Genomic DNA, 140,608 nt, shown 5'->3' with positions numbered 1-140,608 from the left:
ATCTTCTTATTTCTACGTAATTATCGTTACTTATCACTTATCTTATGCAACGCAGGTGATGATCAATTGAGAACAAATCTCTGATAGAGCCGTTAGGACTACGCCTTTTTGAAAGGACCACAGTCATAGCATACGTGTGAATTTTGCTAGAAATCTCGAATTAACGACGTGTATGGATTCTTCTGAATTTGTTCAAATTTTGATACATTTTCCAAAAATGTAATTGAATATCCCTAGATTACTACGACGATTCCGATGAATGCATAATATTAAATTTTATATCAACTTGAATAGACTCTTTCAGTTCTTGTTACAAGGTTATATCCAGCATCACTATATTCCTCCAACTGTCCAATTAATAATCTTAGTATCAATTAAAAAAATTAATCCCTATAATTAAATATACTGCCAAGAAATATACTTACTCGTCTAGTATATTTATTCACTACATTACACATTTCTATTCTCTAAAATTATAGTATATTAATTTCTTAATAACAATAGTTTTTAGTTAAAAATAACAATTCTACAACAATCTAGTTATGGTTCTACGTATTTTCTTAATACCACTAGTTGTTATGTCAGATTAAATCTATTGTTAATTTTATTTACTATATTAGCAACTTTATTTACTCAAAATGACTATATATTAATTACCTAGTAGCATTAGTTGTTAGGTCATGTTAACATTATTATTTACTTCACTAACTATAAAACGCAATTTTGTTTTCCTAAAATAACAATATATTTATTTCTTAATACCACTAGTTGTTATGTAAGATTAAATCTATTTTTATTTTTATTCACTATATTAGCAACTTTATTTACTCAAAATGACTCCGTATTAATTACCTAGTAGCATTAGTTGTTACGACATATTCACATTATTATTTAATTCACTAACTATAAAACGCAATTTTGTTTTCCTAAAATAGCAATATATTTATTTCTTAATACCACTGGTTGTTATGTCAGATTAAATCTATTGTTATTATTTTTTACTACATTTGCAACTTTATTTGCTCAAAATGACTATATATTAATTACCTAGTAGCATTAGTTGTTAGGACATATTAACATTACTATTTAATTTACTAACTATAAAACGCAATTTTGTTTTCCTAAAATAACAATATATTTATTTCTTAATACCACTGGTTGTTATGTCAGATTAAATCTATTGTTATTTTTATTTACTATATTAGCAACTTTATTTGCTCAAAATGACTATATATTAATTACCTAGTAGCATTAGTTGTTAGGACATATTAACATTACTATTTAATTCACTAACTATAAAACGCAATTTTGTTTTCCTAAAATAACAATATATTTATTTCTTAATACCGCTGGTTGTTATGTAAGATTAAATCTATTGTTATTTTTATTCACTATATTAGCAACTTTATTTACTCAAAATGACTACATATTAATTATCTAGTAGCATTAGTTGTTAGGTCATATTAACATTATTATTTCATTCACTAACTATAAAACGCAATTTTGTTTTCCTAAAATAAAAATATATTTATTTCTTAATACCACTAGTTGTTATGTAAGATTAAATCTATTGTTATTTTTTTTTACTATATTTGCAACTTTATTTACTCAAAATGACTACATATTAATTACCTAGTAGCATTAGTTGTTAGGTCATATTAACATTATTATTTCATTTACTAACTATAAAACGCAATATATTTTCTTCAAATAACATTAAATTTATTGCTATTTTTATTAGCTATATTAGGCAACTCTACCCTCGTTATCATGATAATTTAAATTATTTAATTTACATAATTATGGGCCGCGGGCTGGCGATGATGAGATTTAACTGAAAAATGGCTGGGGAGAATATATAGTCTCACAGAAATTGGAATTTTCCGATATGGGATTGCTGACAACTGAACAAAATTTGCCGGATATCGAAAACCGATATCCAGCATCCGAGATCCGCCTCGTCCCTCCCCCTCCGATATCCGGTACCGGTATCCGTCAAACCACTGATAGACGGATATCGCCTGATATCCGATATCCGATATCCGGAACCGTCCCACTTTTTCCTGGATATCGGTTTTCCAATATCGGATATCAGACAGATATCGGGACGGCAAACACTAGGTGGGAGGTACTCCTCTAAGGGGGTCCACGTAGTCTGCGACATCTGTTGGCGACACGTATGAAGAGTGTGGCCCAAAAGGGTACAATGTGTACATAACTGCGAGAGGTTTTCATACACAGTAGGTTGGCGAATCAGCTCATCCCCATTACGAATGAGGATCATGCGGTGGATCGGCTCTAGTAGTTCTATCTCTACACAGACCCTCGCGTATCCAGGGTGGTTGAACAGATGTACGTCTTTGTCTAGATGTATAAATGTTCCAACAGCACTAGCTAGCGACTCCAGAGCAATGGGGGTGAAGAGATGTGGCCGGAGCCCTAGAACACCTATCCATACCGAGACACTGTGGGGGGAATGCTTTCATGAGTTGCTCGTCCTATTAGCTGTCCATCGGTAAGTATGCATCACAGAACCACTAATTGTCCACGTGGTACGGCTCCATGTCTTCCTAAAGTTATCTTCTAGTTGGAAGCGAATAAAGACATTCTGGTGGTTACGTGCCCCAATAACTACTTGTTCGATGAAGTGCCCTAGCGCTAAGTATACCTGCATGATGTCGTCAATAAGTGGGCATTTTGTAGTGAATCGCCAGATCAGTGTGTATGCAAATGGCGCAGCCATTCGAGAGACCTCCTCTTTGGAAAAGGTGACCACTCTCACCCCTTCCGAGTTCGTAAAACCCCGCTTTGGGGTCGTGTCATCGTATAGGGGGGGGGAGTGTAGGCTTGGGGAGTGGTTGAGTAGTAGTCATGTGTGTAGGTCCTGCCACACTCGCCGCCAGGTCGTTGGTGGTGCACGTTGGACTTGGTCACAATTGACCGAGTCGAACGGGTGAACTCGGTCAGAGTTGACCGAGTTGGTTGGCTCAACGCGGTCAGGGATGACCGGAGAAATTGATATGTCTTGGACGGGGTTGACTGAGTCGACGGTGTGGACTCCATCATCAGTGACGGAGTCAATCGTTTCGTGTCTGTCAAAGTTGACCGAGACGACACGTGTGACTCTATCGGCGTTGACTAGGTGGACCAGGTTGGCCGAGTTGACCGAGATGTGCGATTCAAGACAGTCATGATTGACCAAGTCGACCGGTTGGACTCCATCGGCGCTGAGTGAGTCAACCGCTTTGGGTCAGTCAGGGTTGATCGGTGTTGCTGTTATTTTGTATTTCCCTTTATGGATAATAATGTCTTATTATGTAATTTAAGATATCATTTAAACCCTAAATAAAGATATTTATTTCTGATAATTTTGCGAGTAATATATTTCATTTAAATGGGAGGATATTGATGTGCAGAGGTTGTCTTTCCTAAAAATATGAAGGCATAATTTTGGTAGGCTAAAGAAGATAATTTTTCTCCTCCTGCATAAAAGGAAAGAAAAGTTCTAGTTTTGGTATTATTTACCAATAATCTAAATCTAGACCTGAAGTTACGTTTGTTTTAGATCTCAGTCCAGTTGGGTTGACTAGTCAATGTGAAGGTCAATGTTATGTTGACTTGATCTTCTCATTGCATCTAAGTAGACTTTATTGAAATGTTTCATAGGGTGGAAAGTAGAGTTCGATTACTAGAGAGAGTGAGAGGGGGAGAAATATAATTAGAGAGTGTAAGAGTGTGATAATGAGAATGGGAGACAGTGAGAGAGGCAGACAGGGAGAGAATGAGAGAGGGACAGAGGGAGAGGGAATGTGAGAAGGAGAAAATGAGAGTGAGAAAGGGAGGGAGTGAAAGAAAGAGACAGGAAGGAGGAGACTAGGAAATTGAAAGCAAGAGAGTGAAAATAAAGAGGGAGAGAGTATGAGAGTCAAAGAGTAAGAGAGAGGGAGGTAAGGAGAGAGTGGGAAAGGGGAGAATATGTGTGAGAGAGAGAGAGGAGTGTGAGGGAGGGAGAGAATGAGATTGAGAGGGATAGAAGGAGATATTGAAATATAGAGAAAATGAAACTGAGAAAATGAGAGAATGGGAGAAAAAGAGAGGGATGAAGTGAGAGAGTGAAATAGAGAGAGAATGAGAATGAGAAAAGGAGAGGGGGAGAGTAAGAGTGAGACTGAGATAGTGAAACACAGAGAGAATATGAATGGGAGAGAGGGATATAGTGAGAGAGAGATAGTGAGAGGAAGAGAGAGAGAGGGATAGAGGTAATGGAAATATATGTGGCCCGCAAGCCAATCACACATTCTATATCTCGTTTGATATTCATTAATAGAGCATATTCATTATAGTGCACATGTGATGCTTATAATAAAGTCCATAAATACACAATCAGACTTAGTGAATTATGATGAGATCATAATACGAAGATCATAATACACAGACATCTTGTGGAGAAAAAGTTGTACTCTGATTTTGACCTATGTGTCTCTAATCACGGGATAATGAATAATCTTAGTTCAGGTGCATCAAAAAGTTCACAAAGATGATTGAGTGGTCAAGATGGGATCATCCACCCTCAGTAGAAGAGGTGATAGCTCAAGGAAGACGATGCGATGAAGTCCTTGGCCAAGGTAGTAAAATATCAGAGAAGAGTTCTCTGATGATTTCTAAACATATCAGTACTAACTCGGATGTCTTATTAGGATTTGACAGTTGACCATACCCTAAGTCATCCTAGGAGCATCAAGTGGATGAGAGACTATATGTACATGATAACTAATGACCTATGTGAGTCGATACACACTCCATTGTGTCATCTAGAGCACGAGGTGTAGCCTGGCACCCCACGTATTGGAGACTCAACTTATCGATTGGTTTAAATTGGTCTGACATTAATTAATCTATATGATGATATAGTTAATTAATTTGGAAGGCCAATAAAGGTTATTGGATCATTGGAGTAGTTAACTAGACTAATACTTGGGCCTAAAATGTCACAAGCAAATGGTCTTTCCGATGTCATAAATACACCTAAGTTTGGGGGTTTTATGAAAATACCCAGTTAGTATAAATAAGGGAAGACCCAGGATAGAATTGTTCAAGGGCCTTCCCGTTCTTCTCCCTTCTCCCGATGACTCCTCTCCATTGGGATGCCATAACAACGATGATAGAAATTGAATGGGGCTCATCAACGAGGAGGAGATCTGATGTGCCGAGGACCACGTGGATACTTCTAGAGGCTGCACATATGAGCAGCTCCCCGCGACTCGTTCGAGGATCAAAGGAATCATGGATGCGATCCATACACATGTCCTTCACTTTAATGATTTTAATGATGTCGTATTATTTTTTTATGTGTCTTTTACTACGAGGAATCCTCGTCTTCACCCACATCTAAGCCTCTAGAATGCAACGAGGGAGACAGTAAGGGAGAGAGTGAGTAAGAGAGAGACAGGAATACAGTGAGAGGGAGAGTGAGAGAAAGAGAGGGATAGTGTGAAAGAGGGAGGGACTCCAAGAAGGAGAGCAGGTGAGAGTGAAAAGGAGTGGGCAAGAGGGAGAGAGGGAGAGCTTGAGTGAGGGATAGTGGGAGAGGGAGAGTGAGAGAGAGTGGGCAAGAGGGAGAGAGATATTATAATATATTACATGTATACATTTATATGGGCAATCTTTGGTCCGGTTCAACATGCAAACTGGAACTATACCAAATGTTAGGTAAGCACTTAAACAACTGACTGATAGTCCAGTTCGACATGTATGACAGAACTTCGGTTAGAGTATGTCCTTCCCTAGTTCTATATAAATGGGACCATTTCTAGAATCAAGTGATGCTTTATTTTAGACTTCCCCTTACTCCCAATACTAAGGCGATTGCTTGTTGACTCAAGAGGGCTACCCCTTAAAATGGGCTCATGTATGTTTTCTTAGCTTCAATATTTAGATAACTATACAGACTATACACTATGTTCTATTACTTTATTGATTCATCCTTAATTAAACAATTCAAAAGATTTACCTGAGTATTCATCAATTGGTACATGAGCTTCTTTATACTGATTCCTTAGGAGAATATAAAATGAATCCAAATGGATCATTTAATTGTAGGGTGTTGATTGCTACAAAGTTTTTATACAAAACAAATGATAAATAATAATAAAAACCTTATAAATGATCAATAACCAAGGGAGTCATATCTATCGCATTTCGAAGTAGGTATCTTCAATTATGGCATTCCACATATTGCACCTCATCAAAAGCCTCCTTGAAGCTGCATTTTCAGTGGGGACCAAAACCACATCTGGCTTGTAGTAGTCAACTATCCATAAGCAACATCAGTTGACATTAAAGCAGACTCACCCCATAAGTGGAGCAACCTAAATCTCATAATACATCTGAATTATGAAAAGATGAGCTTGAAAAACTATGGATAGGAGTAAATCTAGTGTGTTTGTGTGTATGAGTTAAACCCATAAGTGCAGCTCAATATTGACCAACTAATATTATTAGTCCATAATAATATGCAACCTATTGTAGAAATATCATGCATAATCATAAATATATGCATCTAAATATCCATATTTGCCTTTTATCACACTTTGAACGGATTAAAATTGCCTTTAGGTGTGAATTTATGATTTTTCAAGATTTTATGGAATTTTTACAGATTTATTTGACTTTAGATTCAAAAATAAATTAATTTTAGAAGGCAAACTCTACTTATTTATAATTACTAGTGGTGTTTCATAACTTTTCTGGACTTTTTCCATATTTTCTCACATTTTCTAACACCAGATTTGCAGAGAGATTCCTTCCTTCACGTGGAAGGCAAGATGAGCTGGCAACAGCTGGAGGAGAGAGAAAATGAAGAATTCGGATGGCCATGATTCAAAAAAAGTGAAACCTTGCTATCTCGAGTCGAGATCCGACCGTCAGATCGGCCTGAAACTTTGAGGGTAGTTTTGTATTTTCCTTATCTTTCAATCTACAGGAGGGATTTTTAAAATAATGTTGGGAAGGGGGGGAAAACCTTCGAATGTGCCCCGACCGTAGTTGGCCAAGAAGGACACAACAAGCTTTTGGAGTTTTTATGCAGTTCTTGAGTTAATCTTGTGAGTTTGTTCTTCCCCTCTCGTTCTTCTTCTTGTTTGTTGACAAAACACCAAGCATGGGCAAAATAGTCATGCTCAAGGAGTAGTCATTGAGGGGAGAGCATCACCTTGATTCAAAAATGCAATCTAAAATCAAAAACAAATTAGATAGGTCATGTACCATTTCTAGGATCTCATTTAGATTGAATCTATTAGTAACTACATCTTGTTTAGCACTTACATTCAGTTTCCCTTCAAGATCTTGACTCCCTCAAGGGAGAATCAATATCAAGAAAGGGTAGGATTTCTTTTCGTCCATTTGTTCACTTAGGTATTGATCCTTTCAAGAGGATCAAGCCCTAAACACTGCAATCATTCTCATCAGTCATTCAGGTGATCTGAATCTTCAGAAGAAGGTTCAAATTGCTTGATCACCTTTTCACATTTTGCATCATCTCTCTATTTATTAGGCTTTCCATTAGTTCATATAAGTTTTGGTTCTTAGAAACATAAAATAAGTTCAGATTTTAGCGATAGTTGCCTCCCTGTGGATTGACCCTTATCTCATTCTATACCTTCTATTTTTGACAAATGGAATTTTATAACTTTATTGCATAAGCTTTAATCCAAACGACACAATTAGAATTGTATTTAATCACACCATTTTTAGGCTTATCAGTCCAACAAGAGCAAAGACCAGATATCCCAAAGCAATCAACCAAAGGTCGTATTGGCTGTATACTCCTGGTCATGCTCCAACTAGTCCATAATGGGCCATTGGAGAATGGGCGCAAAAGATGGGCCAAAATGAGGTTGTGATTCAGCAGTCCTAAAATTAATTAGCTATGAGTGGACATAGAAAAGCTGGCCCAATTATAATGCAGCTTTAATTAGCCCAAAATGGGCCACATCATGAAGCCGCCAAAAGAATTGAATAACTTAGCCCGTGCTGATTAAGTTGGCCTAGTGTGGGACAAATTTATTGGTGCCACTTTGGGTAGCTAGCCATATAAGTTCATCCTTTTGCCATCCAAAAAGCGGGTTGCATCTAGAGTGGCCCCAAATGGGTCAAAACATTTTGAATGCTGAATAAAAAGTTCAAATTGGGTTAGCACATGAAAATACCAGCCCAAAATGTGCCAACGCTCTCCAAGCATTGACAAATTGCATAAAATGGGACAAATTATGTGACTTTGCATTGGCCAGCCTATATCACGTCATCCTTTGGTTTCCCAACATTCGGGCACACCACGAGTAGCCTACAATTGAGCCAACAACTTTTGGGCACCCAAAAACCAGTAAAGCCCCTTACAATAATCCTATGAAAATAGGCAATGACCAACACAAAAACGGTCCAGATATAACTGCCAACCTTAAGCCCAATCCTAGCTTCTCCTTCCCAGAATTTCAATAATAATACAAAAAAGGGTTTTATATTATTAGGATAGGGTTTTACTATATATCTAAGAAGGTCTTGTAGTAAGTCATTATTTACAGTGCCCGGATTAGGCTTGGGCTTAAATATGGTGAATTCCTTGTCTAATACAAACATGAGTTTAATATTTCTTTTTAAACATAATGAATTGGAGGGGTTTATGGAAATAAAATAAATCTACGCAGATTTAGACTAAGTAAAAACATAATTTGGGTAATCAAGTCAAAAATAAGATCAAATGAAAGAGTACCTTCTTAGGTATGATTGCCTACCTGTATATCTGAGAAATCAAGACTAAATGTCTATTGTCACTACCAGTTAAGCCATCATATATTCAAGAAATTCAAAGTACATATGAGTTTGTTCCTTCTTAAATATGAGTTTAATATGTTTGTTCCTGATTTAAGCATAGTGAAGCAATCTCACTAGGGAAAATGAATTTCATTGCTGTGTTTTTACAGTTTTCAAATGTCAGTGCTAGTTTTCCTATTGGTAATCTAGTATTGGATAAGATTGTGTGCATGTATTTTCCTCATATGATGATTTTAATTTTTTCTTGTGAACCGTGAATTTAGCTCAAAGAAGAACTTATTATCAAACTATATCTTATTTATTATGTCTTTTGTCACACCAAGGTATCACTTTTGGTTAGTATGATTGTCAAAAGATGAGGCGTTAATGTGCCACCTATATTTTGTAATGGGATTGAACTTGAACTGGTATGCACCATGTACATATCCAATGCTATTTTTTATCATGCCAGAAAGAAATTTAGCACTATAAGGGACTTAAAAAATAATGATGTATCACCTATCAAATTAACGTTATTTTCAAAAGATCAGATACTGATGTTGCACCAAATTTCTTCTCATGAAATGTATGATATTTCCAGTTATCTCGTGACAATCATCCTTTGGCACTCCCTATTTTCCCAACATTATAAAATATAAATGCTAAAGGACATGAAATTCTCTTGTCAAGTCACAAAAATGTTGAAAAAATTGAGTTAATATTGAAGTTGATGTTAATCCCATTTGCAACCACAACTTCAAGATTTACTCTATTTATACAAGGCTTAATTTCTTGGTTTGGGAATATCCAATATAATGTGTTTGTGTGTAACTCGAAACTCACTTCCTTCAAATTACAATCATTTCAAATTGACGCACAACGTTTGAAGTGACATGGAGACAGTTTTGTGATCGACACTTGAGAGGAAAATATTCTAAGTAAAGAAAAACATGAAAATCTGAACTTGAAGACGAATCCAATTGCGAAAGAAAAAAAGAGGTCAAATTTAATGAAAATTACTCTCTTCCTCAAAATGATGATCATTTCAAGGTGACACACAGTGTTTGAGGTGACATGGTGATTGTTTCTGATCTCAAGTCAAGATGAAAATACTCAAAGTAAATAATAACATATAATTGTAAATTTGAACAGAGCATTGAGGGAAAAAACAGATCAGCCTAAATCAAAGGCGAAACATCCCAGATAAAAAAAATAAGTAGAAGATTTTATCACCTTTTGTGCGACTGATTGCGCTGTCATTTGGTTGATTGGATGAATATATTTGAGGCTTAGATGCATTCATATGATATTTAGAATGTTGAACCTCCTTGACTATTCCTCAAACAACCTTACTTGAAATTTGAGAGGAACTCCTCATCATCCAGAGTGACTAGACAGAAGCCTTTAGAGAGAAGATGGAAGAAAAGGGGGGGCACCCACATCTATCTTGGACATGTAGTAAAAACTGGGTGCCCTCCATACTTTAAGCTCTAGAAAAGTTTTGAAGTCCCTAAATTTGAGTATATTCACCAACATCCTAAATCTTATGTGTGGCATTCTAACGCTCCAGAAATTAGGGTTAGAGATGTCGTTTAAGGCTTCTACCTTAAGCAAAAATATATGTAATTTTCCTTACACCATAGGGTGATTAAGGGTCAAATCCACATGGATCAATTATTCAATAAGTAGATCTATATGAACAATGAAGCATGATGGCCAACATGGACTACTGTACCTATCTCAGATAATCTATAATTTTATAATACCATAAATATAGATAAATGCAAGTAAATATTTTTTGTATTTTTAAGAAGATGATTCAGCTATCTAAATTATTTTTGTATTAATTTTTTAACGTTAAACTCATGGACAAAAAATGATTATTGAAGTGAAAGATGAAGTTATAATTATGTAATTCGAAATTGTAGTAGTTCTTGTGTCTTAATTTTTTATCTTACATTAAATTCATTTGATTTCTAGACTTTTGAAAATTATACACTTTCCCCTTTCATTTTCGAATTCCATATAGGCAGATCTAGACTTATTTTCAAATTACATCCCTCTCTATTTATGAAAAGTTGTACTACGAAGAGTCATCAGATCTTGCATTCTGTAGAAATTTACATGTTTTCGAGAAATCTTTCAAGACCAAGATTGTTCCTAACATCATCTCAGATCCATAGGATTTATAATATTTTTTATAAAATTTTGAAGAAATAGGGAGAAAAAGATTGTTCCCCAAAATCCCTTATTAGTGGCCTTGGTTTGAATACCATCATTATAGACATATATTAATTAGTTTATTTTTATTACTATAAATATAATTTCAGAAATCTTTAAAAATCCCTATGCTAAAAGCTTGTATCATTTGATGCATAATTGAAGAAGTTACAAGGAGGTTTTTAAAAATCGTGGCTCAAGATTCACACCACCAAAAACATCCTCTTTCCAAGATTTTTACTCATTCTTTTGTGGTTTATTATTGAAGAAAAATACAAATTTCTGAATATCTGGAAAATCCATATGATATAAACTTCTGTCATTTGATGCATTATTGAAGAATTTACATGGGAAAAAGGAGAGCATTAAAAAAGCACAAAGAGAAAGAAGTAGCCAAATTATGGACACTTTATGAAAGGTTCACTAAAAAAACCCAATTTATGTTTGCTTATTCATCAGGATCTCCTGATTCTGTTTCAAGTTTATCCATATTTTTTGTGAGGTATTTTGAAATTTATGGGCAAGAGAAAGATGAAAGATTCAGAAGCACTCAGATAGGATCTCAAATAAAAAATATTTTCACAAGTCTTCAACTAGTGGTGAACTGGATACTGATATCAACATACAAGATGCATCAGAGGTAACATGAAGGGAAGAAAATAATCATAACATAGGTAAAACCAAGATATGCTGAACGATGTTGTTAAACTTGATTGAACGTTCACAATATTTTTTATTAAAGAATATTGAATATTTTTTTCTTATTGAATATCCTTGAAAAAAATATTTTGTTAAAAATTACATTCATATCTATGAGTATTTGGAATAACCAAATATGCAGACCTTAATTGGATCCCAGTAGAGTTTGGAGTGAACTAGGTGAAGGGTTTAGGGGCTGAAGAAGAGAAGACCTTGTGGGCCAATTCAAAGGAGGTCAAGCAGTGTTGCTCTGCGGATGAATTTGGGGATCAAGGTTGAAAAAGTGTCACAAAAATTTCATTTTATTGTTATCCTTATTAAGCCTTATTTCCAAGTATTTAGCTTGAGGGAAATCATACAAACTTGGTTAGAGCATATCATCACTGTTGATTGGATATCCCTGGTTAGCATTAATGACTAGCCTAATATGTATAAAAAAAAACTGAGATTGCCTACTAATGAAGGCAAATCGCACTTATAAATTTGATGTCACTGTGATTTAATTTTCTCAAATAAAAAAATCTAACTATGTAAACTCATTCAAATATATGTATAGTGGGAGTGAGGTCATCTTCACAGGGACTGGCCTTTAGAAATAACTCTAATGATTTATTTAGGATTAAGGATAATAAGATGATAAGATGAGTGATTATAGTAATTGATTATTCAATAAGATAGTATAAGAGATGAGTAATAATAATAAAGAGAGTGGAGGGTAGAAAATAATCAATTAGTAAGTGGGAGAAAGTAAATAAAAGAAGAGAGAAGTTAATACAATATGTACTAATAAGTAATAGTGAATGGTGTTAGGAAGACTATGAAATAGGGAGATATAATATAATATATTATTTATATCAATTTTGGGGTATTATTTTCATAGATATAACAAGTAGTTAGGAATAACGGTGTTGGCATGAGTTATATTAGGATTTTATGGTATTATAATTGAAGCTGGTTTTAATATAGGTAGTATAAGAAATATATTATGATAATTAGGTCATATATAAGGTAGAACAGATAGATATGGTAAGTAAAGAGATATTAGAGTTAGGTAAATCGTGAATAGGATTTTGTTTTGCTGAGATGTAAGATAAGGTAGTAGTAGAAAGTTGGAAAGAATTAGGGTAGATTGGAGGGAGATATTATTTTATTATAAGTTGGTTAATAAATTAAAATGTTTTCTATATAATAAGAGTTTAATCTTAATAGAGATAGAGATTGAATATATATTCTTTAACTTTAGATGGCTTTAATTAACTTGGTAGAAGGGAGAGCACAAGAGAAGATAATAGGAGGAAGTAAGAAGAGTATTATAGTATCATATTATTAGGGATAGTTTATAACTGCAGAATATGTTTATATAAGTTAAATTATTTAATTAGTATTATATATATTATAAAGGAAAATTGAGAAGAACCTAGATAAATCTGTCGGCACCTGGTAGGTGTTCGAAAGAATGCCTCAAAGCGGTCGTGACATGAAAACACGACGAAATGAACTTTCTCTTTGAATCAAACTGAAATTTACTTAATTTATTATGGTCATAAAATAAATTTCATCCATATGAAGTCAATAAGAGTACCAAATCTTCCCTGAATTGAAGAGCATGGGGTGTGGATGCCAATCACCACCCCCAAACCTTAGTTGGTGATTTCTTCTTCTATTTTCCTCCATGGTGGCACATTTCTTCATATTCTTCTGCCTCCTCTAGCACTGTCCTAAATTTCCCAAAACCTTTCAAATCTGTCACAACCTTAGTTGAATTAGAAATCGCTGACAGGTTTTCTCTCTTCCTCTTCTTCCTGTGAGGCGAGATACCTTCATAAGGTATCAAAATTGAGATTTAAGGGATCAAGAGAGAAGCTTGTTTGACCCCTCATAAGCTGCTCTCGATCTAATAGCACTCATAGGACATTGGATCGACCTATGCCCCCCTCTATCAGTGGTTGCCAATGAGAATGACAGAGGGGACTTACGAAAGATGGGTTTACCTCCCCCTCCCCCCCCCTTTCTCGTCTAATCTCCTTTGGATAGCTCTGATGGATGTGCTATAGTCACAACTTTGGATCACTTATCTCACAATGTACCCCCTCTTTGCCTCGTTGGCTTTCTTGTCAACTGCCTCACCAACAACTGACCTTCTAACTAGTTCATCAGGTGGCCCTTTGTCATCATTGGTGGCCCTCGATAAATGACAATCGTGTAACGAGAACAATAGTAAGTATTAAGTAGAGCCATCCAATATTCTCTAAGAGATTGGACGGCTGAGACTAAACCTTTTCATCTGAATTATCTGCCTGTTATGACTCTGGCCTTGGGTTAGCCTGGCTTGGAGCCTAGTCCTCATCATCTCGTTAGCCTGCAATTCATCTACCATCCTCATCAGCCCCACCCATCAGCAATTGGGAAGATAGACATGCACTACTACAAAAAAATTCCTCAAATTATCGACTGAATAGAATAAACCAGCCCCCTTGTGTGCGCGGGTACGGGCATGTCTATCATGGGCCAACGTGAGCTCCCTGTGGGCTTCTTGAGTCTCATTCTTGTGTTGTGGATAGCATTGGCCAGCTATGGGCAGACTTTAGTGCACATGTGCTTTTCCACTTGAGGTTAGCTTGAGTGCTCTCCCACTAGCACTTGGCTTCCTTAACAACCCTCTTTTCTCTTTATTTATTTATTTAATTTATGTCCTGCAAAATGTATCACTACCAACTTATCAAAATTAAGTCCATCAAAGGTAATAATCTTGAAGCATATTCTGAATGAGAATATATGTGCATAAAAGTTATGTAGATGTTTTATTTTAAAAGTTTGTTAAGAAAATGCCAAAATAAAATGCACGAAATGACAAATACACCAAAACGAAGGTAAGATCAATAAAATGGTGCGTGAAGAGGTTCTAAGATATGTATGTTTTCATGACTACAAATATGTTCATTGCCTATCATCTACGTCATTCTCTAGATTGGTAGAAAGTACTCCACATAGTTAACTAGATTAGAGTGAATAAGTGTTAAATGACCTAACTCACCTCTTTTTTAGACCATCTCGCAGTTGCTTAAACTAACAGCTTCTTATGGATAGATTCAGTTCACTCTTCCCTTAACAAACAGATACTATATATCTGTATTGCCTTGGCTTACAATGTTATTCTATCAACATATTTTGACGTCCATCTCAAGAATATATAAAATACATTTTAAATACTAATGATCATTGCATTATGATCTCATTAAAGTTCACTTGGTCATTTGAGTTATTAAATTATTTCATTACAAACTATACACATGTATAAATGAATAAAGGTGGATTTTAATAAAAAATAAATAAATATTGAAGGCTGATTGGCTTGAAGGCCATATGATAACCACTACTGTAGCCTCAGTTCCTGTAAGCCAAGTGATGTAAAAATGTACATGTATAGGGGCAACATAAAATATTGCAAAAGTAGAAGTAATCTGACATTTTAGGTTGTTTCTAAAGACTTGCCCTCCTATAGATTTGTAGTAAATTATTTTTGTACCATCTGTTAGAGTAAACTTGGTTTAGCTTTCCATACTGCCCTTCTTTTACTAACTGGCATACAAAATTCTGGTTAAAGATCAACTGGAGAGATCTAAAACTTCAATAGTGCCAGCTAAGGGAGATTATGAGAGAGAAAGAACATAACAGCTTGGGAGAAGGAGAACTCTTCCTTTGAAGAAATGGCACAACAAATATTTGTTTTAAGCATATATCCAATGATTGACCCAACATAGAGTATCAACTCTCTAATTAGCATCACCTCGAATGGTCTATTTGTCTATCTAGGGTTGCGTGCGGCTGATTTCTTTGGCATAAAATTTTGTGGTTTACTCAATTTCTACAGCCTTTCAAAAACTTTCACAATTGACTATAAAAGCAATCAGTTTATAAATATCATTTTAGAATCGTAAATGTATTCTCTTTGATGAATTAGATCCAATTGGCACAAGGGCATTAGCATACTAGAACAACATCTGTGCCACTGATGTAATCTCTTCATTGAAAATACTATTGTATACATTTTCAAATGAACCACATAGGAAGTTACTAATGATAAAAATAGTGTATTAAAACCTAGAAAGATTAGGTCACATTTGTTGAAATAGAATTTACCATAAACTATTACATGTAATTCTTGGTTCCATTGGTCAACAATATGTTGATATGTTTAAAATGTATGAAGGGAAACTGAACAAACATATGAAGCAATAGGACCCAGTTTCAGGCATCTTAGAATTGATTCATACTAATTTTTTTGGGATATATCCATGTAGCATAAGAAAATTGATAATTATTCTTTGACACACTCCTCCTCGCATATTCTTGATATGTCCACCAATATATTATTCAGGACAAATTAGAATCCCTAGACCTACTCAAAACTATAAGGCCAAATTTGAGAATCAAATCAACCAACAGATAAATACCATGAAATCAGACCTTGGTGGGGAATATTACAATAAATATAATGGATCAGGTGAAAAATGTCCTTGACCTTTAGTCAAATTCCTTGGTCATAGGCCTCCATACAACAAGATGGGTTCTCCCATCATGAGCATTGTAGTTGAGCAATATAATCAAACATTTCAAGATATGATCAAACATTTCAAAAATGTTATCAAATTGCGGCATTTAAGACTTCAACTTTTTTTTAAAAGCAAAATACACGGTGCCGAGTACGGCCAACCCTGGGGTTGTGCCCGTAGACCGATCCATCCGTGCCCTGGACGCCACCCAGGGGGATTTTATTTATAAAGTGAAGTGTTTATCAATGTTTATAGGCGTGGAGCGAGTTTAAATATCCCAATCACACTCCGATCCCACTCGTCCACACCCATGTGCAGAAAAGGAAAATATACATAAGTGATACCTGGCAGGTGCTCGGAGAAGTGCTTGCATTGACATCTCGCCGAAGCCCCCTACTGACGATGGTGAAATAGTGTTGGAGTTATCCTCGCCTCCGATGGAGTACGTGGCCCCTATGAAGCACGTGGTGAGACTCCGTTCGAGGTGGGCGTAGTCCACCCCGCTAGCTTGAGATGATGCGGCTTCGAATTAGGCGGAAGGGTGAGCGCTTCGAATTTAAGACCTCAACTTAAACATTAAACAGAGCAATGACTGGCTCAACAGCTAAACCCCTTATGGTCTTCGGATGGGAATAAACCACAATCAAAGAAAAACTAGGGGGAATCAAGCTTTATGATCCAACAAAGTAGTTTGTGAGATGAGGAATGACCATTTTTTTTAGGATGTTGAGTTTTCATAACACATCCATTATAAAATAAATGTATATATTTTGCATATTTTTTTCCATTAAAGAAGATATATATGTATTTGTTGTCAAGCTTAAAATGTATGTCTATTTTTATAACAATATTCTGATTATTAAAAATTTTGTGTATTTTATGAAATTTTCTAACATCATTTTCATAATAAAATAATGTTGAGTCATATATATATTTTAGAATTTTCTAACATTAAATTCATAAGTAGGCTAATAAAATAAGACGGGATATATATATATATATTATTTTATTTTTTTGAAAAATAATTTGTTAGAATGTTTAAAACTAATTGTTTCGTTTGTTTCTCAAGATGACGTGGAACAATTTAATAAATCTTGTGATTGGAATAATAAATATGGGATTTTTAATAACACTAAAGGAGGATATGTGGACCAACAAAAGAAAAGAGGGGTTTAAATTGTAATCAATGTAATTTTGACAACTGAGAAAGCACATCCATGTGGTGTGTCCTGACTCGAGCACAAAAGAATAATGTGGATTATGATATGGGGTGTTCAAGGGGGTCTTTTTTTGCTTTTGTTAATGATTTAAAAGTGTTTACACATTTCATATTGTCTATTTGTAGTTATGGAATTGTTTGGATTATATGTCTTTTTTTTAAGAAAGTGAGGATACTTGCCATTTGTAGATTTAAATCGATGTAAAGTAATATGTAAAGTAATATGTAAAATGTAAAGTAATATGTAATCTTTGGGTTTTCCTAATATATGTCATGCTGGCAATACAATGCATGGGAGAGAGAAAATCCAACATCTGACAATGATTCAACTTATATTCAAGATATGTATGGATCTAAAATGAGTTTTGTACTAAAATTTTGAGGGCTGATTCATCTCTCTATTCATCTTTGAATTGATATTTGGATCTACTAATAGGCTCCTCAATTCATGTAAAAGTAAAAGTATTTTGAAACTATTCTTACATTAATAGGCTTAGTAAAAGAAATGTTTTGAGATCCATCAAGTTTTCTTGGTACTTGCTGTTCATCAAAGTTACAAGATGAAAGAGAAGTGTAGGGGCTCTTCCTTGACCCTAGAAAAATATAAGGGCCTATGATCGTTCCCCTTGAACTTAAATTGTTGTTGTCTTCTCAACACCCATCCATCAATCCATTTATATTCATCATTCCATGTTTAACCATTTTCATCCACTGATACACCTCTATCCATCCTTTATTATTGTACATGGATCCACCAAATTCCGTATATTATTAGATTCCGTTATCATCTTCATCATCTGATTGTATTTTTAAAATATATGTATCTTATGTTGTCACCTAATCATCGCATCAAAGCCATTTTAAATCCTGATTTTTATTCTATGTGGAAATGACTCTTGCTCAACGCTTACTAGTTAAAGTATTTTGTGACTCATTTTTTATAATTTTTATTTATTTTATCAAATAAAAAATGATTATTAATACCCTAAACTTGAGTATATCAAGTTTGAATTGAAGAGATAAAGTTAGAGACATAACCTTTCGCTAAGAACAAGTTATCCACATTTTATGAGGATGGTGGAGATAACTCAATATTCACATATATTTTTCTAAAAACAACTAGTGTTCATGATCATGATCTTCCACCCTCGACATAGGACAAGAAACTTAAGTAATACCATTAATAAGATTGACTAAATATAATAGTGTAATCCCAAATAACTGTATTATACTTATGCGAGAACACATAACTTATTTTGAGTTAAAGGAATGTGATACTATCAATTTAAGATAATACATGAAAAATTTCAATTCTAAAAGTGAATTAACATCATGAATGAAGAGACAAAATCCATGCATGGAAATAAAATTTAGAATCTTCCCCCTTTATATGAATGTTTGGTGCCCATTGGTTGTTCATGATTATTAAAAACCCAAAAAAGATCAAAAACTAATGTGGAAAGATACAAGGCACATCATATTACAAAGTGATTCACTCAACTTGAAGGCATTGATTACACAAAGAGCTTTTAGATCATAATATCAACAAATGACTCTTTTAGATTATAATGTGACTAGTAGCTCAAATTAAGCTTGGGGTCCACCAGATGGATATAAAAGGAGTGTTTCTAAATATATGCATTGATGAAACAATCTTCATGTTGTAATCATCACACTTCATAATTGGAGACCCAAAAAATGTTTTTTTCATCTATGGCCTTAATAATAACCTCATACCATCAATTTAATCAGATCATCATTTTGTTTAGTTTTGAAATGATTTTTGTCCATGAAATTTTATACCATAAGTTAATTGGGACTAAACAGATCATCCTTGTGTTAAATACGTGAATGATATCTTGATTGGCACAACTAATATTAACTTATTATGTGATACTAAGAATTTTGTATCAAATAACTTTGAGAGGAAGTATTTAAGTAGACTATAATGTATTAAATATCCAATTTTACTGAGATCTTATAACACTTTCGGTTAATCACAAGAAGGCTATATAAAAAATTTACTTCAAATTTATAGTAGTAATTATAGACCACTTGATGTCCCAGTTTCTAAAGGAGATAAGTAATTAATCAATGTTAGATAAATGATCACCAGAAAAATATATGAGTAATCCACATATTAATCCACATCTTTAGAAGGCAAAGGATTACATACTCATGTATAAGATGTCCGATCACCAAGATATCCTTATGTGTTATGATTCATACTTTATTAGATGCCCTAATAATGTGTGATCCACTATATCCTATGCTTATCCACTTTCAGGAGGGTCTATATATTTAATAAATTTTAAAAACTTATATCACGTCCTACAAGAATGTCATGTATTAAACAACATGGATTGAATGAGGCATAAAATACTGAAGCTCCACTATGACAGTTAGCCATTATGTTTCATACTTTATTAGCCAATAACATTGATGAAGTTTGAGAGGTGATAAAGATTACTTACAATTATGTTGTTGGAAGACATATACAAACAAGTTTGTTTGTGCCTAGACGTGGTGCATTTATATTGGGGAAATATATGAGTAATCCACGCATTGATCACCAGAAAGCAACCATGAGTGCCATGAGACATCTTTTGAGGAAATAAGATTACATACTCATGTACAAGAAGTCAGATCACCTAGAGATCATTTAGTCTTATGATTCTTACTCTATTAGATTCCCTATGACAGTTCGTCATTATGTTAGCCAATAACACCATGAGCTTTACAAAATCTAAAGGCATATATGCCACATTCTTATTGGTCAAATAAATAATTCACAATGAAAAACTATTTATAGAGCATATTGGGACAAACTCCATGCCAGTGGATTCACTTATTAAAGTAAAAAATTAAAAGATATTTCAAGAACGTAATTATCATATGGGTTTGAATGCCCTATGGTGATATTTGATTTGAATATGACTTTGTATTTTCTCTCATCAGGAATGATATAGAAATTTCTGTTTATTATCATCATAATATTCTCCTTCTACACATCAACATCCTATATATATCATTGGTTGGATCAGTAAACATGATCACTGCTTGGGTTGAGTTATGCTTTAATGTAAAAAAAAATTATTTCATCCTAGTTTGATAATGGAATAAATCTGCCAGTATATCTTCTAAAGATAATGAACATTGTGAGTTTATCAAGTTATAATCCACAATATCATGTCACATACTTGTCCAAGTGTAAGATTCTTCAGTTATAGGATAATATTCATGTGTAATAGATTTTAGTTATTTTTAACTCATTTTTAAGCCTTTTCTATGATGGATTTTGTTCACTTTCTTCAACCTGATGAAATGTAATAGATCAATATGGAAGACCTACATACAAAAGTCCCAAGTATTATAAATACCTATCTTCTTTTTTGTGGGTTTCTTAGAAATGATGAATCCTCACATAGAATAGTGATGAGAGTGTTTCTCCTTCAATTTTCAACCCCTAAGAACAAATTGAGGTTTTGAAGAGACACAATAGGCATTCAGAAGAATGAGGTAGTTATATACTGGATCTTTACTCAAAATTGGACCAATTCACAATCACAATACATGTAACATATTTTCTCATGTAGAAATAAGTAACATGTCACGTGAGTCTCTAAACATGAAAAACAAAACAGGACAGGAAATTATTAATGGAGTGGGGCAGATAGCTATTAGAGAACATAGCTCACTTAAAACATTATTATTAAAGGGAAACAAACTAAGATTATCTTACACCAACCAAAAGTTGGGTGTGGATATTATTCCTTTGTAGCTCAGTCACCAGCTTCTAACGATGAGGTCATGGGAGGCTTGTAGTGAAGATATCAGATATATGTTCTTCTGAACTCACAAACACAGGGAAAATGATGTTACTCATTGGGATTGCCATGAACTGGCTTACGATACATGTGGCATAAAAGATATTCACATGTGTCATTCAGACAAACTAACCACCCAATAAGCCTCTAAAAGAACTCTTTGTTCATCTAGCAGCACCTTCCCCTTTTTAAGCGTTACATTGACATCAACATGTGAAGTAAAAGGTCTACAACTCAGCATAATGGTTTCATAGAGAAAGTTAATAGTATACTTATGATGAAAGATGAAAGTACCTTTATATGATTTTGCAACTTCAATCACCATAACATTTTATTTAGCCTGCCCAATGACTTGATGTCAACTTGATGTGAGAGTTTACCATAGCTAAGGTATCTCCATGTCATCATTTCTTTAAGGATTTCATCCACATAAATAGTAATAACACTAAAACCCCCTGCATGTCTATGCTCAAATAATAGTGTATGATCTCCAAAACTCTACATACAGTCAAAGCTTCTCATAGCAGGTAAGAATTTCCCATACCATGCCCTCGGGAATTGATTGAGACCATAGAATGCATTTTTTAGCTTACACACCATGTTGGGATGGATATTTGATTGATACAGAGGAGGTGACGACGTGTGTACTTCTTCCTCCACTTCTCTGCATGAGAAAGCATTCTTGACGTCAAACTCCAGAAAGGGCTACACACATTTTTTTGCAAGAGTAATCAAAATTCGTACAGTATTAAACTTCAAAATTAGGGAATAACCAAGCTTTGTACCTCCAAAGTTTCATCACCATTTAATTTTGGAGCAAGAAGCTCCCACACCAATTTCACTCGAGAGATTGCTCAACCACTTCCTATTTCCATTCCTTGATATCAAGTGCTTCTTTAGATTTTGTGGAATAGAGGTATCCCGGAGAGTAGTAAAAAAACTCCTCTAATGTGGAGTTAGGCTCACATAAGATACATAGTTGCTAATAGGACACTTGACCTCTCTCAGCAATTACTCATTCCTTTATGCAGTCCAATAGGCCACCCCAAATCTGTAGACTCCTCGCCAACCACACTAGTAGCACCTTCTTGTGCCAACTCTAGGATGAGACGATCCTTCTCATTTTCAGGTAGATCTTGAAGTGGAGCTTCATATGTAATTTATACACATTGTAGCACTGGATTTGACATCTTGCTTTGTTGATCAAGTGCATCCATTGAGTCTTCATGTAGTGCTAGAGTACGTGTATGATAATTACCAACCTATATCAGGGATAGAAACTGAGGGAGTCGAGAGGTCTCTTTTATTGGATGCTAAGAAACATTTCATATTTATTGAAAGTAACATCTCCTGATACGAAGAGCTTTCTAGAGCCTGGATGAAATCATAAGGTAGCCTTTTAGCATGCATGAATACCCCCAAATAATGCACTTAAGTGCCTGATGAGCCTAAGAATGGTGTGTAAATACATCGTTGATTGAACGTTTAGACTTATAAAATAAATTATAAATACCCTTAATCACTAAATACAGAGTATCGAGCAAGCAAGGCGTTGAACCACAGGGAGGCAGCAAACAAGAATTTTATACAATTTTTAATAAATTAATTCAAGAATGAATTAATTTTACAATAAATAGACCTTAATTATTCTTAATGATGTTTTTAATTAATCAAAATTAAGTAAAAACTTAATTTTGATTTAAATTATTTTTGGTCAAAACTCTCAAGATAGGATAATTTTAATTATAAGATCAGACTAAATCGAATTATTAATTTCCCAATCGTCATAAAATTTTAAGACAATTTTTATGAATTCAAATTGGGAATTTAATAAGCAAGAAAGGGGTTTTGAAATTGGACTTCAAGATGGATAAATTTTCGGATGAAATTTTATATTTAGATTTTTTATATATTGAATTAAATTTCCAAACAATTAATTTTGAAATCTAGAGAGAGAAAATAGACAAATTAATCTAGAGAGAGAAAGTGAAGAATTTGGGGAACAGGTAACATCCGAACCTAAATTAAAAATCTAAAAATGCAGATTTATTCCAAATATATTTAAAACTAAAGATTAAAAATCAGATCTCAAATCAGACTCAAATTATAGTGCTAATTTCATTCAAAACAACTTCTAGGGCATGTACATTTCGCCCATGCCAAGGCGTTTTAGAATCTCTCAAGAAGAAGTTCAAAATACAAATCAGAAACTTACAACTTTGAATGTAGAATCCGTCGACTTCCAAAGCAACTCCTGTGTCCTTCTTGGCCAAATCCTTGGGGAGAGCTTCAAAAAATGAATTTTGCCCTTTTTCAGACCTCTTTTTAAATATCCAACTGTCTGGATTGTAGAGGGAGAAAAGACAAACATGCCCTCAAAATTTCAGCCAAATCGGACATCTAGATCTCAAGATATCAAGGTTTTACTGAGGATTAATCCTAGCCATTGGATTAATTTATCTCTCCTCCAAGAAGCTAGGAAATGGCGTTTTCTGATTGGTTGGCGCAATTTTTCTCATTTTTCCCCTTCTCGGATCGCATTCTGACACGTCGTTGTCCGTGTCCGAAGCGCGCAATCATTGGAGAAATGATTCCTATGTTTAAATGGCTAGAAAAATGCCACGTCACCCTATCAGCACTGTTTTAAAATAAATAAATAAAAGGTACAGCGGTGAGCTTACCGCTATTTTTAATATTCACAAATCGATTGCCGCGTGCATGTAATGCACACGGAAAATCAACGCTGTGTATTACAGCGGCCGTCTTTTTCTTAAATTCATGTGGAATCAATTACCGCGTGCATTTAATGCACACGCTACTCGATTCCGCATACGAGGAATATATATAAATGCGGAATCGATTCCTGCGTACATTTAATGCACACTGTAATCGATTCTCCAGTCATTGATTATGTGAAATAAAAGACAAATTTACCTTTTTTTTACTTTTCTCACCGACCGCGCCGTTCGCTTCTTTCTAGCTAATGATTGCTCATTATGGCATCGCATATTGCCATGCCATTATGAGTTAATAATGCTCTTCTTATTTATATTAAAAAAATGCATCCACTTATTCGCCCGAAATTCGGGCAAATGACGTGGATGCCACGTGATATATTTATTAATATATTATAAAATGCCAAATAAATAGAATATGTATTATTTAAATAAGAAAATTCATTTCTTGGCTAAGAATGGTCGGAAAATTATATAAAAATATGGGAAATTTTCTAAAAAAACAGGAAAACCGTTACCAACCTCTGTCCAAGAATTTAATGCCCTGTAAAAATTATTTATTCAATGAAATGAGGTTAAATACCATGTAAAAATAATATAAATTTAGAAATAACAATAAAATAAAAAATGTATACCATTTATCTCTATTTGTATATGATAACATTCAAATATGGTCATTAAAAGACATAAATATAATGTAAAATTCATCAATTAAACATGTTAATTTGCAAGTTATCAGTGCCATTGAGTCAAGCTTTCCTGATTGTGTGTGAATGTAAGCAACACATCCACACACTTTTGCCACCAGGTTTGACCTTAATTGACTCCTAGTTAGAATGGCGATAATTAATTGATTAGACTTTGGTGACCTTGTCCTCTTGATGGAAGCCTTTTAATGAGATGTGCTACTGTGCAAGCGACCTCAACCTTTTCTATTTAGGCATGTTTTCCAAGAAAAGTAATGTTCAAGTAATCAACATAAAATATATTTTCTGATTATTATGCTCCAACTTCCAGAAATGCTTTTTGGTGTGCCACCTTTTCTTGAAATAAATACAATACATTTCATCCCTTGGGTCCTTTTTCTTCCCTTGAGAAGAACCTGAGTGAATGCCCAACACATGTTCGCCAGAACCTGTATTGTCGCCAGCCCTATCACCGTGCACTAGTCATGAGTCCACCTTCATGTTGAACATAGGGATATTTTCTTGGGGGCCCCTAGAGTAAGTTTGAACAGTTTTTATCTCGTTGATATCCTAAAACTTCATTTGTATTAGGGAGTTTCTCCCTATGGAGAATCTGGCCCTCAAGCCTTCATACTCAAAATTGAGGCCCATGAAGAAAATGATTAGCTGCAATTTCAAAGAGCATTTCTGCTACTTTGAGCTGAATTTTTTTGCTGAATAATAATGGTATATCTTTTTAAATAGTCTTCACCTTACAGGAAAAAGTCATCACCAAAAATTCTCCTTGTCTACCTTGAACTGCTTTGGCATTCAACTCATCTATATCCCAATCATTTTGTTGGTCTGCACAACTCTTGTTAATCTCCTTCCATATGTCTCTCATCTAATATTTTAATAGTATAATTAGGAGAAATACACTTACTAGATCATACCAGATGTCTCCAGGCAATCTACTCTAATTACATGTCAATAATCACCAAGAATTCCGACAAGAGTGTTTCTCCTACAACCATCAACCCCTACAGCTGAATTAGGGTTTTGAAAAGATGACATAAACATTCAGTTAGGGTGAGCTAGTTAAATATTGGCTCTTTGCCCATGGATGGGCCAACGCCTAATTACAATACCCGTCATTCATTTTCTCATGTAGATAATAAGTAAAAGGTTACATGTCGAAGCATGAAAATAAGGCAAGATTGGACAATACAATAGGCTTGTGAGATACTTATACAACAAGTATCACTAACAACATTGTACTTAATGTCGAATCTCATAAGTGGGCTTACACACATTGTACTGTATATCAATGGTTATTCTTGAAGTTTTTTACCCATATGATGTGATTTTATCAGATTAGGGATTAAGACATCATCCGTAATGTTGTTGTTGCATATATTTGTAGAATTCGGGTTAGTTACATTACCGTAACATGTAGTTTTGTAATGTGACATATCCGTGAGGGCCTAGAAAAAGATGGTTGTGGTCTCTGGATTAGGCAGAAATTGAGACCCTCCAACCCCCATCTGAATTAGGGGAATAAATTTCCATTGTTGTGATCCAGAAGACTCACTCCAATCCATCAAACAAGATGGACTTTTGGTATGCTTTCGTTAATGATAATTTCTATCAATTGGTATAAGAGCATCATTTGATAGAATCTACTGTAAGTAAATCTCATCGCCCTCTACTGTCTTTAACATTGATATTGCAATCATCTTTTGGGTGGCTGATGATCATATCGCAATTGTATGCAATTTGGGGCTGTCGCTTTAAAACGACTGCTCACCTAGGTCAAATTGACAAACCATTGAGGTGAGTGGTTGCTTAAAGCACCGTCACAGAAAAAAGGGTGGTGCATCGTCACTTTAAGGAACCACTCACCCCAGTCAAATTAACCAATGGCTAGGGTGAGCAGTCGCTCAAAGCGACCGCCCAAATCCGATTTAAGAAAATGACCCAATAGGCCAGATTTGCTTCTTACGGGTTAATATGGGCTGTTTTTTTAATTATTATTCTTTTGCGGGCCCAATACTCTGATATGCCAACATGGCTGCTAATTAAGTCCAAGATGTGTACGAGCTATAGCACCCATTAAGGGCTAGGGAATCATTCAAAATGGATAACCCAATATGCATAACTCATCATATTATTATCAACTTTCATTCTTATTCATGAAAAATAACCAGATTTCATTCTAAATTCAATTCAATTATGAAATTTGTTATTTGCATTATTTTTTTATGAGTTGGAAACTTAGAATTGGCGAATAAGACTTATTATATGTATGATACCCATTGATGCATATAATCTACTTTAAGATTATATTGTGCACTGTATTAATGCGGAAAATTATTTGCCCAAAGGAAAATAGGAGTTTGGATGAGTCTACTGCAAAAATGGCTAATTAAAATAGTGGTCTTGGCCTGGTATTTTTTTCTAATTAACATGTTGCAAAGGCAACAACCTCTGTTTATAAAACTATTTCTATTTAAATATTACGATGGCTATGTGATGTTATTTATGTGGATACTAGTTAGCCCAAAGGAAAATGAGTGTTTGGACAAATAATACTCACATAAATGTTAATAAATTTGTCGATGATTAAGATACAATAGCGACATTATGTTGCCCCGAAGGAAGGTTCTTTGAATGCCAGTTTTTATCGTTCAAATTTGACTATTACATCAAGAGGATCATTTATAAGTGGTTATATCATCCAACGATGAGAATTGATGTTGTAAGAGATCTTTTGAGATGGGAAATACTATTCTTTGAATTATGGCACATTATTTTTTTATTCTTATGTGAGTATGTTTAATTCTTTGTTTAGGCTCAAGTTTAGTTTCAAATATTTGCATGAATGTAAATTCCATTCCGACTCTCAATGGATCAAATTTCAAGAAATGGAAGGAAATTGTGACACTCTATATTGGTACAATTGACCTCAACTATGCATTGTGGAATAAAAGTTTCTTCCCTGTTGAGGAAAAGAATTTCTACGATAAATGGGAAAGATCAAATTGCATGAATTTGATGGTCATAAATTGCATCATTCCTGAATCATTGAGGGGTACACTAACTGAATAGGCATCTAAAGCTAAATTTCTTCTTCAAGAGCTTGAAAAGAGTTTTTACAAAAGTGATAGAGCTGAGATTAGTATCCTTATGAATTTCCTAACTTCCATGAGGTATAACGACAAACGAAACATAAAAGAGTATGCAATCAAAATGTCCATATTCATTCCAACGTTTGGAACTGCCTATGGAAACTACTATCCACATGGCTCTCAATACAAAATTGAATCAGTTCCTAGTGAGCTATAACTGTCAAAGGGACCCTCGGTTTCTCAATGAACTCATCTTGCATTGTGTGCAAGAACAGAATGTGAAGTCTGAAAAATTGAAAGTGCTCACCTTACTATTGCCTCCAAGGAAAAAAAATCAAGGATAAAGGAAATCACAAAGGAAAGCAAGCTGTTGTCCACCTAAAAATAAATAAAATACGGAACATGTTTACTTCTTTGGTAAGATTGGTGGACACATGAAGGAAGAATGTGCTAAATATCTTGTTTGGTGCAAGACGGAAGGTACACATTTCTCAACCTTACTTCATTACCAAGACACACATGGTGGATAGATTCCGGTGATACTACTCACATAAGTGTATCAAGGCAGGGCTGCATCAACCATCACAAGTCAAATGAAGATGAATGATTCATCTATCAAGGTGATGACAAAACGATGGAAATTGATGTTGTTGGTATCTTCAAGTTAAAGTTAAAATCAGACTTTTATTGTACCATCTTTTGGACACAACTTGATATTTATTTCTGTCTTGGAAAAATCTGGTTATCAGTGATCATTTGGAGGTAGAAAGTTTAGTCTGCTTCAAAATTCAGCACTCATTGGTACTGGGTGTCTGGTAGCTTATGGTAACCTGTATTTAGTTGACACTATCACATCTTCACTAGATCAATCCTTGCAATCCGGTTCTTCTGGTATGAAATGCAAGTTGGGTAATGAGAATTCATCATCTTTATATCATAAAAGGTTGGGCCACATTTCTCAAAAGATAATTGATAGGCTTGTGTTAGAAGGAATTATTTATTCCCTATATTGTAAAAACTTTGACACGTGCCAAATGCATTAAGAGAAAATGTACAAACATAAGGAGAACAGGTTCCGATCGAGCTTCAGAATTCTTAGAAGTGATTCATACAGAAATTTGTGGACGTCTCCTTATGGCATCTTGGAATGTCCAACAGTATTTTATCACATTCATAAATGATTATTCTCGATATAGGTACTTATACCTCATCCATGATAAATCTGAAGCAATAGGCGTGTTCATAAGTCATAAGGCCAAAGTTGAAAATCAAGCTAACAAAATAATAAGAACCATTCTTTCTAATAGTGGTGGAGAATACTATGACAGAAATCATGGCTCAGGAGAACAACATCCAACATATTTCACTAATTTTTTGGAAGAATGAGGAATCGTTCCTCAGTACACTATGCAAGGATCTTCTAGTATGAATTGTGTTGCTGAAGGACGAAATTGAATACTCAAAGACATGGAAAGAAAGTATTATTAATCAAACTTCTTTACCAGACATCCTTTGGGGAGAAGCACGAAAGGTGCTAGCTTATTTTCAAAATTGGATTCCAACTAAGGCAACTCAAAGGACCCCGTATGAACTTTGGACAGATAGAAAGCTAAGTTTAAAGCATTTAAGTATTTGGGAACCTCCTACGGAGGCAAGACCATATAAGCCTAATGAAAGATAACTTTACTATCAAACAGTTAGTTGTTATTTTGTGAATATCGTGAAAGATAAAGAGGTTTCAAGTTCTACGATCCTACGACTAAACTATTTGAGATGTGTAATGCAGTGTTCTTTGAGGATGTTGAGTTTTTAGGGGGGACAAGTATAGGAATATTGGCTTTCAATAGGATTATTCAATAATGCCTCAAATTGTTTTCAACAATATTCAAGATAAAGTACAACTACTTGATATTGTAGAAACAAGGATTCTGGCTCAAAAAAAAATTACCAAGCTCCCATCCTAGAAGAACAAACTCTACAACCTAAAGAATCAATACTAGCAATGAGATCTGGAATTTCAGATGAATTTTATGTCTATCTCCAAGAACATGAATAATACATGAACATTGAAGAAGATGATCCAATCAACTTTCACACAACCAGGGAAAGTTCAGATTCTCAAAAGTGCAATTGGTCATGAATGAAGAGATTAAGTTCATGAGAGAGAATGATGTTTGGGATCTCATCCCATTACCAGAAGGTATGAAGCCCATTGGTTGTAAATGGATATTTAAAACCAAGAGGGATCCAAAGGGTAATATGGAGATATATATGGCTCATCTTGTAGCAAAAGGATTTACTCAAAGAGACCGCATTGATCATAAAGAAACTTTTAGGATTATAACGGCACTAGTTTCCCGTTATGATTTTGAGCTCCTCAAATGAATGTAAAGACTGTTTCTTAATGGAAACATTGAGTAAACAGCATATATGATGCAACCCAACTTTGTATCAAGAGATTTAAACTAAATGGTCTTCAAATTAAATAAATCCATCTATGTGCTCAAACAAGCTTTCCATTAATGGTATCAAAAGGTTCATCAAGTCATCATCTCATACTGTTTTGAGATGAATAAAGTTGATGAATGTGTGTACCACAAGTTCAATGGGATTAAATATATATTTGTGATTTTGTATTTAAATTACGCTTTGCTTGTCTTTAGTGATATAGGGCTGTTGAGTGAAATCAAAAGTTTCTTATCAATGAATTTTGAGATGAAGGATTTCGGTGAAGCGTCCTTTGTTCTAGGCATACAACGTGATCATACTCCTAATATCCTTTGGTTGCCTCAAAAAGACTACATTGAGAAAATTCTCAAAATATTTGGCATGCAAAATTACGAGACATACGAGTATTGCTCAAGGAGAAAAGTTTTGTCTTAGTCAATGCCCTAAAAATTATTTTGAGGCTAAATAAACGCAGACAATTATGTGTGCATCACCAATTAGAAGTATGATGTAAGCCCAAGTATGTACACGTCCAAAAATTGCATACATAGTTGGATGTTGGGCAGATACTTTATAGATCATTGTGCATTCTAATTCTTTGATGGATGAAAAGATTCACAGAGACTTTACTCATGATACATATTTCTTCTTGCTGGAAGAGTGCAAATAAAAATATAATATCATATTTCGCCACGGCAGCATAATACATTGCAATGTACGAGGCATCCAATCAAGGATCATTGCTCATCAATTTTGTCACTAAACTTGATTCTGAGTGGGATTGAAAAACTTCTCAAGCCAGACGTGTTATTCCAATAAAAATAGGAGCTTGAAGAAGTCTGAGCTTACAAACGTTAAGTACCTAGTTGGCAATGGGAGAATTCAAAATGGATAGATGTTTTACATAGCATATTAGGACAAACTCCATGATTGCGTAGCCACTTACCAAAAGCTTATCGCCTAAGTTATTTTTAAAGCATACTGCTCATATGGGACTTATCCCTTATGAAGAACTATGAATTTAAGCCAGAGTTTGCATTTGATGCTTTTGAATGTACTCATGCAAATAATTTCTACAAAAATGAAAGTTGGTTTTTGTTTATCCATTTGAGCATTGATCTCCATAAAGGATCCATTGGAAATGTTCACTTTAAATCACATTTTTTGAAATTTCCATACTACACACCCATAGTTGATCCATAGATATCAAAAGAATATACCCGGTTGTTTTGGCTTAGCTGCATGAAATTGTAGTAAAGTTGTTGTAGTCCTATGTTCCATTGATAATGGACGAGGTTGTTAGAATATGCCTTGTCATATAATAACCAATTGTGAACTCATAAGGTTGTTATAAACAATTGTCCCGATGATTATGTGTGTATTGCCCAAGTGGGGGATTGTTGGATCTCCTAAGTGGGCTTACACACATTGAAGTGTATATCTATTGTTATTGTTAAAGTTGTTTATCCCGTATGATGTGATTTTATAAGGTTTGGGATTAAGACATCATTCATAATGCTATGGTTGCATATATGTGTAGAAATTGGGTCAGTTACATAACCATAATGGGTAGTCTTGTAATGTGACATGCCCATGATGGTCTATTAAAGATGATCGTGGTCTTTAGATTAGGCAGAACGTGAGACTCTCCAGCCCCCCATCTGCAATAGAGTAATCAGTGTCCACTGTTGTGATCCAGAAGACTCACCCCAATCCATCAAACAAGATGGACTCCGGTACTATTCTGTTGATGAAAAAACTATGATTATTTAACAAATAATGATCTTTTCTCCAATGTGGACGCTTTGTTTTTTGGTAAAAAAAGGCAGCTCAACTCATCATGATGGATGTGGAGAAGCTCATACACTTCCATGATACATTATAATTTCGCCAGGACACACGATTCACATCAGAACTGATCCATAATCCACCACCAAGATGAGCCACATGAACTTCTGCGACATGGCTGTTAGATGTATATCAGTCAGGATATACACAAAATCCATTACTTTCCAAAAAAAAAAAAGGGGTAGAGTAGCTTGCTTTGCTCTGGGTTGCTGGGAGTAACCTAGCATTTTGCCATCAAACTTACTCTTTAGACGATCAAATCACTATAAAAAGGTCGGTATGTAATAACTATTGACATCCTTGCAAACGCCAGCAAGCTACACTGTCAAAGAAAAACCAAGAGAAATTCCAGATCTCGATCGGACGGTCAGCATTGGCAAGGAAAACCCGATAAGCCAAAAACCCGATTGTCTGATATCGGGTGTCAAGGATCCGATCGGCCCGACTGTTTTTCTACACGAGATCGCGACCGTAGATTTTCACAGAAGACGATCTCCGGAGCGTCTGCTACACCGCGAGATAACAAAACTACCGCTTAAAACTGCACCAGCGTTAGACGGAGACAGCCTGGAAAGCGGTGGCCTTAAGACGCACCCGGGAGCAGCGAATCTCAGTTACGTCGGATCGGTTTGAACGGCAAAGGAACACCGTCGGATGAAGATCGTGAGGTCCTTGTGCGAGCGAGACGAACAGCTCAGTCGACGGGGTCGTCTTCTTCCCGATAAACCCTAGCGGGCAAATCACTGTACCACTTGAGCAGGAGCAGCGCCGCCGCGCTCGATCCGAGAAGAGGGAGCGAAGAAATCTTCCGAAGAAGACTCGCTCGCCATCATTTTCTTGATTTTTGTTCTTTTTTCCTGAATTTCTTGAAGAACACGGCTCGGATCTGGTCGATTTCTTCCATGGCGATCTCCGGCGATGGAGGATGATGAGAGATCGGAGGAGCTCGGCGATCTGAGATTAGGGAGGATTGGTTCAAGAATCTTCCCCCTCCGAGGCACGCCGACGGCGATGCCGTCGGTAGGGACGACGAGGAGATCCACGCGCGTGTTCGTCAGGAAGAAGGCGGCTCCGCCGGCCACGAGAGTGCTCAGATCGGGGAAGCGCCTCTCGCTTTCGAAATCCACCGTCGATCGGCGCGAGAATGGCGGGGAAGAGGGATCTCCTGGCCGTTGGATGCAGGACTTCGGCGGGGAGTGGTGGAAGACGCCGTTGAAGGTCGCGATTAAGGAAGAAACTAGGGATTCGCCTGCGATTGCGGAGAGATTCGGCGTTTGCTACGGTCGCAAACGGAGGAGATCGCTGCCGAGGAGGACGATCGGATTGAAGAGCAGTTGGAGTTTGCTGTTTGATGGCTTGAAATCGGTTTCTCAGGATCGCCGGAAGAAGCGAAGATTGTTCTTGGCGGATGATCCGTGCGGTACAACTGTTTGCGGATTTGCCGAGAAGATTTTGGTACCGGAGAGCTGTATCTGGGTTGGATCTTCGAGTCCGGCTGCTATACTTCTGCTCGTTCAGTCTTCCAGGAGCTCGAGTTTGGGGTGTTTTTCTTCCCTTCTCGTCTCCATTCTCACTGGAATGATGTCTGAGAAGACTTCTTTATCAGAGTTCGCTTCAATGCTATCCTCTAGACCGGCCTTCTACTTGCTGCCCTTGAACGATATCCACTCCCTCCCCTTGAAGACCTGGAAGAGGGTAAGATCAACCGACCCATCAACCCAAACATTTGTTTTAACTGTTGTTCTATCTAGAGCTAACCTGGGTAGTTTCTTTTGCCAGGATTTCTACCGAGGGATAGCTTCATTGGGCTCGGGATCTTGCCTTCTCTTCCGGCCTCGGAGGCTTCTTCCCAGAATTTCAGTCAACTTCGCTGCTCTTCCTTTTCTCTTCAAGACTTGGCATTTCAACCTCGTCCACCGGCAGATCTTCCTCCCCGGCAGCGGTTCTGAAACAAGCGCTGAGGAGCGTCGCTTGTTTGAATATCAGTCTGGGGTGGAGACCTCTTCTTCGGTTGTTGCAACAGAGCAGGTGGTCAGACAGATTCCAAGAGCCAGCGTCGCGCTGAAGTTCCGCACCAGAGGACGAAAGCGGAGTCTTTTGAGAAACGGCAGAGTACCCAGCGGGCCTTTTGCAAGGTCCAGGAGAAGCAAGTTTTCCAAAGCCGATGCAGGAGTCAAAATCTACCCAATTGAGGACGCGCCTCTGCCAGAAAGAGAAGCTGGAGTTAACCAAAAACGAAGGAGATTTGCGGGAAGAAGCTCCATGAAAGCGGCGGCGACCGAGGTCGGCGCCGAAGGGTTAACTTGCTCTGCAAACGTTCTGGTCATTGAGGCTGACCGTTGCTGGCGGGAGGCCGGGGCGAAGGTCGGGCTCGAGCTCGCGAGCTCCGAGGAGTGGCGGTTGGTTGTGAGACTGGGCGACTCGGCGAGGTTCTCCCACAAGGCGCAGGAGATGAAGCCCAGCTCTTGGAACAGGTTCACCCACGCCGTGATCTGGGCAGGGGAGAGCGAGTGGAAGCTGGAATTCTGCAGCAAGGACGAGTGGGGGCTGTTCAAAGAGCTGCATAAAGAGTGCATGGAGAGGAATCTACAAGGAGTTCAAGCGAGAGTCGTGCCGGTGCCGGGAGTTAGAGAGATTTCTGGGTATGAGGAGAGCTGTTCTTCCGGATTCGAGCGGCCGGAGTGTTATATAAGGGCTGGGAAGGATGAGGTGGGCAGGGTGATGGACAGCCAGAGTGCAGTGTATGATATGGACTCTGGGGATGAAGAGTGGGTTCAGGGAGCTGGTTCTATTAGTAGGGATGAGTTTGAGGGGGTGGTCTCTGCGCTCGAGAAGGTGGCGTATGAGCACCCGGATGACGTGTCCGATCAGAGCAAGGCGGCGGCGCTCTGCGGCCTGCTCGGCGGCCGGAGCGAGTTCTTCGGGCAGGTATTCGAGTACTGGGCGAAGAAGAGGAGGCAGAAACATTCGGCTCTGGTTAGAGTTTTTCAGGTGGGTTTAGTTTGAATGGACAAGTCCTGAGGGTTGAATTTTTCTTGTGAAAGAGTGTTTGATATTGGGAAGTTGGGAGCAGGTGCAACCGTCAAGGAAGAAGCAGCAGCAGCAGCAGCAACAAGGACAGAAACCTCATCTTCGAAAAAAGAGGTCTCTCAAGAGGCAGGTTAGCCACGCAGGGCGGGGCAACGTGGACATCTTCTTTGAAGGTGATTCTCGTTCACTGGTATCACTCTGAATCGTAGAATAATATCATGTTGTTTTTCCTCCTGTTCTTTGGACTTCTTTAGTACAACTCTGAGTGATACCAAAGAACTTCCCTTGTTTCATTGCCGAGTTCCGACTTTTTTTCCTTACTCTCAGAGTTGGGCGATTGGTAAAATTCGTTTTTGTTGTTATTTTGTGTTGAGATGGAGATCAGGGTACTAATGAGTTCCAAACGAACCAAAAATTAAGTCATAATTTAGTTCTCCTCATGAAAGCATGTTTTAATTTTTTAAGAATTGAAGACACGTAAATTTTTACTGGAATTGTGTGTGTCGGGTTGAAGAAAAGTAAATATTTTATTTTCTGATGCAGCCGTGGCAGAGCAGGAGGTAGTAGAGAGGTTTCAGACGGCGTCGGCGTCGATCAAGGGGTACGTGGATGCCGCCATCAAGGCCCGGAGTAGGGCCCAGGAACTGATGGTCAACGCTGACCTGGCGGCCTACAAGGCCGCCGTGGCAGTCCAGCTGGCTGAAGCCATCAGAGAAGGGTCCACATACCCCTCCATCCCCAGCTCCCCATAATTCAAACGGTTCAATTTCTACCGTTACATGGAAAATGGGCCGTATTGGGCCGCTCTGCCACCGGGTTTCATCAGGAGGCAAGGCGGCAATTTTCTATCCAATCTGGGGGGAAAATGTAATCTTTGTAAAGGTAGGAAGAAAATGAGAAATGTAGATTTTCCCTTTTTTTTCTAATTAGCGGAAGGTGGGTTTTCTAAGGTGGAAAGGGGCTGATGAGAGCGTGTGAATTTGAATTTGTCTTCTCTTTTTTGTTATTTTGTCAAGAACGCTACTGGCTGGCTATTGAAGCCAGTCTGAAGCCCGAATAGTTACATTTTATTTTTTTTCCCAGATACACACACCTCACGATGAAAGTATGAACAATGAAATGCAACTTACAGATTTAATCTCTGCCTCCTTTATTTTCATCCGCCACCTCAATTTCATATCCACACAAGCTGCTAAACGCCTACCTGAGCAATGGAAACATGAGAGCTTGAGATATATAGATGGGTTGATAGGATAGTGAGAGAGTTGGAGAGAGAAGCTGAGGTGTGTAATCAATGTGATTAGGCACTCACCGGCTACGCTAGTGATCAGTAGATAAACTACAAACGAGACGTCATATTTTTCTTTCACCTGCTCAGGATATCAAAATAAAAATTGGTAATGAAATAGGTGAAATTAGATGGGTAGTTAATAGACATAAGAGAGAAATTCAAGCATCAGGAGGGAAGTCTCACCTAGGACTCCTCTACCAGCTGAACTTGACAAGGCGGATTCCGGGCCCAGGAACGGTGACCGACCGTAGTTCTCCAATATGTCTTCAAAAATTAAAATTTTGATTAAACTCAAAACTTCCACAAGAATGCGATTTATCAACCATTAAACTATGGTTCAGCACATTTGGATAAGGATGATGACAACGTCAACAACAGCACCAACATATATTTATTAATAAGAATGCAATTAACGTCGACCATTGTCACCCAACTTCGTCAACGGCATCGTAATTGTCAGTGGATCGATGACATTGACGTTGACGATACAGTCGATGTATGCTGAAAAATACACCTATGGTATTTTAGTAAGGCCAAAAAAAAAGTTATGAGAAGGGAAAAGTGGGCTATTTCGAGATTCACCCCAAGTATCAGAGGGCTGAAGATACAGCTTTATAAGAACAAAACAGGCCAATAGAACAAGGTTTTTAAAATTGATTAAAACTTTTTTTAAAAAATTGGCAATTTTTTAACCCAAGATTAAAAACAAAAAATAAATTTAAAAAAAGCTGAAAATGCACCAGTGCTCTGGGTGAAGTCCTCTGTCAAATCCGAAAAGCTGAAATTCCGGGGAATCCTGCCCAATATCCCGAAAGAGGCCGCGTCAAGGTCCACAAGGTGTTCATTCAACGGCTGGACGTGGAACTCAGAGCCCCCAAAGCCTTGAACGGGCTCGTCTCCTTGTGGCACTGGGCAATCCGGGAAACCGCTATCCATACAGAATCCAAGGTCTGGATTACAGGAGTAGACTGGCGGCTCCATCTTCATTTTTGCCCCATTTGTGCCATGAATTATTGAAAATTCTGCATTCTGGGCGGCGGTCAAAGTTGCCAGCGTGCATGTCGGCACGTGTTCTGCCGACGGAATCTCAGGGATTATGGTGGCATGTGTGACGTTGGAAGGAAGGGGAAACCCCTGCATGATGTCCACCTGTTTCTGAAGCAGCTCGTTGAAGATAATGATCTGGTTCTTCAGCATAAGCCTGATGTGATATGCTTTGAAAAATTCCCTGTTCTCCTCCTCTAGCTTTTGCCAAACTTTAAACATGTAAATTAACCAGTCAGAAGGGGAAAAGTTTTATTTATATGGATAAAAAGCTGCTATTCATTTGACTCTTTAAAATTAAAATAGTGGAACTCCGTTTAGTCAGAATCGAAATTAACGGAATAAAAATAGACACGATTAATAAAGAAAAAAACTGGAAATAAAAAATTAAGATGATCGATAAAATAGAGTTAGTGAAGATTACCAAGTTCTGTAAAACCTGGCTCGATTCTGGCATTTAACTCAAGAGTCTCCACAACTTCTTTTTGATTCATGTACAATTGCAAACATCGCTCTATGAGATTCTGTACCTGAGAGTTCAGAAGAGCAAATAATTTGGAGATATGGCATAGATGACGAGAAGTTGGAAATAAGCTTTTAATCTTAAAAAGTTTTATAATCAATATCGAAAAGATTTAGAAACGGGCGAGTTGGAGATAATTGGTTCAAGCGTAACAATGTCGACCCCCTTGGATATTAAACAAATAAATCTCATATTTTTTTATATGTTAAAATATTCAGCGAGCAAAATGCGAATCATGGTTGAACAAAATGTCTCAAAGAAACCCACGGATTACCACTGATGGATCTCCCTGAACTTTAACTCACGACAGAAATTTGAAACTCACAACTTACTCATTGAATGTTTAGTGATTATGGATAAATAAACTCGACGAAAAACAAACTTCTTTTCTTGGCTCCTGAGAAATCCCGACAAAACATCCATATCTTTCAAAATGTGGATATCTTTGATGGAACATTTATCAAAATTATCATACTCTTACTTGACATTATAATTTAACGGGATTTTTAACTTGACACAATAATTTGACTATAAAATGAATCGTACGAGACAGTCTTATTTAGATGAAAAGGGTGAAGAAACAAACCAACTGTATATCCCGACGCGACACCTTTCTGACCTGGCCTTCGGACATTATTTCATCAAGGATACGGAACGCGAGAACCCCCGACTGCTACTTTGGCTTCGTCATAGTCCTAAATAATTGTGATTATAAAATCATAGATTTGAGGGAATCATGCTCAGAAAATTCAGATAAAATCTCAACAATGTTATGGTAGTTTTGTACACTCACCGAACAAAGTTGAGATATATTTGAGGTAAATCCCAACATCAAATGAGAGATTTATAGAACGACATTGAATTGTAAATTAAATTGTTTACAACTTCTAGTAATAATAAAATACCATAAATTTACATGATGAAAACCATACGTGTTTTAAAGTCGGCAGCATATCTGTAAATGCAGTCCCATTTTTGAAAAAGTTAATAAGAAACTAGTTCAGGCATTAAGCTCTGAATAAAACTGTGAATTGTTTGATATAAATGAGAGAAAAGTAACTTGTAGTTTTAGAGGTCACGAAAAGTTTCCAGAGAGGTAAGGAGCATTCTGGAGCTCAAGATGCAGAAATCAATTTACTGACAGTAGTACGCGCGATGACATAGTTTGATTTGTCCTGGATATCTCAGAAATAATAACCGCCTTTATAAGTTGAGGCGAAATGAAATGTGCAGTGATCACTATCATTTTATCATGCGAAAGGAAAAATATTGTTAGAAAGTTTTTCTCAGATGTGTGCAAGTAAACACCAGTAAGAGACCGTAGAAAGAAAGAGCAAAAATTGACAGGAAAAGAATCTGATGAATGAAGCAATGTCGCAAACTAAACTTGAATTCTTATCTTGTGGCCTCCTACGAGAGAAAATAAAGCCTTTTCTCAGTACGATTCGAATGAGGATAAACCCAACAAATTCGAAGTTGGTAAACTAGCCTTCTTCGTTTAACGAAGTCAATCAAGTCAACACTCTGTGTTAGGCTGCAGTAGATTTGTCGCCCAAAATCCAGGCGACATTCACATGGCGTTCTCGTCACGAATTTTCAAGTAACAGACACCTGAGGTACTTGCAAGAACGGAATATGTATTTTTTAATATTAAAGGTAAATTTCCCATGTATGATTGGCAACTCGAGATTTGCGCTGCCTTGCAACGTCCCCAAATAAAACGCTCAAAGAAAAAAAACCTATGCACACGACTCCAGTCCTCGATCATCAAACAAAAAAATGAGGAATATTTCACTCGGCGCCATGATCCACTCCGTTTTCCGAATCCAACTAACCGCCGCTATCAATCCCCGCGTAATTCATAATTTCAAGCGCACCGATCCACTCAAAAAACTAATTAACTCCCATGACCGCGTCCTCGAAAAATATATGATCCGCTGGCGAGCAAACGAACAGGAAGAACGCCAATCCCATACTTGACAAGAAAAATGTCAAAAAAAGTCAAAAAAGGTTAGAAGGATCACCTTCAAGAGCCGAACGCGAGCGTAATTCGTTGGTTCCCGCAGGATCAAACGTCGCGTTCCTCGCAGCGATCTCGTCCCGCGCTGAAATCAACGGCGGAGATACCTCCAACTGCAAGAATTGACTCCCGCCCCCCGGAAGGCTGGGAAGATGCCTCGCTCCTCTACAGCGATCGCAGGGCGGGAAATATATAGAGATCGGAGAGATAGAGAGAGAAAGAGGAGGAGATAGAGAGAGAAAACGGAATCCTCGGGAGACAACCTGTTGTCGCTATTTGAAAGGTATAATTATTTTTAAAAATTTACAGGGGCCGAAATAACAGTTGTTACCTTCGGATTCGCCCACGTCGACGGTTTTAAGCAGTAATTCACCTGCCGGGTGGGGCCCACCTTAGAGCGGAGACGTGTCGACCAGTCCCCGTCGTTACGTTCCCAACAAGAAACGTGGGGCCCGCCTTTTGGCAAATGATTTTTTTTTTGGAAGTATATAAATCGCTTCAAATGGGCTTATTAGGCCAAATTTCATTCTGAAACTGGGCTGGAGCAGCCCATCAATCACTTTCTATGGTGGGGCCCACTTTGCAGAGGAGACGACACGTCGTTAACGTTCCGACAAGGGAAAAAATGTAGGGCCCACCTCTTGGCAAATAATTTAATTTTAAATATGCTTATTGGGCCGTACCATGGCAGCCGAATAATACCGGCCACCGTGGGGCCCACTCCAAGTGTTACGTCATCAAGAAGACAAAAAGTGGGCCCCACTTCTTTTAAATGGGCTTATTAGGCCCGATTAAGAAAAAATTGGGCCGAAGCAGCCCAAAAAGGAAAACTGATGCGGTGGGGCCGAGCGTTTTTCCCTCCTCGGTGGACAGCTTGCAAGCCAGTAAATACTCCTCAGGGCGGGGCCCACCCAAGACCTCCTCACCTCCCCACGTTTCCGGATAAAGAAACCAAAGACGTGTCCATTTCCGAGCCGTTTGCCGGAGCCTCTCAATCAATACCCCCAGCGATTCACTTAATAACAAAAATGCCACTTTAGAAATAACAAAGCAAAGTAGAGTTGACGGTAAGCATCTAGTTACGAGCTCAATCAAGGGCAAATTCGGAGTCGAAGGTAATTTTGCAAATAGAACCCTAAATCAAAACTGCCACTCTAGAAATAGCAAAGCAAAGTGATAAACATAAAGTTACGAGCTCAACCAAGGGCAAATTCGGAGTGCAAGGTAATTTCGTAAATATAACCCTAAATCAATACCCCTAGCCATTCACTTAATAACAAAAATATCACTATAGAATTAACTAAGCAAAGTAGACTCAAGGGTAAACATTAAGTTATGAGCTCAACCAAGGGCAAATTCGTAATTTCGCAAATAGAACTCCAAAAAAATACCCCAGCGATTCACTTAATAACAAAAATGCCACTCTAGAAATATCAAAGCGAAATAGAGTCAAGGATAATCTTGAAGTTACGAGCTCAACCAAGGGTAAATTCGGAGTGGAAGGCAATTTTGCAAATAGAACTCTAAATCAATACCCCCAGCGATTCACTTAATAACAAAACTGCCACTCTGGAAATAACAAAACAAAGTAGACTCAAGGGTAAGCTTGAAGTTACGAGCTCAACCTAGGGCAAATTCAGAGTCCAAGGCAATTTTGCAAATAGAATCCTAAACCAATACCCCCAGCGATTCAAGTAATTACAAAAATACCACTCTAGAAATATCAAAGCGAAATGAACACAAGGGTAAGCTTGAAGTTACGAGCTCAACCAAGGGCAAATTCGGAGTGGAAGGTAATTTTGCAAATAGAACCCTAAGGGGGAGTTGTATTGCACAGAGAGGGGATCTGGGGGGGTCTATAAAAGGAGTGAGTGTGAGGAGCGGGAGAGGTGTTGATTTTATCCGGTTATCGGTTGCAGAGAGGAGAGGAAGAGGGAGAGGAGGAGATGGCGGAAGCGGCGGTGAGCTCGTCTTCTTCCTCGAGATTGATCGGGAGCAGGAAGCTGACCGAACGCCCTCTCCATGTCAGCTCCTCTTGCCGTCGTCTTCTCGCCTTGAAGAACTCCGCTCTCCGTTCTTCCTCCTCGTTTTCGCCCGAGTTCTTCGGGATCGTTCGCCTGGTGTCTCGGTCGCCAGCGCCAGCGCTTCCCCGACGCAATGACAGGCTCTCTGTTGTCGCCATGGCCGGTGATGGTGAGACTCTCGCTCCTCTATGTTCTCCTCGAGTAATCGGTCGTTTTTTAAAAAAATTCACAAAAAAAGAGTAATTGGTCGTTTTTTGTTGATTTCAGTGTGTTTTTTTTGTTTCAGTTCGTTATTGATTTTGCGCGCGTCTCTCGTCTTTTGTGCTGAAAGGTTTTTTTTTCGTTTGTTATCCGTGAGAATGATTTCACCGGGAAAGTGTGCGTTTTGTAATACGTGAAATTATGATGTTTGCGGTTGCCAGGTCATCTTTGGAAGTATAATTTACTTTTGCAGTGTATTTTCCTGCTTGAATTGGCGAAATTGATGTATCCATTCCCTGTTATGGTTTTTTTGTGTGATAGAACTGTGGTAGAATCATATATTGATCTGATGGATTGTAAAGAAAATTCAATTTGTTTATTCATTACTTTTCCACTCATAGAAGAAATGCTGTCGGAAAATTTTGTTACATAAATCAGAAACTATAAAGTGCAATTGACGTTCGTATCCCTTGAAATCATTTCTGTTAAACTCTGAAGTTTTTTGACCTATTTCTTGTTTCGTTGGTTCCACAGGATTGTATTCGTATCCCTGGTCTGATTACATGCATACTTATCCTTTTTTTTCACACAACATGCATAATTAACTTTGATGCCCACTGTTCCATAATTTGATCATGCTCAACGAAAGAAATAAACCGTATGAAAAATATGGCAAGTCTCTTTCCTATTATATCCATGTTTTTCGACTAGTGCTGGAAGATGAGATTTTTTCATTAATCTAAGATTTTGTTAAGATCCCCAAACCCTATCAGGGGTTTTTCCATCATTTTGGCTCAAAAGTAGTTTCCCTTCCAACACATGTATGCTTCAAGAGAGTTGCTGAATTGGCTGGGAAGATTATAGTTGCTTCTATCAGTCTCTCTCAATTCCAAGGATCCAATGGGGCAGATTGCTTATCAGATTCCATGTCTTTTCTTCGCAGATGGTAAAAGACAGGTACCCCTCAAGGACTACAGGAACATTGGAATCATGGCCCACATCGACGCAGGGAAGACCACCACCACAGAGCGGATCCTGTACTACACCGGTAGGAACTATAAAATCGGAGAAGTGCACGAAGGAACAGCCACCATGGACTGGATGGAACAAGAGCAAGAGAGAGGCATCACGATCACCTCAGCCGCGACAACAACCTTCTGGAACGACCACAGAATTAACATCATCGACACGCCCGGCCACGTCGACTTCACCCTTGAAGTCGAACGTGCCCTCAGGGTCCTCGACGGTGCTATATGCCTGTTCGACAGCGTCGCCGGGGTCGAGCCTCAGTCCGAGACCGTGTGGAGACAAGCCGACAAGTATGGCGTCCCGAGAATATGCTTCGTCAACAAGATGGACAGGATGGGTGCCAATTTTTTCAGAACGAGGGACATGATCGTCAGCAATCTCGGAGCCAACCCTCTTGTTCTTCAGCTGCCCATCGGTGCCGAGGACCGATTCCAAGGAGTCATTGACCTGGTGAAGATGAAGGCTGTGATCTGGTCAGGGGAGGAGCTCGGCGCCAAGTACTCTTATGAGGACATCCCTGCGGACCTCGAAGAGCTAGCAGCAGAGTACAGAAGCCAGTTGGTGGAGATGGTGGTCGAGCTCGACGATGAGGCGATGGAAAACTACCTCGAAGGTGTTGAGCCCGATGAAGACGCCATTAAAAAACTGATCAGGAAAGGAGCCATCGGCGGAAAGTTTGTTCCTGTTATGTGCGGTTCGGCGTTCAAGAACAAGGGCGTGCAGCCGCTGCTGGATGCGGTGGTCGACTACTTGCCGTCTCCGCTCGACTTGCCGTCCATGACGGGCACTGAACCGGAGAACCCAGAGGTGACGATCGAGAGAGCTGCCTCGGACGACGAACCCTTCTCTGGGCTTGCCTTCAAGATCATGAGTGACCCTTTTGTGGGGTCTTTGACTTTTGTGAGGGTCTACTCCGGGAAGCTGACCGCCGGGTCTTACGTCCTCAACGCCAACAAGGGGAAGAAGGAGAGGATTGGGAGGCTGCTCGAAATGCACGCGAATAGCAGAGAAGACGTCAAGGTCGCATTGACCGGGGACATCGTGGCACTGGCAGGATTGAAGGATACCATCACTGGGGAAACACTGTCTGACCCAGAAAGCCCCATTGTGCTGGAAAGGATGGACTTCCCTGACCCTGTGATCAAGGTCGCCATTGAGCCCAAGACCAAAGCTGATGTTGACAAGATGGCGCTCGGCCTCATCAAGCTTGCCCAGGAAGACCCCTCGTTCCACTTCTCCAGAGACGAGGAGACCAATCAGACTGTCATCGAAGGCATGGGTGAGCTCCACCTCGAGATCATTGTCGACCGACTGAAGAGAGAATTCAAGGTGCTTATCTACTATTTCCTTATTTTTTCTGGAAATGTTGAGAGAATTCAGCCGGCATGTGTCGTGCAGGTGGAGGCGAACGTGGGGGCTCCACAGGTGAACTACAGGGAGAGCATCTCGCGGGTGGCTGAGGTGAAGTACGTGCACAAGAAGCAGTCAGGCGGGCAGGGCCAGTTCGCCGACATTACGGTGAGGTTCGAGCCGATGGAGGCGGGCGGCGGGTACGAGTTCAAGAGCGAGATTAAGGGCGGTTCAGTGCCGAAGGAGTACATCCCGGGTGTGATGAAGGGGCTGGAGGAGTGCATGGGCAGCGGTGTCCTGGCCGGGTACCCGGTGGTGGATGTGAGGGCAGTTCTGGTGGATGGGTCCTACCACGACGTGGACTCCAGCGTGCTGGCATTCCAGCTGGCCGCCAGGGGGGCCTTCCGCGAGGGCGTCAGAAAGGCAGCGCCGAGGATGCTGGAGCCCATCATGAAGGTGGAGGTGGTCACGCCGGAGGAGCATCTTGGGGATGTCATCGGCGATCTCAACTCAAGACGAGGTGTCATCAACAAGTTTGATGACAAGCCTGGCGGCCTCAAGGTATCTCATCCCACTTCATCCATCCGTGGGCATTGTCATCATGGGCATAATATCTTTCCATTGACATGGTGTGTATCATCATCATCATCATCATCATCATCATCATCCTGGTTGGCATCATTTTTCTGCATCAACACCTTTCGTCAGAACAAGAATCATAATCGCAAGGTTCAGCTTACTGTTGCCGTGGATTGTGGTCATCATCCTTTAGTTAGCATCATCGTCATGGCATAGTCACTGACTGGCATCATGCGAATCATCACCATCTTGGCCATGGTAGTCTGCATTGTTAAATAACCACCAGCTTCATAGTCATGATGTTGGCAGTGCGGACGTCATCACCGCATGGGACATTATCATTATCATTATAGTGTGCATGGTAACTGATGTTACATCATCATCGCCGTAGTTGTATGATTCATACCATCATCATGCAGGTGGTAAATGAAATCACCGTCTTTGATATTCTTGTCTGGCTGCATCATGATTGTCCTTGTGCTTGACATTATCATCAAGGTCTCCATCATCCCTTATCCACAACAAGAGCATGGCCATATTAGTGACTCCATAATCATCATCATCATCATCATGATCTGCTTCTTGATATCATGATTAGATCTCTCTCTACAACATCCACCCCAAAGTCTGGCATCATCACTCATGGAGACCATCATCATGACCATGGTGTCTGCCAGCACGATAATCATCATCAGTGTTATCATCATCATCATCATGTTGTGCAGGTTGTGGATGCGCTGGTGCCACTGGCAGAGATGTTCCAGTACGTGAGTACGCTGAGAGGGATGACGAAGGGGCGGGCCTCGTACACGATGCAGCTGGCCAAATTCGACGTCGTCCCCGAGTACATTCAGAACCAGCTTTCGTCCAAGAACGAAGCCGTGGCCGCCTAGACTGCAGTAAAAGCCCCAAACACATGGCTTTTTTTAGAAAAAAAATTCCAGCTTTTTCATGGGCTTGCACTAAACCTCTGCCCCTAACGTAATTCATTTTGTGAGTGTATGTATGTATGAGAGAAAACCTCCCTGTTCCTTGTGTGCTTTCCTGGGAGATTTCGACCTGAACTATTGATAAAAGACAGGACAGAGAAAATTTTCCAAATAGTTCTTTGTTCGTGATCAAGAAAGTTTCATTAATGGGCAGAGATAAAGGCTGGATATCTTATTTTTGTAGAATCTACAGACTATATAAGATTTTGATTGTCAAACAACATCAAAAACCTCGGATACAAAGTTTTCCTGAATCAAGAAAGTTTCATTAATGGGCAGAGATAAAGGCTGGATATCTTATTTTTGTAAAATCTACTGACTATATAAGATTTTGATTGTCAAACAACATCAAAAACCTCGGATACAAAGTTTTCCTGAATCAAGAAAGTTTCATTAATGGGCAGAGATAAAGGCTGGATATCTTATTTTTATAAAATCTACAGACTATATAAGATTTTGATTGTCAAACAACATCAAAAACCTCGGATACAAAGTTTTCTTGAATCATTCATCGGCCGCAAACGTAGAGAGAACTCTACATATTAGATCTCGTGAATTTTTAAACAATTAGGAAGAAGATAAATTTATTTTTTACTTAAGAGGGGCTAGGGGGAGAGGCAGTGCCTAACGCACTACATCTCTTTAGAATTTTTTTGCGAAGAGTGTATTAAAAAATTGCTGGATGTTGAATAGATTTGCCATTGGGAAATATGTTGTTAAAGAAAACCAATGCGTAGAGATCTAATGCATAGTGTATTTAAAGATTAAAGAGATCTAATGCATAAAGAGATCTAGTGTATTAAAAAATTGCTGGATGTTGGCAGTATAATTAAAGATTAAAGAGATCTAATGCATAAAGAGATCTAGTGTATTAAAAAATTGCTGGATGTTGAATAGATTTGCCTTTGGGAAATATGTTTTTAAGGAAAACCAATGCGTAGAGGCAGATATTGGTTTGCCCTATGCATTAGATCTCTTTAATCTTTAATTATACTGCCAAGAGATCTTCAAAGACTGTTGGCTGTCGACAAGACTTGCACAAGGTCAATACTTAATTCTTTTTAAAAAAAATAGGCGAATAAAAAAAATGGGGTTTGATGTAATGGATTAGATCCATCAAGTTTTCAAAGCTGTTTTGAAGAGCTGTTTGTATCCCCGAGGACTAAGGATATTGCTAACTAGGGAGGACATGATTTCCAAGCGGAAACGTGAAAGGAATGATACAAACGACCAAGAAAGATAAACGTGTGACGTCATAAATACCGAATCTTAAAAACGTGAATATCACAAGAATTAGAGAATTTATTACTTGCTCAACCAGGGATAAACGTTCGGAGAAGAGGGCAGCCGTGCGGTGAGCACTTCAACACCAGTCTCGGTGACCTGCAGCATTGACGAGATCAGATTTCTCTCATTATTGCCATGATATATCTACATCCAGAATCACTTTAATCAAATGGGCTGAGAAAAAAAAAAATCTATTTAATAGAGAAATTAAGACAGATCATATGGAATTAAGAGATTCCCCTAATTGTGAGATTGGTCACTTGGTTGATCCTTAGATGGCCATCAGGAAGAGATGGGTCCCGGACGTCTGGGCAGTTTGTGCTGTGCACTTGGGCTGACGAAGACTGCTCTCATCTCTTCTTTGTGTGCCCTTTTGCCGGGCAGTGTAGGCGAGCCAGCCAACCACAACGGTGAATGCCTCTTGTAAGGAGGCCTTCGGGACTCTTAATCGTCTAGGGCATAAGCGTGAAAGAGTGCTCCGGACATTTATATGGTAGAACCGTAATGAGGTTATTTTCAAGGGAAGGGAGGCATTGCTGGACGGCATCCTACAAGATGTAGCAAGTCTTTAGTACATTTTGGTTAAGATGGACAAGAACGGCGTGGGGACGCTTCAGGTTATGTGTGTATCAATAGAATTATTACATCCATATCAAGAGGATCACCAATCTCCGCTGACCTCCCTCGCATTTTTCAAAAAGAATATATTGAAGAAGAAAATGTTGAAGAATATGGTATCATAATAAAAAAGTTCCACTAATTTCAAAAAAAAAAATGTAGCTGTAAAGATGAAGCATCATTTACTATACGTAGCAAGAAATTAATTATACTGATCAAACAAACATTCAAGGAACATATATTGCGTTGAGGATAATCTGCAATATCCAAGAGTGCCCCAGGTTATTCTGTGAACGAATGGTTTCCTTCGTAAATCACAGAGTCTATACAACTAAAATTTAATTTTTAGATGCCAAAATTCTGTAATAAAGTTTTTCTTCTTCCTAAAATCCATCATGGTTGAAGAGATCCTTCTGAGGGGAAGGAGAAAGATCAGCTAGTTCAAGTAAACTTGAAGAGCACCCTCTAATTTTCCTTCAGCCACTTTTGTGTGGTGAAAATATAACATATAAGAGGGGGAGAGGGGTATGAGGCCCCTCCAACTAGCGACAACCCTAATTTAGGCCACATAGCTCAAAAATTAGAACGACAACAGTGTACAAGAAGATAAAGAAATAGTCTCACCAGAAGAGTGTGCTCGAATTGGGCGCTTCTCTTGCCATCAGCAGTAACGGCAGTCCACCCATCAGGCCACAATCGATCTCTCCAAATACCTGCGTGACCTACCCATTTGAGAGAAGAAGAACATTTGTCAACGACTTTATCTGGCAGAAAACTACATGACCTGCATTTATCATTGGCTCGATTGTGAAGGTTTGCCCGGCTTTCATCACACCTACAGCTTTATTTTCTGTCGCCGGTTAAAAGGAAAAAGGAATGAAGAAAGTTCTGGCTAAAACAGATGGCTGCACCTAATATGCAGCGTGTAATGTGTCAACTAAAAAAGAGGCAATACTAATAGAAAAAAAAAATCTTTAATGCAAAGGATACTTCCATAATGTGGAATATTGGGGGCGCAATGAAACAGCTCTCCAATACCATGGCCGCAGTAGGATTTAACCTGTGGATGAGAATGATAAGCAGAATCAGACATCAAGAAATCATGGGTATGAAAAAGATTGACCAGAATGATTTTCTACCACAGATAGCCCCGACATGGATGCGTGACGGCTAATAACATCACCAACTTCTCGGAAACGTACTCCTGGTTTAACTGCTTCCAGAAAGAGAAAAAAATCACAAAAGAGCTCGAAACTGCGTTAACAAAGAAAACCAAAAAGCAAATCCAAGCAAGGGATCTGATGTTATTGTTGAAAATATGTCTTCTAACTTGATGCCCATTAGAAAGTCAACGATTCTTCATTAAAGCTGAAAATAGATGTTTACTTGCGCAACAGTAAAGCTTTCCCAGAGTCAGAACCAAGCAGAAAGTCTGAGAGATTGAAGAGTCTTGCAGGCAGCATATTTATCTGATGGAAAACAAAGGTGCCGGACCGGAGGACGATAGGAAGATGACCATGGCTAAAGGCCTGGATTGGAGGATCTCCCGTACTGGATCGGCCAATTCTTGACTGCAGTCCTCATGGGAGGGCTACAGATATTTAAAAGGAATCTAACATAAAGGAAATGACCAAATCCCCTGACAAGGTAGGAGATCCTATCAATAATCCCCTGTCGCCACCAACTTGTCCTTAAGCTGATTTGTCTCCTCCTGTGATGTAGCCCAGGAGTCAGTTCGTGAAGCTCATAAACAGGTGATAGGCCAGGGTGGAGAATCTTTTAGAAGTAGAACAGACCTGCATAAAATACTTTGACAGATTCTACACCTGCCAGAATCTGCCGAATATCTGGGCTACAAATTTTCAGAGCTAGAAATATTATGTTTTCTCTTGTCCACATCTTTTTAAGTCACACAGTAACTTCTAACTGATTCCACAAGTCCGAAATTCTGCAGAATATCTCTGATCAAGTCTCCCAGGTTTTTGACCTTCTGTGTTGCCTTGTCAGTATTATTTATTCTGATTAAATAAACTTTTCAAGGGTACTGTCATTTTGGACGACCCTCTACCTTTAAGGGCCTACATAATACCCTATTGGAACCATGAAGGACAATTTAAATTCTTCCTTTTTTATGAGTGACATGTTTCTCCCCACTGAGTGTCCTCCGTGTTAGAGAGTGCTCCGGTGTTTGTGGACTAAAGCACAACCTTCTAGTGGTCTCAATGGTTGAAACGGCTAGTTCTGTAGATTCAGGACTCAGCTGATTCAAGTAGAGCTAGGCTTCGTGGAGTCAAGTCCTGCTTCTACACTGTTCCTGCTCTAAGACTGTGCCATTTTGTCTTGATCCAGTGATACCAGCATCTCGGTACCTCAATTAAGGAGGCAGGAGGTCCTTCTGACAGATGGCTGAGTTCCCTACACTCTATTGGACCTGCACGAAGTATGAAAGGCCCTTTAAGCGGAAGGGAAGACACTTCATTGGTTATGCTTTTTGTCTCAAGAGAAACCCCTGGGTCCCAGGGATGTGCGCCTTCTTTGAGTTATTAGACCCCAAGGGCTAGCTGTCTTCATTACCCATCATCCCTCTAGGCTAGTTGAACTTAGGTGGTTAGTGGAGCTAGAAGGGCATACTAGGCCTGGCCTGAAAGGTCCATTTTGGGCCTGCAACTGGACCCAAGGCCGTGCCGCTCCTGGACTATAGCTAGACTGGGGGCCAGAACATGGCAAACCTCGACCGCAGGATCAACCGTGGCCAGGAGCGGGTCCCAAGTGCACGAGGTCCTTTAGGGTCATCCATGCAGCGGACTCGGGTTATGGGCTTTGGCCAATCAGGCAGCCTTTAACAGAAGAGGGAGGTCACAAATCCTAATGTTTGTGCCTGCTGTCCTGTTTTCCATTTCAAGCATCAGTACCCCAGGTTCAGTGTCCGGGCTTATAACCTGGGGAAGAAAAAATCCCCTCAGATGAAGGGGATGGCCATGGTTTAGACTGTCTTCAATGTTGATGGAGGCTTCCAATTGCATGATGAAATCCTAAGTGAGCATAAGGTCCTACCCACCTTTTAACTTTCACTTAGGCGCGGACCAAGTCAGTGGGGAGACCCTGTCGGATACTGTTATGGATAGGCCTACTATCCCACATCCGATACCATAACATCAGAAAAAATTAAACATGTCAGAATAGACCTGAATTTCTTATTTTTTGTGTTTCCCGTTTGAGACCCAATCACACTGTAACCCAATATAAATATTGGGGTTCTACACTACTATCGGCACACTAGCGTACCAGATCTCATTAGAACTCCGAAATTAAGCGTGCTTGGGCAAGAGCAGTATCAGGATGGGTGACCACCTGGGAAGTCCTTGTTGGGGACCGCCGCTCAAAATTTCATGGGCATGTGATCGCCGTTCAAAATTTCAAAAAAAAAAAAAGAAAAAGTATTGGGGTTCTATAATTGAATAGAGTAAAAAGCATTTTGGGGTTTTCCATCTGGCGGCTAGGGTTTAGACTGGTGTATCAAGGGGAGTGTCTGAAGGCAACAAAACATAGACGCTCCACAGAGTCTATGTTTTTCACAAACCTTTTCTTTGTAAACGGTTTTATAAATTCTTATAGCAGATTCACAAAAATTGGTCATATCGAGTATATGGCCCCACAGTCTCCGTAACCCAATATATTCTAAATCATACTTAAATAACACCAATTTCTCAAATGAATGCATCGACTATTTTCTTTATGTGCCTCAATTCTCTCCACAGAGTTCTGGCTCTGGTACTTGATCGATCTTGAATGAAACTAGATAGTAAAACCAGAGACTTAGCAGCACGTGACCCTATAGGCACAGAACCAGCTTCATATAGGATACAGACATCTTTTTGGGACAAATTGCCTGACAGCTGAATTCATTCTCGGACTACTGATTGATGATACTCGGAGATTCCTCCCAAGCATCATCAATCAATAGTCTAATTTCTCAAAGCCAGAATCCGACACCTAACTTTGAAGATTGAGCTAGAAGCCGTCCCCCCAAGGTCTGTTGACAAGGGACAGAGTAGGGACCAAAGCAACCAAAAGCTGCTGTGACTCTTACGCGAAAGGAAAAACCAGAAAACGAATCTTCTGGAAGTTTTCTTTAGTTTTCTCTTAGTTTTAGTATTCATCAGCTCAAAGACAATTTAATGAAAATAAATACTAAGAAAAAGTTGAAATTCCTTTGTTACGTGCCTATTGAAATAGCTTTCTCCAAACATTCGTAAGTACATCGAACCAATTTCTTGGATGCTTCGTCAACTTCTCCAACAAAATATGTCTCATTTAGATCACCTGCGGAATAAAATATCATTTTCATTTTGAAAACATACCATAAATTTTCAACCTCAGACAAGGGCTATGCACCTACCATGGACGCCATTGTAATAAACTGTAACGTCAACATTGACAATGTCCCCTTCCTCCAGTTTTCTGCGGGAGTATGAAAAAAGGTAAAGATGCGGAATGAAATTTTCCACAAAGAGACGAAGAGGTTGAAGCCAGATAAACACCATCACATTGATAGAAAATTCGTAAGTATATGCATATAATGATGAAATTATGAGTCTCCATAGCTTGTAAAAATGTTTGACACAACTCAGAAAAACAATCAATAGCCTGAGTACGGATGTCATCTTCCCAGAGATCCATTTATTTTCGGGTACTTAAAACGGAAACGAATCTTCATACAGCTCATGGTCAAATCTCGGAAATCATGTGTTAAAAGAGGAGACAACAAGGGCGACGAACATGGAAGCACGACGAATTAGACAATCCCAGATTAAATGTTGATTCGAATGAAAATTTTAAATAGCTGCTAAAGAATGAGAGTGGGGGAAACTAGTAAAACATCATCCTTCTCATTTATTTTGAAACATTCAAATGTTGATTCCAAAGAAAATGTTAAATAACTGCTAAGAACGAGTGGGGGAACCAGTAAAACATCATTCTTCTCATTTATTTTGAAACATTCAAATGTTGATTTCAAAGAAAATGTTAAATAACTGCTAAGAATGAGTGGGGGAACCAGTAAAACACCATTCTTCTCATTTATGAATAATTATTTTTCTTTCCCTCCTGACTTTTCTTCTCAAAACATTAGTATATTTGGAGAAAATTTTACTTCTTATAATGCAGATTCCAATTCGCAAAAATAGTATCATAAGCCAATGATGAGTCTCTCTCCCTTTTACCCTCTGGACAAAAGATCCTTTGCTAAATATATTTTGAGATAGATGTAAGCAAGAAGGGAAATTAAAATCATCAAGCACCGACATTCTTCCAAAAAAAATCAAGCATCGACATCATAGTACGGAGGGAAATAATGGAATTATCATAAATATGCTGGAAAATTAAACTTTACATCCGCATTTGACCATACTAATAAAAAGGACATGAAGCAACATCATAACTCAAAATTAGCAAACGACAAATGGAAAACATGGTGCGCACCTAGCATCTGGAATTCCATGACAAATGACCTCATTGACTGACCTGAATTAAGAAAAAATCACATCATCCTAAACTCACGTAAAGAACTGGTATTGAGACAAGAATAGATATGTGAGGAATGCATACGTGCAGCAAGATTTTGGGAAGAAATGGTAATTCAATGGAGACGGGTATCCACCTGAAAGGATGCAAATAGGTGGTCAAAGTTGGAGGAAGAAAATGAACAATCATGAATCTCAACTTTGATGTTTGCACATAAGTATGAACTTGTTGGACCATGGGATCCTTCCCTTTTATTTCCTTCTATGGTAAGTGGTATTGGGTTGTGTTAGGATCCCGTAGCAAATCGGGCCAATGATAATACATCTGAGCTTCGATGGATTTCCTAACAAGAGATCTCGCAAAGGGATCCGAAATAGACACAATATGGCATACTGAAATTGATATCCAGAATAAACCGAACACAATATTGAATCATGCAAAATAAGGAATTGATGAACAAAATGTCAGACAACTGGTATGATATCTGGAACGAGACACAGCACATGAGAGGAACTAGATCAGCTTCCTTCTTCAATGACCAACCAGGACGACCGGATCTTTCATCCTCTGATGTGCGATGGAGCAGAGAATCTCTGTCTGCCCTTGATGACAATGTAACTGTTATGATGTATCACATGCCCATCACGTGATACGTCCACTGAGATACAAAAATAGTCGTCGTTCCTGCACCTGTATAAATTATTCTATCAAGTGCAATATTAATATGCCTTCCTTTTTTTTCTTCCACTGCCCTAAGAGTACCTAATAGCTCTCTGTCTTGCCCACTATTTTACCACTCTGAAACTTAGACGGAAGCACAGATCTAAGCAGTAACAACTTCTTGATGCTGCTCCAAATGGAATCATCCCCCCTTATATAGAGGAGCATTCCTGCTTTTATTCAAACAACTCACGCGTGCATAATCAGCACGCATGTGCACTGCTCGGTGCATGTGCCTCCTCTTGCTGCAATAAGTCCTTGGGAGAGGCTTATCGGGCTGTATGTCACTCGGTCCATTCCAGCATCTTATCAGGCTGTCTGTTTCTCAGTTTCTTGGGACCAATTAGTGATGTACTCCTACGCACCCTTCACTTGTAACTCGTATTTAAGCCAAGAAATCGTCAGTGATTAGTAAGGGACTGAAGGAACTACCCATTGATGGCTGTCAGCACTTCTGTCAGCTACAGCCTATCAGAAACACAGCACATCTGTCCAGTGCATGCTCCACCCCCCCCCCATGCATCTGCCAACTGGACATGCCCTCTTACTGCTGCAGAACTCTCTGTGAGCTTCTGCTGCACTCCTGAGCACATCTCTTTGACAACCTCACATGTGAACATGTGACAGACTCAGCCCCTCTCACTACACACACAGGTGCACACATATCATGCCTGAGTGCTCTTCCACCACATGCTGGCGAACACTCCTACTCTGCCTGCAACTGTCTACTGAATGCTCCGCAATAATAGACAGAATCTTCTGTCCTAACTCTGATGTTGGCCTGACTACTGATGATCCAGTGACAGAGACATCTCCAGGTTTTGAAGTATGTAAAGCTGATAAAGAATTTCCTGCACATACCTGGAAAGAAAGAAATAGCAATGCCTCACATGTGGCTCCTCAAGCCACGTGTGAGAGGAAATATGGGCAGAGCTTTGAACAGAAAGGGATCATCCACAAATTGTCATATGCTATAAGTATGGTGGCGACAACGCAGTGCTGTGCACATTGAAGACGGCATTCTATGGCCTGAAGCAATCACCTCATATGTTGTTTGGAAGATTTACCAAGACTATGAAGCAGTTGGGTGCCCACAGAGTAATTGGGACCATAACCCCTTCATGAAGTACAGTAACTCCGAGTTCACTGCTCCGATTGTTTAAGTAGAAGACATCATCATCACCAACGACGACAACGAGGAATCTCTAGATCCAAGCATGTCCTTTGCCAGTGAGTTCAATATTCAATCCCTTGGAAAACTGAGGTACTTTCTGGGAGTAGAAGCGCCTCATTCAAGGGAAAGGATATGTATATTCCAAAACACGTTAACCCTGGATTACTCCAGGAGGCTGGCAAACTGAACTGTAAATCTTCAAGCACCCATATGGACTCTGATGAGAAATTCATTCCAGCGTCTTTCCTGTTTGGGGCCCATTAGTTATATACTCCTAGTTGACTCTTCACTTGAAAAAGGTATTTAAGTCAACAACTAATAAGTGATGAGTAAGGGTTCTCATTTCTAAAACCTAGAGCGTCTCCTCCAGGGGAAAAGCACAGCTTTGGCCAGTGTCTAACAGAACTCAAATTAATAAATGTCTCAGTCAGAAAAAAAAGCTTCAGCACTAATGGCATTAAACGATCTGCGCATAATAGGACAAGCTAAATATCAGCAAAATACAATATGGTAGGAGACAACTGGGGTATATGACATAAACCTCTCTTTTCCTCAGTAAAAGGGTCCTCTGGACATTAGGTATCGAATAGATTGGAAAAACTTGTACATTCCAAGATCAATCGCATATGAAATAGGAACCACAAGGCCTGTTCACAGATAAAATTTCACGTAATCTGATTTCAGTGATACAAAATTTCATTTTCTTTTGACAAAGAGACTCCCATCAAATGTTTTCAGACATCCCAAAGCCTGAGGTTTAATCCATGTCTTTACAATGGATGTAGAGACGGATAGCTCTCCAAACAGATACTAATGTTAAATGGTGCATCAATAAAAATATATAACATACGGATAAATTTTCTTTTTGAAGAATACATATGAATAATTATGCAGGGAGTATTACCGGCAGAGACAGTTTCCCTGTGAACAACTTCATCAATTTCATCCGTAGTGACACCTGGCCGGATCATTCGAGCTGCTGCATCTAAGACTTCTCTTCCTATCTACAGAAGACCAATGAAGTAGATAACTTACGCCATATTCAATATCAGAGCCGAATAGCAAGAGATATGCACAAAAAAGATAGAAACAAGGTACTTTTGGCATGATGATGGAACGACATTTAACAAAATATGCACATGATCAATTAGACGCAAAACTTTAAACGATAAGGTATTAGGTTCATTTAATTGTGCTTTGTATAAATGGGCCTAATACCTTTCCACTAATCTCGCAACAAAACCGAGGATGTACCCAGTTTATAAGTTGAAAGCCTAGTTTCTCTTTCGCAGTTTTTCTCCAATAAAAATAACATTACATTGTTTAAATAAAAAAAATAAAGGGAAGCAAAAGTAAACAAACCTATTTCTGACTTTAGGGAAGAAAAATAGTTTTAAACTAGTAAAAACCATAAATAATACCTTCACAAAAGGAATGCCATACCAAGATCGGAAACCAAGGCAACCGAAAAAATTCAAGAACCCAAACTGGGTACATCCTCAGTTAGGGCCTCTTTGGAACCAGAAACTTTTAAATTAGCCATTTTATTGGCATATCTATAGTTTCCAGCGTCAATATATTTCATATTATGAGCCATGAGTAGCCGCCAACTAACGTAATCCCTCACAGGAAAGGAGAGTGTCTTCCTCATCAGAAGCCTTGGAACTGGAGGGGACTCTTCCCTTTGGGACGCCAAACCCTACCTACACCTATTTCTTGAAGGAGATTAAACACCCCTATCTCCCCTGCATGGGTCATCTTAAAGAGAATCACCGGGATTTGTCAGGACTCATGGAGAGAGGATCCTAAAAAACTCGATCTCTGGGAATCCTTGACTCATGATCATGTATATTGTTTATTGCTGTTACTTTTTCATCAAATACAAGCTGGCCGTAAGTTGGTATGTGCTGTAACAAAGATAACAAACAAAAATTACATAACAAGGCCACGTAAAAACAACTACCTTGCTCACAGGATGCTCAAATAATAAATACTAAATCATTCAATAATTAAAAATATGTTAAAGGAAAAGGCATAAAATAACTACTTACTCGACAAACTTCTCTCATGCGCTCAATCAGCTCTGGAGTCTTAATCTTCCGAGTTGTTTGTCCGGAGAAAAATTAGAGACCGTTTTATCACAGTTGATACATATAATTTATCTCAAACACCAAAAGTAAGTGAGATAGACTTTTACCTCGATAATATTCTGAAGATCACTATTAGGTTCCGCTTTAGGAATTCCCTAGAAAGAAACAACCGCAGAAGAGGATTTACTTCAAATGATATTAATAGAAATAGATAACCATACAAATATGCCATGTTCAAATATGGAGGATAGGCAGATAAATCCGAAACTAAAAATGATGATGGCCTTTAAATGATGTCGAGGTAAAATATCAGGTAAATGATATCAGCGAACCTATTGGATTCCTTATCGATCATCTCTCATCTCTCAAAATTTCAGAGTCAAGCTAAAATAAGAAAATACTGCTGCAATCCTTATTGCATAACCAGTAAACAGCAGTAAAATACTATCTTTTTGCCCGTCAACATAAACAGTTCACAGGTTATTTTTCAGAACTCAACTTTTTCCATACACTTCTAGGGTCGAGTTTAAGCCAGATCTATAATGTTGGCAACTACGAAATGGTGCACACATTTGAAAAATGATTCAACTATTTCTTTCACCGAAAAGAAATTTCTAGACGTTTTAAATGATATTCTGCAGATAGGATTAAAATTTCTGGTAAAGATTGTGGCCTGAGAAATGGATGGCACGCAATAAATCCAAGTGAGAAGTACTGCCCAGCATGACAGATGTTTTAAAGAGATATCATCAATAATTATGAGTTTCGAAAGAACAGTGAAGAAAATGAAAATACTAAGAGATCATGATCCCTTTTTCTAGATGAAACGATGGGCATAGTGTGAACTTCGGGTATGGTTTTTCAACACAATTTAGAATGTCAAATGGACTAAATGCTAAACTCTGGAGAACCTGCCGATGATCTTCGACCAAAAAAATGTTAAGAAGAATTGACAGGATGAGAAAAGGGTGTTGATGATCTTTTGGTCACTAATGCATAGACAAAAGTAAATATGAAGAAGATTCCATAGAAGGAAACTCACATCAACTGCCCAGTCAGGTTTCACAATGCTGTCAGGCACAAAACGAGTTTTGGATATGGGATATGGCCTCAATGGCCTGAAAGAAGGAAAACACAAAAAGAGAGACAACATTATGATCAGATAACCATCAGCGTAAAACTTCTTTAACAACCAATAAAGAGAGAAAAGATAGAAACTCTAATCATCTTGATATCCATACGAGGTGAACAAACCAATACTTCAGCTACTATAAGGCCATTTAGTTATCGTTTTTTCTTTTAAAAAAACAACCAATACATCAAGGGAACCAACAGAAAAACACATAATGACTGTTGAACCAACTCTTGGTTGGTCTGCAGCAGGAGCACGTAGGATTCTGATATGATCCTAGCATATCTAGGGGTATGTTCATCTTTTAGTGCAGTAGGGCCATTGTCGTTATTTACTGTTATAGTACTATCTTTAATGAATTCCTCCTCTAGGGAGGGGAGTAAAGAGTCATGAGAAGTCATAGTTGTTTCCTCTGTTTATCGCCATGATCCCGGCCTCCTCTCATCATGCAGATGGCCTTACCTGTGCACCCTCGGCGTCTTTCACCTCTGAGAATTGCTTTTGGATGGCGACATTCTTTCCTCCATCCCTATGACATTCTTTAGAGAAGGGACACAAGACTTGGAGGGCACTAGGAGTCAGCCAAGAACACTAATTCAATCTTGGCCAACCTCCAAAAGGGACTGCTTCCTATTCCTATTCAAAGGACAAAATATACAGGAAGGGAAATGATTAAAGCTTCCCAAATGAGCTAGGATACCAAATTGGGGATGGGATCGTATCACTCTATATGACAAAATCCACCGTGGTTCTTGCATGAGGCCTTAGTGGACATCAAGCTTTACAAGAAAACGAGGAACATCTGGACAGAGTGTTTATCGGACTAGCCAGAAATCCCTCGAGAAAAAAAAAGAAATAATAGTTCCTAAAGACAGATTGAGTATCCTGGACACTTGGTATCAGCCGCAAGGGTATCCAATCATATAGAAACGTTCTACCATTATTAAAAGCTGAGTCCCTAAAACCTTAAGGAGTCTCAAAGATTACTTGGTGCACATGTTCGAATTGCTGGTTAAATGAATATGAATCAGTAGCTCGGCACTGAACCAAACTACTGAAGGAAATACATTGCCATGGTCCACAGGAGCCCAATGAGATTTAGAGAAGCCCAAGAAGGCTCTAAAATCAGCTTCAGTGGCCGCACTTCCCGTGGTTTTGAAATAGCCGCGAAGGAAAACCCCTTCATTCTGGTAAGAACACCCATTTATATACAGATTACATAAATCAAGACCCCAATGGGAGAGGTAAGGTAGGTTCCAAATGAATGGATCCACAAGAGTATTTATATACTTACAGAGAATGATTGGGTAAACGAAAAGAAATATTCAAAAGATGATAAAACCAAGGAATAAGATTAAACCATTGTGAATATCATATGTTAACACAAAATCATAACCAAAATGTGAGCAATTAGATGGTACACAGCGAGAGTAAAGCAAATTAATTGGAGTCCTAGAGAAAGAATCTGTCATATGATTACCAATTCGGGGTTGAGAATCTGTCATATGATGATTTACAAAATCGTAAACGATTGGAAAAACCAAAAAAGAATGTGGTAGAGTCCTCGATGTAGCCGAAGGAAGAATGAAGAAATCTTCAAGAAAAATTCTCCAACAATGCTTTCACCATGCCAATACACCTAGCCAGAAAACGATCGTAGGGCAGTAATGATGTCCAGAGAGGACAGTAGGGGAGAAGGGAAGAGGAAGAACAAGAGCATGGCCGAAATGGCAATGCTCATTCCAGCGAGATCTCCACCACTGGCCAATCATTAGTGCGACCCAGATCTTCTTAACGACTCCTTATCCTGTCATCTGGTGCCATTTTCAAACCCCACACGTGTCTTAGTGGGTCGTATGTGTGACGTTCCTTCTTTTTTTCTTCCTCTGATAAGTCTTCGCAAGACTCTTACCAAAATGACATGGATAAGAAGTTGGAATTCAACCACTTAAAAATGCCAGCGCACTTCATTGAGAACCATTCAAGTAAACCACAAAAAAAGAGAACCCAAAGGCATATATCAAGATGAGTGGAAAAAATAAATAAAGACAAAAGGAGCGATTGATGTGTATGAGTTAAAGCAATACCCTGTCCAATCAAAATAAGGAAGAGAAGGCGATCGTTTTTGGCCTTTCTTTATGCAATACAACCAGCCATTGCTTTCAGATAAAGTATCTGACTTGGCTTTGATGTGCACTGATTTATGAGAGCTCCATGAGGTCTTGAAACAGTCCTGCGTACTGAAGGAAGATATTCATAAAGAAGAGGAAAATATTTTAAGGAAGATCAACTGCATTTTAAGCAAGCTATAATTTTGGTGTTGATCTGCTGAATACCGAGAAATATGGTGAAAGATAGAATAACAACATCAACTGGAAATTAGAAATATGAAAGAAACTTCCTCCAGAGAGATGACTGGATAAACAATTGAAAGATCACACAATATCACAGCTTCTTGCATCATGCAGTTGGACAGTGGTCTCCCATTTAAATACAGGTTACACATCAAACTTGGTCTAACCTGTCAGTTAAGTGAACCCATTAAGTTACAGGTGAGTTCACTTAGTAGGCATGTGTGAAATTTAAAGACCCAAGACTCGTCAAAATCCCAGAATGGATGCAAGAAGATGATAAGTACCTTTCAAGATTATTTCAAAAAAAAATAAGTACCTTTCAAGAAAATACCAAAGAAGGCAAATGCAAGTCGGTCAACGAACCACTGACCGGGCGACCTGACCAAGGACCCAGTCCTATAAATAAGAGGGGAGTCATTAGTGGGAGGGGTATCGAGCTATTTTTCTTGAACACAGGCTAGAGACGGATACGCCGCTGGAGGGCCAGAGAAGCGGATTGACGCCGTCGATCTGGAGGGGAGCTACGACGAAGAGGAAGGAGCTCCACCACCTAGAGGAGGGAGCTGTCTGATCATCCGATTCCATTTTTCGTTTTCTATTCTTCCTTCCAAACAGAGTTCAGACTCGCATTGGGTAGATATTCGTGAATTCTTGGATTTCTATTGGAAATAATTCATTGATACTACATTGGTTTATCAGAAGATAATAATGTATGAATGACATGCCAACATTCCCCACAAAATGAGTGTGGACGTTATCCATGTCTTGCTTGACATTTGGGTGTCAAAATGAATCTTCAGGAAATCCTTTGATGAATACATTGGTGTATCAGAGACAAATTCAAGTAAGTAATCTTGCCTTCAATCTTCTCTTCGACCATGTGTCTGTCTACCTGATACCGTTGAGGTAACTATAGCAAATTCTGCAATAATTTTCTTGGAACAATATTCCCCAATGTAGTAGCTCAACAAAAATACAGGAAATGTATCTTACATAAGGCAATATTCTTCATAATCGAACTGAGATCCGAACTGGTGAAGTCTGAGATAGGAAAGAGAGAACAAGAAGGTAGAAGAGAGAAAAAGAATAACAGATTGAAGAGAACCCTAACAATCCTCCCTTCTGATCGCATGTGCCTCATGTGTCCCAGCCTTCAGCCATAGCTGCCCAATAGAGTAACCACTTTCTTGACAAAGATATATCCCTTCCCCCTTCCCCTTCTATTTGTAGACCTCATCACATGGGTGAGAAAGTATCCCATGTTTGACCAAGCTTACCTGGATCCTTTACTGGCATGTCAGTGGTACATTCTTGAGAAGAACATATAACTACTCAATTTTGTTTCATCTGGTCATGCTGTATTGGGTTATGAGTGCATCAAAAAACAGACTTATTATCAGAGCAAAAGATAATGCTCTTCTTCAGAACTACTTTTAAATCATTTAGCATTCACTTGATACATAGTCACAGATTCCAAGAGCATTAGTTCTAAACTCAGCTACAGCACCATATCTGGCAATGAATGGATGTTTCTTACTTCTCCAAGAAAAAAAATACCCACCAATGAAAGAGCAATACCCAGTTGTTACTAAGATTGCTGATCACTCCTGCATAGCCAGCATGAGAACCCATCTCTATTGCCAATTCTTTTGGCTTCCACAAAGTCCTTTGCATGCACTTCCTTCCAAGTGAGCCAAAACGTGATAAATGATATGATCCCTACCGTATCTTGGAATATTTTCATCATTTCATACAATTAAGACCATTTTGGCCAGTTCCCATTGTACAAGTGTTTTTCTTTAGGAGCGCAGCCAAGAAGTAACTCGAAGCTGTGTAGGTTCCCGTAGATCTCTTCCATGTGATGTTAATTCCACCGGTATCTCTTCTCCCTCCACCAATTATCTTTCTGGCAGTCTCCCTCTCCTTGTGTTCCAGGTCACGATCGGACCCCAGGTCTCCCTCTCTATCCCTATCTCCCCCATTAGAACTCTCAGGTTCTTATAAATATATAGCATGAAGGTATTATAACCTGCCTATATTGGCTCAAGGCTTGAGGCTTCCATAGAAAATTTAATAAACTGCTTTACATGGATGGGATATATTAACCTACAAACTACTCAAGGTTGACACTCCAGGTGAATAGGACTGTCTCCTCCACCGCATCCAGTTTTATGTTTGAGTCTACTGGAGAAGATGGCAGTTTACAAGCTAGTCTTCCAGTCTCCGCCAACATATTCAACTTATACTTATGCCGGGAGAGGAACACACCCTTGTGAGAGTATACAACTTCTACACTCAGAATTATCTGACCTTTCTCAACGAGTAAACGTCAAAACTCCTTCAATAGCTCTGGACAGTGGATACAACATCACACTTCCCAAACATCAGAACCATAAATAAGTATATCATCAACATATAAGATCAATTCAGTCATATAAGTTGAGTACGTGTGCTTCGTGAAAAATGTGTGATTACCATTACTCTGTTTATATGTTACTTCTTCATGGTATTGTTATTTCTTCTCAGGCCTAAAACAACATTTCCCTGAGCCAACAGCTGATATCCATGTGGTAAGTTCATACACTCTTCCTCTGATGCCCCCTAAAGAAATAAATTAATATAAATTAGATATAAATACCATTCTATGTGGTGTAGCAAAAAATTCCAGAATTCTTATGGTTTTAGTTTGGCAACTGGTACAAAGGTCCCAAAATAATCAATCTCATATGGCTAGGTGATGCCTCTTGCTGTGGGTCATGTTATGGACACCTCTAATTTGCCATATGATGAAATTGTTTTATACCATCCCTGATTGTAACTAAGGGTATTTCATTCATCTGGCCCACAAGGGACATTTCTGTCAGTTTACCTTAACATGAATTTCCCTTTAAAAAGGCAGCCCTCCCCTTTGATGAGCAGCCAGGAAGAAGTATCTAGTTTCTTTCTTCTGTCTGTCTCCCAGTGAGACACCCATAGAGCCGGTGAATCTCCCTGAGTGAAGTCCATTCGGCCAGGCTTTCTGCTTCCCATCCTCCATCGTCCTGTTGGACAGATCTCTCTTTTTCCCCTTCTCCACCCTCTCTGTATTATGGTAGATATTTGAACAAGGAATATTAAATCGTGTTTTTGATACATGTTGGGGGACATATCTATTGCAACCAACTTGATATGTTTAATCGTTTTATACAGGGAACAACCTGATACCGCCAGATATAATTACTTCAGAATTTCATCCATATCTAAAATCCATCAGTGTGGAACAAATGTCTGAGTAGATGGATTAAAAGAAACTTCAATGTCGAAGCAAGAGTCAGGGGGAAGGGAGAGGAGATGGAAAGGAAAACAGATGGGAAGGATCAGATGATCCTTCTCCCTTGTCTGGTCGCAGATATCTCCTGCTCCCAGCCTTCAGCTGCAGCTGCCGTCCACTAACCGATTCTTGAAAAAAGGATATCCCCGCCTTTTTCCTGGTGTTGGTTATTTATAAGGTCTCTGTAGCTGCGCTCCCACATATGAGATCATGCACGTGGTCCGCCTATCGGACCCTCTTATTGGCCTGATGGATACGTCTTAGAAAAGAATGTATCACGACCCCATCGAACTGATTGGTTCCTTACCATGCGGAAATGTAATCAAGATCCAGGTTTTCTTCCATAACTGACCATCCATCTCTTCATCCATAAAATTCTTCCACAATAAATGTTTTGTTTGAAGGGAACAAGCGCTCATACGCCACAAAGTTTGTGAAGGAAGAAAGTGGTTTCTTAGCACAAGTCATTTTACTCTTTTGACATGAAATAGGCCAGCCCCCTTTTGTTGAAACACTGGATATCAACACAAGCAATGATCTAGTGCATCAACAAAATGGGGCTGGTCTATTGCTTTTGTTGTGCACTACAAGTTTCTCCTTCAGGAGCATAACATATAGCATCAGGAGTAGAGGTATCTTTCACTAACTCTTCAGGGGCACTACCTTTATCATCATTTAGGATTTAAAACGGTAAAACCAAATGAATGCTCAGACAGGAAAAAGTTTGGTTTTAGTGTGAAGGAAATAGAAAAACAAAAGACGTGATACAGTAAAAGTAGTTCTTTAAATAGAAAATTCATTTCACTCATGAAAGCAGAATTAAAGCAAATAATATTGAATAAAAAAATTTCATAACGAGAAATTATTCATCTTAAGGGTACACAACGGCCGAAAAGATATAAGAAATTTGAACGATGAATGTCAACTGCCGGTGTAGTACTGAATGATCTAAATGATGAGAGAGGATACAAGAAATTTGAAGAAAAATAGTAAAGAGCTCCTGCTATGGAAGTAATGAAGATGATTTTTCAGATATTATGCTTTTGGAAGGCAAAAAAGAGAAACGTATAAATTCACAAACCAGAATGAGGCCCCATGAGCTGGAAGCTTCAATTCTACACACTTCGGGCATCTGCAAAGTAGAAAAGAGGGAACGTATGGTGATGATTAAAGATAAAGAAGAGTGGGCTAGAAATGCGCAAATTTCCAACCAAATACAGCAGCATATGTAGGATTTCAAATTTGAAGATCGATAAATACGTTAAATAGAAACGCAGTCCACAGAAACGGCAAAACAGTTTGAAGATGGCGTTCATCATTGACATGCACTGAAGCCAAATACGATGACTAAAACGCATAATAAATTAGACGAAAATAGCAAAGTAAAAAAAAAGAGAACATACTGGAGACGCGCAGGCTTCCCACAATGAGCACAAGAGAGAGGCGTTTCTATCGACATACCGGAACTTCCATCCATAAGTCAGAGCAAAAAATCTGCAGTAATCAGGCCGGAATCTTATATAAAAGAATTTTGGACAGAACGAACTCTAGAAAGCTATGTCCATAATTGCCATCAATTTCGATATTGCCGACTTAATACCTCGGTGCAGTTTTAGCGTAAAGTAGCAGGATACACGGAATTCACAGAATTACTCGAGTTAAAATAACATTTGTAACTCATCGCCTTAATTCTCGTCCGAAAAGCCAATGTGGTCCAACAAAATGAAACAATCCAAAAGCGCAATTGGATCAAAATTTTACGAAGAATATACCTAAACAATCCGATGAAATAAACTTCCTTTGGAAGAAGCTTCTGAAATAGTATTCTCTCAAGCAGATTTTCAACCTCAGTTGCGTAAAACAACGAAAAAAAAACCAGAACACAGCAAATTAGGATCAAACAATCAGTTCTCAATGCCCGACAACATACGAATCTCTGCCGAAGGCTAGTACCACGGTAGACAGAAGAGAGAAGCTGCAGCAATCGCACAGGTTGCAACAACAACCCGTAGGGTTCAACCAAGATATACGCACAGTTTAAATCGGTCTTCAGCCAAGTTAAGAACAAAAGAATAGGACGGATGACGAAACATTCGTCTCGTGTGCCGTTCGATGACGGCTATATACGGAACGGATGACGTATTATCGTCCGCCGTCTAACATTGGATCTGATAACTGAGAGATGGCGAGGAAAAATAAGCAGAGAGGGGAAGCTGACGATCAGCGCCTGCGAAGACGAAGAAGGTGCACGCTGATCCAGCTCGATCTGCGAAGCAGGAGATGATAATCGCTGTTTCATGGAAGATTTTGAGGATTTACGCGGATGATTTCCCCGCTTGGATCGGCGTTTAGACTGTGATTTCGAATCAGTGGACGTCGTTCTTGGGAAGAGCATGGAAGGTCAGAAATTGGGGGTAGAGGTGTCCGGATGGGAGGGGCTGAGGAAGGAGGCAATGAAGATCGAGCGGGATCTCGACGTCAAACTCTCCTCTTACGCAAAGCTCGGATCTAGGTCTTATGGTGCGTTACCTTCTTTCAATCTTTTAGATCTGCGGTCAAAGTCAATTGAATTAAAGTTAAATTCGAAGTTTGCGTTTAGTTTTTTTATGATTTTGGTGTTCTTACAACTCGCTGTTCTTAGTAAATAGTTTGAAAAAAGCAAATTTGGAAGGTTGTTTCGTTGATTTCTGCTCGTTTGATTGCAGCATTTGTGGATGCTGACGGGAGATCGTGGAAGTCCATGGAAATGGAGATACAGTCCGCGCTTGAAAAACTGCTCGATATCAACGATTCTATGAGCCGTTGCGCTGCATCGGCAGGGCCAACGACGTCTGTAACGCAGAAATTAGCTCGACATAGGGACATTCTCCATGAATTCACTCAGGTGCCATTTCTCCTGTCAAATCTCGAGTTCTTTTTTTTTTTTTTGAGGAAAGATAGGAGAGATCAGACAAAATCAATCTGGAGTTCATAGTTTCAGATACCCATTTCAATTTCTTCACGAAAAAGTAACCAATAATTGTCCAGGGACTATTTATTTCTCTAGCAAATGGTTAGGACTTCATTTGGTTTCGATTCCTACTGAGAGATTTACCGGAGATCCAAAAATTTTGTGGGTAATATGACAACATTAGATTATTATTTTTTGAAAACAATGACAACATCAGATTATAACACTGCCGCCTTGCTTTTTCAGGAATTCAAGCGGACCAAGGGAAACTTAAACTCCATGAGAGAGCATGCCGAGCTCTTAATCTCCGTCAGAGACGAAATCAATGAGACAAAGGTGAGTTAGCATGTTCTTAGACTTCCCATTCTCCTTTTCGGGTCGGATATTGTTAGATTCAAGTGCTTACCAACTATGCGAAAAGCGGTAGCTGATAGCAAGGGCGTGACTTTTCCTCTGTAATCAGAAGTTTGTGCTTAGACACTCCCCCATAACACCTGATGCGGGTTTATTTCCCTATCTCCTATTCGAGTTGGATAGTGTTAGATTCAAGTAGTCGTGGTCGTTCTGTTCTTTTTGTGCAAATCTGTGCGAATTGTTCGTTCTGTTTGGTTTTCTGAACAGAACAAAAACGAATTCAAACAGAACATCGCGCAGACCCATGTGCGGTTCTTTTGTTCGATTTGTGCGAATTTTGTTCAAGTTTTGTGCGAATGTGCGAATTTTGTTCAAGTTTTGTGCGAATGTGCGAATTTTGTTCGATAAAAAGAAAAGAGCAGAACAAAGAACAAGGCCCTCTGCGGTTCTTTTGTGCGAAGTTTTTGTTCGTTTCAAACGAACAGAACAGAACAACCATGTCTAGATTCAAGCTATAGTTGATAGCAAGGGCATTACTTTTCCTCTTTTAAGCAGAAGTTTGCGCTTCGACACTCCACTATAACACCTGATGCTGGTTTATTTCCCTATTTCCTATTTGAATTGGATGGTGTTAGATTCAAGAGTTTACCAACTGTGTGAAAAGCTGTAGTTGATAGTAAGGGCATTACTTTTCTTCTTTAAGCTGAAGTTTGTGCTTCTACGTTCCCCGATAACAACTGCTGCTATAGCAAAATGTGTGTTACTGTTTGGATTTAAACCTGCCTCCTCACTCTGATATCAAATGTTAGATTCAAGCGCTTAGCGACTGTTCTAAAACCTATAGCTGATAACAGGGACGCTACTTTAAGTAATTCAATCAGTTCTGTGTTTTTTTAAATCATTTTTTTTTATTTCTGCAGGCTTCCGGGTCCATGTCCCCCAGGATAAACTTGTTGCGAGAAAGAGCAGCCATCCACGGTAGCATAGCTCAGGTAAACTTGCTCAAACTTATATTTAACTTGTAATTAGGTGAATGATTCAAAAAAATTTCGTCACTAAGCAGGTTGATGAGGTAATAAACCAAGCCCAAGGCACAAGAACAGTATTGGCATCTCAAAAAGGCATGCTCACCGATGTTCAAGGGAAGGTCAAGCAACTCAGCGACAAGTTCCCAATTATCCGGGGCCTTCTCGGTAATTTCCCTCTCCTCCTCCATCACCATAGAGGGAAATTATAAACTTTAAAATAAAAATGCTTTTTTTTGGCTTACAGGAGCCATAAAGAGGAAGCGCTCGAGAGACACCCTCATCCTCGCCGCCGTTATAGCTGCTTGTACGCTCTTCCTCATCATCTACTGGTTATCCAAATGATTGTCAACCAGCCACTCTTTTCTTTTATCCTACGGCCATTTTTTTTTCCGAGATATGGTAAATGAATTGAGAAAAAGAACCGAAAAATACACAAATTATGGGGGGGAGTGAAAAGAATATTGAATCAGTTGCTCTTCCAGCTCACCAGCATCTTGAGGAACTCCTTCACCTGGACAGGCCAAAGAGTTTGTGAGATTTACCGACAATGCCACTGGGGGGTGTCAAAGCGAGTACCTCTGAAGGATCTCTGAGGGAGAAGGACGCTTTAGATTCTTTGGGCAGTGAAGAGACGAGAATGCCCACGCCTCTTCCTCGCAGCACCTGCCCGTCTCCATCTTTTATAAATTGACAAGAGAGAGAAACAAGAGAGAGAGGGGGGGGAGGAGAGAGAAACTACCTCGAAGGCGTCCTCGTCGGTGCGGTCGTCGCCGATGTAGATGGGGAGAACGTCGTCGGAGTGGTCGAGCCCGAGGGACTCGAGCAGGAACTCCACGGCCTTGCCCTTGTTCCACTCGATCACGGGTCGGATCTCTAAAACCTGACACGTGGCAGAGCGAGAAGCAATTCAATTGTGAGACAGCGAATGGGAACAAGCCACGTGGCTTAGAAGGTTGAGGAGTTCACCTTCCGCCCGTGGCTTAGCCGGAGACGCGGGTACCGCTTCAGCGTGTCGTGGACGCGTTGGGCGACGACGGGCCAGTTCTGTTCACAGACAGTTTCATCGCCTTCAGTACAATAGAGTAGATTCGGGCCGTCTCGATCTTGGACGGTCGGATCAGATCGTCAGATCGGATCGCACGTTTCGGTGGGCCCCACATAGAAAAATAATCTCAAAATAAAGTATTCACGTGGCCTTTTATTTTGACAGGTGGCAGTTCCTTATTGATCGAACGAGTTCGATGCTTGATCGAATTATAATAGGGATCGAATTATAATAGAGATATAAAGAGAGAGAGAGAGAAGAAAACCTCTTCGTCGACGTTGCGGTAGTGCACGGAGACGCAGAACTTGTTGTTCTCGACGTTGGCGCCATTAATGTCGCTGGTGCTGTCGACGAGAGACTCGAACACCTGTCGACAAGCAGGAATGGCATTAAAGAAGAGGACGAGAGAGAGAGAGAGTTGGACCGAACGAAGATCGGAAAAAATTAGGTACCTCCTCAATCATGGGCACGAACTCGCTGGCGGGCTGGAAAAGACTAACCTCTTTCCCCTGTAATAAACAACATTTCAGCTAATCTTATCCGGAAACAGCAATCACCGTCTAAAAAACCGAATCAGCGAGAATCAAAGACCTGCTTATCACTGGACCTGATGCAGTTCGGATGATCATCAGCGGTCGCCGAGTCGCGAACGGGGCCGACAATGTCCATCCCGTGGCTGCCGGCGTAGTAAAGATCGCTCAGTCCGACGAACTCGTACACCTGCCAGAGGTAGAACTTAGAATAACGAGAGAGAGAGAAAGAGAGAGAGAGAGAGAAGAGTCAGAAAGGAGAAACATTTCTCACCTTATCGCGGCTCCTCCCGCTGATAATGGCGATGGGTACGCAGCGCACGGCATCGCGCACGGCCGCTCGCATCTGGCAGGGAATATCGATGTCAGGAAGAGAAGAAGGGAACGAGCAGGGAAATGAGAGAAAACTCACAGAATCGGACATGAAAGCGCGGTCGGGGTCGTCGACGATGGGCGAGAGCGTGCCGTCGTAGTCAAGGAACAAGGCCACTCTTTTTCCCTTGGCTTTCTCCGCGATTTGCTCAAAGGCCGACAATGCAGAAGGGTACTTGAGCTGCGAAGAGAATCACCCCCATTAAGACGCGAGAAACGAGAGATTCTTCAGAGATTGAAGAGGATCAAGAGAAGTTACCATCCAAAGACGGTAGGAAGTTTCTGGATCGTCTTGTAGAGAGTCGGCGAAGGCGTCTTTGCAAAGCCTTCTTCTTGGAGGGGACGAAGCGGCCATGGCGTCGAGCCATCCGTTGGATAGAACGTCGTCCAGTAGCCCGGGAGCGGCTCGTCTGAGAGAGATGGCCACGTAGAGAGATGGGGGGAAGAGGCCCGCTTGGCCGCGGGATGGCAAGTTCGACGGCATGATGATTCTTGGCTTGCTCAAGGGCACGGGGTCGGCGATAACGGGAGTGTGCGTCGGGATCAGATCCATTCGATCCAGTCAATCAATTTGGAGTTTGTGATTCCCTCCAATCCTTGTCAAATATTTTATTCTATGAAGAAATCACCGTTCACAGGAGGCTGCAGCGTCTGTTATAGAAAGAATCAAGCATCGGTTTACACCGTTGTACTCGGTTTGTGCTTGAGGCTTCAGCTATGGTGCACCGGATAAGGTTTAGAATCTGCAAGGAGGCAGTAGAAAGGAACTGTTTACCTGACAATCCAGAGAAAATGACATCCAGATGAAACCGTAGGCTTAAAAACTCAAATCCTCAGCCAAAACAGCGTGATTTCTTTTCCCCCGGAGGACGTAAGAGATACGACATGCGGGGAAAAAATCGAGTCCCTAGCGTCTACTCGCATTAATCGGCTCATTAGTCGCTCATTGGGCCTAATTCGATATCCCATCGCGTTAAAGATCTTGATACGATACAGCACAAAAAGATGCCAAGAAATTGGCCGAACAGTGGCTGCATAGCGTCGTAACAGAACAATTCTTTTGCTCGAAATATCAATAGAACGAAAACTAGAATAACTCTTTTGCGCGGGATTGAGGCGACACATCCACGGGAGGCCAGATTCTCCCGATTGAGAAGGAAATAAGCTACATACACAACACATGGATCTTGGTGAGCCACCAAGAGGCATACTCCAACGAAGAAACCGAGAGTAAGACGCAGTAGCGTACGTTCCAAGCGAAGGAAACAGATGTAGAGCCAGGGAGAAGAAATACCTGCGTAATCGATCTCGCAAAACCTGCAATCCGACCAACGGAAGCAGACCGATCTCAACAATGGAGCGATTTCGCGGCAACGGGAGAGAACGAGACGAACGAAAACAGAAACGATCGAACTGCCTTCGACGCGTGGCGCAGCGCAGGAAATCAACGGACGAAAGAAGGAAAGTAAGTCGTCAGCTCTAGCGGTATTTATATAGGTTCTAGTCGCGGAGGCGTGCTGGCCAAGTCAAGAGAAATTACCCCGAAACCCCCAATCAACAGGAAAACACGAGGCAACAACCACTTATATCTCGCCACGTGGCTAAAATCCTCGGCGTATCGCCCCCAGACCCAACACCCGGTTCAAAAGTCAGAACCCGTGGGTACCGACGGAGACTCACGGGGATCCCGCCTAACTCCCGATCGGACGGCCAGGATTCCCCGGACAGCCGTCCTCGCATTATTCACCAAATCATTGTCCTCGCTTTATTAAAATCGACCTGATATCCACGTGGCATGGAATATTTACCACTGCCAGTGCTTACGTGTCGAGTCAATGCTGGCCGGCCGATAAAATACTCCGCGGACAAACTTTACTCCGTCAGAGGTGACACGACAAAAGGACACGTCACACCATTCAGCCGCACTGTTCCCAGCGCTAAAACGGAGCTGGCGCGTTCGGGGTTCCCGCGACAGCTGTTTGACGCGGCGGGACTGTACAGGTTGGTGGACCAGCTGTCGTGATGACGTGGCGATGACGGGGCTGACGCGGCGCTGACGTGGTTACTGTCAACCGACTGTCCTTTTCTTTTTTCTGACGCGGCAACACGTACACGGAGGAAGTTGGGTGACGGGCTGGTCAGGTCAACTTTATCACTTTGTTGAACTTTGTCGGGCCGACAATCAATATTGGCCCACTAACTGGGAGATTAAATCAAGATTTTTTCAATCGGCTTTTGTGAAAGTTTCCTTTTTTCTCCTTTCTTGTGACAGTTTTCTGTGAGCTGTTGATCCTGCTTGGACTCGGCCTTTCCCCCCACTTTTTTATTTGATTTGGTAGTCCTTGTCTGCTAGTGATGTATAGAATAATGATCCTGTTACTTTGGGATCGAATGTTGGAATATGATAGATTCTCTTGAAAACTACATGTTTTCCTAATGTGATAGCACATGTTTTAGTGTATCAACTAAAAACTGCATTTTATGGAAATTTAAATTTTTATTTCAAATTAAAATGAAATGCGGGACCGGAATTATTAACCTTTGTGCTACGATGCAAAATTGCAATGTTGTATCAAATTCTGTAAAATAATTTTTTATGATTTTCACTTCAGAAATAATTCATCGTTGCTTACATCAAATTATAGTTGAAATATGATCTGTTTTTTTCTTCATCATATTTTTTGTTCATTTTTCAAAAGATGTCAATATTTTTTTGTCTTTATCAAAATTTTGAACTTCAACATCGAAGCTATCTCACATAATCCTTTTCTCTCCCTTCAGACACGATAACTTGAGCACTTTGTGTCGAAAATTACACTTTTATAACTGTCATGATTCAAATCATTTTTAATTATTTTAATGCATCTTTATAAATGCTTCTTTATAAAATTTCATGATTTTCCTGCAGTTATTCCATTTGAATATACTCCTCCGCCAATCATACTAAGAAATAAATCCATCATACGTCTGAGTAATTTTGGTAGTAGAATACATTAATAAAACGAGGTTGATGTTTTCCATAATAGTGTGGATTTATTATGAAATGTCTAGTAGGGGATGATAGATAATCATCTGTATACTAGATGTACCAATGACTTTATTGGTCTTCGAGTTTTTCGTAGCACTCAATCCGCAGTTCTGAAAATCAAAATATCAAAATAAATCAACACTACTTCCTAAATTTATTTCCAAAATTTTTTATTTTACTTCCCTTATTTTATTAGATAAAATAAAAGCAGCATAAAATATATCCTGAGTTGATCGCGCAGGTCTAGATCTCCCACATCCCTTCAAAGCACTTCATTTCAGAGCACATGTAATGCATATAATGTTCCAATATATTAATTTAAGTAGAATCTCTACCATTTTGGAGAAGAATTACACAACCTTGAATATGGCACATAAATGATATTGTTGGTTCCTCTCGTTTGGTTTGACCCATATCTATATCCAAATTGAGTTCCTGCAGTGGAAGTAAAAACAACTTGAAACAGAGTTTTGAGATCAAGTCAAAACATAAATACTTGATGATCATATCATCTCGGGTGGCAAACGTCTGTCTTATGGAACCTAAATGGAATTATTTCAGGTAACATGGATGCCCAATGTCTGTAGATATCCACATGATCCTTGTGTTATTGATCTCACCATCTTCTTCCCTAATAGTAAGGCTAGTGAACATCATGGATCCTCACACCATTACTAGTCGCACCAGGAGGCTAGGGCATCTAAAGAGGCGAGGGCATCTAAAGAAGTGTCTCATGTATACAGACCACATACATAAACATTCTATGATTTGGGCCCATAGATAGCTAGGAATAGTATCAAAGAAGGATTCATATGAATCAATCAAACTAACTATTTTCCTAAAGAGTGCTCATGATTCCCCATTTGTAACTCCACACAAAGAGTTATGGGATCAATTGTCCCCATCACACGAGCACGAGTAACAAATGTTATCATATTCATATATCTAGGCATCCTTCTTGAGTGTTTATATGAATAGGAATGCTACCATTATATGATTATTAATGAGTTGTCATCCTAGTACAATCTCATTGTAATGTGTTCATCGTTTTTGCATATAATTGGGGTTCAATATTAACATTGCATATGAATTTTGAACAATATCCGCAATATGTAATTACCTTACAGTCATACAATTCCACCACATGTAATCATATTTTATCTCTTATGGTGATTCATATCGTTTCTTTGTTTAAGTTAATCTCAAAATTTTAGTCATCGTAATTCCATGAGTTCTCTCAGTTGTAAAGATGCAGACCTAAACTCATGGTCAAACATCAATTGTAGTGGGGTTGTCACTTCCCGAAGAAAAGCAGATAGGGATTATTACCAACAATAAGAAGGCCCGGGACCTTATCTATGAAATAATAGAGTATGAAAATTTTAAAATAAATTGTTATCTATCTAGAATAACAATCTATTGCTTTTAGTTCTATTTTTTGATGTAATATTTTTATATACATATATACAAGAATGAGAGAGTGATGGTGTACATCATCTATGCTGCCACCATCGTCGTCGACTGCCAAGTGAATTATGTTCATTTTATTCGTGTTTGATTTCTCTCATCCTCTTCGTTAGTTGTGTTTGTGTTTTTCAGACTCGTTGAGACACCTTCGTCGAGTCACGACGCGTCCATAGTTTTGTCTGTTATGTCTTTGTCGTCGTGTTTGGAGGGATCCTTAGTCATTTGGACTCCCCTCCCTTTTCCCCTTCTTTTATGTTTTTTATTTTCCTCTTATCTTTGTAATGGGGGGCCCATTATATAAGGGTCCCCCTTATTGGACTTTCCCTTCCCCCCCTTAAGGACCCATAGGGCCCATTAATGTCCCTACTTAAAGGAAGGTTGGTGCCCTAATGAACTCAGACCAGGATTATCAATTTTTGAGTTTGTTTGTTGAATCTTGGTCTCACCTTGTAGAAGAAAGGAAGGAGAGAACGAAGAGGGATAAGGGGCAGGATTGAGGGGGAAGATGAAGGAGATCTGGTGAAGAGCTGCTTCCAGTCATCAGACAAAGGCTCCCCTTTGTCGCCCCTCCTCGTCCATCGAGGGTTCATGAATCAACGACCTAGTGTCGTTCAAGCGTACACATCCGTGAAGGGAGCTGACAACGTTAGTGCTCGCCCTCCTGTCTTGCGACACCAGACTGATGGAGCAGGAGACCCCGCTCCATCAAGGACGATGCCAAAACCCCCGCCGTCGTCGACGACACCCGCAAAGACCCTTTTTGTTTTGTCATTTCCCCTTTGAACCATCTTCCCTTTTGTTTTGTTTTAAGACGTTTGTATTAGTGATCTTAAGAGGGGGCCCTTTCCCAATGGGTTCCCCCCTCTTTTGGTCCCTCCTTAGGGCCCATCACCCTCCCTACATAAGGGAAGGAGAGGGTGCCCTAAAAAGATAGAAAAGACTTTGAATTTTTGGAAAAAAATGTATCCCATTCTGTCCTCTTGTGAGAGGAAGAAGAAAAAGAAAAAGAAGAACAAAGGAGAAAAAAAGAGTGTGAGAGGAGGAACGGAACAGGAACGTGGTCGACCGACGTTGCCCGCTCCCTGTTCTGTTCCATCGGACCACCCACGGCCAGTCGCCAGGTTGCCCGCCGTCGGAGCCCTAGGACGCAGCCCTTGGCCGCCCTCGGCTGCAACGGCCGCCCTAGGTCGCAGAATCTGCCGTTGGATCCCCAAGCGGCCGATCCGGTCGCTGCTCCGCCGTCAGCCTCCCTCGGCCGCCCTAGCCCGCGGACCATGTCGCCAGAGCCCTAGACCGCCAATCCGAGCGCCCCATCACTATCGGAGCCCTAGAGTGCCGCCCTTGGCCGCCCTAGGTCGCAGACCCCGCCATCGTGCCCTAGGCCGTCGGTCTAGCCGCCACCCCGCCATCGGGGCCCTAGAGCGCCGCCCTCGGCCGCCCTAGGTAGCGGACCTCGCCATCGGAGCCCCAGGCTGCCGGAACGATCGCCACCCCACCGTCGGACCTTCGTTGGGCCCTCTGCTGCACTCCGCGCACTCACTCTCGCCCGACACACAGCCGCCGCATGAGCCGCTGCCCTCGGCCGGCACATGCACCGCCATTGCTCCGCTGGCTTGTGCGCCGCTGCCCTCGGCCGCCGTACGCCGCTGCCCTTGGCCGCCGCATGTGCCACCGTCGCCCGTGCCGCAGCTCGAGCCGCCACATCGCGTCGTTACCACCGTCACTGATAACTTGCAAATTAACATGATTAATTGATGAATTTGACATTATATTTATGTGTTTTAATGACCATATTTGCATGTTATCATATTAAAATGGAGATAAATGACTTACACTTTGATTTTACTATTATTTCTACTGTTTTAATCAATTTTTACATGGTATTTAACCTCATTTTAATGAAGAGATTTTTTTACGGGGCTTTAAATACTTGGCTAAAGGTTGGTAAGGGCTCTCATAATTTTTCTGTAATTTTTCCATATTTTTATATAATTTTATGACCAATATTTTTATATAGCCAAGAAATGAATTTTTTATTTGAATAATACATATGCTATTTATTTAGCATTTTTTTATAATATATATATATGAAAAAGACAGAAAAATCGGCGTAATCGGCGAAAAGGCGATAATTTCATTTTTTATCTGCATATACCTTGTCAGTTAGCCGCGTGCATTTTCCGCGTGCATTAAATGCACGCGGCAACCGACAAACGTGATTTTTTGCATGTGAACTGGTTAGCCGCGTGCATTTAATGCACGCGCTAACCGACACATGTGCAACATTTACTTATCTTATTTTTTTTAGGTTGTTAGCGCGTGCATTTAATGCACGCGCTGACCGACACACGTGAATACGTGGATGCGGCGTCGATTCGCCCCGTGCATTAAATGCATGCGGAATCGACGACGCATGTGGGTCAAAAATTGCAGCTCAACGAAAAAAAAATTATAAAAGTCTTTTGTCCTTTTCTTTCTTTTATTATTTCAGAGTGATGTGGAGCTTTCTCGACCATGTATAACGAGACAATCATTTCACAATGATTGTGACTCGTTCAAGCGCAAAAAAATGTGACAGCGCACGATATGAGGATGGGGAAAATGAGAAAAGAAAGGCCAGCCAATAGAAAAATTCCATTTTTGTTATAAAGATAAAAGAGATCCAACGGCGGAGATTAAGCGCTAGTAAAATGACGATATCTTGAGATCTAGACGTCAGATTGGGCTGAAATTTTGAGGGCATGTTTGTCTTTTCCCCCTCTACGATTGGATCTTTAAATAGAGTCTGGAAAAGGGGCAAAATTCACTTTTTTGAAGCTCTCTACAAGGATTTGGCCAGTAAGGACACAAGAGTTGCTTTGGAAGTCAACAGTTCTTGATTCTGAACTCAAATTTGTAAGGTTCTGATTTGTATTTCAATCTTCTTCTTGAACGATTCTAAAACGCCAAGGCATGGGCGAAGTGTACATGCCCTAGAAGTGGTTCTGAATGAAATTAGCACTGCATTTTGATTCTGATTCAAGATATGGTTTTTGATATTTAGTTCTACATCAATTTTGAACATTTCTGCATCATTAGATTTTTAATTTAGGGTCAGTTTTCATCTTTTCCCCAAATTCTTCACTTTCTCTCTCTAGGTTAATTTATCCAGTTTCTCTCTCTAGATTTTAATTTTTATTATTTGGAAATTTAATTTAATGTATAAAAAAACCTAAAAACAAAATTTGATTCAAAAATTCATTCATCTTGAAGTCCAATTTTCAAATCCCTTTCTTGATTATTAAATTCCCAATTTTAATTCATAAAAATTGTCTTAAAATTTTATAATAATTGGGAAATTAATAATCCGAATTAATCTGATCTTATGATTGAAATAATTCTATCTTGAGCTTTCTAACCGAAATATTTAAAATCAAAATTAAATTTTTTACTTGATTTTGATTAATTAAAAACACTATTAAGCATAATTAAGATTTATTAATTGCACAATTAATTCATTTTTGAATTACTTCATTGAAATTGGATAAAAATTCTTACTTGTTGCCTCCATGTGGTTCGACCCCTTGCTTGCTCTATATTCTATATTTAGTGATTAAGGATATTTATAAATTTTATTGTATAAGTCTAAACATCAAATCAACGACATATTTACACGCATTTTAAGGCTTATCAGTCACCCGCGCTGCTGACGTGCCACCGTGCAATGAGGGCCGTTGCCCCACGCCGCCCCGAGGGCTGCTGCCCTGAGCGTCGCCCGCGCTCCGCGCCTCTCCCCGGCCGACTCCGCTCTTGTACCACCGTTTCTGAGCCATGCCACACCGCCAGTCGAGCGACGTCGTGCCACTACCAGCACCGCTCCACCAACCCTGCCCGCCGGTATCTCCGCATTGATGAGTGTACGACTCTGGGAGAACGTTGCCAAGAAGTACCTCGCTCCTCTAGCCTGCCCGTTAATTATCTATTGTAATTTGCACTCCACCGCACTCGGGTTAGAGTAGGCGAGAGTATTACGGACATGAGGGCGTCCAAAGAGCGTCTTCCCTAGGTATGGGCCGAGCCCATCCGTTACGTGAGAGCACCAACGGATTTAATCCCGGCGCCGTAGATTCCTTTGTCGCTTCGACAAGTGTCAGGAGGTCACCGTCACCATCATCGGTCACCTGCCCCAGAGCATGGAGCCCGGGCCTGCACATACCGTCACCTAGGCTTGCATCGCATCACATAGTCGCATCTCGATAGGTCCACATCGACGGACGCCGTATTCGACGACCTCCGCGTATTATCACCCTTGGTATCCAAGCATCGCCTCGGATACCCCCCTAAAGGACGACAACTCCACTGTCGTTCTTCATCAAGACGCCAAACTGTCGCCCTCCCTGTGATGCAGCGACACCCGGTGACTTTGTTGCTCTAGAGGAGCCTCTGAACGAGCCCGATGGTGACATTGGCTGTCCGCCCGCGATTGTCCCCCGGCTATCTTCAGCTCTGTGGTTGTTAGCCGATTCGGTCACACCGCCCAGTCACTGTGGAGCGTCCGGGAACATTGCGCCCTCCGTGGGACCATCACTTGGTTGTGGCCCGCGGGTCGCCCGATCAGCATTGGTCGCGACCCCAGTGAATTGCGCTCAATTGAACTGATTCGGCGGCTGCCAAGAACGGAACAGCAGTGCATCCTCCTGCCTGTCGTCGTTAGGGGTCTCTCTTTCTGCCATGGAGGGGTCTGAGAGGTCCTGTGGTGCGGTAATCGACCCAATCTGATCCACGCCTTGCAATCAGACCCCGGAGGCTCCAGTTGCTGCAAGATGAATCCGACATACCGCCACGTCCCTCCCCGGCCATGACTTTGACCTGTGACTGCCTTTGGTCGCTATTCACTGCTCGCACCTGCTGAATTGACTCCTCCCATACTGACCCTCACTAAGGTCACTCCGTCGGAACAAGCAAAACTGCTCGAGTCGTTGCGCCAACGCGGCCCGTCCCACCTTGTCCTTGGCTTTGTCCCTCTCCTTCGACCTTCACCGACACGCTCCTGCACCTCTGTCAGTCGAGCCATTGTTCCTCTCTGGCACCTCTCCACTGCACCCCGCCAGTAGCTGTTGTCGACGAGGAATCTGCTCAACGAGCCATCCGCCGACAAGTTACGCCGTTCCTGGCCTGCTCGTTATTTATCCCTTGCAGTATATCTTCGTATTGACTCCACCGCGCTTGGGCTAGATAGGTGAGAGAGGAAAAGTTGAGCGTACACTATGATAAGTGAGCGTCTTTACCGGTACAGACGAGCTCGTACGTTACGTGCGGCTTGTATCGATTGACTCCATTCGGTGACATAGTCGCCTTCGTCCGAAGAGGCTCGAGAGGCCATCGTCGTCGTCGCTCAGCGACCCCTTCAGAGCTTGGAGCTCTGCATCTCCAATGAGTCAGGACCTGCAAGTACGACACGTAGGACACCCTCATTGCATCGTAGTTACATATACCCGTTTAGGGTTTTATCCGTCGGATGATGACGCCGTCGACGTCCGAAAACACTAGCTTGGTACTGATAACATGCATTTCTAGTGCTTATATTATTATATTTATGTGTCTTTATGCATTAAATTACTCATATTTGCATGTTATCAAGCTTAAAATGATTAAATCTATTTTTAGAACAAATTTCTGAAATTTCTGTATTTTTTAGGATTTTGCTAACAATATATTCTAAAATAATATAACTTTTGAAACAGAATATAATTTTTCTGGAATTGTTTGATAATAATTTTGGAAAGCTATGATTTTTCTGAGTCAAAAAATATATTTATATGTATTTTTTTGGGCTTTTATTTTATTTAATATGAAATTTTAGATATTCTGGTTTTTTATGGCATAGGGTGACGTGGTGTGTTGATGCGCCGCACGTCAGCATCGAGAAAGGTATTTTTTCTTTGTTTTTTGTCCTTTTGTCATGTACATGTGGCATGGAATGCGAAAAGCCATGGAATACGAAAAGCCGCGGAATGCAAAAAGCCACGGAATACGAAAAGCCATGGAATATGAAAAGCCACAGAATACAAAAAGCCACGGAATATGAAAAGCCACAGAATACCAAGTGCTTTGACTTCTTAACTTCCAACAGCCATAACTTTTGATCTTCCCCTCCTCTTTCTATCCATACCCTCTCATCTATAAATAGAGGCCTGGATCATTGTAAAAATCATCTTGAACTTGCTTCCTACTTTTTTGGGCTGATTATAAGAGAGTGAGTTTTGAGATCCATCAAGAGTGTTCTTGGTATCCTGAGTGTGTGGGAAGAAGCATTGGAGAAGAGGGGGAGCTTACCGGCACTCGTAAATTGTCGTGATCGTGGCGGAACGTAAGGATCTAAGGTAAGTGTCCTCGCCTTACGTTGTCTCTTTCCCGTCACTATATTTAACATAAGTAGGATTTATCATCCAACTTACACTCTCATTTCACTCGTGTTCCTCGTCTCTCCATCCGTGCCATCATATCACTCCATATCCCACCACTATCCTCGTCTATCCCATCGTTCATCCTCATATCCATCACAATCACTTACTCTTTACTTTAAGTTAAATTAACATATAAATTAAGTACTTCTTAATCGATATCACTCGCTCATATCCTTGAATTGTGTTTTTGTCGATCGCTCATTGATCATCACTAGTTTAAGAAAGTAATTCCTTAATCATCGTTCCCTATGGAGACGATGCGTACTCATTACTAACTAAGTATTTTCAAGTACGGTCAAATATATTTTATTGAATAATCTCAATCACCAACGACGAATTTTAACCCTAAAATTGAGATTATCAGGTACCCGAGCACCGACTCCAGCATCAGAGAGTGTCGATGGGGTATGGGAAAAGAGTTTTTGACTTTCCAAATAATTGAATAGTAGTTATAAGCCCAAATGTTAATTTAATCCAACATAAATGTTTTACAGTTTTATTAAAATGTTAGATCTCCTAAATTTTATCTGATATTATAAACTATAAAAATAAAAAATAATGGATTGGAAATATGGGCTTGATCACTGAATGTGGTCATCACTTTATCTGATATATTACGTAATAAACTGTATTGGTTACAAAGAGGAAATGATGTGTATTTAAAAATAAGGAAGATTTAGATACTTTGCTAAGGACATAAACGGATGACAAGTTATTTTATATTAAAATCGAGAAGTTAAAAAATAATAGGCTAATCAATGTATCATTAGTGATCCAGATGAAACAACTTTAGGGGCACTTGAATATGAACATGGAACTCAGAAATATTTTTAAGAAATATCGAAGATGATGACGATAGAGACATAGTGGCATATTTGGAAATTGGTTGGACCAATAAATAATAACTTTGTCGTTGTAGTGTCGAATAGGAATAAACTATATAACATCATTACTTCCTGAATTACACATATGGAGATTAGATATGAATATGCATAGAGAGAGATTTGATGAGATATAGAGTGAGTGAATTTACTACCAAAAGCATAAAATAATATCGAGGGATAAGATTATTTATTGAGATTAAATCACAACTAGTTAGAGAAAAAATACTGAGAATAAATTCTGGACACTAACTTGGATAATAATATATGATTTTAAATATATTAAGAGATAACTATATAACTGAATGGAAAAGAGTACGTTATTCGTTAAAAAATATTTAAACTGAAAATGATACTGAGTGACAAGTTGTTGATTTAATGGTTAAAACTAGAATACATTTGGATAAATAGGAAAAAACATTATCAAAAATAACTAGATCATGATGCATAAAAAGTCATTTGAGTGTAATAGATCTTAGAAATTTGAAGTGTTTTGTGTTTTTTATGCTAACCACAATAACTAAATAATAAGATGATCCTTTGTTCCCAGATAACAAGGATAGTTTTGAGCAGGAATCTATTGAAGCCTAGGTGGCTGAGGCGAATGAGCAGCACTTCAATATTTTTAAGGAAAGATAAATATGTTTACTGTTTTTATTTGTTACGTCATTAGGAGAGTTCAAGCCTTAGTGTTGGATAAATAATTGTGGCATGGTTAGAATGAGACTCTAGAGATAAGAAAGCATGCCAAACACAAGCGAAACACACTAATTATTTTAATAATATCATTAATTTCCATATATTTAGCATTAAAATAGTATCATATATGCTTGCTGTCAGACCTAAAATGAATAGTTTTATTTTTTGAAAAATAATATGATTTTCTTAATTTTGGGTATTTTATGAATTTTCTTAATTGTTTTATTTCTAAGTTGGGATATATATGTTAGAATTTTCTGACTTTTAAATTTGTACTGAAATTAAATTTGTAAATTAGAATATGTGGGGAAATTTCACATTATTTGAACCAAAACAATTTTATATTAAAAATATATATCTATAAGACTTAAAATAATTAAAAAATATTTTATGGAATTATTTAATGGGTTTTATCCATTCTCATGAATAGCTAGTCAAATTATTTTACGAGTCTAAGTTTGTAATTTTGTATCAATTTACTCAAATAAGAATAACAATTAAATGCCCCAAATTTAAGTTCGTCATTATAGAATACCCAAAATAAAAATATATGTGAAATGATGGATATTATCTATACAAATATTAATTATAAAAGCAATATAATTCATATCTTATCTTATAAATACCTTCTGATGTGGGGCACAAAAGTGGAATTTGTGAAATTGTTAACTAACAAGAAAATAATATTAATAAAGTATTTCTTGAGGGTGATCCGAAGGAGTTTAATTCTTTATAAGGGGACTAAGTTGGTGGAGCATGGATTTAATGAGGAAAATTAAGGAATAACTATGATATACCTAACTTAATGGAAGTAGAATATTCCAAATACTCAATCAAAGTTTAGCACACGGATTCATAAGGTCAACAACCACTCGGAGCAAATAAAAAATTATCATTAACTAAAAATTAACTCAAAGTTAAGGTGCCACAAGGTACATCGGAGAATGGAGCCAATAGCTTGGTTGTTCTGATGTTGAATTCCCTTGATTAACGTTGATCTGCAGCTCCACGAATGGGTGTGAATAAGAAGAGGAGAAGGTGTGGGAAGCACATATAATAGGAGTGAAAGATTTGGTCGGCATGAGAAGATTGTGACATGTAGTGTGAGAGGGGTGGAGATCAAGTGTAGAAAATGAACTTACTAGGTAGATGTGATGAGGCATGAGAATGGATGAAGATAAGAAGAAGGGAGAAAATGAGAAGCAAGATGGAGATTATGGGGGTGAGATGAAGGGTTGTGTTCAATGAGGTCAAGGGAGAGATGTTAGGAAAATGATGGAGGAAAATAAGGTATGGGTTACTCCTTCCCAAGGGAAGGTCCCACACAACATGTGAGGGGCTATCCACCTAAACAATAGGTAATAAGGTGTTTTACATTGATATCAATAAAATCAAACCCCTAACACTTCCATGTGGTGGTAGGTATTGCTCTCCTTCATCTCATTCCATAAATCTTCTTCCATATTGGAATCTTAAGGCCTTTCCTAATTAGCCCCAAATGTCTTTTAGGGCGTGCTTACTTTTTTATCTACAAAATTGCTTCAATGCTCCACGATACTCAGATCATTTAATTCAGATAAATATTAAATATACAATATGGTCCATAAAAATTCTACCAATAAATTTCTCAAGCATAATTATCAGGTAAATACTTCATAGGTCAATCTCAAACATAATTTCTTTGTTGATAATTTTGGAACAAGCTTACAAACAAAGTTCCCAAAAGTAATATCCAATTAAATCACTAAATATATTAAAATATTCTTGTTAAATTCAAAAGAAATTACTCACTGAGTTCCCTTATATTTCTCTCCCCTTTATCTTCTCATTACTTATTGCTATTTGTCTCATATTTTCTCTATCTCTATCAGTATATCATTCTCTCCTCTCCTCTTTTTTTCGTCAATACCTGACAGTCTTTTTTATAAATTTTATTTATATTTTCTCTTCAGATATCTGTCATGATCTCATTTTTTCTTCCTCCCCACTCTATCTTGTTCATCCCTTTTCAATCTAACTCTTGGTTTTCTTCTCAATCTACTATTCATAGTTTCCTCTTGATAACTGATGGAAGCAAATTGCAGTGCTAATTTTACTATCATTTTAATTGAATTTTCTAAATCAAAAAAATTAATTAAATAAACTTACTCAAATGCATGTAATGGGAGTGAGGTCATCTCCACAAAGACTGACCTTTAGAGATAAATCTACTAGTTAAGTTAGGGTTGGAAAAATAAGATGGCACTAAAGATAATGAAATAAACTAATTATATAGTCAAGTAAATAAGTTATAATAATAATAATGAAGATGGTGAAAGGATGGAAGAAAAGTAATTAGTAACTGGGAATTAATTAGGAAGAGTTCGGGAGAGAAAAAGAAGGTAGAGCGAAGGTGATGTGAAATGCTTAGCATTTCCCACTCTCATCTTCTCTCCCTTTTCTTTTTTTTTCTCTCTCTCTCACGTTCTCTCTCTTTTTTTCTCACACAGCCACTTTCTTTGATTTTTCTCCTCTCTCTCTCACATTATTTTTCTCTTTTTCCTCACTCAGCCATTTTCTTTGACTTTTCTTCTCCACCTATACTCTTTCTTTCTATCAGCTCTCACACCCTCCTAACTGCCACTATTATTGACTATTCCACTACTCTCTTGACTCTCTAATTTTCTTTCTTTCTCTCTTCACCATAACTTCCGAAATTGACTTTTCTCTTAACCACTCTCCCTTCCCTTTCTCCCACGACTCTGTTTTACATAAACCACCGATCACACCTCTTCTCTCTACCACTTTCTCTTAAACCGTCTGTGGTTTATTTGCTTTGTAACTGCATGTTTTATTTTCATTTAAAAGGGCTATGACTCTGTCTGTATGAACATTTGGTTGAGTTTTGAAAGAGTTACTTGGGTTTGAAGTTGGGCACAACTAGATTGGGTGGTAAACTAAGAACGTGGAAAGATTGATCTCTAGAGATTTATCTGATTTGATTTTGAATATTTGTGTGAGACAACAGTTGTGCAAAATTGTGTTAAAAAAATGTTCCAGGTAGAATCATTGTATTTGGTGCAAGAATGAAAAAGATATTTGATCCAAAAAATACGTGGAGGAGAAGAGGACAAAAGAAAGAACAACTGCAGACAAGGAGGTATGACAAGTCTAAATTTAGGTGGTTTACCTAGTAGATGAGTATTTTCAAGACTTATGCAATGAAATTTATAATTAACCCTAATTCACTTATCACTGATGTAAATTGGTGAGTTAGGGATCAAACCACATACAAGACTGAGTGATTAAGATTGATTTTCAAGCAAATTCATAGTTGAGAAAGTGGATTAGGTGTAAAGAGTATGAAATAAGAGATACTTGATCTTATATGATCATTTAATTTAAATAATTTATATGTATAAATTCTTAATTCTTAGACTCATAAGAATTATGAATTATAATAGAGGTAAATATGGTCTTAAAATGATGAAATGAGGATAGGATGAGAGGAAGGAATGTGTGTGATGAATAAACCCTAATTAGGGATTTCCTAAGAAAATCCTAATTAGGTATGGGTGGTATAAGCTATTAATCTCTACTCGTAGGGTTTAATAACTTATAACAGAGATGAAGTGATATCAGAATGTGGAATGGATAGAAAGATGGGAGAAATCGAATGAAATCCTAATTAAGTGTTTAAGACTCACCTCTTCCTTTGGTGATGCTCTAGAGTATTAATCTCCCTTGAGGAACCCCTATATTGCGCCTGGTGCCTTGGCATGTTGCAATAGATAATAACATGCAAATAAGAGCTAAGAAAATGCTAATTTCATCATATTTGTGGGCTTTTAACATTTAAGAACATTAAATTTTAGTGCATGTTATGTTGATTTTATGTTAAAACAAGACTTTTCTTAATTTTCAAGAGAAAAAATACTTTTGATAAATAATTAGATCAATTAACACATTTTAAACATTTTAAAATTGAATTTCATAAGAAATTAATGTTTTTAATTCACCTATTTCTATGAATAAAAAAAGAAATCAATAATAAAAAAATATTTGAGAAAGGAATAAAGCATTTTTTATGCAATTGTTTTTACACTTTATTTCAATTGTTTTTTAAATAAAAATCATTTAAAAATGAAACTGGCCCTTATTGGGCCGTTTTAAGCCCTAATTGTTTGTTAAGTTGCGTGCGGCCAATCAGAAGCCGCGTTAGCATCTTCGATGCGTGACACGCACATACACAACATCGTGTGTGTCGCACACTACACGTGGCGATGGTGGACCAATAACGGGCGACTTAACTTGCTGTGTGCGACGCAGTGAGTTAAACCCGTGTGCAGTTCGCACGGACCAATAGGGTTTCATATCTAAAAATTACCTTCAAGCTTAGTTTGTGCAAAGCACATGTACGCAGCACCGTGCGGATGAAGCTCGACACATATGCAGCGCCACATGGTCCAATCGCTGCACTCTGCTTCACCTGTGTACAAAGCAAAGAAGACACAATAGTAACAAAATCAAAAGAACTTGTTCTTATGATAAATTGGAGGAAGAGAAAAAATTAGAGGAGTTCTTGATTTTGAAGCTTGCGGAGAGATCAATTGGCTCCCTTGTGTTGAGTTCTGCGCTTTGGTTCGTCCATGGAAAAACACGTTCCATGGATGCGGAAGCGTAGTCGATCGATTCTCAATCAATCTATAAAACGAAACATTTCAAGTACCTTTTGGGGAACTCGTTCCACCCTTGACTTTGTCGCTCTGAGATCGTTCTAAAGCCATTCACGCGTCCGACCTCTAGAAGTATCCACGCGATCACTCGGCGCTTGGATCTCCACGTCTTCTTCTTCAAATCTTCTTGAAAATCTAGAAGATCTCCTCACCATGAAGACACTCTTCATTGGATGAGTGGAGAAGAGAGTGGAGAAGGGGGGGCTCTCAAATATGTCTTGCATGGGTGCTTAAAATGAGAGCAATTTTCCTCTTTATATTTCACTTAAGGTTTTTTCTCAAAAAACCTAAAAGTAAAATATATCCACCGATGCCCTTATGACCTCGTGCGTGTGACCCGCTAGGCCCATGTATCGTTCTAGTTAATAACTTTAATGGCCCAATAACATTTATTGACCAACCTTATTAATTAACTATATCAACATATAGATTAATTAAATAATGATCGACTTAACCCAATCGATAGGTTAAGTTTCTAGCCCGTGGGGTGCCAAGTTACACCTCGTGCTCTAGAAGATACCAAGTAGTCTCAAACTCTCTCATGGAACCTTTACCGTCATCGGTTATTGTATATGTATAATCCGTCATCCGGGTGAGACTCTCGAACGACTTAGAGTATGGTTTATCGTCGAACCCCTAATCCGTCATTCGATTAGTACTGATGCGTAACCGGGATCATTGGAGAACGCCTTCTCCAATATCCTCACTAACCTGGCCACGGATTTTTCTGCATCGTCTTCCTCGAGTCAATCTCCTCTTATACCGTGGGCGGATGATCCCATCTTGACCACTCAATCATCTCTGTAAGCTTCTTACTACATCCGATCTATAACTTATTTGAATCCCATGATTAGAGGCTCGTAAGTCATAATCAAAATGTAGTCGTCCACTCACGAGATGTCCTTGGTGTCTTAGGTCAGTGGATCACTTATACAACCGTGACTTGAATCAACCTGATTGACGTTTAGGTATAATACCATTCAGGGATTCATACGGATCAATTCAGTGAACTCTTTCTCCAAAGAGCACCCACTATCTGTCCTTAGTGTCGCCAAAATAATAGCCATAGGATCAGCTACACTTATCGAATAAGTAGGATCAGCTATGCTATTCTATCCGGATAATTCGACGTCTGTGTCGACTATCCATTGAATATGAATACTTAGAATACATGTTTAAAGACTAGTGATCATTGTTATATGATCTCATCATAATTCACTAAGTCATTCCACATATTCATGGACTTCATTATAAACATTACACGGAATAATAATGAACGTAATATTTTATTCAATGGACCTAAATAAACATGGTGGTGTGATTGGCTTGACGGCCACATAATATCCATTGAATAAAATATTACGTTCATTATTATTCCGTGTAATGTTTATAATGAAGTCCATGAATATGTGGAATGACTTAGTGAATTATGATGAGATCATATAACAATGATCACTAGTCTTTAAACATGTATTCTAAGTATTCATATTCAATGGATAGTCGACACAGACGTCGAATTATCCGGATAGAATAGCATAGCTGATCCTACTTATTCGATAAGTGTAGCTGATCCTATGGCTATTATTTTGGCGACACTAAGGACAGATAGTGGGTGCTCTTTGGAGAAAGAGTTCACTGAATTGATCCGTATGAATCCCTGAATGGTATTATACCTAAACGTCAATCAGGTTGATTCAAGTCACGGTTGTATAAGTGATCCACTGACCTAAGACACCAAGGACATCTCGTGAGTGGACGACTACATTTTGATTATGACTTACGAGCCTCTAATCATGGGATTCAAATAAGTTATAGATCGGATGTAGTAAGAAGCTTACAGAGATGATTGAGTGGTCAAGATGGGATCATCCGCCCACGGTATAAGAGGAGATTGACTCGAGGAAGACGATGCAGAAAAATCCGTGGCCAGGTTAGTGAGGATATTGGAGAAGGCGTTCTCCAATGATCCCGGTTACGCATCAGTACTAATCGAATGACGGATTAGGGGTTCGACGATAAACCATACTCTAAGTCGTTCGAGAGTCTCACCCGGATGACGGATTATACATATACAATAACCGATGACGGTAAAGGTTCCATGAGAGTTTGAGACTACTTGGTATCTTCTAGAGCACGAGGTGTAACTTGGCACCACGGGCTAGAAACTTAACCTATCGATTGGGTTAAGTCGATCATTATTTAATTAATCTATATGTTGATATAGTTAATTAATAAGGTTGGTCAATAAATGTTATTGGGCCATTAAAGTTATTAACTAGAACGATACATGGGCCTAGCGGGTCACACGCACGAGGTCATAAGGGCATCGGTGGATATATTTTACTTTTAGGTTTTTTGAGAAAAAACCTTAAGTGAAATATAAAGAGGAAAATTGCTCTCATTTTAAGCACCCATGCAAGACATATTTGAGAGCCCCCCCTTCTCCACTCTCTTCTCCACTCATCCAATGAAGAGTGTCTTCATGGTGAGGAGATCTTCTAGATTTTCAAGAAGATTTGAAGAAGAAGACGTGGAGATCCAAGCGCCGAGTGATCGCGTGGATACTTCTAGAGGTCGGACGCGTGAATGGCTTTAGAACGATCTCAGAGCGACAAAGTCAAGGGTGGAACGAGTTCCCCAAAAGGTACTTGAAATGTTTCGTTTTATAGATTGATTGAGAATCGATCGACTACGCTTCCGCATCCATGGAACGTGTTTTTCCATGGACGAACCAAAGCGCAGAACTCAACAAAGTTTCCCAAAAGGTACATTTGATGTTGATTTTAAAGATCAATTATGAATTGATCGACACGCTTCGGAATCTATGGAAACATGTTTTCCATAGACAAACCAAGGGACCAAACCCAACATTCTAGCCATTCATTTATTTGACTAGTTCCACCAGAATAGGGAGCCACCAGAGCATGCCACATCATCCATCATTATAGGGCACAAAATTGACTTGTTCCACAAGAAAATAGAGCCACCAGTTTGTTCAACATCATCCCTCCTTAATGGGCCTTGATTTTGCCATTTTTAACCAAAAAATACTTGGAAAATATCAAATATAATACAGAAAAATTTCTAAAATTCAAAATTAAATATCTCTTTATATTCAACTCTTTTTTGGATGATGTTTTCACCAAATTAATTATTATTAAATATAATATCCATTTAAATCATCATAAACATCAAATATACTAAATTTAATGCCAGAATAATTATTAAGTGGACATATATATTTTTGGTAAAAAGTACATAAAGTTCATGATAACATGCATAAAATTAGCTTAAATTTTGGATATAAAAGTATTCTTGTTGAAACACATAAAATTGGTCCTTGTCTTGAATACTATTTAAGTAGTTGTCATATTAAGTGCTGTTGAGGAGAAGACATTATTCAGAAATATATTTTTATTATTAGATGTTTGTGATCAGTCAGGTTAAGGCTCCAGGGGCCATAAGAAGAAGGCTCTAGGGGCCAAGTTGAAATAGATTAAGCAATGTCATTCCATTGAAGCCTTTGGGGTTTAAGGACGACAAAGCTTCCTCGACTTTTTCTTTTTCTTTGTATCCTTGTTCAGCCTTACTTCCAAGTGATTTGCTTGGGAGACATTCACACAAACACGTTTAGGGCATTGATAATCTCAATTTTAGGGTTAAAATTTATCGTTGGTGATTGAGATTATTCAATAAAATATATTTGACCGTACTTGAAAATACTTAGTTAGTAATGAGTACGGATCGTCTCCACAAGGAACGATGATTAAGGATTTACTTTCTTATACTAGTGATGATGGATGAGAGGATCGACGAAAGAAAGATTTGAGGACGTGAGCTAGTGATATAGATAAAAGAAACATAATTATAAGCTAATTTAACTTAAAGTAAAGAGTAAGTGATTGTGATGGATATGAGGATGAACGATGGGATAGACGAGGATAGTGGTGGGATATGGAGTGATATGATGGCACGGATGGAGAGACGAGGAACACGAGTGAAATGAGAGTGTAAGTTGGATGATAAATCCTACTTATGTTAAATATAGTGACGGGAAAGAGACAACGTAAGGCGAGGACACTTACCTTAGATCCTTACGTTCCGCCACGATCACGACAATTTACGAGTGCCGGTAAGCTCCCCCTCTTCTCCAATGCTTCTTCCCACACACTCAGGATACCAAGAACACTCTTGATGGATCTCAAAACTCACTCTCTTATAATCAGCCCAAAAAAGTAGGAAGCAAGTTCAAGATGATTTTTACAATGATCCAGGCCTCTATTTATAGATGAGAGGGTATGGATAGAAAGAGGAGGGGAAGATCAAAAGTTATGGCTGTTGGAAGTTAAGAAGTCAAAGCACTTGGTATTCTGTGGCTTTTCATATTCCGTGGCTTTTTGTATTCTGTGGCTTTTCATATTCCATGGCTTTTCGTATTCCGTGGCTTTTTGCATTCCGCGGCTTTTCGTATTCCATGGCTTTTCGCATTCCATGCCACATGTACATGACAAAAGGACAAAAAACAAAGAAAAAATATCTTTCTCGATGCTGACGTGCGGCGCATCAACACACCACGTCACCCTATGCCATAAAAAACCAGAATATCTAAAATTTCATATTAAATAAAATAAAAGCCCAAAAAATACGTATAAATATATATTTTGACTTATAAAATTGATATCTTTCCAAAATTATTTTCAAACATATCCAGAAAAATCATATTCTGTTTCAAAAGTTATATTCTTTTAGAATATATTGTTAGCAAAATCCTAAAAAATGCAGAAATTTCATAAATTTGTTCTAAAAATAGATTTAATCATTTTAAGCTTGATAACATGCAAATATGAGTAATCTAATGCATAAATACACATAAATGTAATAATATAAGGCACTAAAAATGCATGTTATCAGGCACATCATCACCTCGGGATAGATACCCCTGAACAACATTAAGGATTACCCTAAGCTGTCTAAAAAATTTTTTGTGTCTCCCATTTTCTCTACCTCATTTCTTAGGTAGAAAAATACTAACATAATTAAAAATAAAAACATAATAAAGATAGCAAACCTAATTCACCCCCAGGTTATTCCTTGGCCACCTAAACTAATAAAACTCTTTAAATTATTTTATAATTATAAATTAGTTATGTTCATTAGAAAAATTACTTCTTAATCATTTTTAAATTTATTTTGAATTAATTTTTACTTTTTGATTTTATTACTTTCAGTTTAACAAATATGAAAAAACCAAAAAACAAAAATAAAAGCTAAAATTAATTTATACAGTATTTTCTCTATGTAGATTCAACCCTTACTCGCCCTATGCTTTTTAGGAAAATTATAAATATTGTTGTAGAAACCATAAGCCTTAAATGTCATATTTAACCCTAATTTCTGGTTCATAATGCTCATATTTACTTGACGAAAGGATTAACACAGATCACAAAGCGGTATTTTCATAAAATTTGGGGAGCACTTTTTTCAGTTGATGAAAATGCATTGAAAAGTGATTAAAACACAAAAATGATATGGAATGTTCATAAAATTTTAGGATAATGATTGAATGAAGACAAAATACTTAAGTAAATATCCTCTAATACCAAGGGTGGATGCTCCCATCTTGACCACACAATCACCTTCGTGTGCTTGTTCCTACATCTGATCTAGGACAGTTTGGAATTCCCTAATTGGAGACTCGTAGGTCATAATCAGAATAAAACTTTCCATCTTCAAGGCTTGTTTGCAGTCTCAGGTCTAAGGACCACTTAAACAATCATGCCATGAATAATCATGATTAACAATAGGTATAATACTATTCAGGGATTCATACAGATCAATTCAGTAAACTCTTTCCCCATAGAGAACCACACAATCTGTCTTTCATGTATCCTCTTTAATAGCTACATGATCGGCCATACTCATCATATGTGTGGAATTAGTCAGCGATATTCTAGATTATCTGAATAGGAATGTTTAATGACTAACAATCACTGTAATATGTTCTCTCACCATAATCCACTTAGCCATTACATGTATTCATGAACTTCAATTATAAACATCGCAAATGTATTCTAATGAATATATATAATATCAGTGAATATGGAACAAGATGTGGAATGTGCGATTGTATCGTCACATATATATATATATATATATATATCCAACTTTATATGACCTATAGGCCAATCACATACCCAAAAGTAATTAAAATTAACTAATAAAAACCATATCCATTATTATTCTTCTATGATATTAATAATGGAGTCCAAAGATATGTGAAATGATAAGAATTTATGATGCGATCATCCTATGCTGATCACTTATCTTTTAACATGCATACAAAACAATCATATGATGAATTATACATCGCATGCAAGCTAGGTGCACATATCATGTAATGTTCAATATCATTGAAAGAAATCTATTCAAATGATGCATGCGAGATGGTTATACTTAATTCTAAGGATATATGTACTAATACTTTAATTATGCTAGGATCACAATACAATGATCACCTATCTTTAAACTTGTATTATAAACATTCCTATTTATAATATATTTGAGAAAGAGATTAAATATTTGGAGTGAAAACCAATATCTAGCCTTTCCCATAAGATGATTATGGCTAATATCATTGTAATTAGTGTGGAGACATAAATGATGGATACTGGATGATCATTGGGGGAATATTTCTCTGAACTTACCCTTATGAATCCATAAAAGTGAGTAGTCCTTAGAAGTGAGACACCAAAGATACCTTGTGGATGTATGCTTGTGTTTTGATTGTGTAGATAGAAATTCCTATGGGATTCTAAAAAACCTAAAATTGGATGCAGAAACAAGTTCACAAAAGCGGTTATGTGGTCAAGATGGGATCTTCCGACCACTGTGTAAGTGGAACAACTCAAGGAAAATGATTCATTGAAATATTTTTTTCAAAATAGTGAAAATATTTAAGGACTTGTCTCATTATCTCACAATAAAAAATACTAATTGCAATGAAATTTTACGGTTTGATAGCTGATTATATCCTAAGTCATAAGAGTGACAAGCATATGATGGGTTATTTTTATATAACTAATGACTGAAACATTCCATTAAAGAGTTGACAATCAAATTTTTACCTTCATAGAATAACTTCTAACCCCTTGAGTAAACTTATTTTGATCTATCCATTGGTTTAAATCAATCCATGATTACTTTGTATATGCATTAGGTTTTTTAAAAAAAAAGGTATGGTATGATTAATTTTTTTATTTTTTCTAAAATTCATATTTGTAATGCCAATTAAGGTCACCACAGGCCAACACATATTCATAGAATATTCAAGAAGGACTTCAAACACCTAGAGTAAATATCACTATCTACTCCTGATCATATGTTGTGGATGGTTGTTCGAAAAAAAATATTTGTTTTTTAGAAACAAATATTAAGGAGAATAATTCAATTATTTGGGTTATATTTGGGTGGTCTTGAGTAAAATAGTTCACTGAATTGATCATGGTGAATATCAAGATCATTTTATACAGTAATGTCAAACATCTAGATTTATGTCATGATTGTGTAAGTAGTCTTTATAATTGGTACATCAAGGAGATCTTATGGATTGGAAATTAGGTTTTGTATATGATCAATGAGTCGCTAATAACATGATTTCATTTGTTCTTTGATTGGATGCAGATACAATTACACAAAAATAGTTGTGTGATCAAGAGTGGGTCATATAATAAGAGGAGGCTGAATAAGGAGGATGATACACTATCATTTCTTAATCAAGGTAGTATGAAAATTCTAAAGTGAGTGTCTTGAAGATTTTCTAATGTAAAAGTATTAACTTTGATGACCAATTATTGTCTCATAATTGACCATACCCTATTGTTGTGTGTTATAATAGCTACCCAATATATACGTCTTATATCAGGCGACCAATTAGTGTTTGATAGTTGACCAATTAGGGGTTTTATGCAAAACTTCATTACTGTAAAATCACAAAAGTCCCAATTGAGAAATATGCATGCAAGTTTTGCATGAATCTTCTTCTCCCTTCTTCTCGAGCACCCTTCCTCTCATTGAGGCCAAAATGATTAGAAGATCCTCACTGACCTATGGTGACCTTGATCGGTGAGAATATGAGGATACCAAACATGTCAAAGAATTGCATGGACACCTCTAGAATCTAGATAGATGAAATGAAGGTTCGGCTTTAGTTCAGGATAAATACATGCAAATATAGTGGTCTAATCACGAATGCTGATGACTACAACTTGGGATGGAGCCATATGATGTGGAAGTGCCAGATATGGTTTCATGAGAAGAGAGTAGCCGTCCACTGGATGTTGGAAAAACTATTGCCGTTTAGGTGAATTCTGCTTGAGGCACGACTTTAGGAGCGATTTATGCCTAGTAGCAAAACATTCAGATTTAGATGCTAAGAAATCAATGAAGATGAATATTCAGAAGTCAGTACAAAGTCAGAAACAATCTGTAAGAATTGTTATGAAGTCAATCAAACAAATGCTATTTTACTTTTCACATAACGAGCCAATTCAGAAAGCATGTGCGTCTTAATATGATTCAATTGAGCAACCAAACATTAATATATTTGATACCACGCAAGGTAATTCAATCATTGACTACTTTTTATTTTATTTTTAAGGTCCAATTTGATTTGGATTTATATACCTGTTCAAATCTCAATTTTGCATCGTCAATCCAGAAAGAAATTGACAAAATAGGAAAATTTTAATATCTAAAATTTTTGAGATCAAAGAAATATTTTTTAAAATCCAGATGCCGGATTAACAAGTTTCACCTCAAAGTTTTAAGGCAAGAAGCCAAATAGTATTCTGAGAAGCATTAGTTTGATATTTTCACCTCTGACTTTCGTAGTTCTTTTTTCTCGTAATAAAATAGATGTTATAATTAATTATAGGGACAGTTAAATGGAGGGTCTAGAGAAAAGGCAATACATAGGATAGGACTTGGGCAATATTGCCTCCTCCTTTTGTATTCCTTTCTTAAATAATAGGTTTGAGGATATACTAGTATTTAAAAAGTTACACAGTAATGTTTTCTATCTAACTGACCTGTGCCCTTTTTCGGTTTTCCTAACACCTTTATACCAATATAAACATAATACTTTCTTAACTTGTCTCATATCTATATTTATTTTAACTAAGACCGATTTATACAGCACGAATATAGTTGTCCAAAAAAGTGTTTAGGAATGATACTGCATTTAATTCCTTGGACAATTTTACTTTCCTGCCTAAACTTGATGTTTATTATGATCTCTATTCGACCTTTGACCAAAACTGATACCTTTAACCAGTTTTTCCATTATCTCACAATTAGAATACCATTAGTGGGCACACATATTTTTGAGTTATCTCTGACAAGTTTTTTTGGGTTTAAGGGGAAACAAACCCAAAAAAAAACTTTTTAAGAATTAACTGAAAAAAATCATGAAATAGGAGGAAACTATTTAATATCCTCCTTTCTCTAGTCATCATATTGTTTCAACTATTCATGCCCTTTGTTGAGAATAGAGTTCACTTCATCCTTGAATAGAGATCTACTAAGTCATTAGATCTCTAGTTTTTAAGTCATCAAAATTAGGTCTTTCAAACCTCTCTCTTTCCTATAGGATCTTTAAAATCTTGATCTGTATTTCATATACATACATGTGTAGATTGAGAGATGGGTAATGTTAGAAAGCATTAGTTTCGTCATTATTATGAACTCAGAGTCTGAGAAACAGTGAGAGAAGGAAAAAAAAACACAAGCAAGGGAGTTCACCGGAAGATGAGACGAAACACGGCAAAGACTGATGATGTCAACCCGAGGTTCCTGCATCGTTGAGCATCTGAACAACCTCTGAGACACCGAGTGCGATCTCCCTGCTCGCCGCTCCACCCGACGGCAGATCGAACTTCCGCCTCCTCAGCAAGCCGAGCCTTCCCTGCGGTTGCGGATCCACGAGGTCAAGCATCAGCTCCAGCTCCTCCACCATCGACCTTCTCGCCGCCCTCACCATGTAGTCCGCTCCCTGCCCAATAACCTCCACTCAATCAAAGATAGATAGATAGATTGATTGATTGATTGATGTTGCTGACAGATTTATAGATAGGTGATAAATGATAGATAATCTGCTTGGCTTGTCAAGTGGACACCACAAGAAGGGAACTCCAAAGTTTGAAACGAACAAAAACTTCGCACAAAAGAACCGCACAGGGCTTTGTTCTTTGTTCAGTTCTTTTAAAAAAAAAACAAACAAAATTCGCACATTCGCACAAAACTAGAACAAAATTTGCACAAAGCGAACAAAAGAACCGCACACAGGTCTGCGCGATGTTTTGCTCGAATTTGTTTTTGCTCTGTTCGGAAAACAGAACAGAACGAACAATTCGCACAAAAAGAACAGAACGGCCACGTCTAATGGGTAGATAGCTAGACGGTCACATCCACTGAGAGATAAATCTTGATACATGTCAGTAGATAGCTAACTGACTGATAGATAGGTAGATAGATAGATGGATAGACTGATAGAGATGTTTATGACGTACCTCGATTGCATCAACTGTGAGGAGGAGGACAATGATCTTCTCAGAAAACCTCTGGCGCTCCTCAGCATCCTTGGCAACCCTCTGTCGATAGGAGAAGTTGGAGAACAGAGCTCTGATCTCTCTCAGCTTTGCCTTGGCGATGGCGAGCTCGCGCAGCCCACGCAGCACGAGGGAGCGCCGGACGAGGTGCTCTCTGAAGGTCATCTGTATCAGCAGTGCTGCATCGGCCTGGGAAAGCTCCTTCTTCTTCCCCTTCCAACTAGTCCTCTTCGCAAAAGCCTTGAATCAAGAACAAACCCAGAAGAATCTGATGAGAGAAAATTCAATGCCCTTGCTATAAGCTATAGCATCTAATGCCATTTCTTAATATGGTAATTTGAAGCTACATAGTGGGTTCGAAGCCTTTAACTTAGGTGTTACGGGAAAATGCAGAGTATAACACACTACGAAGAATAGTTTAAGATGAAAAGTAGCACCCTTGCTATCAGCTATAGCTTTTAACACAGTGGTAAGAACACGGGTTGTGGGTGCAGTTACCTAGGCAAAAAACTAACCATTAAATGAAGGTGTTGAACAGGAATAATGTACATCAGTACACCTTCATTAAAGAAGAAAGTTGTGCCATTGATATCAGCTCTAACTTTTAGCACAGGGGTAGGTAGGTGCTTAAATCTTATAGAAGCATGGAAATTCCTTTCACCTGTCTAAGGACAACAGCGCCCTGGTCGGCCTCATCAGTGATCTCAACAAGCCGGGAAGTGCCAGCCTTCTCCTCCTTAACAGCCACCTTCTTCTTCGTCTTCTTCTTCTTCTCTAACACTGCGGCCGGGGACGACGACGTCTGAAAGCTGTAGATGCGCGAGGCCTTGTCCTTATCCTTGATTTCAGACTTAACCTTGAGACTCTTCTCTCCGTTAGCCGCCGCCTCGGCCACAACCTTATACTTCCTGTCGCCGCCGAGCGAGCCCTTGGTCTCAGCCGTCCAAGTGTACTTGCGATCCCTCAAGGGCGAGCTCAAGAGAGCCCGATCAAACCCTAGCTCGAGAGCGGAGACACGATCAGCCAAGCTCCGGAGATAGATCTCGGCGTCCGTTCGCTCCTGAAAGCGCCTGATCGAGCGGAGATCTTCGTCGAGGAGATCGAGAGGGGAGGGAGAGGCGAAGGGGTGGCGGATCCATGGGAATGGGAGGTCGAGTTCTTCGGGGTCGAAGAGGAGAGGGGAGGGGAATGGAAGCAAGGAGGACCTCTGAAGACAGGAATCTGCGTAGAAGAGCGAGTAGGGAGACTCCAGAAGCTCCAATCTTCTGCACCAGCTCATGGCTTCTCCTCGAAGCTTCTTCTCTCGGCTATGGCGATGAAGGAAGAAGAAGCAGAGATTGAAGAAGACGAAGAAGACGAAGAAGACGTGCTCAACTTGGATTGAAGGAAAACTGATGCGATGCCGGGGTTTAAATAGTAGTCGGATAAGCAATTGTAATGCCTATTTTGCCCCTAACGGAATCCGCTTTCTGGATATACCGAGAAGAGAGAGAGATGGCGAAAGGGAAACATGGAGGAGAGAGAGAGGGAAATCCGGTTCAACGTTTTCGTCATCCTTCTGCCGGACAGCTGGCGACCTTTACAGGGGTAGTTTAGGGATTTCCCCTATGCCCTTTTGACCGAGTTTGAAAATTCCTCAGAATCGTCATCCGTCCCGGGCGAGCGGTTCCATATCTGGATATCGCGAAGAGAGAGATATAATAATCGATAATCCCGCTGAACGTTTTCGTCATCCGGTTTCATCGTCCTCAGTCGAGACAGATAGCGACCCTTTCAGGGGTAGTGTCGGTATTTCACTATTTCCCATCACAGTTTCGACCATCATCCGTTAATTACGTTCCGGACGTACCGTTCAGATATCGCGAGAAGAGAGAGATGGTAATCCCGTGAACGTTTCCGTCATCCGGTTTCGTCATCCATAACCGGGACAGCTGGCGGGGGAATCCTTCCTAGCTTGGCCTTTTACAGGGGTAGTTCAGGGATTTCCCTACACTCCTTTGACCAAATTTGAAAAAAACTTCTTCCAGAGGAAGAAGAAAGAAGAAGAACGTAGAGAAGGTTCCGGTAATGGCGGGATCGAAGCTCGCCGAGATCGTCAATGTCGATCAAGCCATATCACATCAGATCTACGAGACCGCGAGCCAGATCGTGCCGCTGGGGTTGCTCAAGGCGCTGGAGATCTCCGGGGACGGTCGGATCTGGATCCCGATCCCGATCGCCGTCCTCCTGGCCGTCAGATCGCCGCCGGCGATCCAGATAGCGACCGGCCTTCTCGTCGGATTCCTCCTCGATCTCCTCTTCGTAGGCCTTCTCAAGCACCTGGTTCGCCGCAGCCGTCCCAAGTACAATAGCGGAATGTACCTCACCGTCGCCGTCGATCACTGGTCCTTCCCCAGCGGCCACTCCTCCCGAGTGTTCTTCATCTCCGCCTTCCTCTTCCTCGTCCGATCCCCGCTCCGATCAATCCTGGCCGCACGATCTCCCCCCGAGATCCTCCTTCCCGTCGTGTTCTTCTGGTCTTCCGCGACCGCAGCCTCTCGGATCTTGCTCGGCAGGCACTTCGTCTCCGATGTTGTTGTCGGAGTTTGCTTGGGCGTGATCGAAGCGTTGCTGGTTTTCCGATTCTTTGATTTTTTTTTTTTTCTGAATTAATTGTTGCTCAAGAACAAGGAAGAACATGAGAGGTTTTTTGGTTGAAACGCGGGTTTATTTCCATATGGTTGAGAGGAAAAACAGCATGAAAGATGGAGATTGGAGCTTTTCTAGGGTTCCTCGCCCAGCTCCACGCGGAGATTGTCGTAGGGATAAACCTTCGGCGCCTGACAAAAACCAAGAATTTATGTCGATCTGTTGCTAGAGAGAAGAACATGAACCCTAAAACGATCAAACATGCGAAAATCTGAAAAAAAATCAGCTACTTTCTCATCACAAGTGACATATGAAAGTTAAAACGGAATCGAAGTTGAGATAAGTGATCTTAACAAGAACAACTTCTTTTTGAAGAACAATTGGGAATTGGAAAGTACAATATCCAAAACCGATATACTTGATCCTTCAAAATAAAAACAGAACCAGGAATAAAGAAGATCATTAAAACCATCGATGACCAGAGTTTTCTAAAAATAAACAAATGGGCAGGAAAAAAGTAATCATCTGTTTGATTTCTTGGTTCATTTGAAATTCTTTACGTGGATCCATTATGGAAAATTGGATGCAGTTGCATGGTGAAAGATCCCAGGTATATTTTGGGAAAACTGATAAGCCAACTGGGCTGGTTGCATCTTCAAATAAGCTCCTCCGCTAATCACTTTACTAAACTCCAGCGACATAGTGTACACTTATATTTAATAGGATAATTGGCTAATGGGATTCTTTCTGATAAAAAGAAAAAAATGAAAAAAGTTCAAAACTGGCTGATCTGGGTCAACCATTGAATCTTAGACCTTCATCTTCCCGTAACAGCCGGGACGAATAAGGGCAGTACTCCTTGCTTACACATCACGAGTCTGTTTTTCGTCATTTGCTTGTGCCTGAAGGAAATAGGGCTGTAATCGTCATGTAGTATTCGGAGTAGTTGTACTACACGTAGATTATCCATACTTTCTGCATTCTGTTCTAGCTATTTCCGCACCTTCTGATCGACCTCAACAACAAATACATATCCGCTCTATAATGTGAGTATAGCGCAGGGACGCAGACAGGATGATTTTTTCGTCGCGGGACGAAAAAATCGTCCCGTCCCAGGATACGAACGAATTTTGGGACGAAAATTCGTCATGGGGACCACTGGACGGGATGGTTTTCGTACCATGGGACGAAAAAAACCGTCCGTCCGGAGGTCTCGGACGATGGACGGACGAATCTGGACGGAAAACCGCCAGATTCACATCCGACGGTTGAGATGTTGCCATGTGGCCTCGCTATGACAACTTGCATCAATGTCCCTGTATTTTTACGTGTGTGCAAACGGACGCCGCTCAGAAATAATTGTAAATATGTCCCTTCTCATTCTCTCTCCTCCATTATTCCCTAAAAAACTTGAAAAAATCTATATTAATATATTAAAAATATAAAATGGGTTTTTTTTTCATCCCGGGAGGATTGGACGTGACGGTTTTTTTATTGTTGGACGGAAAAACCGTTCCGGCGTCCCTTAAACTTCTCTGGACGTCGGACAGGACGAAATTCGTTTCGTCCCTTCCATCGGCCACGTCCGGGACGATCCGGAACTATAGATGTGAGTTCACTACTTAGATGCTTTCAGCAGTTATTCACTCTGCGCTTGGCTACCCAGCGTTTAACCGTGGGCACTATAACAGGTACACCAGAGCTGCGTCCTTCCCGGTCCTCTCGTACCAGGGAAAGGTACTCTCAATGCTCAAACGCCCACATCGGACATGGACCGAGCTGTCTAACGACATTCTGAACCCAGCTCACGTACCGCTTTGATGGGTGAACAGCCCAACCATTCGAACATATACAGCCCTTGGCTTCCTTTTCTTTTTTTGACTATATGCTCCATCTTAGTAAGCGATTTGTAATTCTTCACTTAGTACAACTCTAATTCAAAAGGTGTTATTTCCCTAGGGATAGGGTCCCATGGAGTTCCAGCGTAAGTAAGCCTCGAGATAACTAGATTTGTAACACATAACTTGGAGGAGTTAGGCCCTCTCCAAGGACACCGACCGAGGGCAACAAGCCAAGCAGTGAGATATATCTCGAGGCCGATAGGCCGAGCAGACCTGAAGTTCTCAGTTTAGAAAAAATCAAAACTGAGTCCCCACTGGATCCCTACTGACGCTGGGGTGCGAAAGAGGGTCTTGTTTTCATTGGGTAGTCTATAGAGCTACCCACTTGTAAACTTTGTAAGGCAACACAGCTTTTGTGGGGGCATTATGACTGAAAAACGAACTGGTTTGGTTTATCCATCCAAAGAAAACCAAAACCCTCTTTCACACCCCAGCGTCAGTAGGGACCCAGAGAGTCGGCTTCGCTTTTGGCCTTCCTTCATATATCTACAGATTTCACCCCTACACACGATCCTGAGTACTACAAAAGAAAAGTAAAGAATGCTACCTCCAATCCCCTGTATGTTTGATAGAGCCAAATATCCCCCCACTTACTCCTAATAACTTATCTAATTACAGCGTATTAACCGCTAATGCACCTTTCTTTTATCAAATCTCAGGGACATGGTCTAATCATGAGGGTAGTATTTTGTCATGGTGAACTCATGACATCCTCTTACATCGTAACCGCTACAAGGTTTGACTTTAGGATAAACTGTACGCCACCAGGACGTAAACTCCTGCTCCTAAAAACGCGCCTCAGAACTGCGCTATTTTGAAGACACCTGATTAGTTTTGTAAACAAGAAAAGAACAATTTTTGATAGCAAATGAAAGAGATTACAGGGTTTTATAGGAAGCCCTAATGGGCTGACTAGAGAGGGCCCTTAATGGGCTAACAAGAGAGAGAAAATAAAGACATGTAATACTCAGATCAACACTCCCCCTCAAGCTGGAGCGTGGATGTTATCCACACCCAGCTTGGAACAGAGCTCCTCAAACCTAGGGGCATGAAGCCCTTTGGTGAAGATATCTGCAAGCTGTTCAGCGGACGGAACATAAGGCATGCAAAAATCTCCCGATTCAAGCTTCTCTTTGATGAAATGGCGATCGATCTCGATGTGCTTTGTACGGTCATGCTGAACGGGGTCATGAGCAATGCTAATCGTCGATTCGTTGTCGCAGAACAGCTGGACAGGAGAGGGAATTGGACACCGTAGCTCACGAAAAAGCTGGGTAATCCAAAGTGCTTCACACAGACCATGCGCAAGGGCACGGAACTCCGCTTCAGCACTCGATCGAGAGACCACTTTCTGCTTCTTGCTCCTCCAAGTAATCAGATTGCCGCCCAAGAAGGTGCAATACCCAGATGTGGACCGGCGATCAACCACAGAGCCGGCATAATCTGCATCTGTGTAGACTTCAAGACGCAAGCCGGTATGGCGACGAAACAATAATCCACGGCCAATGGTGCCCTTCAGGAAACGGAGGAGACGATGAGCAGCATGAAAATGGCTCATGCGAGGAGTCTGCATGAACTGACTCAGAACACCCACTGAATATGCAATGTCCGGGCGAGTGTGGGTGAGATAAAGCAGTTTTCCCACAAGTCTTCTATATGGGCCAGGCTCAGCAAGCTCCTCATCCGCATCGGCACCAAGTCGATAGTTCGCATCAATCGGTGTCGAAGCAGGCTTGGCGTCCTCCTTTCCAAGCTCATAGAGAAGGTCCACCGTATACTTTCTCTGACAAATAAAGATCCCGCTGGAAGAATAGGCCACCTCTATGCCAACAGGCCAAGATGGCGAATAGCAAATTCCGACGAGAGATACATAGCCAGCTCAGTAATGGTCGTCGTATCATCACCCGTAATAATGATGCCATCCACGTACACAAGAAGAATAGCGACTCCCCCTGACGTGGAATGGCGGTAGAAAAGGGTGTGATCACCATTACACTGACGGTATCCACGACGCTGCATGGCCGTCGTGAAACGACCAAACCAGGCACGAGGAGATTGCTTCAAGCCATATAATGCTTTCTTCAGGCGACAGACAACAGACTGCGGAGACGATGGCACTAAGGAAGTGTAGCCAGGAGGTAATGCCATGTAGATCTCCTCTGTCAACTCTCCATGCAGAAAAGCATTCTTCACATCATATTGTTGCAAAATCCAGCCCCGATCCGCTGCAAGGGCCAATAAGATCCGCACAGTATTCAGCTTGGCGACGGGAGCAAAGGTCTCCTGATAATCAATGCCATGTTTCTGAGTGAACCCTTGTGCCACAACCCGGGCTTTGTGGCGCTCAATAGAACCGTCAGAATTATGCTTCACAGCATACACCCAACGGCTACCCACGAGATGCTTCCCGGCCGGTAGAGGAACCAGATCCCACGTTTCATTGTGAGCAAGAGCCTGAAGTTCTTCCGCCATGGCCTGACGCCAATGCGGAAATGAAAGGGCAATGTCCACCGTCTTGGGAAGGGAAGTGGCATCAAGGGAGGTGAGAAGGGCATGATAAGAGGGTGAGAGGCGATGAGAGGAGATAGATTCCGCCAACGGATATAGGGGAGAGGAACGGGAAGAGGGCAGCACGGCTAATGAGGAGGTGGCAGGAGGGGTGGAGGTTGAGGGAGACGGGGCAGCAGGAGACGAAGAAGGAAGCCGAGGCTTGTGACGAGCAAGGGTAATACCATAGCGTTTTTCAGGCGGGCAGCGACGGATAGGGAGCGGAGGAATCGAAGAAGGTGCAGCAGAAGGGTCGAGCGCAGGAGCAGATACTGGAGGAGGCTCCACAGGAGGGACTGAGACGGCGGCCGGAGGCGGGTCGGGAGGCACAATTGCTGGAGGAGCAACAGGCGGAGACACGTCGGGAGGGGCCGGTGAAGAGGGACGAGGGACGAGGATGAGGAATTCGAGTGGATCGGAGGGAGATGGGGACGATGAGGGTTCAGGAGAGGAGGAGGAATAGTAGGGAAGCAATTCATCAAACGTGGCATCTTTGGTGACGACAAACCGACGAGAGGGTGGATGATAACATAAATAGCCTTTTTGGGTGGAAGAATAGCCAACAAACACACACTTGATAGCATGGGGATCCAGTTTATCACGACCAAGTTGGTGGTTGGGCGCATAGCATACACATCCAAATACACGAGTAAGATGAGTTCAGAGAGAGAGAGTTGGAAAGGAATGCTGAAGACGGTCAATGGGAGTGGAGTAGTCAAGCACTCGAGATGGAAGGCGATTAAGAAGATGGATGGCGGTGGAGACGGCTTCCCCCCAAAAATACTTGGGCACATGCATATGGAAGAGAAGGCTCCGAGTCATTTCAAAGATGTGACGGAATTTTCTTTCGGCAACGCCATTTTGCTGTGGTGTATAGGGACAAGAAGTTTCATGGATAATGCCTTTGTCTTGGAAGAAGGTGCTTAACGTGGTGTTAACGTAGTCTTTAGCATTGTCGGAGCGGAAGCGACGAATGGATATAGAGAATTGAGTTTGGATAAGGGAGTAAAATTGAGGAATGACACAAGATATCTCCGATTTGTTCTTCAAGAAATATGCCCACGTGAATCGAGTAGCGTCGTCAATAAAGATGCATAACCACCGAGAACCGGAAGTACTATGAATAGGGGAAGGCCCCCACACATCGGTGTGAATAAGGGAGAATGGGGTCGAAGAATGAGAAGACGAGATAGGATACGTGGTACGATGATGTTTGGCAATTCGACAAGCAATACAAACAAAACGGTCTACAGAATGGCCTTTAAAGAGTTTAGGAAAGAGACGATGAAGAGTAGCAAAAGAAAGATGGCCGAGACGTCGATGAAGAAGCCATAAACGCTCGTGGGAAGCCGAAAGGGAAACTGCCGCAGCAGCAAAAGCAAGAGAACTCGAACAAGGACGAACAAGATGGAGCCCCTCATGCTCCTCAGCAATGGAAATCGTCCTCCCCGACACCTTATCACGATAAAAACATGAATTAGGAGAGAAGGTAAGGTCTTGTTTCAACTCGCGAACAAGGCTAGATAGGGAGAGAAGATGATGAGTAAGGCGAGGAACATGAAGAACTTTAAATAGATGCATAGAAGAGGAAAGGGCCACACGACCAATACCCGCCACGGTGAGAAGATCGCCGGAGGCTGTTTTAACTTTGGAGGAGCAAGAAACGGGTGCATAAGTTTGAAAGGCTCGAGGATTTGGGGTCATGTGGGCGGTGGCACCGGAATCAAGAAGCCAAGTGGAAGAGGAAAAAGAATGGCCAGGAGGGGATGCAGGTGTGGGAAGACTGGTGGACATACCTGCGTGGGCCAAGGAGCATGAGCCCACGACTGGAGGATCAAGCAAGCGGCGTAGACGCTCTATCTCTTCCGGAGTGAAGCTAGCGGGCGAGGCACTAGTCGGGAGAAGACCGTACAGCATAGGCACTTGACCCGGGGGGGCACGGACGAGGCGGCTACAGCAAGGTTGCTCGGTTGTGCGTGTTTCCGTTGAAGCTTGTAGCACGTCTCCTTAGAGTGACCTCGCTTCTTGCAGTAATTGCAAAACAGCGAAGGATCACCCTTTGGAGAATCCTCCGTCCGAGCCGTCGGACCACGTGGCAAAGAGCCAGGTGGTGGAGTCGACGATGGGCATGCAGACGAAGAGGAATGAGCTACAAGTGCCGAAGCCGAGTTCTGTGCCTGCTGAAAGCGGGATTCTTCAACCCGCACACTGTGGAGCGCATCCTTGAAGGTAGGACCAGTCTCCCGATGAATAAGCTGAGCCCGTGCAACTTCATATTCCGAGTTCAGTCCCATAAGAAACTGGAAAACCCGAAGTTGAAGAGTATATTGGCGGTCCACCGAATGGGAGTCGGGCGGCATGTAGTAGTCAATTTCATTCCACAACGAAATGAGCTCCGTACTGTACTCCATGATAGACCGGTCCCCTTGACGCAGGTTAGCGGCCCGATGTACCAATTCGTACAGAGTCGCAATGTTGCGCTCCTTGGAGTGGCTCTCAAGTGCTGCTTCCCAGACCGCCCGAGCCGACTCTAGAGACATAAATTCACCTTTAACACTAGGTGAAATACTGTCCAAGAGCCAAAGATGAACTACCCCCTCAACGTCCAGCCAGTCATAATACTTGGGATCGGTCCGGGAAGGTCCGTCTTCTAGAAGATGGCGCATGAGACGCCCTTTTAAAGTTATTTGGACGTACTGGCGCCATTGCAGGAGATTGAATCCAGTAAACATACCATCCGGAGGCATCCGAGGCAAAGAGGATGGTCCAGAGGAGGACGACCAATTCCCAGGCTCGAGAGGCACCGCAGATGCATGTGGCGTAGATACCGGCGTCGAGTCTGGCATAACAGTAGAGGTCTGGGCTTCAACCGGGTTCATCATGATGAAAGCAGAGTAGACCACAGTCAGAAGGCGCCGGAACGACGAGAAGCCGGGACTGCAGGCGCCGAGACGTCGGGCGCCGGGACGGTGGGAACCGGGACGTCGGGCGCCGGGACGACGGTCGCCGGGACGTCGGTCGCTGGGGCGGCGCAAGCCGGGGCGGCGCGAGCCGGGAGGGCGCGAGCCGGGGCGGCGCGAGCCGGGGCGGCGAGAGCCGGGAGGGCGCGAGCCGGGAGGGCACGAGCCGAGGCGGCGCGGGCCGGGACGGCGGGCGCCGGAGCGGAAGACGCTGGGACGGCGGACGTCAGAACGGCGAGCGCCTGGGAGGCCCGGAGCGAGACGGCGAGAGACCGGAGCGCGAGATCAGGCGGTCGTGAGAACCGCCGAAGATCGGAGCGCAAGGTCGAGCCCAGGAAACCCAGATTAGGGTTAGGGTTAGGGCTCTGATACCATGTAAACAAGAAAAGAACAATTCTTGATAGCAAATGAAAGAGATTATAGGGTTTTATAGGAAGCCCTAATGGGCTGACTAGAGAGGGCCCTTAATGGGCTAACAAGAGAGAGAAAATAAAGACATGTAATACTCAGATCAACAAGTTTATCAGGGGCGGATGCCTCCGAAAAAGTAACGGAGGTGTCCGAAGCTTTTTCTAGGGTATTGCGCCCTTATGAACTAAGTGAAGAATTGGAGCACTGTTTCATGAATGCTACAAAGAATAGTCGAAGAGATATGGAGTCCGATCTAAATCGAGTAGGTTTTAAGGCATCAAAGAAGGTTTTCCTCTACGTTCATCACAGAATATTTCTAAATCTTCATCCTAGGTCAATTAATTGACCTAGGAGTTGTTTCCGGGCATCCTCAAAAAAAAAATTATTATACACCTCAAAAAAGAAAAAGACCTAATGAAAAATGATTAGTATCACCATTTCCAATGCTCTCTTCAATAAGGCACGGAAGAGCAGTACGCGTTCTATTCAAAGATAGATCCTCAAGGATACGCCGGAGCTTTTGGATGTCCCATTGTTTATGCATGTATTTATCCTAAAGTAAAGTTGAAATTTCCGACTCAAGAATCAATCATACAAGAATCCATCATTCCATTTCACAGCTTCTGTGGGGCCGTTAAGACCGGAAAACAAACTGGTTTGGTTAATCCATCCAATGAAAACCCAAACCCTCTTTCCAAACCCTACACTTAGTACAACTATAATTAAAAAGGTGTTATTCTGACATTTCCTTCTTCTCCTTGACTAGAACATATTACTTGACACAGACGAACCGAAACAGACCAAACTGAAGATTTCCACCAAGAAAATTTTACAAACTGTTTTCCAGTAATGATGTTAAAATAAGCACCTTCCCATCTTTCAGAAGCATCAATTTTGAGTCTCCTTCTAAAATAATCTGATTTGTGTTGTTGGCGTGATTAGAGATGGGACGGAGTACACAATCTGATTTAGAAGTTTTGATTTATACGGACAGATAACTGAGAAAACCAGGGCCAGCAATATTTCTCGAAGAAAATCCAGCTCCTCGATCGAGGGGGAAGAATCAAGAGAGCGAGGGGAATGTCTTACGAAAGGGATCTTGGAAGCTTTATCGTTCCACGCCGCCAGGAGACCGAGGGAAGCAAAGAAACCCAATCCTCCGCAAAGCCAAGCTAATGCCTCGTACTGCCCACCAAATCCAACACCAAACCGACACAAATCAGGAAAAGAAGAGGATTTGGACATAGAACACGAGATTTACCTAATTACCTTGCCAATGTGCGGTGCCAGTCGATCGATGCAAGGCTCGGGAAACGGAGTGCCATTATCCCAAATGAGCTCGTCGTGCTCAGGAAGCTGCACACAAAACGTGGATCAACATCTATGATGAAAAAAAAGAAGAAATTTCGTTCAAAAAAGATGAAAATTGAATCTGGAAGAGGAAATTAGGGCATCTTGAACTGCGCTTACAGCTCTGTCCGGGACGATGTGCTTGCCGACTGGAAGTCCCATTCCTGAACGGGAGCGGAGGGCCGCAGATCGGCCGATCAGTCCGCTCCCTCCCATTATCCGAGTCAACCTCGCCGCCATCGCTTCTCTCCTCTTCCTCCTCGCTCCGTCGCAAAATTTCTTCCATAAATGTTCTTCGCCTATTTATATTACCATTCATTTTTCCGAGAACGTCCTTGTAATCTTCTACAATTGTAATATCCCCTTCATGACGGAAATAAAGATAAATTATGAACATTAAACTTTCTTTATAATGTAATAATGTTTGGTATTGCAATATCCCCTTCTAAGATTTACAATTAGCGGAATAGGATCATCTAATTTTGAAAATAAAGCTTGAATAGGGCGTTGAAATTTCATGTTGACGATCCTGTCGGATTCCAGTTCTCGAAAAGCTCGAGCGGGCGATTGGTGAAGAGTAAGTTTCTTCGATCATTGTAGATCAAAAGGTTGGTGATTTCTCTCTATTGCCGTGCGATGATCTAGAATTTCGCTTCTTGTGGTCATCATTTCTTTTATAGATTTCTAGGTTTTGATTTTCCTTGGGGATGCGGGAATCGACTGGCTTAATCGTCATCTTCGTTGATCGGAACCCTAGCTGATCCGAACCTCCTTCTCGTTGCGCTGAACCCTATTAAATCGATTACTGATGGGATTGATCCGGAGCTGCTTTTCGTTTTTGGCCGGCACCACGTTCGGGATCTACGTTTCTCAGAATTATGACGTTCCCAACATCAAGAGACTCGTTGATTTTGGCATGGCCGTGGCGAAGCATTACGAGGAGTCCTATCGCAAGGGCAAGAGAGGGGATGACAATAGTTAGAAGAGATCAGAGCCCAGCTTTCCAAATACTTTCATCTATTTCAAATTTGATCTTCGCTACTTCTCAATCGTTGATATCGATTTTGTAGTGCGCCTTGCCTCCCTGAACTGTAATTTGCGAGTTTTTTTGGGAGGAAGATTATAGAAATTTATCTGAGGTGTCCCATTCTTTGTTTGTTCCGGGAATTCCATCCCGATTCCTCTGAATTTTTTGAACTCCACCGTATTTATTCATCAATGAGTTCATTCTTAAAGATCGTAAAAACTTTTTTTCTTGCACTTCCATTCAACTTGGATCTTGCCTATTTCCCAAGCGTTGATATCGATTTAAAGTGCATATTACCTTCCTGATCTGTAATTTGTTTGTGTTTTTTTGGGAGGGAGATCATATGAATCTATCTGATGTGACCCATTTTTTCTTTTTCCTGAAATTCCGTCTCGATTACTCTGCTTTTGTGTTTAAATTCCATTGTATTTGTAAATTAAGGAACTCCTCTTTAAAGATCACATAAGCATTTGATCTTTCCCTTCTATTGAACTTCAATCTTCGCTAAAATCCCAAGCGTCAATATCGACTTTCTAATGCTTCTTGCCTCCCAAAAAATCTATCTAATCCGACTGTATTTTGCTTGGTTTTTCAAGAGGGAGAACATAGAAATCTATCGAATCCGACTTATTCTTTCTTTGTCTCCAAAACTCCGTCTCGATTTCTCTGCATTATCTAAATTCCACGGTCTTTATTCTAATAAACATTCTGTAAACATGTTACGGATCCGAAAATAACATGCCCATAATTTTCACATATGTAGAACTTCCATTGATTTTTTGTTATTAGTTTGGCAGTCGATGCGCATGAATTTTAACTTATTTGCTGTGAACCATAAATATGTTATGATAATGCGTCGAAAACACAGGAGCTGTGAATAATAAGAACGTATATTTTCCCATGGGCGATATTTCTGCTTATTTCTCCGTGGAAATGCCACTAAAAATAAAAACCCTCTTATTTCTCCGTGGAAATGCCATTATTTTATGGTTTTTTACTGGCATAAAATTCCTATAACTTCGGGAGAGTATGCAACAGATAGAATAAAAAAGGGCTTTTCAGCAAACACGCCGGTAGAGGTTTGTATGCAAATTCTAAACACTTTGGGGGATCATGAAACAGAAAGAATGGAGAAGGGCTTTTCAGCAAATTCTCAATCGTGCACTTCGTTGATTCCCAATTTCCCATACAGTAAACACGTACGTTGGCGTAATTGTGCCAATTCTAATTACCGGTAGAGATTCTGAAACAGATAGAATAGAGGACTTTTCTGCAAATTCTCATTTACTCACGAGAAGAAACTCGTAGGTTGGGGTCTTTGTGCAAATTCTAATAAATACGGGGGCGTCTGAAAGAGATAAAATAAAGAAGGCCTGTGCCGCAAAGTCTCAATCGTGCAGTATACTAGCGTACAATAAACACGTAGGTTGAGATTTTTGGTGCAAATTCTAATAAATGGCGGGGATTCTGAAACAAAATCGTACAGAGTAGACTTTTCCGCAAAACCTCTATCGTGCACGATACTCTCTTGCAATAAACACGTAGGTTGGGGCTTTTGTGCAAATTCTAATAACTTCGGCGGATTCTGAAACAAATAAGATAGAGAAGGGGTTTTCCGCAAATTCCCGATCGTCTTCTTCCCTAGAAACTCCGGCTAGGGTTTCGCGACGGGGGAGGAGGAAGCTCGAGGCGATGGGGGGCCATGGCGGGCTGAACATCCTCCCGCAGAAGCGGTGGAACGTCTACAACTTCGAGAACCGAGAGAAGGTGCGCAAGGACGAGGAGGCGGCCGCGCGCGAGGAGCAGACCAAGGCCGCCGACTCCCGCCGTCGTGATTCCGAATTCCGACTCGAACGCCTCCGCCACGCTCGCGGAATCGCCCTCCCCGCCGTTGATCCCCGATCCGACGCTGATCCTCCGCCTTCCGACGCCGGCCACATCAATCTCTTCGACGGGATCGAAGATTTCCACTCCGTCGCGTCGTCTTCGAAGAAGCACGATCGGCCCCAGAAGGACGGATCTCTCAAGGAGTTGAAGAAGAGGAAGGAGGATCGCCCGGTCGTTGTTTCTGCAGAGGATGAGAAGTATCGGATGGGGTACGGCGTGGCCGGGAAAGGCGTGAAGGCTCCGTGGTATCTGGCTCGGCCGTCCGCCATGGATTTGGCTGAGGAGAAGAGCGGTAATGGCTGCTCGACGGCGAGCGATTCGGGGAAGGGAAGCGGCAGGAAGAAGACGATCGAAGAACTCAGAGAGGAGAGATTGAAGAGGGAGAAGCTGGAGAAGAAGAGGCAGCGCGCTGTTCTTGGCTCGGCGAGGAAATAGGTCAGAAATCTCCAACGAATTTCTTCGAATTCCGATCCTGTTCATATTGTATCCGATTCTGGTCGTAAAATTGCAATGATTTCTGTGTTTTAGACGCAAAGATTCTGTGTCATCTGATCAGAATTCTTGAAATCGAGCATCTATTCATTACTTGATTATTGTTCTTGCGGGTGACTCGTGATCTTCCAAAAATGAAAAATTATCTGGAAAGATTCTGTACAGAAAGAGAGGGAGAGAATTGTTTGGTGTGAGTCAGAGCTCAACTTCCTGGAGATCATCCCCGAAGCCGCGGTTGTTGTTGGCATGGACATGGCCGGTGCCCAGGTTTGGCGGAAATGGGCCATTATTTGGAGAAAAGAATGATGGCTTGGCTGGTGCTGCGGATGATGATGATAATGATGATGATGATGGTGGCGGATGATGGTTGAATGCATCGGGGTAAGCCCCGCTCCATGATGATGCTCTTGTGCGAGAACCGAGTGAGCTGCGGGCATCTTGGGATGGTGGCCTCCTTGATGAGATGTTGTCCATGCTCGGAAACCTCTGCATCGTAGACGACGGCACTGAAGATGATGATGATGATGATGACGACGATGATGATGATGATGCTGGGAATGCCGAGGCATCCCCTTGGATAGGTTGAGGGGGATCCACGGTTTCGTCTGCTTGCTCGGCCGCAGTGACCGGCGTTGGTACGAAGAACTTGGTGCTGCCCGCCGGCTTCGGCGGTTGGAGAGATGGTGTCTGGAATGACATTGCCGGCGCGCCTCCCCCTTTGTTGAATGTATCCACATACCTGGAAAGATTGACAAAGACAACAGCAAAGGATGATGATGATGATGATGATGATGATGATAACAAAATATGATGAGTACATGAGCAAAAGGGCAACAATTGACAAAGACAACAGCGCAAAAGATGATGATGATGATAACAAAATATAATGGGTACAGGAGCAAAAGGGCAACAATTGATAGAATTACAATTGACAAAGACAACAGCGCACGAGATGATGATGATGATGATAACAAAATATAATCAGTACATGAGCAAAAGGGCAACGATTGATAAAATTACAATTGACAAAGACAACTGCAAGAGATGATGATGATGATGACAACAAAATATAATGAGTACATGAGCAAAAGGGCAACAATTGATAGAATTACAATTGACAAAGACAACAGCACACGAGATGATGATGATGATGATGATGATAACAAAATATAATGAGTACATGAGCAAAAGGGCAACAATTGATAGAATTACAATTGACAAAGACAACAGGAAGAGATGATGATGATGATAATGATAACAAAATATACTGAGTGCATGAGGAAAAGGGCAACAATTGATAGAATTACAATCCTGCCCCACAGAATAGCCACAAGGCAAGGAATTCAGATGGAAATGAAGATAGTGAAGGAGCATAACGTACTCAGAAAACACTGTCATAAATGATTCAGCATCGTAGACAAAGATATAGATGATTATGATGATGGGTACAACAGATATAACGAGTAGAAGAGGAAGGGTAAGAGCAGGACGGCAGCATTTGACAAAATTATGATCACTTCAGAACGAACAGCCCACAACAATATAAGGCAGATATCCTAAAAGATGACATGGATGATGATGATGATGATGATGATCAGTACAAACGATATAACAACATTGAATACAAGAGCAAAGATGAACACGAGACAGAAGGCGACAATTGATAGAGTAAAGATCATTATATCTGGAAGGACAAAAAAAAGGCACATATTGGAAAAAAGACCATGATGAAGGGGCATATAATACCTGGAACGAACGCCGATGCGGGTACGAGCAGAAAATTGGCTCATGCTGTGCGGAGCAGGAGGCACACCTGGACTGTGATCCAAGGGAGCAGGAGCTTTTGATTCCACCATGCCGTTTAGGGTTAGGGTTTCTGCCGGGGGCCCATTCGCGGATCCAAACTGCGCCGGAACACCGAAAGCTGCTATTGTAGGGGGCGGCGGCGGAGGGCCAGGCTCCGCCACCGTCTCAGCCCCTTCCTCCACCCATCTCTTGAGCTTCTCGTCGTAGTAGAACTTGTTACTCTCCCCCAATTTTGCCTGAAATAGTTAATTATTTCATTTTCAGCACTATTATGACAAAGAATCTGGCAGAGCTATTTTACATTTTATAGATGACATTGCAGTGATGGGGAGATATTTTACTATTTACCTGGCGGTTTCTTGACATCCATCCCACAGTTTTCTGGAGCAACTGAGAGCCGAAGAGACCGAAGCGAGATCCCTCTTGATGACTCTTGCTCGGAGGCGTGGTCGACTTGGTTCCGGAATTCACCGGCTCCTGTGCGACAATCAAGAGGGAAAAAAACATTTTTTCCATCAGCTTAAATTAACCAGCTACCATAATCAGCAGACCAAAGTTCAAAGTGAGCTTGAAGGTTGCATGCTTTCGATCTAAGTGCTGTTCTTTATCCTCAACAAGAAAACAAAATCGGGAGGGTCACCAATTTTGGATGATCATCCTGAATTTATTAACAAAGGTACTTGAAAAAATTATCTATCTTTCCCACACACGCTACATCTCTCTAATTGGGCGAAGAACCCTAGAAAAAATCGACGAGATAGGATGGAAGTGAAGATATACCTGCTTTGGGGTCCTGCCAAAATCGGGCTCCGAGACACTTCTACTTTGGATGGTCTTCCGACTAGCATCAGCGGTCCACCCACTGATTGCCTCCACCGATGCGGAGGAAACCAAAGGTGACATGGTCGAGTTTCCCACCTTCGTCGCCGTCGCAGACATATAATCATGTTCATGGGTGCTCACATGGCCGGGAGGAAGTGGCGGCAGAGATGCCGGCGGGGCGCCAATCATTCGATGAAGGGATTTATCCAAGGAACTAAACAGCTTGCCCACCAATTTTGCAGGAGCCAAATTTGTGCCGTACCCACCCTGCAAAAAAGAGGAGTCGAATTTGTGCTTATTTTCGCTTTTCCATGATTCGGAGAAAAAAATTTAAAAAGTGAAGTTGAAATGCTGGATATATACTTGTTGATGTGCTCGAATGCGCTCCTCGAGAGAGGACACCATCCCTTTCCATGCTTCCACTTCTGGGTCTCTACCAGAGCTCTTCAATGATTTCATAATTGCCTGGCAGTACCTGTCGACGTCATATAACTTAATTGAGAATGGTGGTACAATGGAGGATAATGAGAAAGGCGAAAGAGATTGACGGCAGGTTCTTGTACTTGAGTGAATCTGAAACTTTTCCCACTTCTGCAAGCATGTGGGCATATACGAGCTTGTATGGTTGGAAAGGAAGCAGGACAAACTGGGAATTTCCCGACACCTTTGAGTACTCGAACAGTTCGGTTCTCTAGATAATTTCCAGAAAAGAGAGATGATCAGTAATTCGGCAGTATTTTTCTACTGAAGTGCAAACAATGGCAAAAAAACGAAAAAAGAGATTTAAGGATTAAGATATAAAAGGTTCTGGAAAGGAACGGAGTCATCCCACCAAAAATAGTTTGAACTATCTTTTTCACACAGACACTCTCTCCATTTTCCACTCTCTCTCTCTCTCTCTCTCTCTCCAATAAAAGTAAAAAAAAGTTTGAACTCTCTCTGACTCTCTTTCTCTCACACACAGACAATCTCTCTCCTATTTCTCATTCGCTCTCTCTCTCTCTTTCTTCCATCCATAGAGAATGAAAAATAGTTTGAACTCTCTTTCCCTGAAAAAAAAGGTTTTGCCAGTGGATGAAAAAAAAGCAAATCAGGAGGATGAAAAACCTGAATGGCCTCAGGGCTGGCATAAGTTCTGGGGCATTTCCAATGATCTGCACCGATTAGACAAAGCCTTGCCTTGTCGGAATATGATTCGAAGTTCGCTTCTGCCACCAAATAACACATGTGCGCAGCAGTAACCTGCACAACAAAAAATGATCTCATTTAATAGGGAGGGGCAAAAGGAGCAATACGAAATGAAACATAACAGGAAATAGAACTACACTTGTACCTCGCTTGTTTCCTTCCACAAGCAATCGCCAAGATTTATTATGACCAGCTCGTCGTCTTTCGTTCTGTTGGCTGTAATTATGGCCAGGTTTTCTTCCCAATCATCCAGCATCCCGCTGGGAGAAACCTGCTTTAAATTTGAAAAATATCAGGAAAATGAACCCATCTATAATTTTCAACATCAAAAAACAAAAGAAAGAACAGCAAAGGGACCTGTACAGGTTGTTGAGACATATTCCAAACGCCAGCCATGTTACTGATGGAATGATCTGTAGAGAAGACGTCGGCAGGTTGACCAGCGATGAGGAGACAAAGAGTCCGGAGAGGGGATCCGGAGACGAACTGGCGATGAGCCATCTGCTTCACAGTTTCAACATAGAACTGCAAAACCCACAGTTTTATATCAAGTAAAGATCAGCATTCTGCTTAAATGTTAAGAATATAAGTAGTGGCCTTGCTATTAGCAAGCTTTTAGGACAGTTGTAAACACTCAAATTCTAACATGATATCATGGCCAGGGTTACAGGTACAAATCCCAAAAATTAACATCCTGCCTAAAGATTAATAATATAAGTGGTAAGCGCTCAGATTCTGAAAATAAACAGTGGAAAAAATGACAATACCTTGTCACCTAGTTGGGCAGCAAGAACGAGGGCAGGTCCCCACAGTTGACCTTCTTGCGCACACTGCAATGCATCTTTTCTTCTTCCGGAAACTAGAAGGTTTTGCACCTCTAGAGCGGTTGCCTGAAATGGAAAGAACGAAGAACAAAGTCCCTCTTAGATAATGAAAATGGAAAGAAATATATAAAAAAAGTAGCCATAGTGCATATATACCCGGATCTGTGCTTCAGATGGCATACTGCGCATGCAATGAATTAGATCGCCATACTCACTCGATTGATGGGTGTTCTTCTTAGCTGATGAAAATAGCCTCGTCACGGCTATCTCGGGGCTATCAGCTTCCTGTTAATAGAAGTTATAAAATAAACCATAGGACTGAAGGGACTATCAAAAGATACGTGTGTCCCAACGAGCGAAATCCATAACAAGGAATACACTTCAAATTTTTATGCTATTGACATATTTTTGTCAGGTTTCAATAAATGAAAAATGTGATTATGTCACATTACTAAAACAAAGAAATGAAATGACACATCGCTTCCAGAATAATATCAGGCAAGATAGTTCTCCTATTGGAATAATACAAAGAAAGAACACAGCTCTAACTACAGCCAACTGAAGATAGCTGCGACAATAAATTCCTCACAAAACCATGAAATGATGTTCTCTTGATGATATCGTTTCTATTTTACATTTTTGGATGATGTTTAAGTGGCCAATGAGAGGAATGCATGTGTACTGAACTGCAAGGAACAAAACCTAACACATAATGATGATTAAAAGTTAATTTTTAACCATTAAAAGTAAAGCTATGAAGCATCATGAGTACAAGTAGTATGCAAAGCCATGGACGTGAGAGCAAACACATGGCAACATGTTTTTGTCCTTTAAACTGTACTAATTAAGGAAAGAGCAGAAATAAGACACATACAGATTACATCTTCTTTGTTATTAAGCTTAACAAAGATTTGTTTACAGAGATAATTAAATTTTACTGGCTAATGGATACAACGGAATTAGACAAAGGAAGATGAGCAATGACCCAAAAAATCCTTAAATTAAAAAAGATAATACATGGAATTTTTCGTTCATATAACATGTTATCCTAAATGTTACCTGCAAGGACGGATCTGCACCAAAAGGTGATCGTAGTTTCCCATAATACTGACAACATATCTTCAGTAAAGATAGAAGCAACTTGAGAAGTTCGGCCTTCCTCCCATCCATAGTCAATGAGTCGCAGCTTGCAATAGTCTCATCAATCCATTTATTTAAATCTCTAGTAGAAGCACTACCACCAACTAGTGGACCAGGAAATGGTTGTCTACATAGAACTTGGAAGTAATCACGCCCTTGGCTGCTGATTGCTGAAGACACTGAATTTTCCACGGCAACTTCAGACAGGTTAAGAATAGTTATTTCTCCCTTTCCAGCACCCTACAAATAATTCTAAATCGTGAGGAAAAAATGAAAAAAAAAGAAAGGTGAAATTTGCACTGGAGCTACCTGACTACCGTATCCCATGCTTGTACTAATATGCCCTGGATCCTTCATTACAATGAGCTTCCCTCCAAATCCAAATGTAACTAAGGCGTGAGGTGGACGCCCATCCAAAGAGCGACCCACATTCGGAGCATGAAGATAATGTGACTTTGATCCAATAACACTTTGAGCGAAGTGAGAGTAGCTCACCGGAGTCTGACTTGGAACATAATTCTGAGATTGGTGCGCTGCAATTGGTTGGACACTATTTTGATAACTAATATCTGAAGGCATAAAAGCGGAGAGAGAATTACTGCCAAAGCTGCCGCTTCTGAGATGAGAACTTGTGATAAATTCATTGGTTTGGTGACCCATCTGTTGATCTGTACGTTTCATTTCTAGATTTTGTGTCTCAAAACTCGAGGAATAATCGATTTTGTTTTCCTCTTTCGGTATCCACATGCTGTTTCCACCCCAATCTCCCTGTCCCTGGCTAGGCAGAAAGCTCACTGCCTGAGCTTGATTTTGAACACTTTCAAGATTATAAAGCTCCGAGTTTTGAACAGACTGTTGTTGAACATCAGAGACAGCAGAATCTTGGGAAACTGTCGCCAAAGATAGGGTATAAGTTTCCATGGAATACCACTGCGAAGTGTTAGTATCATAGTACCAACCAGGATACTGGGCATCGAATATCATGTTGGGTGGGTACTCAGACTTCTCTTCAGACACCGGGGTAACAGCAGCCATGTTTCCACTTGATATTTCTTCTGACACTGACATAGTACTCTGCTCCAGGTATGAAGTTTCTGAAAAATTGCAAACTTGCGTGGTTTCTTGATTGCTAACCACTGTAGAACTGTAGGCATCAGTTTGAACACCTGCCGAATCATAAGTTTCAACTTGATACCACTGACCTGAACTCGGATCATACTTCCAATCCGGATAGGCGTTTTCCCAATACTCGGTTTCATTTCCGACGACTCCCTGTTCGTTGTGAATCGCGGTTGCGGTCTGCAAACTGGGAATTGAAGAGTCTTGGATAAGCTGCGTTTGTACTTGATCGAAGGATGAATTCTCTTCAGGAAATTGGATTTGATTGTTTGCTGATCGATCCGGACCTTCGGGGAAAAAATCAGATCCGGCCATGTCTAACAATCCTTGCCCAGAACTGAATGACGTCCATTGAACCTCCTTGACACTGGTTCCCTTCGACCCAGCACTCATCTCTGTCAACGATCCAGGCGATCCAACCTCCGTGGAAGGTTTGGTAAGTTCACTGAATTTATCCGTAACGATCGGAGAACTCTTCGTCTGGATCAAGCTGTTGCTCTCCCGAGTTTCATTCGCGGCAGAATTCACCTCTTCGAGCTGATCCTGCGCAGAAACTGGTTTTTTTGAAGATTCTGCAAGCCCAAACTCATCATCATCGACCAACTTATCGAAGAAATCCTCGTCCGTTTGATCCTCCAACTGGAACGGATCGGTGGTCGCCATATCACCAACCGAAGAACCCTAATCCCTGAGAAATTCCTCAACCAAACAACCGAATTAAGAGGAAGATCTCCGCAAAATTCCCTACCGGACCAGATCCAAAAAAGAAGAGATTAGCACGCCTGCAGAAACACCGAGGGCCTCCCCGCCCCCCGATTCCGAAGATCAAGCATCAGAAAACTACACACCGAATCCCAAGATCTAGGGTTTCCCCGGCCTCCAAACTCCTCATCCTAGCAGATTCCAGCAACAAAACTCTCCCTCTACCCGCGATCCAGTCGTCTACCCAGCGACCAATTCCAGATCTCGGATTTAACCAGCCAAACGCGACAACTCAACAATCCAAAAACGAAGAACAGACTCTCAAATGGAAATCAACCGAGACGATTCACACCAGTTCTTACCACCGATCGAGATCAATCTACTCTTCCTTCCTTGTTCTTCAGCTTCCTCCTCGCCGCGCGTTCTCGCAAATTGCTTCTTCTTCGTCAAGCCATGGCAGTCTGCCTTCTTCAATCCCCGCGAGCGCGAGTCTAAATCCACCGCCCACTCCTCCCCCACGTGGCGGCATCTCCACCGTCGATCCCCACACCCCCCCCAATTAAATAATAAATCCCCAAATAATTCATTAATTTAAAATGACGCTTGACTATTCCTCATTTCGTCCCGTCCCGTCCGGAATCCGTTTGGATCGGCTTTTTGAAAATCGATTCCTCAAAGAGGGGGATTTTGTTTATACATACATTCTCTACGATTTCTTCGAGGGTTTCTTCAGTTCATCTCAGTTCGTGATGCCGAGGAGCTGATTATCGCCATGGAGACTGCTTCGATCTCTCGAATCCTCCCCGTGGGAGCCTTCCTCAGGTTAATCTCTAATCTCGCCTTCGTTTCCGCCGATTCCTGTTGTAAATCACGCGATTCTTGAGTAGGAAACGATCGATTCCCTTTCCACGCCCGTTTCCGCGATTCAAGACCTTCGATTCGCCTTCCTCGACGCGCCTCCGCCTCCCAAATCGATGCAAATCGGAAATCAGCGCCAACGATCCCGTTCCTGAGGCTGGAGGATGGTCAATTGCGGACTGGAACCCGCCCCGGCCGCTCTGGCGAGGTCTGACGGTGCTCGTGGTCGCCGGGCAGGTCATCCACCACGTCTTGACCGGGAAGATCCACTGGAGAAACGCGCTGCAGCAGCTGGAACGCGTCGGCCCGGGATCCGTGGGCGTCTGCCTGCTGACCTCCGCCTTCGTGGGCATGGCCTTCACCATCCAATTCGTGAGGGAGTTCATCCGCCTGGGCCTCACCCGGTCCGTCGGCGGCGTCCTCGCCCTCGCCTTCGCCCGCGAGCTCAGCCCCGTCGTCACCTCCATCGTCGTCGCCGGCCGCGTCGGCAGCGCCTTCGCTGCCGAGCTCGGCACGATGCAGGTGTCCGAGCAGATGGACACGCTCCGCGTGCTCGGCGCGAGCCCGGTCGACTACCTCGTCACGCCGCGGGTGCTCGCTTGCTGCGTGGCTCTGCCTGTTCTCACCCTGCTCTGCTTCACTGTGGGGCTGGCTTCCAGTGCAATTCTGGCTGATGGGATTTATGGGATTAGTGCAAACATCATCCTCGACTCGGCGCGGCGGGCTCTGCGGCCGTGGGATGTTCTAAGTGCCATGATCAAGTCTCAGGTTTTTGGGGCAATTATTGCTGTGGTGAGCTGTTCTTGGGGTGTGACTACAATTGGGGGCGCCAAGGGCGTCGGCGAGTCCACCACCTCGGCCGTGGTTATCTCTCTGGTTGCCATTTTCATTGCTGATTTTGTCCTCTCTTATTGCTTCTTCCAGGGCGCAGGGGACTCCCTAAAGCATGCCATGGGCTGAGTAAGCTTTCTGCCTCTTGTAAAGTCGATCAATTAACCTTCTTTTTTTTGTAATTTTTATTTGTTCTATTATGATTTTGGGTTGCCCACATGAAATATGAACTGCCCAGTTGAGTTGTGGAGCATTGGCCTTCTTGAGAGGTCTTTTGGATGTTTCTAGTCTTGGAGTTGATGTTAACTGAATGGCATTTGTGGGTTTTCTTTTTAGTGATTGCAGACATCTTGTAAAGTCGGAAAACTTATCCTTTTGTTTGTAATTTTCATCCGTTTATATGATTTTTACGTTTGCCCAAATGGAGTGTGCGCTGTAAATTGAGAGGGGGATTTATGAAAATAGAATGCCCGCCGTTACATTTTTTTTAAGTAATCTGGATGTCCTATTTATTGAACATTAGAGAGGTCGAAGAAGGTTCCTAAAGAGCATGCTTTCCTCTCTTTCGTCCAAAAAAACAACTTTGGTTTTCCTCTCCCATCGTGCATGCTGTATGGAAATTACATCAGAAATTCTGAGTACACTGCTGCGTCATTAAAAATTCTATATTTTCTTCCTTGTTTATCCAGTCAGAGAACTGTCTTTTGGGTCTTCATTTTTTCTTCGTAGGAAATGACATATTTTCTCCTTGATTGTCCAGACATAGAACCCATATAATGTCAACAAAGCAGAAATAATTTGTTCTTTTTTTCAAGGCTTCTGAAGAAAAAAAGACTAGAGTTGTGGGAGGATCACTCAAATCTATTTGGTCCATGGTTTTGCGGATCATTCTCTTCAAACCATCAGTTTCAGAAGCGAAATTCATTACCCAAAACAAGTCTACAAGATCTTGTTGGTCGTCAAGGCTAGATTAGACAACAGGATCTTGTTTATCCAATTTCCTGTTGACTATTGATTGGGAAGGTCACAGTCCAGCCTTGATCTGCTTTTAGCAAAATCTAAACCTAGATCTGAAGTTCAGTCTGGTCTCGGTCCAGTCGTGTTGACTAGTCAATGTCAATGTCAAAGTTGAAGAGTTAATGTCATGGAAATGAAAAAACCGAGAGATCAATTAATATTAATATATAACCATACAATTGTGCTTTGCGAACCAGTACAATAATAAAACAAAATCTTGGCAAAAAGTTATATTCCACTAAACATGCAACCAAATAATGTCTTGAAAGTATTAAGTTAGTCTTGAAAAACATAATATTCACCTTTCAATGGCTTCTGCTAAACTTGATCTCACAATCAAGTTGGTTACATGTCTCAAGCTAGATAGAAAGTTAAATAATTGGACGGTATGGTATCAGAAACATGGGTGCTAATTTGAGATGGAGAGGTAGAGAGCAAAAGGGAATTTTATGGATGTGTATAGAGGGAGATTTATGAGAAAATAAAGAGTAGGGAGAGGCTGAGAGGAAAAGAGATCATTAGAGAGGGAAAGTTTGAGAGAGAAAGAGATAGAATTAGGGAGGGAGAGAGAGGGTGAGAGAAGGTGAGAGGGCGAGAGCGAAATGAAAGAGATTTAAAGAGGGGTAGCTAGTAAGAGGAAAAGAGAGAGAATCAAAGGGGGGAGCAACTCACAGGGAAAGAGAGTCGTGGAGAGAGGGAGAGAGTGTGAGTGAAAGAGAGTGGATAGAGGTGAGGAAGAGAGTATGAGTGAAAAACAGACGTGGATATATGGAGAGAGAAAGAGGGGGAGGGAAAGATATAAAGGTAGAGAGGGGAAGAGACAAAGTTAGGGAGATGGAGATATTGAGAGGCAGAGATTGAGTAAAAAAGAGATAGGAGGAGGCTGGAAGGAGAGAGGAGAGGGTAAAGAGAGACATACTTAGGTATGGACAGTGAAAGAGAGAGAAGTGGCTTGAGGGAGAAAGTGAGAGGGAAAGATAGAAATATTTAGGTATGGAGAGAAAGAGAGAGAAGTGGATTGAGGGAGAGTGTGAGAAGGAAAGAGGAAAGAGAGATAGATTGGGAGAGGGAGACTGAAATAGAGAGAGGTGGATAGAGGGAGAAAGTGAGAGTTAGAGTGATGTCGGACGTCGTCCGACGGGTAAATTCCCTAGGTAATGAAACTTCGTGATGTCGTGTCCTAGATGGATGTATGTGCAGGCCCTGACTCGAGGGGGTTCGCCGAGGCCCAAGCTTTGGGGCAGACGACTAGTGATAGTGATGGTGACCTTTTGACCCTCGTCGGAGCGACAACGGCAACTACGGTGTCAAACGGAATGATTCCATTGGCGCTCGCACATAACGGACGGGCTCGACCGTAGCTAGAAATTCACTCAACTCGTAGTTTTTCAATGTTTAATCTCTCACCTATTCTAACCCGAGCACTGTGGAATGCAGCCAAAAATATACTATAGAAAGTTATATGACTGATGAGCAAGGGAAGTGACGTACCTCGTCGGTGGTGTACCCGTCGTCGATATAGTCGTCGGTGCAATGGCCGTTGTGGTCAGGAGTGGCGGAGGCATACTGGTGACGGGCACGGCTTCGCTCGACAGACGACAGAGACGTGGCGCAAGAGCGTGTAGCAGGAGAGGAAGGCAAGAGAGAGAGAGAGGTCTCTCAGGTGAGCTGGCTCTAGAAAGAGGTGTGGTGTGGGTGCAGGCGTGACCGGAGGTAGCAGTGACGGCGGGCAGTGGCGGATGCGCGCAGTGCAGGGCACAGTGCAGGCGCGAGCGGGGGCAGCGGCGCGGAGCACAATAGCGACGCACACGCGATGGTAGCTGTGGCATGCCGAAAGCGGGGCAGTGCACACTTTCAGAGTCCGCAGACTGATAACATGCATATTTAGTACGTTAATTTCATCATATTTGCATGTTTATTTGCATAAGATCACTCATATTTGCATGTTATCAAGCTTAAAATGAATTCCTGAATTTTCTACATTTTCTAAGAATATATTCTAAAAGAATATAATTTTTGAGACAATATATGATTTTTTGGAATTTTTTGATGTTAAATTTGGAAAGATATGATTTTTATAAGTCAAAAAATATATATTTATATGTATTTTTAGGCTTTTATTTTATTTAATATGAAAATTTAAAGTATTTTTTAGCACTTTTATTTGCACCGCCACGTGTCATTGTTAAATTCATCAAACGGCAACGAATCATAGTGCTCCATGATGATTGGCGCCAGCCAATCATTAGCTAAGTTAATGATTGTCGTCATCCAATCATTAACCAAGCAATCATCGCTTCGCGATTCACGAAGCGATGATTGCACAATGACTAACATGTTTTTTTGTTGTTTTTGGCTCAGGGTGACATGGCGCGCTCGTGGCCACTCATTTAAAACATAAGAAAAAAAAGAAAGAAAGGCGAAGTGATGCGCTGATGCGCCGCCACGCCATCCTTGAGAAAGAAGGTCCATTTTCATTTTTATTACTTCGCCACTTTCTTTCTTTTCTGTCATTTTTTTCAGGTACACGTGGCAAGGAAGCCAAGAAGTCAAGCGCATAAGGTCAGGAGACACAGAAAACTTGAAGTGACACAACAGCTTAACCAAAAACGGAAAACAAGGAAGCAAATGGCAAGGAGACAGAAAAAATAAGGGCTAAGATTGGCACAACTTCAAATGACCATAACTTTTGATCTACAACTCCGATTGAGCTGAAATTTTCAGTATTGCTTTGTCTTTTCCTCCTCTTTCCATGCATGCCTCTGATCTAAAAATAGAGGCCTGGATCATTGTGAAATTCATCTTGAACTTGCTTCCTACTTGTGTGGGATGATTGAAAGATAGTGAGTTTTGAGATCCATCAAATGTGTTCTTGGTGTCCTGGGTGTGTGGGGAGAATCATTGGAGAAGAGGGGGAGCTTACTGGTACTCGTAAATCACCATGATCCTGGCAGAACGTAAGGACCTATGATGGGGGACCATCTACAAGCCGAAGCACACGATCAGCCCGTTGCGACACGTGAGCAGCCACGCCGCGAAGCCCGAGCCAACGCAAAAAATCCGGAGTTCAAGTACACGGCTTGAGGAGGAAGCTTCCCCAAACCATTTTCTTTGCGTTTTCATGGATTTTTTTCGATGAGTTTTTTGGGAGGGCCTCTGTGTTTTTGGCCCTTCCATCGCATTTCAAACCGTGGTTTTACGGCTCGATTAGGGGTTTTCCCTAATTACGGGCGAACCCCTAGGGTTTTCTCTCTTCCCCTATAAAAGGAGAAGAGATGCCCTAGAGGAGGAGAAGAAGAAGTTTATTGTTGTTTTGTAGCTTCTTTAAAAGAGGAGAGAACCCCCAAGAGAAGGGAGGGATCCCTTGAGGGAGAAGAGGAAGCCGCCACCGCCGCCCGCCGTCGATCGGAATTCGCATCAGCAATGCTGGAGCGTGCCGCCGCCGTGTCGCCGCCGACGCCCCGCTTCCGTCTCTCGAAGGAGAGACCGCCGGAGTACGCCGTCGCCGCCGCCGAGACACTCTACCTCTGCCGCCGCCGACTCTGGCGCCCCAGCGGCAGCCGCCAGCGCCCTAGCAAGGACGCCCGCCGATGCCGCCAACCTAGGCACCAGTTCGACGACACCGCCAGCCAGCAGTGGATGCCCAACTCAGGGCATCCGCCACCGGCTAGCAACCGGCTCCTGCCCTGAATGCCGCCCGCCCGACAGACGCCAAGCAAGGTGCCCACCACTGCCAGTCGGCCTCGCCAAACCAAGGGTGCTGCCCCTGAATCGCCAACGGCGACCCCAAACAGGGTGCCGCCCTGTCCACCAGCCGCGGTCGGATCATGGACGCCCACCTATCGACCCGCCGCCGACGCCCCAAGCGCGACGCCCGCTCGCCCACCAATCCGGCTGCGTTCGGCCCCATTCGACGCACCCACCGCTCGCCCGTGAATGGCAGTCCCCAGTATGGGTGCTCGTCGCCGGCCACCCGCCGACCCTAATCTGTTCAACCCAGGGTCCGGACGCCCCGCCCCATTGTTTTCCCCCGGACCGCCTGAACATCAAATCGTCGCTGCTGAGTCGCTGGAACGCCCAAAAACGCCACCGTCGGAAGCCCTAGCCGGGAGAGGACGGGGACAAGCCAGGACTGATTGACTCAGCGCTAACAGACCGATTCCTGCGCTGAGTCAACCCGGCCCGACCCAGTTTTAAGTGACCGGCGAGTCACGACCGAGTCGATTCAGCGTTGACTAGGTTTTAAAGAAGGGGCATTCGAAGGTAAATCAGCGACCCATCAGGGGTATTTTCATCAAGACAAGGAGGGAAAGAGAGTTAGGGTTTGGACGAGCCGCAGCCATAGCCGCCACCGCCGCCGCCGCTCAAGCTCGCCGCCACCGCCGCCGCCACTCAAGCTCGCCGCCACTGCCGTCGTCGCTCGCCGTCGCCACCACCATCGTTTGCCTCCGCCGCCGCCACCACCGCTCGCCGCTGCTGCTGCCGCCCGCCATCGCCGGTCGCTGTCGCCGCCGTCGTCGCCTCCGACCGCTAACAACGCTCGCCACCGCTGCCGCCGTCGCCTCCAGCCACCGACGACGCTCGCCATCGCTGCTGCCTCTGGCCGCCGCTCGCCACTGCCTCCGCCCGGATGCCCGCTGCCCGACGTGCCTGCTAATCACCCGAACGCTGTTGGTTACCCCGACGCCACCCGGCCGACCGCCTCTGTTTTGCCACCCGCACGCCGCCGCATCAGACTATACACGCCAAATCAAACTCGGCTTCGATCCACCGCAATCTACCGGACCTCAGTCCCCCAGGTCAACCACTACCCCCCCCCCCCTTTTGAGTATTATTACTTCTTTCAATATTTTCTTGCGTGCTCCACCGCCGAGGGTTATCCGTTATACGTTTCCTGTTCCTTGGGTTTGGGGAGAGTTGTCACCCTTGTCCGTTCCATCCCACCCTTGTTGCCGAGAATAGACAGTCCGATCAAGGATACCCGCACCGTCGGAGTTTATCGTTGATTTATCGGGTCATTGGGAGTCGGATCGTACGTGGCACGTACGGATCACTTCCAGGGGGTTCGTCTTACTTTGGTTGTTGACTTGTGCTTCTCATTAATTTCAACGAATCTGCATCAAGAGTCATCATCCATTGAATTATTATACATGATCGGTTATCTCACCCTGTGTTGCAACGCGAGCCATCGATCCCGGCCGGACGTGTTGCATCAATCTAAGGTAAGTGTCTTCGCCTTACATTGTTTCTTTTCCCAATATCATAGTTCCCATAATGTGTTGTTCATCATATGTTCACTCACATTTTACTTCTTTATATCCTCTTATCTTGTCTCTCTATCCTCTCCATCATACCATTATACATTCAACCACTACCATCGTTCATATCATCGACCATCATCTTGTCCTTCATGTTCACTTACGCTTTTTCTTAAGTTGAATTAACATATAACTTACATCCTTTTACTCGATATCACTAGCTCACATATTCTACTCTCATCTTCATCTCTTTTCGCATTGATTATTACTATCATAATAAATTAATTCCTTAATCATCGTTCCCTATGGAGATGATCCGTCCATATCACTAACTAAATATTGTTAAGTTAGGTTAAATATATTTTATTGAATAATCTCAATTACCACCGATGAATTAAAACCCCTAAAATCAAGATTATCACGGACGAAGGGCAACATCATTGGCAGCTGCAACGTCACGGGTGAATGGGCCGTGGTGCGCGTGGCCTCAGCAAAACAACGCGATGCCCGTCGGTGCAACAAGCAGCGCTAGCGGAGTAGAGCGACGTACGGTGATGCTGATGCGGCATCCTTGTGGCAGACGTGGCGCTCGCCAGTGCAACGAACAGCACGTGCGAAGCAAAATGGCATTCGGCGTGGGTAGTGTGGGTGGGATTCAAGGATGCTGATGACCGCTGCGATACATCATGGTTGGAGCAGCGTAGAGAGCGGCTGGGTTCATGACTGAGAGGCTACATTGGCTATAGGTCACCCCGCGGTGCAGGCATGCAGGCTATGGCGGTAGGGGGGTCACCCGGGATACGGTCTTACAAGTCCGGAGGCAGCTAGGTCATCTGGCAGTGCTGATGTGGCGCCGTGTAGTGGTGCATTTAAATGAGGCGGCAGGGCATGCAAAAATCCTTGTGGTACCCGAGAAGGGACCGGCGTGATGCAAGCTCGCCCCTAGATTGGCGCATACGATATCTTATCATACGTCTACGGCTCGATAGCGACGAGTGACAAGCGACGAGCCTGAGCGTCCGGGAGAGGGTGTGGCGCTGTCTCTACGAGGGGCAGGGATGGTTGGAGTCCACTCCTTCCTTCTCCCTTCCCTCTCTCCTTTCTTTCCCTTCTCCTCTTCCCTCTTCTCCTTCCTCTCATTCTTCTTCTCAGCGAGACCAGCAAAAAAAAAAATGAAACTTCTTAATTAAGAAAACTGGTCTGATCGGCTAGGGCACCATCGTGCCCCTTATATAGGGACACAATGACCCTTACCAAGGGCACATTGTCCCTTGGTAAGGGTCTAAGTGCCCTTATCAGGGGGTGGGTCTTGTACATAGGGTTCCCTGCTTAACACAAAATAAACCCATGTCTGACACACATTCAACGGCACAAAATGACACGACTCACGACAAATACAAACATGATGAACACAAACACTATGAAACAACGAAAAGAATAAGCACGTGCCGACAAAAATCAAAACGATGAAAATGTGGATGTGCTTTACCCGGGGTATTTGAATCTGGGTGTCTTCATTGGCGCCTTAGCGTGCCGGTCGGGCTGGACGTGAACAGGCGGGGCCGTCGATGACGGAGACGGTGGCTCCGAAGATGTATCCGATGGAGTGGGCTGGCACGCTCCATCAAATAGAGGGGGAGAGAGAGAGAGAGGAAAATAGAGAAAGTGATGGGAACACTGCCACAGTAGAGTGTTTATGTCCAATCCCTGCATAAACACAATACAATGTGTCACTCTTAGAGATTGAGTTAAATTTCTTTTTTATCGATAGAAATACCTATTTTTCCAGTTTGTCTATCCACAATTTTAACTTCTCATTAACCACGGCCTATAGGAACTAGGCTATCCACTGCTTTTGACCCTTTTTGCATAGGTTCGTGCTCAGATTTTTGTTTAATAATCCATGGGGCTTTCACTTTGACACGTCTTTGTTGGTGATCACTTAAAGGTCATCTTCCATCAAGAGGTACTCCCAATGCATCAACCACACAACCTACCATGGCCTTACCCGCAGGGACATCCACAATAGATCTAGTGCGCTGGACACCGTCTCCATCTTTAATTGCGGTATCACTACAAAAGACAACAATACCTACATTCTCATTCTCAAGATTTCACCCTATTCCTTTCATGCCACTTGCAAATTCCACCATTTCCCCAGCTTGAATCTTGTCCAATCCATAAACATGTGCAATTCCATCTCCAATTAAGACCACTCGACCAATCTCATTCACTTGAAAATGAGTGTAAAAGTTAGTTATTTTTCTTCCTATTAGAGTAGTTAGGTCTGTGGGCGGCAATTCCATATTTTTATAGTCTTAAGCAAGCCCGTAAGTAGGATAGGGTTCAGCTTTATTTAAAATAAACCTAATGGGAACATACAGTGAGACAGAATGGAAAGAGAGATGGAGAGGGAGGGAGAGAGACAACCTAACCAGAACCTTAACCCTATCCTAACCAGGTTTAATTAAAATAGCATCTCTTTTTTTTTTTTTTTCTTTGGACTGGCCAAAAATAGTGTAGCATGCTTATGTACTAAGAGATAACAACACTACGTATACACATGGCCTGTACAGGCAAACATGATTAAATAACAATTGGTGCATCATTGAAAAATGTGTGGCAGACGTGGCACATATATATGTGGTGCGCATGTTCACATGTGCTGACGCATCGCCATGTCTGCACATTTATTTAATGATTTTTTTGTTCCTTTATTTTGTCTTATATGGGTTGATACGCATGGGGGACGTAAGCTATCGATCAATAATGACGCCTGAAAATCTGGGCCAATCATTGAATAATATTTGTAAATTTTGAATAAACCCTAGATGTAATGTGAAGGCAGTGGTGATGAAAAGGATAGAGAAGTATTTGAATTAAATTAAAGATAAGGAAATAACCAACATTAGAGCTTGATCTTCGACGATCCAAAAGGTTGATGGAGCTAAAAAATTTGATCTTTCCATCCTCTATCTATCCATTCAGTGGTATCTATAAAATTTTTTTTAGTTATATACAATCTAGCTCGTGGAATTACAAGTCCAACAAGACTATCTTCAAGAAATTGAGGACCAAATTAGGAATTTTGGATAACTATATATAGTCTGATTTTGAGTTTATAACACATAAAGTACAACACTCATTTCACTGTACTATACTAGAGAAAAACTTTGTTTTTCTCATAATTGTACAAGGTAAAAGATTTTTATTTTATCAGACTACATATAGCTACTCTCTTATTTAATATTATATTAATAAACAGAGATTAATATAATATAAAAAAATAAGAGCTACTCTCTTATTTAATATTATATTAATTAAAAATTAAGTGCGCCAGCGTGCACATGAGCAAGGCCCTGTTACAGCCATAGACCTGGGGATGTGAGTGAGTTGGACCCCCAGTTCTTTTAGAACTAGATACACAAACAAGAATTTGAATTTCTCTGACTGACATTCCACGTTCCTGAAATGGATCCTTTAAAATATACATTATTAAGAAAAATACAAATCTATAGGATTTAGAATCAAAATTTTGGAGCAAAAACACTCAAGAAAGAAATTATCAAGATAAAAGAAAAGAAGTTGTAGTGATCGAGACAAGAAAAAGTAAGAGGGAAGTTATAACACGTTAAAAGAGAAGGTTCATTGAAATATTCCTTTTAACATATTTGATATTTATTTTGATGGAATTATTTTTAATTTTTAAATTACTTATGATAAATGTTGATTGATATATTCATATGATATGTTTGAAATCAATTTGCATGAATTGAGATTTTTTGAAGTTCTTGGATAATCAACTTGATCCAACTGCTTATATGTATGGAATGAAAACCCAAAATGTAGAAAATACCAACCCAAACAAGGTCAATACGATGTCGCATAGAAAAGCAAGAGGGCAGAAATTACAGGCCTTTCTATGTCACTGATGTGACATAAATGTCCTTGGGTCTGCGATGATGGATGAATGCTTGTCACATATTGCAATAGAAATATGCTTCTCCTTGAACTCCCAAGACAAGATAACAATCCTCACGGAGTAACCAAATGAATAACCTAGAAGAAAGGAATAAACAAAGGGAAGAGGGAGAGAGAGAAACAAGACGACAAAAGAAACTCTTGGCGGCTATAATTTTTCACTTAAAATTTACAAAGGAGAAACGCCTTTTAAATAGGACAAAAGTGAGCCCAACCTAAAGGAAATATACAAGATAGGGAGCAGCATGCTTTTGATGTGTCCCCTCTCTTTGAAGTTTGAATGGTCAAGCCCTCGTCTTTTGCACATTCTGGCAATGGAGGGGGGGCTGACACATACCTAACAAACTGCATCTTGGCAGACACACTTATCTCTCTAAATATTCTTTTCAAGGTACCCGCAATATGCACCAAATTCAAATAATGTTTCAACTTCTCCATGGTGATGACTTTTGTCAACATATCAATGCCATTCTCATCCATTGGAACTTTGTACAGAAAAATATCCTTAGAATTTAAAAACTCAATCTTGTGATACCACACATCAATGTGATTTGACCATGAATGGTATACTTGATTTCTTTGCCAAGAAAATAACACTCTAACTAGAAGAATGTTGAGTTCTTTGAATGAACCCTTCAACCACAAGGCCTCCTTGGAAGCTTTAGTAGCGGCCATGTACTCCACCTTGTAGAAAACATAACTGTAGACTGAAGTATAGACATCCAGTTTACAAGTCCGCCAACCACCATAAACACATAACCATACTATATGTCACCTATGAAACATAACTGAACTCGCTTTGTCAAACAAAAGCCCCACTGATAAGCTCAAAAATATGTGTTTATATGTCGTTATTTTAAGGATTTTCTGAACTTAATCAATAAAATTTATTTATCCCTTAGGGTTAAGTAAGGGGTCGAACCCTAGGGAGGCGATAGGGAAATTCAATTTTCATCCGATTAGGGATTAGCACTCTAGGTTTTAACAAATATAATGTTTTTTTTTATTTTAACAGATTCTATGATTAGTTAGCAATTCTTGATAAGAACTACTAACTAATCCCCTGCTAGACTGTTTAAGTATTCAATTGATCCACATTTTCATGATATGAGCTTCAGCAAAATCTAGATCAATAGGTTCTCGTTAATCATGCTTTTGCTCATTTATTTAACACAAATACTTAATTAAACTTGAATAATTTTTTTGGAGTTTTTTAGTTAATTGTAAAATCTAATTCAATTTAATTGTAAAATTGTATTGGAAATGGCAGAGAAAAGATACTAAATCGTATTTGATTTATTACCAAATTTTTGTAAAATACAATTCAATTTTTCCACGGATTTAGTGTTAAGAAGGTTTTTATTAAAATTTTTATTCACCTTATTTAATTCAAAATTGTGAAGATGTCCTAAATTAGCAAATCGTAAATATGATTCACGATTTTCTAATTTAAGAAACACGAGATTAAATTGGATGATTTAAGGGATGAATATAATTCAAAATTGTTAATTGAGAAGCAAGGGATACTACTAAATTAAAAACAAAGTAAAATTCACAAATTAAGGAGATTAAAATCGAGATTTGGGAAAAAAGGCGAACGTGAACAGAATTACGAAATTGAGAAAATTGAACAACAATTCTATTGTAAAATGCATACGAAATAGGCCTAGAGGTACCAGAGATAATCAGAGATTCGATATGGGCAAATTTCGCTCAATGAACACCCCGATTTCCACGATTTTTTGCTTGAATTTGGGGGAAGAATGCGGTGACGGATCTGAAAAATTGGGGTCCAAATCGAGCTGCAATTCGCTCTGGGTCGATTCTTGAGTCTTCAATGAAGCTAGGGGTTCCTTCCTTGAGCTTAAAAATCAAGAACCCCCTTTTTAATCGCCGCGAATTGGAAGAACAGCTTCTTCCAATTTCGTTATTTTTTTTTCTTTTTCGCGTTGTATTCGGAGCGTACAACGCAGCACCATTGGGCGTTTCCCCGTCTACGTGGCTCCATTCCATGCGTGACACACACGGAATCGCGTAAGTGCATGTCGCGCACTGAGGGCGCGAACTCTTCTCCTGATATGCTTATGCGGCATTGTGTGTAGTGCGCGTCGTTCGTGCGCCCTGCGCCACTTGCAGATAGGTGAGCACTAAAACTGGCGCAATAAGGGCCAGTTTAAATAAAGAAAACTTTTTTAATTCAAAATTGAATGGAATAAATCGTAAAAAAAATGTTTATTAATGCAAAAAAAGTTTTTTAATTTCTAAGTTCCATTTTATTGTTTAATGTCTTTTTATTTATAGAAATAGTTCAATTAAGAGTATTTAAATTCTTATAAACATCATATCAAAACCATTTAAAATGTATACATTGACCTAATTATTTATCAAACGTATTGTTTAACTTCAAATTTAAGGAATTTCTTCTTTTAACCTAAAATCATGATAACATGGATTAAAAGTCGATATTTTTAAGCATTAAAAGCCCAAAAATATGATGAAATTAGCACTTATTTAGCTCCATTTGCATGTTATCACCCACATTAGTCGTTCTCTTCGGTTATTAAAGAATCGACTTCACTGTGATCGAATGATCCTTGCCCCAATTGCTCATAAACATATTAACATGTCTAACTACACAAGCAATATCTGGTATTGTATAAACTATAACATACACGAGAGATCCAATGGCACTAGTACAAGGAATTAACTTCATTCTAGTGATATCTTCAGTAGATTTTGGATTTTGCGTAATGGAGAACCTCTCATGATTACCTAGAGGAGTATTCAATGCTTAAGCATTAGTCATGTGAAATATTTTAACAATCACTTTCACAGTCTCTATAGATTTTCATTAGAAGGATCTTCTTCGCTGCTCAAAGATTCATAATTTGAAGTTCCCTGACTAGCAATGTCCTTAACCATGAAATCTCACGTAAATTCTTTGATGGACTGAGCCTATCATCTATATCGAGAATCAAATACATTGCAGAACCATTTTCACACATCCTCATGTAGATGCAACAATCAAATTCACACCTAGAATAGTCAATACACATCATGTATGAGTTAAACTTCTTGTGTCGCTAGCTTGGCGACTGCTTTAGCCCATAGAGTGTTGGAGGACCATCCAGTCGAGCGCGTCCAGACTCGTCACCAGCCATATCACGGAGCCCGAACCGATATGAAGGACCCGCATTTCCACTACCAAGTTTGAGAAAAGTTGCATTCACATTGTCTGGCTATGTGTCGTGTTCATTTGTGATTTGATGGCGGTTCGCTCCATGTATACAGGCCCCATCTTTGTGTTATTTTAGTTTTATTTGTAGGGAGGCCCCTCCTGCATGAGTACATGCCCCCTCGTATGTGTTTTATTTGTTGGTTTAATTAGTTGCCTCCTTTAGGGGGAGGAAATCCATGTTTGGCTTCTTCTCCCCCTAAAGAGCCCTTTTAAGGGGAAGCCCATTAAGCTTCCTCCTTAAAAGGGATCCATTTGGGCATCCCATAACTGACCTCCCCCTCTATAAAAGAGAGGGGGGGGGGTGGACGTGGGGGAGTTATGCTTGTTTTTTTTGTGAAGATCCAGATCTGAAATTGTTGTTTGCAGTTGTTGTTATTTTGAGTTCTCCTTTGTTGTGTTCTTCCCTTCTTCTGCGTGACTACATCGAGTTACAAGCATTCTTCGGTGATGTCTTGTGCAAACTTCGTCCGTCGTCGAGGAACGGTGGTGCATTAACAAGGTTCTCCATGATCGTATAGTGCGAACAATGCTTTGACAATCATAGACGGTCTTCGAGTATTCTTAGAGACCTCCTCTTCTCTTCGTGAGCAACGTGTTCTGTTTTGTCCAAGATCGGGTCTCTTCAACTATCAAACATCACGGTGAACCTGATCACAATGGCACAACCACAAATAATTGTCATAATCGATTCCCCTATCCGCGGCACCGATAAGTGACGGTGATCAATAAAAGTTCCAATTTCAGACGCGATTGAATCTATCGATGTCTTTGGATCTTCAACCTCTCTCCCAAATCTTCGACATTGTTCTGGCTTGCATAATCTTATCACGTCGTCTGGTGGTTCACGATCAACACTACGTGCCACAATATTGTACAAGGAAGTCAATTGTGCCCTTTATTATCAAAGGAATTCGATTTGCTGCATTGCCATCATCTCTCACTGAGTACCACGGGGTGTGTAATGGTATTTCATGTCGACAAGGCACTCCATGTCACTCTCTTTCAATACTTAATCTCGACCAAGGGACAGTCTGAGTAAGTTCTGGAATTCCTTGTACTATCGGGAGTGTTTTTTGGCTATTCAGAGGTCTCTTGGGGGGTCCGTTTCTTCAAAACTGCCAACGTTGTCAAGGCCGAGAGTTCCAGTGCTTAATCTCCTTTTCACAGCTCTGCTGGTTATCCACAATCACAATACAGAATTCCATCCTGTCCTCAGACCACCCGTCTAGAAGCTCTTAGTCCTCCGCAGACGTTCAGGAGTTGTCTTTACGACCGCACTTGAATCTCATATTACATCTGACTTCCCTCTTATTTCAGTATCATCACGTCTTCTAGTGCTGATCTCTGACTAATCCGCTGCCTTGATTGAATCTAATCGTGATTAGGAATAGCCACCACTTACCGTAACTGTTATTTTCTTTGACGGTGCCTGATCGGTTCGTTCTCTTAACGGTGTGAACATCTTAGAACGAAGTTCATCCCCCATTTCGTCAGATTTTGAACTGATCACGTGGATCATTAGGAGCTTGATCGTGATACGAACCCTCTCGTGTTGAGAGTTGGTTATGCCTAAGATCATTCGGCTTCAGACAGGCTTCTCGTAAAATTTTATCAATCATACACATCATTTTTACTTTCACAATATTGCCTTTAGTGATTATTACTTTGTGATGTGACATGACTCACCAATCCCGTCCATCATGTTACATCATAGAGGGATTTCCTCAACCTACAAATAAGGTTTTTTGACTTCCGTACTATGAAGCCTTCAAGTTGGTGCATCAAGATCATTTCCTCAAACTCACCATGAACTAATGTCGTCTTCACATTCAGCTTCTTGAACTCCATGACCTCATTCACAGTAATGGCTAAAATACTATGAATAGATGTGTGTTTCGCAACAAGTGAGAAATTTTCATTATTTTCAATTATGTGTTCTTATGCAAAACCTGAAGTGCCTCCTTGAAAGACATAGTTTCTCCATCTTCAGCAAACAAAAGTACAACCATATAATCGTGAAGACAAGGAGGCAGCTGATAACATGCATTTTTAGTAGCTTAATTTGGCCATATTTACATATTTATTTGCATTTAATTAATTATATATGCATGTTATCAAGCTTAAAATGATCAAATTTATTTTTTGAATTATACTTTCTGTATTTTATGTATTTTTGGAGATTTTTTTGACAATATATTATGAAATAATTCAATTACTTGAGTAAGAATATGATTTTCCTGGAATTTTTTGACATTAAATTTGAAAAGATATGATTTTTCTAAGTCAAAATGTATATTTATTTGTATTTTTTGGGCCTCTATTTAATTAAATATGAATTTTAGAATATAATTTTTGGGCTTTTACTTTTCCTGGTGCAGGTGACCTGGACCAATCAGAAAAAACAAGCTTTTTGCAATAAATGCACTCTATGGATGGAGAAAGAGATGATTAAAATATTATTATTTCTCTTTTCCTTTCTCTTTGTGGAATGCTCAACAATGACGACCGAGCGATGTGGCAGTGCCACAGGGCGCCATGTGTACACATGGCACACTCATGTCACATTTCTATTGGATTAGAAGAGGAAATCGCTGATGTGGCGGGCACTGATGCGGCGGCATGTTAGCTGTGAAATAGAGAACAAATATCATATTTAAATACTATGTTATTATTCTCTTTTTTGTCTTTTTCTCTAGCATGACACATGGCACTTCACAAGTGCCATCTATCGCAAATGACGAGGAGAAAACTTAGCCAATCATCACATTTAATGCCCGGACGAGACAAAACCCTAACTGAACGAAGTGATGACACTAACGAGGACGAGGAGAGAGAAATATTCGAATTAAATTTATGGCTAGAAATCATCGAACTTCTAGGCTTGATATCCGACAATCCAAAACTCGGATCAAGCTGAAATTTTAAGGGCAGAATTTTATTTTTGTCCTTTATCCATCCATATGGTTGGATCTATAAATTGAGTCCCCGATCTTTGTAAAAAACATCTTTAAGCTCACTTTCTCCTAGAGAGGCTAATTGAAAGAAAGTGAAGTTTTAAAGGTCCATCAAGTGTTCATTGGTATCTATAATGCTTGGAGAGGTTCAGCAGAGATGTGAGGAGGTTTATCTCCAACAGGAAGACGTCGTGATCCGGACGGAATATAGGGCTCTAAGGTTGGCCTTTTGCCTTACTTTGAATCGTCTCCAACACATTGGTTAGTTTAACCATATTCACCATCTATCAACTTCATCCATTACCATCCTTTCTCCACTCCGTCATCATCCAGTCTCATCTATTTCACGTCTCTTCCTATACCATCACAATCTCATCACCTACCTATATCCTTCCCATTTATACAAACATTCCTTTCTCCTTACTCCACTCTTCATCCCATCTAAATACCACTACATCATTTATCGTATCCACTACCTACCACATCGTCTTCACATCCCTTTTCATCTCTCTAATGTCATCCATCATAAACCCTAATTTATAAATCCCTAATTAGACATCTAACTCTATTGTTACCACTATCTCTCCCCATTCACTAACTTGTATACTCTACATAATCTTAATCGCCTCGACTTCACCCAATCAAGAGAATTTCCTTCCCTAACATCCATTCCCTGTGGAGACGACCATTACTCATCACTAGCTAATTAAATTACTTAAGAGTATCGGTTTATAAATTTTATTGATTAAACTCAAATTCTCAACAGCTTAATTTTTACCCTAATTTTGAGTTTATCAGCGGCCTCATCTCACACTTCACCTGTCTAATACCAATACTTTCATAATTCTGCGCAATGTCCTTGAATAGTTCTCCACCTTTAAATAAATTGGGAGGACTTTACTTGTTCTCCACCTCTGCCCAAGTCTTGTCTTGGACATTAGTCCCATCAGAATTTTGACTAATCTGCTCAACAAAAGGCTTTACCACTTGATTTTCTTCAAAAACCATATCCCTATTGAACACAATATTTATTGCTTTAGGATCCAAAAAAAGATAGATTTTTTTTATGTTGCGATACCCTAAGAATATGCACATCTTAGACTTTGGGTC

At 40.5% G+C, this 140,608-nt stretch overlaps 14 protein-coding genes and 1 pseudogene across 20 annotated transcripts; 8 read left to right on the top strand and 7 right to left on the bottom strand.

Annotated features, from left to right (window-relative positions):
- Nucleotides 1-32,140: 32,140 nt before the first annotated feature.
- On the bottom strand, nucleotides 32,141-40,236 carry LOC144714737 (histidine-tRNA ligase). 4 transcript variants are annotated; one of them, XR_013584451.1, is made up of 8 exons: nucleotides 40,063-40,234; nucleotides 38,625-38,733; nucleotides 37,940-38,045; nucleotides 37,212-37,727; nucleotides 36,655-36,735; nucleotides 36,493-36,550; nucleotides 36,311-36,384; nucleotides 32,141-32,268 (listed from the first exon to the last, which is right to left on the bottom strand). XR_013584451.1 is itself a non-coding variant. In XM_078589473.1 (7 exons), the coding sequence occupies exons 2-6, from the start codon at nucleotides 38,670-38,672 to the stop codon at nucleotides 36,534-36,536; spliced, it is 768 nt and encodes a 255-aa protein (XP_078445599.1). In that variant the 5' UTR covers nucleotides 38,673-38,733; nucleotides 40,063-40,234; the 3' UTR covers nucleotides 36,156-36,384; nucleotides 36,493-36,533. The 4 variants fall into 4 exon arrangements, 2 of the variants coding, with proteins under 2 accessions (XP_078445599.1, XP_078445600.1); XR_013584450.1 differs by lacking the exon at nucleotides 32,141-32,268 and adding an exon at nucleotides 34,536-34,675; XM_078589473.1 differs by lacking the exon at nucleotides 32,141-32,268 and having other exon boundaries at nucleotides 36,156-36,384.
- Nucleotides 33,069-36,129, top strand: LOC144714736 (uncharacterized). The gene is made up of 4 exons (XM_078589472.1): nucleotides 33,069-33,845; nucleotides 33,930-35,141; nucleotides 35,224-35,353; nucleotides 35,724-36,129. The coding sequence occupies exons 1-4, from the start codon at nucleotides 33,069-33,071 to the stop codon at nucleotides 35,930-35,932; spliced, it is 2,328 nt and encodes a 775-aa protein (XP_078445598.1). The 3' UTR covers nucleotides 35,933-36,129.
- A 1,707-nt stretch (nucleotides 40,237-41,943) lies between the features above and the next one.
- SCO1 (Translation elongation factor EFG/EF2 protein) lies at nucleotides 41,944-46,342 on the top strand. The gene is made up of 4 exons (XM_078590010.1): nucleotides 41,944-42,251; nucleotides 43,227-44,641; nucleotides 44,711-45,223; nucleotides 45,967-46,342. Exons 1-4 carry the CDS (start codon nucleotides 42,005-42,007, stop codon nucleotides 46,132-46,134), a joined length of 2,343 nt encoding a protein of 780 aa, XP_078446136.1. The 5' UTR covers nucleotides 41,944-42,004; the 3' UTR covers nucleotides 46,135-46,342.
- A 1,059-nt stretch (nucleotides 46,343-47,401) lies between these two features.
- MAP1A (methionine aminopeptidase 1A) lies at nucleotides 47,402-66,485 on the bottom strand. 3 transcript variants are annotated; one of them, XM_078590012.1, is made up of 18 exons: nucleotides 66,392-66,440; nucleotides 66,211-66,284; nucleotides 65,842-65,932; nucleotides 65,520-65,570; nucleotides 60,862-61,014; nucleotides 58,685-58,760; nucleotides 57,750-57,797; nucleotides 57,604-57,648; nucleotides 56,457-56,556; nucleotides 53,743-53,794; nucleotides 53,617-53,658; nucleotides 52,535-52,596; nucleotides 52,360-52,458; nucleotides 49,275-49,348; nucleotides 49,126-49,195; nucleotides 48,920-48,985; nucleotides 48,760-48,848; nucleotides 47,402-47,613 (listed from the first exon to the last, which is right to left on the bottom strand). In XM_078590012.1, exons 3-18 carry the CDS (start codon nucleotides 65,913-65,915, stop codon nucleotides 47,536-47,538), a joined length of 1,179 nt encoding a protein of 392 aa, XP_078446138.1. In that variant the 5' UTR covers nucleotides 65,916-65,932; nucleotides 66,211-66,284; nucleotides 66,392-66,440; the 3' UTR covers nucleotides 47,402-47,535. The 3 variants fall into 3 exon arrangements, with proteins under 3 accessions (XP_078446138.1, XP_078446137.1, XP_078446139.1); XM_078590011.1 differs by lacking the exon at nucleotides 66,211-66,284 and having other exon boundaries at nucleotides 66,369-66,485; XM_078590013.1 differs by lacking the exon at nucleotides 66,211-66,284 and having other exon boundaries at nucleotides 66,392-66,475.
- Nucleotides 51,391-51,509, top strand: LOC144715360 (5S ribosomal RNA; annotated as a pseudogene).
- Nucleotides 66,486-66,635: 150 nt separating the features above from the next.
- GOS12 (golgi snare 12) lies at nucleotides 66,636-69,165 on the top strand. Its single transcript, XM_078590015.1, has 6 exons — nucleotides 66,636-66,958; nucleotides 67,144-67,322; nucleotides 67,635-67,724; nucleotides 68,663-68,734; nucleotides 68,806-68,935; nucleotides 69,015-69,165. The coding sequence occupies exons 1-6, from the start codon at nucleotides 66,832-66,834 to the stop codon at nucleotides 69,110-69,112; spliced, it is 696 nt and encodes a 231-aa protein (XP_078446141.1). The 5' UTR covers nucleotides 66,636-66,831; the 3' UTR covers nucleotides 69,113-69,165.
- Nucleotides 68,964-72,188, bottom strand: LOC144715119 (putative trehalose-phosphate phosphatase F). The gene is made up of 11 exons (XM_078590014.1): nucleotides 72,012-72,188; nucleotides 70,977-71,460; nucleotides 70,758-70,898; nucleotides 70,620-70,691; nucleotides 70,407-70,535; nucleotides 70,268-70,324; nucleotides 70,081-70,182; nucleotides 69,737-69,814; nucleotides 69,510-69,650; nucleotides 69,347-69,433; nucleotides 68,964-69,281 (listed from the first exon to the last, which is right to left on the bottom strand). The coding sequence occupies exons 2-11, from the start codon at nucleotides 71,268-71,270 to the stop codon at nucleotides 69,237-69,239; spliced, it is 1,146 nt and encodes a 381-aa protein (XP_078446140.1). The 5' UTR covers nucleotides 71,271-71,460; nucleotides 72,012-72,188; the 3' UTR covers nucleotides 68,964-69,236.
- Nucleotides 72,189-97,660: 25,472 nt separating this feature from the next.
- BAG7 (BCL-2-associated athanogene 7) lies at nucleotides 97,661-99,952 on the bottom strand. Its single transcript, XM_078589907.1, has 3 exons — nucleotides 99,219-99,952; nucleotides 98,519-98,797; nucleotides 97,661-98,001 (listed from the first exon to the last, which is right to left on the bottom strand). Exons 1-3 carry the CDS (start codon nucleotides 99,834-99,836, stop codon nucleotides 97,789-97,791), a joined length of 1,110 nt encoding a protein of 369 aa, XP_078446033.1. The 5' UTR covers nucleotides 99,837-99,952; the 3' UTR covers nucleotides 97,661-97,788.
- A 623-nt stretch (nucleotides 99,953-100,575) lies between these two features.
- On the top strand, nucleotides 100,576-101,256 carry LOC144715052 (putative lipid phosphate phosphatase beta). The gene has a single exon (XM_078589909.1). The coding sequence runs from the start codon at nucleotides 100,625-100,627 to the stop codon at nucleotides 101,207-101,209; it is 585 nt and encodes a 194-aa protein (XP_078446035.1). The 5' UTR covers nucleotides 100,576-100,624; the 3' UTR covers nucleotides 101,210-101,256.
- On the bottom strand, nucleotides 101,226-110,628 carry LOC144715053 (NADH dehydrogenase ubiquinone 1 beta subcomplex subunit). Its single transcript, XM_078589910.1, has 4 exons — nucleotides 110,475-110,628; nucleotides 110,274-110,360; nucleotides 110,094-110,189; nucleotides 101,226-101,376 (listed from the first exon to the last, which is right to left on the bottom strand). The coding sequence occupies exons 1-4, from the start codon at nucleotides 110,592-110,594 to the stop codon at nucleotides 101,320-101,322; spliced, it is 360 nt and encodes a 119-aa protein (XP_078446036.1). The 5' UTR covers nucleotides 110,595-110,628; the 3' UTR covers nucleotides 101,226-101,319.
- On the bottom strand, nucleotides 101,886-110,087 carry LOC144715051 (uncharacterized). The gene is made up of 2 exons (XM_078589908.1): nucleotides 107,430-110,087; nucleotides 101,886-107,088 (listed from the first exon to the last, which is right to left on the bottom strand). The coding sequence occupies exon 1, from the start codon at nucleotides 108,513-108,515 to the stop codon at nucleotides 107,490-107,492; it is 1,026 nt and encodes a 341-aa protein (XP_078446034.1). The 5' UTR covers nucleotides 108,516-110,087; the 3' UTR covers nucleotides 101,886-107,088; nucleotides 107,430-107,489.
- A 212-nt stretch (nucleotides 110,629-110,840) lies between the features above and the next one.
- Nucleotides 110,841-111,487, top strand: LOC144714955 (uncharacterized). 2 transcript variants are annotated; one of them, XM_078589770.1, is made up of 2 exons: nucleotides 110,841-110,931; nucleotides 111,035-111,487. In XM_078589770.1, the coding sequence occupies exon 2, from the start codon at nucleotides 111,163-111,165 to the stop codon at nucleotides 111,334-111,336; it is 174 nt and encodes a 57-aa protein (XP_078445896.1). In that variant the 5' UTR covers nucleotides 110,841-110,931; nucleotides 111,035-111,162; the 3' UTR covers nucleotides 111,337-111,487. The 2 variants fall into 2 exon arrangements, with proteins under 2 accessions (XP_078445896.1, XP_078445895.1); XM_078589769.1 differs by having other exon boundaries at nucleotides 110,841-110,962.
- A 1,502-nt stretch (nucleotides 111,488-112,989) lies between these two features.
- On the top strand, nucleotides 112,990-113,855 carry LOC144714953 (leukocyte receptor cluster-like protein). Its single transcript, XM_078589768.1, has one exon. It carries the CDS (start codon nucleotides 113,074-113,076, stop codon nucleotides 113,701-113,703), a length of 630 nt encoding a protein of 209 aa, XP_078445894.1. The 5' UTR covers nucleotides 112,990-113,073; the 3' UTR covers nucleotides 113,704-113,855.
- Nucleotides 113,856-113,886: 31 nt separating this feature from the next.
- On the bottom strand, nucleotides 113,887-121,824 carry LOC144714952 (protein transport protein SEC16B homolog). Its single transcript, XM_078589767.1, has 13 exons — nucleotides 119,850-121,824; nucleotides 119,460-119,780; nucleotides 118,557-118,685; nucleotides 118,344-118,466; nucleotides 117,934-118,101; nucleotides 117,722-117,847; nucleotides 117,496-117,630; nucleotides 116,952-117,079; nucleotides 116,752-116,863; nucleotides 116,347-116,655; nucleotides 115,915-116,043; nucleotides 115,507-115,802; nucleotides 113,887-114,499 (listed from the first exon to the last, which is right to left on the bottom strand). Exons 1-13 carry the CDS (start codon nucleotides 121,320-121,322, stop codon nucleotides 113,956-113,958), a joined length of 3,993 nt encoding a protein of 1,330 aa, XP_078445893.1. The 5' UTR covers nucleotides 121,323-121,824; the 3' UTR covers nucleotides 113,887-113,955.
- A 248-nt stretch (nucleotides 121,825-122,072) lies between these two features.
- On the top strand, nucleotides 122,073-123,472 carry ABCI14 (trigalactosyldiacylglycerol 1). Its single transcript, XM_078590025.1, has 3 exons — nucleotides 122,073-122,183; nucleotides 122,249-123,179; nucleotides 123,289-123,472. The coding sequence occupies exons 1-2, from the start codon at nucleotides 122,134-122,136 to the stop codon at nucleotides 123,177-123,179; spliced, it is 981 nt and encodes a 326-aa protein (XP_078446151.1). The 5' UTR covers nucleotides 122,073-122,133; the 3' UTR covers nucleotides 123,289-123,472.
- The last annotated feature ends 17,136 nt before the right edge of the window (nucleotides 123,473-140,608 follow it).

The sequence above is a fragment of the Wolffia australiana genome, chromosome 18, assembly GCF_029677425.1.
Source record: "Wolffia australiana isolate 7733 chromosome 18, ASM2967742v1".
Taxonomy (NCBI): domain Eukaryota; kingdom Viridiplantae; phylum Streptophyta; class Magnoliopsida; order Alismatales; family Araceae; genus Wolffia; species Wolffia australiana.
The sequence above is the reverse complement of the archived record's forward strand: the minus strand, read 5'-3'. Positions and strand labels throughout refer to the sequence as shown.

What these genes read in the sequence shown, in the direction of transcription:
- ABCI14 (XM_078590025.1), top strand. Translation starts at nt 122,134, where the DNA reads ATGGAGACTGCTTCGATCTCTCGAATCCTCCCCGTGGGAGCCTTCCTC. An exon ending in CCCGTGGGAGCCTTCCTCAG is followed by an intron (nt 122,184 to 122,248) that starts GTTAATCTCTAA and finishes ATTCTTGAGTAG; the next exon opens with GAAACGATCGATTCCCTTTC.
- SCO1 (XM_078590010.1), top strand. Translation starts at nt 42,005, where the DNA reads ATGGCGGAAGCGGCGGTGAGCTCGTCTTCTTCCTCGAGATTGATCGGG. An exon ending in GACTGAAGAGAGAATTCAAG is followed by an intron (nt 44,642 to 44,710) that starts GTGCTTATCTAC and finishes TGTGTCGTGCAG; the next exon opens with GTGGAGGCGAACGTGGGGGC. An exon ending in ACAAGCCTGGCGGCCTCAAG is followed by an intron (nt 45,224 to 45,966) that starts GTATCTCATCCC and finishes CATGTTGTGCAG; the next exon opens with GTTGTGGATGCGCTGGTGCC.
- LOC144714953 (XM_078589768.1), top strand. Translation starts at nt 113,074, where the DNA reads ATGGGGGGCCATGGCGGGCTGAACATCCTCCCGCAGAAGCGGTGGAAC.
- LOC144715052 (XM_078589909.1), top strand. Translation starts at nt 100,625, where the DNA reads ATGGCGGGATCGAAGCTCGCCGAGATCGTCAATGTCGATCAAGCCATA.
- LOC144714955 (XM_078589770.1), top strand. Translation starts at nt 111,163, where the DNA reads ATGGGATTGATCCGGAGCTGCTTTTCGTTTTTGGCCGGCACCACGTTC.
- LOC144715119 (XM_078590014.1), bottom strand. Translation starts at nt 71,270, where the DNA reads ATGGATCTGATCCCGACGCACACTCCCGTTATCGCCGACCCCGTGCCC. An exon ending in GCGCTTTCATGTCCGATTCT is followed by an intron (nt 70,692 to 70,757) that starts GTGAGTTTTCTC and finishes ATTCCCTGCCAG; the next exon opens with ATGCGAGCGGCCGTGCGCGA. An exon ending in GGCTAAGCCACGGGCGGAAG is followed by an intron (nt 69,651 to 69,736) that starts GTGAACTCCTCA and finishes GCCACGTGTCAG; the next exon opens with GTTTTAGAGATCCGACCCGT.
- LOC144714737 (XM_078589473.1), bottom strand. Translation starts at nt 38,672, where the DNA reads ATGTCCGAAGGCCAGGTCAGAAAGGTGTCGCGTCGGGATATACAGTTG. An exon ending in CGCGTCGGGATATACAGTTG is followed by an intron (nt 38,046 to 38,624) that starts GTTTGTTTCTTC and finishes CTGAACTCTCAG; the next exon opens with GTACAGAATCTCATAGAGCG. An exon ending in GGACTTCACCCAGAGCACTG is followed by an intron (nt 36,736 to 37,211) that starts GTGCATTTTCAG and finishes TAATTTTTGAAG; the next exon opens with ACATATTGGAGAACTACGGT.
- MAP1A (XM_078590011.1), bottom strand. Translation starts at nt 65,915, where the DNA reads ATGGATGGAAGTTCCGGTATGTCGATAGAAACGCCTCTCTCTTGTGCT. An exon ending in CCTTATTTTGATTGGACAGG is followed by an intron (nt 58,761 to 60,861) that starts GTATTGCTTTAA and finishes TCCTTCTTTCAG; the next exon opens with GCCATTGAGGCCATATCCCA. An exon ending in AATTCGAGCACACTCTTCTG is followed by an intron (nt 47,614 to 48,759) that starts GTGAGACTATTT and finishes TCAATGCTGCAG; the next exon opens with GTCACCGAGACTGGTGTTGA.
- LOC144714736 (XM_078589472.1), top strand. Translation starts at nt 33,069, where the DNA reads ATGGAGGATGATGAGAGATCGGAGGAGCTCGGCGATCTGAGATTAGGG. An exon ending in CCTTGAAGACCTGGAAGAGG is followed by an intron (nt 33,846 to 33,929) that starts GTAAGATCAACC and finishes TTCTTTTGCCAG; the next exon opens with GATTTCTACCGAGGGATAGC. An exon ending in CTCTGGTTAGAGTTTTTCAG is followed by an intron (nt 35,142 to 35,223) that starts GTGGGTTTAGTT and finishes AGTTGGGAGCAG; the next exon opens with GTGCAACCGTCAAGGAAGAA.
- BAG7 (XM_078589907.1), bottom strand. Translation starts at nt 99,836, where the DNA reads ATGAGCTGGTGCAGAAGATTGGAGCTTCTGGAGTCTCCCTACTCGCTC. An exon ending in GCGCTGTTGTCCTTAGACAG is followed by an intron (nt 98,798 to 99,218) that starts GTGAAAGGAATT and finishes TCTTGATTCAAG; the next exon opens with GCTTTTGCGAAGAGGACTAG. An exon ending in TCACAGTTGATGCAATCGAG is followed by an intron (nt 98,002 to 98,518) that starts GTACGTCATAAA and finishes GTTATTGGGCAG; the next exon opens with GGAGCGGACTACATGGTGAG.
- GOS12 (XM_078590015.1), top strand. Translation starts at nt 66,832, where the DNA reads ATGGAAGGTCAGAAATTGGGGGTAGAGGTGTCCGGATGGGAGGGGCTG. An exon ending in TTCTCCATGAATTCACTCAG is followed by an intron (nt 67,323 to 67,634) that starts GTGCCATTTCTC and finishes TTGCTTTTTCAG; the next exon opens with GAATTCAAGCGGACCAAGGG. An exon ending in TCCACGGTAGCATAGCTCAG is followed by an intron (nt 68,735 to 68,805) that starts GTAAACTTGCTC and finishes GTCACTAAGCAG; the next exon opens with GTTGATGAGGTAATAAACCA.
- LOC144715053 (XM_078589910.1), bottom strand. Translation starts at nt 110,594, where the DNA reads ATGGCGGCGAGGTTGACTCGGATAATGGGAGGGAGCGGACTGATCGGC. An exon ending in ACATCGTCCCGGACAGAGCT is followed by an intron (nt 110,361 to 110,474) that starts GTAAGCGCAGTT and finishes TTTTGTGTGCAG; the next exon opens with CTTCCTGAGCACGACGAGCT. An exon ending in AAGCTTCCAAGATCCCTTTC is followed by an intron (nt 101,377 to 110,093) that starts GTAAGACATTCC and finishes GGTTTTTGTCAG; the next exon opens with GCGCCGAAGGTTTATCCCTA.
- LOC144715051 (XM_078589908.1), bottom strand. Translation starts at nt 108,515, where the DNA reads ATGATGAACCCGGTTGAAGCCCAGACCTCTACTGTTATGCCAGACTCG.
- LOC144714952 (XM_078589767.1), bottom strand. Translation starts at nt 121,322, where the DNA reads ATGGCGACCACCGATCCGTTCCAGTTGGAGGATCAAACGGACGAGGAT. An exon ending in TGTCTCAACAACCTGTACAG is followed by an intron (nt 117,848 to 117,933) that starts GTCCCTTTGCTG and finishes AATTTAAAGCAG; the next exon opens with GTTTCTCCCAGCGGGATGCT. An exon ending in TGTGGAAGGAAACAAGCGAG is followed by an intron (nt 117,631 to 117,721) that starts GTACAAGTGTAG and finishes TTTGTTGTGCAG; the next exon opens with GTTACTGCTGCGCACATGTG.